Source organism: Gymnogyps californianus, chromosome 24 (genome assembly GCF_018139145.2).
Source record: "Gymnogyps californianus isolate 813 chromosome 24, ASM1813914v2, whole genome shotgun sequence".
NCBI classification, from domain to species: Eukaryota; Metazoa; Chordata; class Aves; order Accipitriformes; family Cathartidae; genus Gymnogyps; species Gymnogyps californianus.
Window position 1 is genome coordinate 3,997,487 of NC_059494.1, and position 141,086 is coordinate 4,138,572.

The 141,086-nt window shown below is 51.7% G+C and overlaps 3 protein-coding genes across 3 annotated transcripts in view; 1 reads left to right on the forward strand and 2 right to left on the reverse strand.

The window, feature by feature from the left end:
• MYO1F (myosin IF) overlaps positions 1 to 11,771 on the reverse strand; it is a 13,317-nt gene extending 1,546 nt beyond the window's left edge. The window contains 27 exon segments of the mRNA XM_050910796.1: positions 8 to 171; positions 173 to 210; positions 350 to 433; positions 711 to 859; positions 939 to 1,085; positions 1,416 to 1,561; positions 1,694 to 1,863; positions 2,557 to 2,671; positions 2,847 to 2,991; positions 3,064 to 3,162; positions 3,507 to 3,613; positions 3,718 to 3,799; positions 4,193 to 4,278; positions 4,361 to 4,528; positions 4,808 to 4,894; positions 5,059 to 5,145; positions 5,366 to 5,446; positions 5,580 to 5,776; positions 6,157 to 6,289; positions 6,365 to 6,499; positions 6,584 to 6,715; positions 6,875 to 6,964; positions 7,195 to 7,282; positions 7,927 to 8,021; positions 8,502 to 8,591; positions 10,550 to 10,687; positions 11,742 to 11,771. Coding sequence (XP_050766753.1) covers positions 8 to 171; positions 173 to 210; positions 350 to 433; positions 711 to 859; positions 939 to 1,085; positions 1,416 to 1,561; positions 1,694 to 1,863; positions 2,557 to 2,671; positions 2,847 to 2,991; positions 3,064 to 3,162; positions 3,507 to 3,613; positions 3,718 to 3,799; positions 4,193 to 4,278; positions 4,361 to 4,528; positions 4,808 to 4,894; positions 5,059 to 5,145; positions 5,366 to 5,446; positions 5,580 to 5,776; positions 6,157 to 6,289; positions 6,365 to 6,499; positions 6,584 to 6,715; positions 6,875 to 6,964; positions 7,195 to 7,282; positions 7,927 to 8,021; positions 8,502 to 8,591; positions 10,550 to 10,687; positions 11,742 to 11,771 — 3,083 coding nt within the window.
• An 8,276-nt stretch (positions 11,772 to 20,047) lies between these two features.
• ADAMTS10 (ADAM metallopeptidase with thrombospondin type 1 motif 10) lies at positions 20,048 to 96,658 on the reverse strand. Its single transcript, XM_050910624.1, has 27 exons — positions 96,595 to 96,658; positions 84,942 to 85,060; positions 78,961 to 79,237; positions 65,926 to 66,264; positions 60,153 to 60,517; positions 55,543 to 55,702; positions 53,223 to 53,440; positions 51,877 to 51,960; positions 51,351 to 51,496; positions 48,322 to 48,365; positions 46,971 to 47,076; positions 46,658 to 46,804; positions 44,761 to 44,902; positions 41,191 to 41,298; positions 37,809 to 37,954; positions 37,309 to 37,372; positions 36,326 to 36,428; positions 29,328 to 29,461; positions 28,325 to 28,448; positions 27,684 to 27,764; positions 26,053 to 26,216; positions 25,501 to 25,627; positions 24,502 to 24,631; positions 23,635 to 23,839; positions 23,226 to 23,402; positions 22,335 to 22,491; positions 20,048 to 21,936 (listed from the first exon to the last, which is right to left on the reverse strand). The coding sequence occupies exons 4-27, from the start codon at positions 66,011 to 66,013 to the stop codon at positions 21,827 to 21,829; spliced, it is 3,330 nt and encodes a 1,109-aa protein (XP_050766581.1). The 5' UTR covers positions 66,014 to 66,264; positions 78,961 to 79,237; positions 84,942 to 85,060; positions 96,595 to 96,658; the 3' UTR covers positions 20,048 to 21,826.
• Positions 96,659 to 101,974: 5,316 nt separating this feature from the next.
• LOC127025586 (tyrosine-protein kinase ZAP-70) lies at positions 101,975 to 112,432 on the forward strand. Its single transcript, XM_050910633.1, has 12 exons — positions 101,975 to 102,376; positions 103,728 to 103,888; positions 104,546 to 104,684; positions 106,254 to 106,332; positions 107,071 to 107,111; positions 108,323 to 108,371; positions 108,975 to 109,155; positions 109,855 to 110,061; positions 110,328 to 110,520; positions 111,157 to 111,297; positions 111,830 to 111,942; positions 112,309 to 112,432. The coding sequence occupies exons 1-12, from the start codon at positions 101,975 to 101,977 to the stop codon at positions 112,430 to 112,432; spliced, it is 1,830 nt and encodes a 609-aa protein (XP_050766590.1).
• The last annotated feature ends 28,654 nt before the right edge of the window (positions 112,433 to 141,086 follow it).

Sequence of the window (141,086 nt, forward strand, 5' to 3'; positions counted from 1 at the left end):
GACCTACCCGGCCACCCCCTGGTCAGGCACGTTGAGGAAATCCATGTTCTGCTCGGACGGGGGCCGCGTCTTCGGCTGGCGGCTGGCGTTTCGGGGGGGAAGCGCCGCGGCCGGTGGCCCCCGCGCCTGCTTCTGGGGCGTCGTGTAGGTGTCCCGCTGAGCCTGGCCGTCAGCCGCGCGGGAACTGGGGTGCCCCGTTCCTGCAGGCGCCTGGAAGACCCCCACCCCAGGATGGTGCATTACGGAGGGCCCACGATCAGCCTGCACCCCCCCCGGGAGTGCAGCGCTGGCTGGATCCAGGCTGGGGTCCCCCCTCCTCAGCACCCCCTCTTGGCACTGCCCTCCTCACCTCTGGGTGCCGGTGGGGCACTTCGGGAGGGTGCCGGGCACCTGCTGCCACCTCTGCTCTGCGTCGCCCCCTTCCTTGTGGGCTCTGGGGGGATACGAACCCCCCGTTAGGTGACGGTCCTCAGAGCCGGCTGGGGGGGGGCTGCCCCCACAGTTTGTACCCAGCTGCCCATTTCCCTGAAACGCCCCGTCCTGCCCCATCACCCGAGCAGAAGCGGGTCCCTCCTGGGTGAAAAGCAAACCCCGCAGGGCGGGGCACACGCTGGCTCACCCTGATATTCCCAGGCCTCCAGCTGTGCCCTGCGGCCCCGGCGGTCCTGTTCCTCCCGCCCCTGCCACCCCCCGGGTGCCCTGGCACTCACTGGCATTCCTGGGGAGCCCATCCCCGATGCTGACCGTAAGGGTTTTGCCTCCGGCTTTGAGGGCGGCCACGTCGCCCTGTCCTCTGACGAAGGTGACGTTGCGGGTGCCGCCACCGCCCCAGCCCTCCTTCTTCACTCGAAACTGTAGTCTAGGGGAGAGAGAGGCCATGAGGCCACAGTGACAGGACCCTGTCCTGCTTTGTCACCTCTCCCGGCCTCCATCCTTACGTGTCCTTGAAGGAGAGGCGCAGCTTGGTGCGGGTGAGCTCCTCGTAGCGTTTGCACAGCAGGCTGATCAGCTCCGTCTTGAAGATGGACTCCAAGAAATTGTCGGCATCATTCTCATGGAGGATGAAGAAATCATCCTGCCTGGTGCTGGAGGAGCAACCCCAGTGCTGGGGTGTCAGTGAGGGGCAAGGCTGGTGCCAGCCGGTGCTGGGGGGGAGCTGGGAGCCCCGCTGGGCCTGGGTCCACCCCGAGGAAATTTGGAGGGCGATTTAGCTGCAAACCTCCCCAGCTTCCAAAGCCCCATCTGCAAAGCACTCTGCGGGGAGCTTCCACCCCATGGCCCGACGCCCTGCTGCCTCCACGGCCAAGGGGCTGGGGCCTGGCCGGGGGCACCGGAGCACGGAGAGGCTGGTGGAGCTGATGGGTGAAGCCTGACCACGTGGACCCCCCCTGCAGAGCCCGTGCTAAGGGACGCACCTCAGCGAGACACCGCTCACCGCCTGGAGCTCCACCTTCTTCTTGAGCACCTCCTTGATCTGCCCCTTCTCAGGACCTTTCTTCACCTTCTCCCGCCCGATCAGGTAGAAGTACTTGGGGGTGAGGATGAAGTCCCGCCTGATGGGCTGGGAAAGGGCAGAAGCAGAGGTGAGGGGGTGTTTGCAGGGGGACACAAGCCCCGTACACACATCCCACCCAAGGGCAGCCACCGTGAGCCACAGCTTGGCCTGTCCCAAGCCCTGGGTGGCTCCACGTACCTTGAACCTCCGGTCGTACTTAGTGATGGAGTCGGCAAAGTCTATCCGCTCCCGCTTGGCCAGGAACTGGCGCAGCTCTGGCCGGTCCTCCATGCCCAGGTAATCACCCACGAAATTCCTGTTGATGCTGTTCCTCCTCCGCTCTTTGAAGTTGTAGAGGATGTTGGAGGCTGCGAGGGACCCCAAAGCGATGCCAGTTGGACAGGGCTCTGTGCTGGCAGCTCAGACCTTGGCTCAGCCCTCGGCCCCTGCCCGCCTGCCTGGCCAGTGCCTGCCCTCCCAAACCGGCTGCAGGAGCTGTGGGAGCTGTCACACGGATCGTGGCAGCAAGAAGTGGGGCTCGTTTTATGCCACGGGAGGAATGCAAGCTGCTTGAGCTTGGATGGCTTCAAAACCCATTAATTGCCTTCAAAAAACCTTGTGCTGCGGGAGGGAGGGAGGGACCCAGCTGCTTTCCGGGTTTTCCCCCTTGATTTTTCACTGCACGCTTGGGAGGGTGGGAAAACACCCGCAATGGGGTCAGGCGGTGACCGCTGGCCTTTCCCATCCCTCTGCAAACGCTGACTCCCAGCTACTCCTTTCCGTCCTTTTGCAGGCAATGAAATGCAGAGGATCTGGTTTCTGTCCTATGGCCCCTCCCAGGGCTCGAAATAGGAGAAAGAAATCCACGCCCTCCGTTAAGATGTAGGAAAAGATCCTGGCATCTCATGGTCCTGTCCCTCCTCATCCCCCTCCTCCTTAGTGCCACAATTAGGAGCTGGGCTGCCGCTGTCCTGCCACTCTGGCAGCTGGGCTATCCCCAGCAAAGGGCACCCTAAAAGGGGTGCTGGGGTGCCAGTGTTCCCGTCCTCGCCCGGCCTTACCCTCCTCTCGCATCTGCTCATACTTCCGGATGGCAACGTGCCGGCGCCAGGCCTTCTGGATCACCCGGGCGAAGCCATCGAATTTCCGCTCCCGCATCTCTTCGAGGAGGAAGAGCTGGGAGGGACACGGGGTGCTGAGCACGGCCGGCCACGAGCCCCAGCTGCATTGCTTCTCCTGCACATCGGCACCCCAAACCCTCCCCAGCATCGCCCAAAGCGATGCTCAGCTGTGTGCAGCGTCCCCCAGGGATGCAGGGCCACGGGGTGAGGAGCAGAGCCGGATCACCTACCGATTCGGGGTTCTTAACAAACACCTTGCTCCGACCCATCTGGTACTGGTCTGGGTCCATGTTGACGGAGCGTAGCAAGTGCTGCACCCCTTGCCGCTCGTCCCCGCGCCAGGATGGCCACGTCTCGGGAGTGAGGATGGCGTAGCTGCGGGGAGAGGGGACGTGAGTCGCGGCCGGGCTGCAGGGACCTGCCATCCCCATCCCGGTGGTCGCTCACCGTTGCAGGAATTTGTGGAAGAGGCGGCGGTAGGCGAAACCTGCCCGGCGCACCCGGATGTTCTCCTTCAGCCCCAGGTACTCGACTTGGTGCTTCACCCTGCGGAGCCGGGAGGGACAGGCTCGGCACGGGATGGCAGGTTGGTGGGGGACCTGCTTGGGCCCTTCGGCCGCTGCTTTGCACGGGGATGCCCATGGCTGTGCATGTGTGAGAGCTTCTTGGGGCTCAGATGGAGCCTCTGGGTGATGCACAGAGGGGTGCGTGTGTCCCCGCACGCTCCTCAGCACCCGCCTCGTGCCCCCCAGGGTCTGTGGGCAGCACAGAGGGACCAGCCTGGGGGCGCAGTTTTTGGAAGAAAGCCGGTCCTGGCCACATCTCCATGGCCAGGTCCTGTTCCCCGGGCTCTGTGGGCTCCCTGATACATCGCAAGGAGCCTCTGTTACCTGCTCTCCTCCCAGTCCCGGGGTTTCTTGGTCTCGTTGGGCTTGATGCAGCGGATGTAGTGTGGCGTGCACTTCATTAGCGTGTTCACAAGGTCGTTAGCCTGTTTCTGTTGCAAGGATCGACCTCTGTAGCATTAAAGGCACTGGTGGGAGCCCATCACCCTGCCACTGCCCCAGAAGCAGCTACTGTCGTGCAGCCTCCAGGACGTACCTTGATTTTGGAGCCCGCGGTGGTCGGTCGTCCCTTTTTGTCAGAATCAAGCTTTTCTGGGAAAAGCATCCGGATGAAACCACTGAAAGGCAGGTGACAGTCCCCAGGTGAGGGCTGCCAGGGTCCCCAAGCTCAGCACACGCTGAGCTGAAACCAGCTCCAGCTCTGCTTTCTGCTGCTTGGAAATCCTGCACTGTGCCTGAGCCCATCCCCACCGACTGCCCCCAGGCTGAGCAGGATTGGTGCTGGTGAGTGAGCACCCCTCCGCCCAGCCCTGCAGCCCCTGGGTGCCACTGCGCTCGACGGGGGGATGCTGCCAGTGCCTGCGGGGCGATGCAGGATGCTGAGCACCCCGAGCTGTGGCTCCGGCAGAGGCAGGACAAGCAAAACTTTATGGTCTGGATGTTGAGGATGCTGCCCTCTGCCCCAGCCCTTTTGGGGTGGCCCCTGGGACCGCAGCGCTGCCCGGACTCACTATTCGCTGCTCTGCATGAGCTCAATCAAGTCAGTGAAGAGTACATCCCGGTTGCGCTCGCAGAAGCCGTTCACGTCGTAGGAGACCTGGGGACAGGAGGGGAGCTCAGCCCCGTGCCGCTGTGGCCAGGGCCATGGGGTGCGGGGTGTGGGGTGTGGGGTGCCGTACCTTCCCTGCGTAGTGGTGGATGACGAAGCCCGAGCTCCAGCTGTTGAAGTGCTCGTGGGTGCCCACGGCTGCCTGCAGCTTCTGCAGCAGGGTCTGGTCCGCCCCCTCGCCGGTGGCATGCATGGTGGCACAGACGTCATCCAGGACGCTCATGATCCCGGGGGGGTTCTGGGAGAGGGAGAGTGAAGCCATGGGTGTCCAAAGGCTGCGGGCAGGGCCCAGTCCTGCATCTGGCTGTGCTCAAGTGCCCCACACCGGTGAAAGCTGCTTCATGCTGAACCGCAGCTTAGGTTAAGGACGCAGAGCTGCTGCTCTCCCAAGGATGCTCCCCAGCAGGACCGGCTTCTGCCACCCATCCTTGACAGCACCCAGCCCATCCGGCACCCCCCTCCCTGTGTGCCTCAGCTCCCCGAGAAAGCCTCCCCCGGAGGAGAGGACCCCACTCACCAGCTTGTTCTCTATCAGGTCGCACACCACCTTGTTGTTGAAGTACTGGATCTGGGTCCACTTGATCCCCTCCTGCACGTACTCCTCCTGGGGAAGCGCAGGGAGAGCCGGGTGGGCCCCCAACCCGTGGGATTTGCTGCAGCCCCCCTGCTCCAGCCATTGTGCCAGGACCAGCCGGCAGCAGGGGTGCAGGGTGCAGGAACTGGGGCACTGGCGCAGCCCCGCAGCCCCCCCAGCCCAGCCCCCCGTACCTGCTCTGCCTTCAGGGTCAGCTCGATGAAGATCTGCTGCAGCTTCTCGTTCACAAAGTTAATGCAGAATTGCTCAAAGCCATTTTTCTGCAAAAGGACAAAAGATGAAAGAGAAGGTGGGGCTATGTTGGCTTCTGCTCTCTCACTGCATTGGGGGACCCCAAACAGCAGCGCCTTTGGGTGCTGCTCCAGGGACCCTTCTTGGGGCCACCGACTGCTAACAGCCCCCTGCTCCAGCCACTCTCCTTGCTGTGGGAGCAGGGAAGAACATTCCCCAGCTGGGCTCCTACAGCAAAGCAACACGTACCTGGAATATTTCGAAGCCGTAGATGTCCAGCACCCCGATGCTGTACTCCTCATACGGCTTCTGCATAGCCCGGTTGATAGACTGCAGGGAGAGATGGGACAAGCCACCTTCATCGGGGGCATAGGGTGGCGGGGCTGGCTGCATGTGGGAGTGGATGGTGAGCGTCCCCTCCGTGCCGCAGCCGTGCTCGGCCCAGCCCGCTGGGGCCACGCACCTCCACGAGAAAGTCAAAGACACGCGCGTAGAGCCCCTTGGCCAGGGCATCCCGGGTGTAAGCCGCCTGCTCCACGTTGAGGGTGACGGTGATGGACTCGGAGCGGCCACCCCACTTGCTGTCCATTTTCCTGCTGGTGACCTTCTCGTTGAGGCGGTCCTGGTCGATCCCCAGCAGGTAGGCAGGGAAGGCCAGGGCTGGGCAGAGTGGGGGGGCGGTCAGGGCTGCCTGCTCCCGTACGCCCCCGGCACGCTGCCTGCAGCCACTGCTGGACCCCCCCAGTCCTGTCCGAGTGCAAAGGACAGCAGCGGTGCAGCGAGCGGGGATGTGGGATGTGGTCCTCCCTCTGCTAAATCACAGCAAGCGACTCCTGGCATCCGTCCCCTTGCTAATTAAGCTCTGGTTGTGCCATTTGCTTGCTGCCTCAGTTTCCCCATGTCTAACGTGGGGAAGATGCTGACGCTGCCTCTCTCCTCTGCCAGGGTATTTGTGCTACGGAGAGTTTGCAATTCATTGCCAAGGGTCTCTACGAGCGTCCCCACTTGCCACCCTGGAGCAGGGGGAGTTGGCTACTCACAGTCAGCATTTTCCACTCGAGCGTAGTTGCCTTCCTCCCGAAAGCTGATGTTTCCCAGGTGGAGGATCCCTGCCACGATCTGCAGCACCAGCTGCTGGTCCTCGCCCCGGATGCCGATGACCTGCATGGCGTTCTGGGGGCATGGGGAGCCCATCAGCCCCTGCCTGGCCGCAGCCAGCTTTGGGGACTCCCCCTCCCAGGCACTCACCATGGTCTCATGGAAGTCACTGCGGTCATCCGTGCCCTCCACCTGGTACGTGTCCGACTGGTTCAGGTAGTAGTAATAATCCGGGCTCATGATGCCCAGGTTTTGCCGCTGCTCTTGGGATGCCCCTTCGATGAGCTGGGAGAGAAAGAGGAGCTGCGGTTACCTGGCCCCTAGCCCCTGGCCCCCGCGGCAGCCCGGCCGGCTCCGTGCCCCCCATACCTGATAGTAGATGTGGAAATTCCTCTCGCACTCGTTCTGGCTCACCACCCGTGACTTCTCCAGCAGAAAGTTGGAGATCTTCCCCCCGTCGGGTTCGCCGCCCCGGCTGAACTGGATTTCGAAGTACTTCCCCTGCCCCGGCACAGCTCCCGCTCAGAGCTGTGGCCCCGGTCGGCGGGACTCCTCACTCCCCCCGGCCCCGGCTTCTCTCCCCCTTCTCCCGCCACACTAGGAGCATTGCTGGGACAGATCCCGGCCATGGTGCTGACCCTCTGCACCCTGGCGACTTACAAAGCGGCTGGAGTTGTTGTTCCGGATGGTTTTGGCATTTCCGAAGGCTTCCAGCAGTGGGTTGGACTGCAGGATGATGTCCTTCACGTGCTGGGGGCAGAGGAGGGAGAGAGCTGAGCGGGGGGGCCACACTCCTGCACCCCACTGCAGCAGCCCTGCCTCGGGGCTAGGGACAGACCCGGGGCTTTGCGTGTCCCCAGCCCCGGAGCCGGGGCTGCTCCGTGTGCCACCATCAGATGGGGGGAGCGGGGGGCCGGGGCGGTGGGGAGCAGTTGGGAGGTGAAGCAATGCGTGGCGGTGCGGGGCGGGGGCAGACATACCTGCACTTTCTCGCCACCCCCAGACACTTTGGAGATGTAGCCCATGATGTATTTCGCTGCCACTGTTTTCCCGGCCCCGCTTTCTCCGCTGTGCAAATGTCAAAGCAGAGAAGATGTGAAACAGCCCCACCAGAGTCACCCGTCCTGGGGTGCTTCAGGGTGGGATGCCGGAGTAGGGCCGGGGGGTGCTGGGGGGTGATGGGAGCTGTGGCCTCCCTCCTGCCACGTACTCTGAGCATGCGGCAGTGCTAACGCTGGGGACGGGGCTGCCCGGGTGCTCTGGGGCTGCTCCGGGATATAAGTGGGGCCGGAGCAAGGCTGGGTGAGGAGCTCCTGGGGGAGGAGATGTTGGATTTCTTGTTGCTGGATTTCAGAGGGGAGGACGGAGACTTGGGAGCCTCAAGGGGAAGTCTCTGGCCTTGCCCCACATCCTGACCATTTCCCTTGCAACACTCAGCCGGAAAGGTGCATTGCACAAGGCTCGGTCCCTGCTTGGGACAACCCAGTTGCAGCCCCGGCTGGTGCTTATGGCCCAGGACGCCGGGGCCCCTCCAGGCACCCCATGCGCTGGGTCCCCCAGGACCCACCACTGGGCTTCAGCCACCTCTTGCCACTGCCTGGCTGCTGTGTTTAGCCGGATCCCCCCCAGGGTGTGGGGAGAAGGGGTGATGGGGGCAGCCGGACCCAGAGCGGTGGCACGGGGTCCCCGGCTGCGCCCTGCGTACCCCCTACCTGATGATGACGCACTGGTTTTCCCCATCGATCAGCATGTTGCGGTACATGTTGTCGGTCAGGGCGTAGATATGGGGGGGATTTTCATACTGAGCCTAAATGGGGGACAAGGACAGCAGCGGTGAGCACAGAGCAGCCATCAGCTCCCTGCCCTGACCCCCTCCCCAAATCCCCTTAACTCTGCCCATGCATTGCACAAGGCAGTGGCACACAGCAGGGGTGGGAAATCAGTCTCTTGCCACAAACATGAGCTAACTGGCAGCATGTCAGATGTTTTTTCAACTCTCCCCTCCTCCTTGGGAAGGTTGTTGTGGCAGAGCTAGTCACTCGGGCTGGATTTTACCATGTTTGGGTTGCTTTGGTGTGTATTTGAGCTGAATTTTCCAGGAATGTGGATTTACTCCTGAGTCTTGTTACTGACTCTCCATCAATGTGTTTGGGAGCACTGACCCCTGCAGCACCCAAAGGGCTGGGAAGAACGGGGACACTCACGGGACACCCTTCAGGTGTTTCGCACCAAATTAAACCCAAAGAACCCTTGGCCGACCCCGCCAGCTGGCACGCAGCAGCCTCACCGCCCCCTGGTACAGCTCGATCTCCCGGTCGGTGAAGTACGGCATCTGCTTGAAGGGGTTGACGGAGATGAGCACCGGCCCAATGTAGGTCTGAGTGGCAGGTTAAGGTCTGTGCGTCCTTTCCCATGTCCCCCCTTCCCGCTGTCCCTTCCTGCCCCGGAGGCAGCGTCAGTGAGAGCAATGGCAGGAAGGTGGTTGGGGGTGTCCCTGCCTCATCCTAGAAGCTGCACCAGGAATACCACGAGGGTTTTCAGCTCGGGTGCAGGCAGAGCTGCTGCCATGACTTGGTGCTCTCCCGGCCACGGGGCCCCAGTGCTTCACTCCCTCGGCTCCGGGGTTCCTTTGCAGTGTGGTCGGCGCAGGGTACAGCAGGAGTATCCCCTCAGCTCCCTGGCCTCTGGCTGAGGATCGACTCCAAAAGCGGCATTTCCAGCATCCCGCAGCCTCCTGGAATTCACCCTCTGCTCAGCTGCTCATGCTCCATCTGCGGCTTTTGCAGCAGGAGACCGTCTCCATTTTACAACCAGGGAAACTGAGGCATGCAGAGGAGAGAAACTGCCGGCTCCTGCCTTTCCCTGGCCACCCAGCCACTCCGCTCCCTTGGCCCCTGCCTGCAGCATCCCCAAGTCACCCGGGTGTGGGCAGGGGAATAGAAACGCAGGGAATTGCGCCTGGAAATGACGCAGCAGCAGGATGGGGATGAGCCCCCCAGCACCCCGGGACAGGTGCTGGGGAGATCGAGGTCCGGGATGGAGCGGTGCCAGTGGGGTTACGTCGAGCCCTCGATGTCCTGGTTTTCAGCCCACCTGACAGCGGGACAGGGGAAAAGCAGCCGAAGGGGTAGGAACAGAGGGGCTTTTCTGGGAAATGCAGAAGTGTGGGGCGTTGAGTCACGGCTAGACGGGGGCCCTGCACGCAGCAGCACAAAAAAAAGGAAGAAAGAGGCTGCGTAGGGTATTTTTTTTCCTCCGGGGGGAAAAAAAAAAAAAGCCAACCCCAAACCCAACCCCTAAACACATTCAAAGCCCCAGGGCTGCTGAAAGAGCGGGATGGCTGCGTCATCGCCGGCCCGGGACAGAGCATCGCCTTGTAAGGACAGAACCGCATCTTCAGGGAAACCACAGCCGCTCGCAGCAGTGTGAGCAAGCGGCTCAGCCCCATGCTCAGCCCCGCTGCCACCCGAGCCCCGGCCGTGCCCTGCTCTGCACAGCAGGGATTTTGTCCTCTTCCCCACCAGAGCCGGCCACCCACCGGAGCTGGGGTGCAGGTGAAGCGTGTGTGATGGTGCCGGGGCACTAAGCCGGCCGCATCCCCGAGCAGGCGTGGGGCGAGCAAGGCAAGGGCTCAGTGCCTCGAATCGTGGGCATGGGGACACCTCCCCATCCGCACCACGGAGCCTGAAAGCCGCCGAGCCTCGTGCATGGTGCTCAGCGTTGTCAACTCTGTGATGGGAGCCAGCGACTGCAAAAGCCTCCGGGCTGGGGGATGGCGCAGCGGGGGCAACACTGGGCAGGGTGGGAGCTTTGCACCCTACACTGGCTTAATAGTGTCCCATGGGGCCTGACACTGGTGGAGAGTGAGGGGTGACACCTCCTCCCCGTGTCTGCAGGGATGCTGCCGCTCCGTCCAGGGTTTGCTTGATTTGCTGTGGATATGCTGTGGGCATTGGGGGGGGTGGGTGACAGTGACAGGGGACGATGGCCACGACTGCCACTGGGGTCTGGCCCCCTGGGCACAGGCTGGCAGGTCTCCCGTGTGCAGGAGCAGTGGGAGACAGCAGATGAGGGGCTTTGCTCAGGGCTTTGTGGCCAAAGTGGGTCCCAGGGCATGGCAGGATGGGGGTCACGGTTGCAGTGTCTCTGCTGAGTGCAACTCAGATTGGGAATGACAGCATTCCCTGAGCCGATCCCAATCTTGTCCCACCACAGTGTGGGGACGGGACATTTTGCAAGCACTGAGGCAGCCCCAGTTTGGCCCACACCCTGGCAAAGCCTTAGAGCACAGCCCTGCTGTTCCCTGGCCCTGTCCTGCTGCCCTGGGAAGGATACAAAGATGTAATCGTCCATAAAACGCTTCTTGAGGTTCTCCACGATGGCCTCCTCGGAGATCTTGGAGAGCAGGACCATGTCGTCCACGCCGCTCTGCTTGACATTGTGGCTCTGCCAGTGGAAGCGCTCCTTGCTGCCCTGCGGGGAGAGGGCCACAGTGACCGCACTGGGGCCACCACCGATGGGAGTGGGGCTCCAGGCCTGGATCTGGCCCCAGCTCCCCCTGAGCTGCTGGTAGCTGTAACTGGCCCCCGCCCCAGCTGCAGCTCCAAAACAGGCACCTTCGGGTGGTGCAGAGAGGGGTGTTTTGGCCACGCTGGGAACTTGCAAAGCTCAAAATCCCAGAGCTGCTGCGCCTGGGCTTGCCCCATCCCTCTGGCCGGATCCTGCCTCACTGCAGGTCTGGCACCCCGGAGAGGAGCAGACAGGGCACTCTTACTGTTTGTAACATCACCCCTGCTCGTTACGGAGGTAATGAAGACTAACGAAGCAATTGCTGCACAGGTTCTGCTTATGAGTCAAAGGGGCAGCAAAAATAACGCAGGGGAAGGGCAAAAATTGCAGACAATGTGGGTGTCCCCGGCACCGCGCATCCTCTGTGCCCCTGCGTCCCCTTTGCACCAGGGCAGAGGTGCGACTGTGCCCCCATCACCCTTTCGTCCCTGCCCAGGGAGATACCAGCACCTGCTTTCCAGCTGCCCCCCAACTCGCCCGGCTCTGTCCTCCGGGGGCCATGGGGCAGCTGGAAAACTGTGGGCTGTGATTTAAGCCCTTGCGGGGCTAAACACAGCCCTGGGCTGGGAGCGGAGGGTAAGATTTCACTGTGCAAAAAGAAAACTACTTGTCCCCGATGCTGCAGAGGAAACTTGCTGAACACAGCCGTGGTGCCCGTGAGGCCCCCGGCACGGTGCCCAGGAGGGGACACCCCATCTGGACCTGCCTGCAGCTCCTCTGTGCCTGTCCTGCGGCCCCTGCGGTTCCGCTTTCACCCCAGCACTCCCGGCACCGATTTCACTTCTCCTCCCCCTGTCGCCCCGGCCTCTTACTCTTTCCATTTCCCTTTTCTTCTCTTCCCCTTTTGATTCATTTTCCTGCTGGCTTTCAAGATTGCAGGCCTCCAGACCCCGACGCCTTTGTACCCTCCTGTCGGCCCCTGATTTTCACAGGCTGCCTGCAGCCCCCCTGCACCCACCCTTGGATGCTCGGCACAACCTGGCACCATGGTGATAGGGGACGGAGGGACCGTCACGGAGCACGGAGATGCTCGGCAGCATCATGCTGCTCCCCCCGGCCGCCTCTCTCCCTGCTGGGCTGCTGGGCTTTGCAACCCAAAATACCATCCGTGCCCCCTGAAACCCTAAATGCAACTCAAGCCCTACAGCCGGCGGAGGGACTTTTGGCTTCATTATCCCACCGCCTTCCCTTGGGATGCATGGACCTGGGTCAGCTCAGGGGGTCCAGCAGGGATTGGGGCTGCTCACACAGCCTGAAACTGCACGGGAGCTTCTCCTCTTCCTCCTGTTTGTTGCTTATGGGCCTTTTTCTTGCCTTCCCCTCCTCTTCCTCCCCTCCATCCTAATAAGCCCCTAGAAAAGCCACTCGGAAAAACACAGGCGGGCTCAGTCATCCACTCTAGGTCACCGTGCTGTCACCCAGGGAGCTGTCAGTGACCCCAGGAGCTGCCCAGCCTCAACCCAACCTGGCCAAACCCTTGTGCTTCAGGTGGAGAGGAGCAGGTCGGGAAGAGCCCAGAGGGAGCCTGACACCTCGGTTCCCTGTCCCCTGCCTCCATCACCCCGAGCCCTCTGGTGCAGGCACCCTGGGCTCGCAAGGCTGGTTATGGCACCAAATTAAGGCGAATATGAGCATTTCCTGTATTGCAAGCTCGGCACTTTTGAGCTGACACTCGGAGTTTCTCCTTCTCGGTCAAACGACTGCTCAGAGCTGTCAGCAGCGAGCATGTGCCTTCGCGACACCTCCTCTTCCTCTGGGCGCAGGTTAGGTGCTTTCCTGGCTCGTCTGGGGCACCTGATGCAGCACAGCTGCAGGGAAAACACCGGCTCACTTTAAATGAAGGTTTTGTCCCGGATATCTGCAAGGCCATGAGTGTTTCCACCCTGTTTCTGGGAGCACAAAGTCTGCCTGGCTTCCCTCAGCACGTCCCGGGAGGTGGCACAGGGGGTTCGCAGGGCCAGGGCTCACTAAGCTGGGTAAAAGTCTTGTGGAGAGGATGAAGAGGAATGACGCTCCCTCAAAACCACGGCATTGCCCAAGCTCAGTGCCCAGCGAGCCCTCATGGGATGGGGGCTGCAGGCAGCATCCCTGTGGGGAGCGGGGGCACAAACTGAATTTGCTTTCAGAGGTTTGGGGCAGCGGTTCCTCAGTCCCCTCCTCTGTTCCAGGCCAAAGCGAGGGATGAGCCAGAGAGCAGCGGCTCAACAGCCACCGCCGTGGGGGTCCTCAGGGAAGGGGAGTGATGGGTGGCCTGGACCAAACACCTCTGGGAGGCCATTTCATCCTCAAGCCGAGTGGGGAGTAGCTTTTGGCAGCCCTTGGCCTGGGCCTCGCAGCTGCTTTGCACAAGGGACTTTGCCCTGACGGTGGTCCCATGCATGATGGGTGCATGTGTGGGGAGCCCTATCAGGACTCCCAGGAGCGCCCCAGCAGAGCGCTGCGGGATGGGACTGTCACCGTCACAGCCACCGCCTGTGCCCAGGGCTGCAGATGCACCCAGTGCTCACGATACAATCACTGAGGCAGGGAGGGGAGCAGCCCTGCGGCAGCAATTGCAAAACATCATCTGTTTTTCTTCAAAGTTCAGGTCTGAGCCACCAAAAAAACCCCTGCAAGCCCAGCGCGGGGAGCAGACGCAGCCCAAGGTGGCACCTTTTGTCTCAAGATAGGGCAAACCCAGATGCAGCCAATACCTTAAAACCACCGGAAGCCTTGAGAAGAGCAGCGTGGGGTGTTGCATCGCTGTCACAACCCTGTCAGCTTCCAGGCACAGGCAGGGTTTGGGGATGGGGTGTTTCCCCCAGTGTTTTGGTGAGGGGGCCCGGAGCTGGGCCCTGGCAGGGGTTGGGGTCGTGGCTGCGCAGCCCCATGGCCCTTCGTGAAGCCACAAAACATCTTCAGATCTTGGATAGCGGTGGGGAGGGGACAGTGTTTGTGTCTTGTGGAAGACAGCATCTGAGCAGCCTCTCAGAAGTGGCAACCGCAACGGTGGGTGGGAGAAAGCTCTGTTTCAGCCTGGCCACCGTCCCCTTCCTGGCTGGGCAGAAATGTCTAGGGACAGCATCACTCTGAGACATGGAGGGAGCAGAACCGTGGGCTGAAGGAAGTGGCTGCAGCCACACCGTGCAGACCCTTACTCCATGCCTGAGCATCTCCCTTATTTTGAGAGCTTCTGTCTTCCTCTTCTGCCTTCAGATCAACTTCCAGCTCTGGCCACTGCCCTTTCAGCAGCCCCGTGTCCTGCCCGCAGCCCCTGTTCCCTGCATGTGCCAGGGTGCAACGTCCGACCCTGGGCACCGACATCCAGAGGGTCCTTCCTGGCCTGAGCTGGCCTGGGGGGTACAGCTGCCCCCGGCAGCCCCTGTCACCCCACTTGCACTCTGCCTGCACCATACTCTGCCCACTCCCTGCTGGCACCGTGAGCGCTGAAACCCGAAGCACTGGTGGGAAGTTGGGCCAAGAGGAACACAAGGGTTCTCCTGTGGGTACCGCACTGGCAACAGCAAAATCAAAACCACTTTGTGTCAGCCCGGCCTCACAGCCTCGTGCCCTCCATCCTGCTCAGGTCAGCGCCCGGGGGGGCACTGACCCTGCACCCTGCACCCGGCACCCGGCACCCATCCCCGGCTGCTCCCCACCACTGTGTCCTGCGCCAGTGCCTCACCCAGCCCCAGCTCTGCTCCTTGTCCCCAAGCTTGGGCAGCACCATCCCCTCTCCAGTAGGGACACTGGGCGGGCTCCTGGCACCTCCCGGAAAGCAGCAAGGGACCACGATGGGTGTAGGAGAGGACAGGGCTGAGGTAGCCCTGAGGCAGCAAGAAGAGAGGGTGACATCCCCAGAGTGCCCGAGGGAGACAGGGTGGGGGGGGAGCCCAGCGAGGGCCCCGCTTGCACTCACCATGGTGTCCCTGCGTCTTGCCCCTGGGGATGGGGCGCTCGGGGCTTCTGTCACCGAGGACCCAGGGCCATCCCGAAGCACTTTGCTTTTGTGTTTCTGATGCAACTACAAATTGCAACTAATTTTTTTTTCCTCCTCCCACTTCCTCATTTTGTGCCGGTTTACCAGGGGTGGGGAGGACGAGGGTGGCTCTCTGCTGCCGGGGGGGGGGCCCTGGGGTGGCCCTGCCCAGGGTGACTCCATCTCTGCTGCAGACGGGTGCTGCTGGTGCTGGGGGTCACTGATCTGAGTAAGTAGGTGGATGCTGGGTAGAGTCTGGCAGGGATGCTCAGAGCCTCCACAAAACGTTTCCCCCTGTGCCGAGGTGACAGTTTGATGTGCCCCACTCCAGGGGCAGCAAGACAGTGCTGGGGGATGCTCTGCTTTATGGTGGTTTTAGGAACAAGATGCTTTTGGTTGCTGTGTTTTTTCAGGTCTTTTGAATAAAAAAGACCACACCTGAGGAAACATTATGGCTACAAATGGGCCGAAGCCATTTCAGAAAGACCATCACTGGAGCTGCCTGGGGGACAGCCGTGGTGGTGCCCCCCACTGCAACTGCAGAGCTGGTGCTCCTGCAAACCGTGCGCACACATGGACCCATCTTCATGCAAGAGCCCTGGTGTGCAAAAGCACCTGTGAAGGCCCCGGCTCAAGGGGCCCAAGGCCGAGCCCATCAGCGATGGTGGTAGCGTCTCTGGGATAACACGTTTAAGAAAAGGAAAAAGTTACTGCGCAGCAATTGCAGCCGGAGAGAGGAGTGAGAAGATGTGAGAGGAACAACTCTGCAGACACCAAGGTCAGGGAAGAAGGAGGGGGAGGAGGTGCTCCAGGCACCGGAGCAGAGATTCCCCTGCAGCCCATGGCGAAGACCACGGTGAGGCAGGTTGTCCCCCTGCAGCCCATGGAGGTCCACGGTGGAGCAGATATCCACCTGCACCACCTGCAGAAGGAGGAAGGGGTGGGGGGAAGGTGGTTTTAAGATTTGGTTTTATTTCCCATTATCCTACTCTGATTTGAGTGGTAATAAATTAATTTTTTTTTCCCAAGCCCAGTCTGTTTTGCCTATGATGGTAATCGGTGAGTGATCTCCCTGCCCTTATCTCGACCCATAGGCCTTTCATTATATTTTCTCTCCCCTGTCCAGCTTAGGAGGGGAGTGATAGAGCGGCGTTGGTGGGCACCTGGCATCCAGCCAGGGTCAACCCACCACACAGGTATGCTGCGGCGGGAAGCCGAGGCCTGAGCACAGTTCTCCACCGCCATGTTCCCACTGTCCCCTGCAGACCTGCCGTCCTGAGATGGTCCCTCCGCTCCCCCAGCATGGCAGTGGCAGAGCCCACAGACTCGGGAACCGGCACCCGCAGGGCTCAGCCTGCCGCTGCTGCCGCAAGCCGTGCCGGCTCCACGTGCACACAGAGCAAGGGCATCCACAGCGGGGAGCGCTCAGCTGCTGCACAGCCCACCCCGGGGCTGCTGTGAGGGGCTGGAAGAGTTAATGTCTGTCAATGTCTCAAACATTGTAGCAACCAAGGTACGGTCTGCATAACAAAGAGGGCCCTTAGCAAGAAGTTGGCTGGCATGGGCACAGGGGGGGTGCCGGAGGGTGTGCAGCCCAGTGTTCTGGCAGAACCAGCCTGGTAACCCACCACAGATGGTCAGAGGCCACACAAACCTTAGCTGAGGCAGGAGCTTGTAGCTCCTTGGAAAGTCCCTAAGACCACCACCCCAATAAGCCGCACATGCTCAGTAGATAAAGAACCCTCTGGAACACTACTATATATGTTGAGAACTGTCTGGAATGAACCCATATAAGTCTTCAAGAGGCGTGACTGTGGACGGAGATTTAGACTATAAAAGACACAACTGCAAAGAGCCACGTTGCGCGCGCCCATCACCGGAGATTACTGCGCTCGTCGCCGACGCCGCGGGATCCAAGGGTGGCGACTCTCTCTTTTCTTTTCCCCCTCTTTCTTTTTTTTTTCCTTATTCCTCTCTTTTCTCTCTTCTTGTGAACGTTTTGCTGCAACCCATGCTGCCCACCGTTACGCCTTCCACGGTTTGGATTGTTCGAATAAAGCGTTCAAAGTGATCGTTTGGTGTCGTTTCACCTTAATTTAGCCCGGGGGGATCCCAGAACCTCTACGACCCTCTCGTCTGTCCGGTCTGGGTCATAACAGCTGCGCTCCCCTCTATCCATCGTGCCGGCACCTGGCACGGTCCCCAGTGACCGAGAGGGTGGGCAGCCATCCATCGCCCAGCCCCATCGCCCTGGCAGGACACCCCTCCTTCCTGGCTGTCTTCAGAGAGGTTTGAAGTCCAAGATGTAAGGGAGTGTGGGGAAAGCAGGGAGGTTTCCAGGGCAAGGAGAGGTCTGACGCCATGTGGGGACAGCCCTTGGCCGCTTTACTCACAGAGATCCCATAAACGCCCCCCCCGCCCCCCCTTTTTTTTTTTAACCACGTATTGGCCTTTGCATTGCAGAGCAGAGGGTGCTGGCTGGAGCACTCAGCCTCCCACCGGGGCCAGGGCGGTAAGGGTTTGCTCTGATCCCAGGCAGCTGTGGCCAGAGAAGGAAATTGGCCACGTCAGAGCCAGTGGCTGCTTCACCTTCTGTTGCCCAGAGCAGCAGTTCCTCCCGCAAGCACGTGCGGGGCGGCGGGAGGTGTGGAGAGTGGGTCCCACCACAGTGGGACTGGGCAGGGGCAGAGCACCTCAGCCCCGGGCACCCTGCTCTTCCCAGGCGCGTCCTCTTTCAGGCCAGGCACCTGACAGCCAAAGGGTCAGCCACCCACTTGGGCCGCCGTCACAATGGCCTCCTGATGTCACAGTACTGCCTCCTCACTGCCCATTGTCCCCCGCCCCATAAAAAGGCAGCCCTGCCCCTGGCCACCACTCGCCCAGCCGCTCGCGCCTGCAGCGCCAGCAGTCCCAGCAGGACAGGAGCGGGGAAGCCTCAGGCAGCGATTGCCAGCTTCTGGGTACTGCGGCCCAAGGCCCAGCGCAGCTGCCAAATGAAGGCTCGGGGCAAGTACAAGAGCTGCCGAACCAACCAGGACCTCTGGAAACTCTTTGGCTGGCGATCCAACACCGCAGAGGATGGCACAGAGCCCATGGAGGTCGACCCAGTGGAAGGTCAGGAGGAGTCCATGGAGGTCGACCCACCGGAAGGTCAGGAGGAGCCCATGGAGGTCGATGCAACTCCAGCAGACCTGGCCGGGTACTACAACGCCAAGTCCAGGCTGTGCTTGAAGAAGGGAGCCTGTTGCACTAAGAGGGTCTGGCCCCACCCAAGACTCTGTCGGCATGGGCCCAGCTCCTTGGCAGCGGTCAGGTATGCTGCGGTCGGGAAGCCGAGGCCTTAGTGCAGCCGGCCTGCATGTGTCTCCCAGCCATCAATGAATCAAGCAGTTAATCTCCATCTGTCAATCATCTCTCTTGAAACATGGTGGAGCTTCAGGTGCTGCTTGGGCTCTTCTTCCCCATCCTGCACGGCCCTGCTGCCCCCCAGATATTCATAGGGTATCTGTCTCCCCTGCCCTTTCCAGTGTGCAGGCAGCACAGCAGCGCAGGGAGCAGGTCACGCTACAGAGACGACGCGCGGCAAAGAGACACCCTGTGCTGGGCACCTCTCTCACCAGCAGAGTTTGCAGAAGATGGAGGATCAAAGCGTTCCTGAGATCTCTCCTCCAAAAATAAACCTCTGCTAACCGTGCCCTTGTGACGCTTTCTGGGCAGCTCTGGGGGGAACAGCTGGAACAAGAGGGGGCAACGCTTTGTCAAGGCCTAGCACACAAGACCAGGTCAGGGCCCTTAGCTTGAAACAGGGAACAAGGGATTAGGCCTTGCTTTGGAAACTGCCTCTCTCTTCTCAATACCAGCTCAGGCACTCGCAGCCAGCTTAGATTCATGGCATCCTAGACTCAGAGAATGGTTGGGGTTGGAAGGGACCTTTAAAGGTCATCTAGTCCAACCCCCTGCCATGAGCAGGGACATCTTCCACTAGGTCAGGTTGCTGAGAGCCCCTTCCAGCCTGGCCTTGAATGTTTCCAGGGATGGGGCATCTACCACTCCTCTGGGCAACCTGGGTCCGCTACAGGAGAGCCACCCTGCAGGAAGACCTGGATAGGCTGGAAGAGTGGGCTAACAAGAACTTTACGAAGTTCAACAAGGACAAGCGTAAGGTCTTGCACGGGGGAACACATAATCCAGGAGTGCAGCACAGGCTGGGATCTACCCGGCTGGGGAGCAGCTCTGTGGAAAGGGACCTGGGGCTCCTGGTGGACAACAAGCTCGATATGAGTGGACAGCGTGCTGCTGCGGCAAAGCAAGCCAACAGGATGCTGGGTTGCATCAACAAGGGCATCACCGGCAGAGATAAAGAAATCGTTATCCCACTCTACTCGGCGCTTGTCAGGCCGCACCTGGAACACTGTGTTCAATTTTGGTCCCCGCTGTACAAAAAGATGTGGACAGGCTGGAGAGGGCCCAGAGAAGGGCCACAGAGATGATGAAAGGCCTGGGAAGCCTGCCATGTGAGGAAAGGCTGAGAGGACTGGCTTTGTTGAGCCTTGAGAAAAGCAGGCTTAGTGGAGACGGTATCACCATGTTCCAGTATTTAAAGGGTGGCTACCAAGAAGATGGAGACTCCCTTTTTACCAGGAGTCGCACGGAAAAGACGAGGGGTAATGGGTACAAATGACTCCTGCGGAGATTCTGATTGGATGCAAGAGGAAAATTTTTCACAGTGAGAACAATCAGCCATTGGAATACCTCTCTGGGCAACCTCGTCCAGTGTTTCACCACCCTCATTGCAAAAAATTTCTTCCTTATACCTAGTCAGAATCTTCCCTCTTTTTGTTTAAAACCATTACCCCTTGTGCCATCGCTAGAGGCCCTACTGAAGAGTCTGTCCTCTGGTTCTGCAGAGCCACGAGACATGGCGCAAACCTTTGTGTCAATCCCCACGGGAACCAGCCCAAGGGATTCAGGGAAGCATCAGCGGTGTTTCAGACATGTAGTTTTTCAAACAAGCCCCCCCTAAAATCGCAAACCACCATTACCAATACGGGGTCTGTGTGCCCCTGGGGTGCACAGCCAACCCGCGAGGGGTCTGCCAAGGGGAAGCCTGTTCCTACGTGCCACGCAGCAGCTCTGGGCCAATCTCCACCTCTCTGACCTGCTCCGGTCACTCGCGCTGCAGGGAAAACCCTCCCCTGCTGCCCAAACCTCTCCTTCAGCATGAGCACAAGGAGCATCGTGGTGTGGGGCTGCCCAGAGCCCAGGCTTGCCACTCGACAAACACGACTGGGACCAGAAGCTGCGCCTGGGATTGTAGCTACTCCTTTATTATAAATCATGCCGTTACGTCGCTCCTCCTCAGAGTTAGTATGTTAAACATTTTTCATTCTATATATATCTATATAAAAAGGTGAAAACACCCCCTCCCCTCCCAAAATATCAGAACGGAGCATGGCACCAGGAAGGAAGACAAATGAATGCCCGCTCGACAGCCAAACGGGATTTGCTGAGCACCAGAGAAGCTGCGATCGGCTGATGAGCGGGTAAAAATACAGATGGTAGAGTAACACATGAAGGCTGGCAGGGTGGAGAGGTTTGCTGTGGGGAAAAGGGGCTGTCCGCCTCCCTGCACCCGACGGATGACCCCCAAGGGGAACAGAACATGGCTTTGGACAAGATTTCCCACCTTTGTGATGCAGAAAGGCCTGAAAATAACAACAACAACGACGATAACAAAGAGCACATGCTTTGTAGATTGGAAATTCAGGTCTCCTGTGCAGGCTGCGGTGGCCCACGGAGAAGACGTATGGCGACCCAGATTTGGCCAGGAGGTGACCCAGGGCAATTTCAAGCCTGCTCTTCTCCCATCACTGGAGGTCTCCTGGGGGCAGAGGAGCGGGTGGCACTGGGACCGGCACCCTGAGGCCACAGCGGCATGTAGCGAGGCTGCCTTTGGAGGCAAAGCACCTTTTGGAGGCAAAGCACCTTTGGAAGGAAAGCACCTTTGGAGGCAAAGCAGCTACGGAGGCCGTGGCATTCGCTGGGGAGGGCCCTGCCAGGACCAGGCAGACTGGTCCCGAGTCACGGCTCGGCAATGGGGACACTGTGACCAAGACAGTTCTCATCCTGCATCCATCCGCCTTTGCTTTGCTTCCTGCAGCCTGGCATGTCCTTCACGCCCGTTAAGTGGCTGCAACCCCGAGCAGGCCTCGGCCCTGACCTCAGCTCGTGCTTCGAGGTGTTTCTGGAATAAAAAATGGCCATAACAGTGACAAGGGCTTTAAAGAAAAATAGAGGGACACCCCAATCAAAGTAGGTTGTTAAGAGAGTTTGAATAACCCCCTCTCCCAGTTAAACTGGTGTCACTGCTCTGCTCACTGAGTGACCTGCTCTCTGTCCCCTGCTGCATGTCCTGAGGTGACAGGATGCAAACCAGGAGAACAATATTCTTGCTCCAAGCCCACTCCCCACAGCAGCTCATCTTCGTCCATCGCCCAGAAGCCACAAGCCACGCTTGTCACCCCTGGCACCTGAAACCTCCTCCCTGTCTCCCCTGGGATCCCCGAGGGAAGGGCAGCAGCCCCTGGTGCGCTCAGCCTCCCCGGGGAGGCCCCACTGTGGACCACGATGCCCCGCGATGCCCTGGGGACACGGGCGCGGAACAGGACGAGGCAGGAGCGGGGCAAGTGGTGCCGCTTCGGTGGCTGTCTCAGCGCCTGCAGGACCTGGGTCCGCTACTAATAAATAAAAATGTCAGAATTTCAAGTAATGTCCCTGCTGCCGCGCCCTGCCCAGCTTCTCCCTCTCCCACCGCTCATCGACCGGCTCCTGTCGCACTGGGCCGTGGCGGTGTCTGCAGCGGCGGGCAGTGGTTTAACTGGGAACCTGCCATTGTGAAGCTCGGGGGCAAAGGGTGCATGTCTTTGGGGGACGGGTTTGGGTGACGCCGGCTCCCACTGGAAGCACGACCAGTGTCTGTGTTGGACCCAGGGGAGATTCTCGGGGCGGAGAGGAAGGGCATGGCTCGGCGGCCCTCCGGCGTAGCTTTTGCCTTCCAGTTTTCCCACGGGGGTCACGCTGTGTCCCTAGTGCCCCTGGCATGTTTTACAGCACATCTGTCGGAAGTAGGTCCGGCTGCAGAACTTGAACTTCAGGACGAGCGGGCAGTAGGCCACCTTGTTCACATCCTTGCACTCTGGATGGGCGACAGAGGGAAGCAGGGTTACAGCTGCCTTGGGGATGAGGAGCCCCAGGGGGTACTTCTAACCAGCACTATGCAAGCTCCTTTTGCACCCCAATGCCCAGCTCCTGGGGGCTTTTTGCCAGGAAGCAGCAAGATGCAGCTGTGCTGAAGAAGCTACTGAGAACCTCACTACTGAAAGCCTCTCTTTGCCAAGGTGCAGTTACTTCATTTATCAGGCTCACAGCATGCCAGTGTGGCCTGGACCAGAGGGGACAGCATCAGATCTCCCCATGAGAGCCTTACCCCACAGCACAACACCTAGAGCCCAACTCGGGCTGTGCTGGCTCTGGTGTCCCTGTACCACGTAGCCCCCGAGGCGCTTCCCCTCCCAATCCCCCCGTCTCCCTCACCTTCAGGGTTGTCCGTAGGTCCTGATTCACACTTGGTCTCGCACTGCTGCATGCCGGGCGGCTGCAGGGTCTCCACGCAGTCGCTGGACGGCTGCCCGGTGTGAGCCAGGCACTGGACGGATCTTCTTTGCTGGCCAAGGCCACACTGCGCAGAGCACTGCCGGGAAAGAGCACAGTGCGGAGCTGCGGTGGCTGCCATGGCTTTAATAACGCGGGGGGACAGGGCACGGCCGGGTCTTAGGAGGTGCAAAGGGTGCTGGATGCAGTTGTCCCTTCCCTCACCAGCAGCTGCAGGGACCTCACCGGCACGGCTGAGCACTGCGGCCCCGCTTCCCGAAAAGCTTGGTTTGAACCTCCAGGACTCAGCGAGGGTCTCTCCATCCAGCCCTAAATCACTGGCCTTTCCCAGGCCTCCTGCACCCCGATGTCACTCTGCAGCTCGAGGGGTGTTAGAGGGAAGGGAGGACTGTCAGCGTTGCCCCGCGGCAGGCGCTGGGCTGGGCTGTGGCAGGTGGACCAGCAGCAGCCCCACTTGCAGCTGGCCCAGCCCACCTTTGCAGCCCATCACTCCCACTGCACTGCACTGCTCCCTGTCCTCACTGCCCTTCTGCCCCCAGATACCCATGGGGGCCCTCCAACGACTTCTGTGGGGCCCTGCTAGGCCCGGGAGACTCCCTGGGTCAGCTGTGCGCTTGGGCCACCATCACAATGGCCTCCTGAGCCAAGTGGCGGGCAAAGAACACCACCATGGAGTCCTGCTGCCCACCAGATAGTTGTGGTGGCCACATCAGTTTCTGCTGGCAGGTAAAAGCTTCATGTGCACTAGGATTTGAGGGGCTGGGGAGGCAGAGTCTTCTCCTTCAATAACCCCACGGAAAGGATTGTCCCTACCTCTCCCCACTCGCCAGTCACCCAGCGCGGCGGTGGGCAGCGCCGCAGGTTGCACCTCATGCTGGTCGGGGGCTTGGAGCCTTCGTAGCACTGGGAGGTGGGCAGAGTTGCGCTGTGGTCACCGCTCTTGCAGAGGACAATGCGGTGGCGGAAACCTGGCCCGCAGCTTGGGGTGCACTGCAAAGACAGGACACACGCAGTCAGGATGTACAGCAAAGAGCAGAGAGAGGCAGCACTGGCTCTCCCCACCAGTGCTCCCACCTTGCCTGTCTCCTGAGCTACAAGATCATTTCCCACATTATGCTCTCCATGGCCAGCAGCCATCACCGATGCTCTGGCCTAGTGATTGACCCTGTCCTCCTAAGGACCAGTGCCATGAGAGAGGTGAGGGCTGACGTTAAGCACTTACCTCAGACCAGTCCAGGGCGACCCACTCTGGAGGGCACGTCTGGTTATTGCAAGGCTCAAGCATCTTTGGCCGTGGATGGGTGCAAGAAGCATCATCCAAGGTCTTCTCCTCGGTGGCAGAGATCTTTCGCTTGCAGAAGACGCTGCGTGTGCGGACGCCTTCGTTGCAACTTCGGCTGCATTCAGACCAGTTCCCAATCACCCAGCTGGAGACAGGTAAAACAGCAAAGTTGTGAGGGGCATGGTGGTCCATGCTTGTCCCCATACTCCTGTACACAGCCCTATTCCTACTCTGGCCACAGCCTCCCAGGCAGCTCTGGTTGAACCACAGAGTTCCTCCACATCTCCCTTTCCCCTTCAAGAGAGGGGCAAGGGCCAGCCAGGGAGGGGCTAGGACAATTTCTGAGGGACTGCGCTGAGTATCTGCTCTGCACCAAAGGACCAGATGAAGAGGGCTCCTTTCTGCAAGTAGCACAGCAGCGCAGGGAGGAGGTCACGCTACAGAGATCATCCTCGGCCAGCACACCATGTGCTCGGCACATTTCTCACCGAGCAAGGCACGGTGTAGCCTTGCGCCCAGAGCACTGTGGTGGAGACAGGTTTCTGCTCCCTGCGTTGCCACTGCCCCTTCCCCGCAGTGATGCACGTGGGCTGTGCAGGTTGCGTGCTGTATCGTGCTCGTGATGGGGCACAGAGGAGAAAACTGACCCCCTCCCCAGCAGAGCTGCTCCAGCCAGGTAGTGTCACCCCTGGGTAGTGTGGCAGGAGACTCTGACTTGGGAATGGCAGAGAGGGGGGAATTGCACTCTCCTCCACGCTGGCTTTTCCACTCACGCTCCCTCGATCTGCTCCAAGCTATGGTACTCACGCCGGGGGGCACGGTTCGGTATTGCACGGCCTCTGCCGCTCTGGCATTTTGGTTTCAGGGCTACAGAAATGGTTGAAGACAGTTGAGCCATCGGAAAGTTTCTTGCATACCACAGATTGGATCTGGCTGCCTGCCAAGAAAAAGAGGCAAGGGGGAAAGAGCGGTGCACCCTGAGGCTAGCGCTGAGCCAGGCTGCAGGTACAAGCTCCACAGCTCTGCTCCCGCGTGGGCAATGTGACAGGGCAGCCACTTGTCACTGCACCTCGTCAAGCCTGAACCTACTTCTCTATTCATAACCGAGGCCTCCTTTGCCTCTAACATCTCCACAAAAAAATGGATGGGGTGAAGGCTCACCGGCCAGGGCAGAGTTTGCAGAGGATGGAGGATCAAAGCATTCCAAGGATCTCGTCCTCAAATAAACCTGTTCTAACTTTGGTCTTGTGACGCTTTCTGGGCAGCACTGGTGGGAACAGCTGGAACAAGAGGTGGCAACACTTTGTCGAGGCCTAGCACACAAGACTGGGTCAGGGCCCTTAGCTTGAAACAGGGAACATTATTAAGCCTTGCAAACCTTTGTGTCAGTCCCACGGGAACCAGCCCAAGGGGTTCAGGGAAGCATCAGCGATGTTTCAGTTCACAGACATGTAGATCTGAAGGCCAGAGGGGCTGTTGCGATCGGCTAACCTGTCCTGCATTGCACCAGTAAATGAATTTCAAGCATATCATGCCACCTTCCATCACCCCTACCACTATGGTCCAGCCGAAAGAACAGCATCCAGGTTGTTTGCCCTGACACTCTGCCCACAAGATCATGTTGCCTGACACCAGCTTGCATGTAGCTGAGTGCAGGGTGGGAATACGTAGAAACCTGAGAGCTCCTTTAGAGCAAAGCAGATGCTAACATCCGTGCGCTGTCTCATCTGGCCCAGACACAGTGTGTGGGAGTCACAGGAGTGCAGACGTGTGTGTGTTCCCAGCCAACACGGGGCCAAACCTCACCTCCTGCACACAGCACCGAGCATTTGGTCCACGGGGTGTAGTGCCAGGAAAACTGGTTTGAGGCATCCCTGCCGATGGGTGCGTTGAACTTGTACCGGATCCCCTGCAGCTCTGTCCGCACAAGGACCTGCAGAGAAAGGCACCACTGAGGCCACCAAAGTCCAGCATGGTCGTGACCGTCCGGATGGCGTCCCACGACCTCAGCATGCTCTCAAACATCCAGGGCAGCTGAAATCTTCCCCCCTTCCCTTTCCAGTCCCTTCCACCATTGACATGGCAGCCACCAGTGATGACAGTGGTGCAGCCGTGAAGGTGACACGATCAGAGAACAAGCTCCTATGCACTTAAAGACTGAATCGTTCCAAAGCCTGGCAGATTAGGGAGGGAGACCTCAGAATTTAGCCCAATTTACCTCTGATCTCTGTGCCCCTTTACTCTAGACAGCAACGACAGGGGCTGATCAGCTCCAATTCCCATGTAGTCACAGCAAGGTCTCTTTAGCCCAGACCAGGCCCATACCAGCTGGGGGTACAAAGGAACCATGTTACCAACCATGACAAAGAGGGTGATGTTGGTGGGTCCCAAGGCCTCCAGCGACTCAGGCTCCTCTGGGGATCTCCTGTAGTGGAACGTTGTGCCTGCGATGTCAAAGCGCCGCGGGGGGTCGATGGAAAGCTTCCCGTTGATGTAATACACGCCGCTCTCCCCTCTCAGCGCTGCAAGGACAGGGGAGCAAGGGTTAGCAGAAAGGCTGAACGCACCTGTATCCAGCTTCGGCCGGGCGCTTCTCATCTGCCAGGCTCAGAGCACTGCTACAACGGAGGGTAAATATCATCAGCCTCACTTTACAGGGAGGGAATAGGTGGGGCAAATGAAGTAGGTGCCTGGGTCAGGGTCACACAGAAAGTCACTAGCAGAGGTGGGACTAATGTACCCATTGTCTTGTCTCAGCCTGCCCACCACCTCACTGTGGAAGGATGCTGCTGCAGGGAGCTCAGCCAGCTGGCCGGGATGGTGAGGGGGACACTTGGCAGTGTGACAAGCTGTGGCCATGAAGCCAGGCTCAAATCCGGCTGTGCAAACTGGGTCTCGGCAGCTGGGGCTACTGGAGGAGGCTGGTCCCCAGGAGCCTGGCTGTGGTTGCCCAAGTGAGTCACTAGAGGGGGATCGGCTCGCTTGCTTGTTCCCGCTCGCATTCCCACGCTCTCCCTGCTTGCTCTCTGCCACCAACACCGCGCTGATGCCCAGCTCTGTGTCACTCCTGCCCTCGGTGCTGGCAATGACCTCATTGCCATGATGCTCTGGGGCAGGGAGGATGCTGTGTACTGATGAGGATGGAGGATGCTCCCTCCGCTCCCACTGGGGTGCAGGGAGGGACAGATCCTGGAGTGGGAGAGACTGGTGGCAACAGTTGATAGTGATACGAGCTTGGGCTGTGCCTCCAGTGCACAGAAATCCAGTCTGGATGGACACAAGGAGTCTCCAGTATACGTGGGCTGGGCAGGGAGGGATGTCGGCATCTCTGAACCCAGCAAAGGGAGGTGGCCTGGAGGGATGCTGCCAGGGGAGCCCCGCTGCGACCTCCCACCGGTGCCGGCGTCTGGGCAGGCTCCTGCTCCTGGAGAGCCACTGCAGAGGCACGCGGCAGCAAGCCAGCAGTGAGCACCCCTGCCCACCCCTCCGTGATCACTGTCCATCACTTGGAGGACAGAAAGAGAAGACAAGGGAAAGAAAAAAGCTCGTTGTAAAAACTAGCCAGAGTCTGGCTGGAAAATTAAGCCCAAGGAAAATGTGAGCAGGTCTATTTTTAATCCCCAGCCCAACATGCTGGCGGAGGGGGGAATGCCAAGGAGCCACAGACAGCGCCAGGAACGGCAGAGTGTGGGGTTTGCTCAGGGTTATGATGTTGAACAGTGAGCGCAGGACGGAGGCAGCACCACAGCGAGACAGGGGCTGTGTGGGCCACACTGATATGGCCCACGCCGGCCTGGGACACGCTGCTCTGCCAGCAGGCCCCGCTGCCTTCCTCTGCCCCCAACCCCAAGCTGGGACTCCCAACCCCATCCTCTGCTGCAGTGGGAGGTTTTCCTTGCTGGGCCTTTCCCATGCCCTCTTAACCGCAGGTAAATGGCAGACCAAGGGGTGTCTGGCTGGGATTTCAGTATCCCCCAGCCCCATCTCACCTAGGTAGTTGATGGAGAGGTTCAGCTCCCGGATGTCGATGTGGACGGAGCCCTTGGGAATCTGGATCACCTCCTCGTAACCTGTGAGACAACCCGGGGCCAGTGAGCAGTGACGCTCAGCCTCCGAGCCCGGAGCCAACCCTGCCCTGGGCTGGATGGGAGTGTGTGTCACCCTGTTACCCATGGGTTAAACACTAAACGAGATGCTGGCAGTGCAGAGGTGTTCGCTCAGCCACCCACTGCAATTAAACGGAAAAAGCACTACGGCCCGACAGGATAGTGGCTTGCTTGCTTTGCAGTGTGGGCTCTCGTGATGGGACCAGCCGTGCTGGGGAGGTGCTGTGGAGCTGGGATCTCCATGGGCATCTCCACAGCCTGGCTTGAGGGCAGCGTGAGCTGGGGAGGAAGGAAGGAGCTTGGTGTTCTGTGTCAGGGACTTGGGTGCCAGTGGTGGCTGGGGCATGGCTTGGTCGGTGAACAGGAGTGATCTGCTCCCTGCTTGCAGCCTGGTCCTACCCTTTGGGGTGTTTCTCTGAGATATGTCCCTGCCTGTCCTGTGCGTCCCCAGGAGCAGGTGAAGTCGAGGAGGGACTCAAGGGTGGGTGACACTGGCTGCGCTGGCCAGGCCGCTTGCTCCCTACCTCCCTCCGGCAGGGACTGGTTGAAGACGCCCTCAACGGTCTCACAGGAGCTGCCGTCTCCCCCACACACGCGACACTTGTCCTCCTTTGAGTCAGAGCCTAGGACACGGTCGCAGCCCACATGCTGGAGGAAGGAGCAGCAGGGAATTAGCCGTCCTGGTGGAGCCTTGTCCTCCCCACACCTGACCTGCAGCGTCCCAGGGAGCCCATCCCTGGGCTCCACCTCACTCCCCTCCATTGCACCGTACACCAGGCAGCGCTCAGCAAATTCACCTCTGCCCAGCCCCATCTTTCTGCCGCTGCTCTCCAGGGACAGCCCTGGGGGGGTCTCTCTCTAAGGCTGGGGGGACACGCAGGCAAAAATCCTGAGACTGAGGGATAAGGCAGAGGTAAGGGTGCCTGCGTTGAGCTGGTGGAGCTGCAGCAGCCCAAGGAGAGCCGTGTCCCTGCAGCACCAGCGTCACGGTAGTGGGCCCACGTGAAGCCTCTGGCTCTGCCCTGCTGCCACAGTACGTGGGCTAGCAAGCAGGTCACCAGCACAGCTGTGGCTACCTATGGTGCAATCCCCCTTTTTGTTCCACAGTACATTCAGCCCCATAGAGACAAAAAGATCCCAGAGACACAGGAAGGGAGACAGACAGAGACACAGAGGGAGCCTGTCTGCCGGCCTGCTGGGGGACATTTGCCATTCCCACAGCGCTTTCTTATAATTAAAGTTTTATAGCCCTCCAGATCCCACTTCAAGGGAAATATCAAATGCCTGGGGCTACATGAGCTGTAAAGGCAGAGATGCATCGCTAACGCAGGCCAGTGCGGCACCCGGTGCATGGAGAGCGAATGGGCACAAGCCCAGAGGCAGATGTGCTCCTGCTCCCACAGGTGAACCGGGTGCCCGGGCAGAAGGATGCCTGTGTCCGTGCGGGCAGGTGGGGGGCAGCGCTCCCCTGCCCGAGGGTCTGCCCTTGCCTCCCCATCCCGACTCTATCCCAGACCCCGGCAGCACCTTGCACTCCCCATTGACGCAGATGTCGTTGGAGTCCTGCCGGCACGGTGTCCCGTCCACGACGGCTGCAGCTCGTTCTGTGTAGAAGTTGAAACCCTCGGCCAGGCAGTTGAGGGAACAGGCTTTCACACCCCCTGGGAAAGAAGCAGAGGTTCAAATGATGCTGCCAAGGAGAGAGAGGAAAGACGTGGAGAGCCAGACCTGGATAACAGCTGCCTTACCCTCGGCCTCCCTACGCCTCCATCCTGCGCCTGGCCCACTGCACAGCTCCAGGTGCCCAGGAGGATGTCCGTGCTGAGCAGAGGGACCCGTGGAGGGACCCAGACACCCTCCTTATTGATCAGCACCGAGTCAAGACCCTTGAACTAGACACCGACACATGGTGAGACACTGTCCCTTCTGCACAGCCTGGGAAACATGGGCTGTACATGTTGGGGAAGGAAACAAACTGACTTGTTCTTATCTGGTGTCGGTCACTCCTGGGTCTCCTGGCACTTTACAAGGGCTGTTGACACCCTTGTGCCCATTTTACAGACAGGGAAACTGAGGCAGCAGCTCTTAAGTGACTTGTCCAAGCTTTTTCAGCTACTAGACCAGAGCAACCAAGTTTTTCAGCTCCTAGACCAGTTACTAGGCCAGAGCAACCATTTCTTTCTGTTCAAGGCTGCTGTGAAGGACTCAGTATCCACCAAAGATGACAAGAGCAGCATGAGGACGAAGGGGAAGGATGCTCAAGTTATAGGTAAGATACCTGCTTCCCAACACCCCTTGCCAAAGCACCGTCTAAGGAACAGAGACTGGATATCTGGATATTGGCTTATGGTGCCTGGGAGCAGGACGTGGGACCGGTTATGGAAGGAGACACCTGAGCAGAGCAGTTTCCTGCCTCCTGTCATTGGATTTTATCAAATGCTGGTGCAGATCGCAGCATTTGCTGCCTTTACTGAGCATTCCAAGGAGACCCAACAGCCTGCATGACCCTGGCAGGGAGATGCATGCCTGAGCTGGGACAGTTTGCTCCTGCAGCCACCCGTGACAGTCGTGAGCCATGTGCCAGAGCTGGGAAGCACCTAGGTCAGGAGCAACTGAAATCTGCAAAACTTGCAACTCGATACAGCACATCAAATGGGCAGATGGAGGGGAGGGGTGGCCCAGCTGTGCCTGGGAGCACCCGGACGCAGCTGGGGGGAAGAAAGAGCAAAGCTGGGAGAGGGAGGAACAGGAGGAGACACGAGAGGGGAATTCAGCAACTTGGAGGCATGGTGTCGAGCAGGATGCCTGGGCAAGCCCCTAGAGAAGGCGCTTGATCAACCCTCCTTCTGGAGGAGCCAACCCCCTCCGCAGCACCCTGGGCTCTCCCCTGCCCGGCGAGGGAGCTCCAGGGCCACCGAGGGGGACAGCGCAACTGAAAACTCCCGGCCATCTAACCACGGCATGCCTGGACCCCAGGTCTGTCCAGCCAGACCTCAGGTGCAAAACATCAGCAGCAAGGTAAGAAAACAAGAGTCACGAGGGACCTACGCTGGCTGCGGGATCTCCCAGCTTGGAGAGGCTGTGCCACCGAGCCCACCCCATGCATGCAACTGTCCCACCAGCCTGGGAGAGGGGCTTGTGCTGGCCCTTCCTGAGACATATCTGTGATTTAGCCAGTGCTTGCTGGCTCAGGAGCATCTCTCCTGCCAGTGGCCTCGCTCCTGGCAGCGCAGCGGTGCACTCCATCGCTCCACGCACTCCCACTGTGTGGGACCCTTCGTCCCTGCGCGTGTGCAGCTCTCTAAGCCACGCTCTCTCCTGCCATCACTGGAGTGCAGGGCAGACTATGCAATGAAGCAGAGCTGAGAAACAACCGGAAACCTGGGCTTTCGTTTCAGGGCTCTCCGATGGGTTTGCTAAGCTATTCACATGCACTCCCTATTCCCTTCCTTGTCTCCAGGTACAAGGAGAAGCAAGACCCACCGCAGACACCTTGCTGCAGTTCCCTGGTGGGCAGCTAACCCCTGCCACCGCCTGTTTCTGCCTCTCTCCCAGCCCTGGCTCCCTTTTAGTAGCTTCCAATCAGCTGCACGTTCCTTCTTTCTATCATAACTCCTCACCGCTGCTGCCCCGTGCCCAGCCTGCTGCCCAGCCTCCTCCACCAGCAAGCAGCCCCGAGCATAATCGTCACAGCCTTGAAAGAGGAGCCTGTGGGGAAAACTGGAATGAAAAATATAACAAGCGGAGGAAAAATTAAAAAAAAAAAGAGAGAAAAGAGGGAAAATAAAAGATTGGGGATGAGCGGCATGAGGCCAAATTCTTTCCTTTGCCTGAAGTGCCCTGACTTTGTTACAGGGCTGCAAAAATGGTGCAAGTGCATGAACTCAGCTCATTGCAGAGCCAGGGGTGTTCATGAAGGTTTCCTCATCGCATGCACGTGCACGCACGCTTAAATCCCTAACAATTTAACCTTCTTTTGAGGTGAGATCAGCAGAGAGGGAGGAAAGCGCGTGGAAGAGAGCAAGCCCTCCATGCTGAGACAGTTGCCCTGGTTCCAGCCCGTCACTGGCAAAGACCCATAGCTGCCGATGCAGGCCCTGTATCCTGGTGGCTCTGAGCATCTTGCGTGCACAGAGGGAGCCTGGGAAGCAGCCGTTGAGCAGGGGGAACTCAGCACCCATCACCTTCCCGCCTGCAAGAGCTGACAGTGGGTGCTGGACTTGGGGGGTCCATGCATGGAGCTGGGGTTGGGATCCTGTGCCACCCAGCTGCTGCTCCACGTGGGACAAATCCCTGCTGGCTCTCCTCATTTAGCCACTTAGGAAAGGCTTGCAGATGGGGGATTTCTGCCCTTAAAAGATAAAGTCTTATGGAAGAGAAATGGGGAGAGGGAGAATGAAGGAGGAGGGGGGAGAGAGAGGGACAACCCTGCATTGGTATCTGCATCCTGACTACGACTGCCAGCTGGGCCACCTGAGCTCAGGACCAGTCCCCAACACACCCTCCCTGGTGACAATTTCCAGGCAGGATTTGCCCTTGGCAGCCAGGTCACCCTCCCACCGATCAGAGGAAAGGGGGGGCTGGTATCACTGCCCAGCGTCTGTCGGGAACTGCACTTTCCTCGGCACTCAGCTGGCCAAGAGGTAGGTAAGGAACCAAAGGTTCCTTAAAAAGGCACCTTTCTAAAGCCCTAGACCAGTGACAACTGTGTGTCCCCACGACAGCAACATTGACCACAGCAACACACCCAGGGTGAGTTTTGGACCCCAGAAAGATCCTTTGAAACAGCACGACATGCCTTGGCATTCCTGGAGGATCGTATTTTCACCAGCAGCCAGGATCCAGCCCCTCCTTTCCCAGCGTGTGAACCGTTTGGTGGGAGCTGCGCTTTTTGGGGTGGGAGCCTTAGGCCTGGCAGAGCAAGGCAGTGCTCTGCATCCTCCGAGGCCAACTCACTGCTGCCCAGCGATACCCGCATCCACAGAGCATGAGTGGGATCCTCAGCGCAAGCCCCATGGGGCATTTGGCAGCAGAGGGGCAGGAGAAGTTCTGCAGTGTCCGTTGTTCCCTGTGCGAGGTGGGTCCACCACCACGGGAGAAAAGCTCACTGCCACAGGATGACTGGGACTCCCTCAGCCTGCCCGCTGCCCAGTGAATGTTACTAATTGACTGGGAAACAAGCAGTAGACGAGACCATACAACCCCAAAGAGCACAGGGTCTGCCATAAACACTGCAGGTCCCCAGCCCCCTGCTCCCAGAGAGGCGAACCCCCTGCCCATGCATCAGCCCGCAGAGAGCTGCCCACCCTTCGCTTTGGGCTGAATAGTCCAAGGTCAGCAACAGCCAGGTCTGCCGCGGGTACTCCTTTTAATCTTTAATGTAGCTATTAAAATAGAATAGAATAGAATATTTTCAGTTGGCTACGCGGTGCCTCAGAGGATGTTTTGTTCCTCCTGCTGCCCTGTCCCATAGAGGAATTAAAGCGCATTACAATTTATGATGAGCAATCTCCTGTTTTCTGCAAGCCCCTGCTCCTCCCCATCCCTCTCCCAGCCCCGTGAACTGCTCCACTCTCCCTTGGCTCTTGCATCCGCCAAGAGCAAAATGAATAACTAAGCAAATAAAGCAAAATAAACAAACAATTAAAGCCGCATTCCACGAGGTATCTGCTGACTGTTGAGCTCCGAAAGGCTGAGCTCAGCGCTTCTTGCTGGGGCTGTGTCTTGCGATCCCGGGGTCTGGGCTCCAGGATCGTTATAAATCACTGCCAGGAAAACACGCTGTACCGGCCCCGCACAAAACCCGACCTCAACTTTGCCAGTGACCCGGCAGCTGGCGTCAGGCTTTCAGCGGGTGGCTCCTTCCTTCCCAAATTCCCTGTGGGATTGGTGTCCTCCCCCATCCAAGCCAGTGGGGTACTCCTTGTCTTCAGGGTGGGGGTGCTCCGTGCCCAGGACGTTTGCCCGAACTGATGCGGGGCCAGCGCCTGACGGGCAAATGGCACAAGCACCCCTGCACCACCGCACCTTTTGGCAAGGGGGCAGCTCAAGGGTGCCGTGCCGAAGGCAGTGGCTGAGCTGAGCAGAGGAAGAGGCTCAGCAGAGGGCCAGGGTGGTGAACGGCTCCTAAAGTGGGGACACGTGCCCAAAAGCAACCTGAAGAGCAGATATGCTACCAGCTGGAGGGCAGAATGCCCGGGGACGAGGCTGCCAACACGGATGGGTCCTGGGGGGCTGCTTGTGCCAGTGGGGAGGGAGGGACTGACACCTGCCACCCCAGAGCTCTCTGGACACCACTGGAAGAGCCCAGGAGGGAGTGAGGGAGACGATGGCCAGCCTTAATTGCTTCCACGATGCTGGGGTAGGGATGCCTGCTAGCACAGGGGCTGCAGGGGGAAAACATGGGTCCTGAGAACAAATCACCCGCAGCAAGGGGAAGACAAGAGGAGGGTGTTCCCCGGGGGTGTGATCTACGACATAGAGAGGGTGGAGGTGCAAGGGATGCTCCCGCCTCCCCCACAGATGTACCTCTGACACCCAAATGACACCAAGTATCACAAAATCCCGCAGGCAAGTGAAGATGCAAGTACTCGTGCCACTGAAGTCACAGTCATAGAATTACAGAGGGGTTTGGGTTGGAAGGGACCTTCAAAGACCATCTAGTCCGTCCCCCCCTTGCCATGGGCAGGGACATCTTCCACTAGGTCAGGTTGCTCAAAGCCCTGTCCAACCTGACCTTGAACATTTCCAGGGATGGGGCATCCACAACTACTCTGGGCAACCTGTTCCAGTGTCTCACTACCCTCATTGTACACTGTTTCTTCCTTATGTCCACTCTAAACCTACCCTCTTTCCGTTTAAGACTGTTGCCCCTTGTCCTGTCACTACAGGTCTTGGTAAAAAGTCTCTCTCCGTCTTTCTCATAAGCCCCCTTTATGTATTGAACGGCTGCAATCAGGTCTCTCCAATCCTGACAGAGCCCCCAGACTAGGGCAAAGAAGTTCGTAGGTGGAGGGGCACAGTGAGGACACCTTACCACCTCCATGGTCCCAGCTGAGCTGAGGGTCCAGTGTGGACAGCCCATGCCATGAAGAGCTGGTCCTGCTAATCCCAGCTGAGAGCTCCCAGGCAGGTGGGTGTCAGCACACACGATTTCTCGAGAGCTGGGAGACGGGCACTCTCCCAGCCAGGGGCTTGGCTCCCAAAACAGGCTGAGGAGCTGCAGCTTCCAGCACCTCTCTACTCATGTGAACATGCCTCAGTTTCCCTACCCGGGCCACCACAGAGGAAGACAGTGATACCCTTTGACACTGAATAAACAAAACATAACTGCTAAACAACACAGCTCCTCGTGACCATTACCCACAGCCAGCCTGGAGAGCTGAGACAGGGAGCTCCCAGATCCCTTCAAGACACGATCGTGCCAACACTTACAGCCTCCTGGGAACGGGACAGGTTTCATCACCTTATTTTATGGAAGAGGAAGCTGAAGCAGAGAGAGAGGAAGGGGCTTTTTTTGAAAGCCAAAGCAAAAATCCGTGTCAGAGCCAGATTACAAATCAAGGGCCGATGTTCAACTGGCCAACCATCCCCTGGACTCAAACCACTGGGCCATGCCTGGGGAAGAGAGAGGTCCGAGCGAGGGCAGATCCAGCCTGCGGGGCTGTCTTCCACCTTGGCATCCATTGGGGTCTTTGTGTGACTTACTGCTTTGCAATTTTATTACATTTTTATTGATCCATCCCCTGCAGCCTCAGCACATCTGCTCCAGCTGCAGGAGCCCCGCTGGGAGGTGTGCTTATTTACACAGCTGTGAAGGATTTCCCCAGTCAAGTTCATTAACTACATGAAGGAGACGCGCTGTTCTTTCTCATTATTAAGAGATTTCTGCCACAGAGGCCTCCTCCCGCCCCCTCTCCTCGCTAGACACTTCTGCAGGACACAGGAGGACTGACCTCGGGAAGAGGGGAGCGCTGCTCTTTGGAGGATTCACCAGTTTGCATCCCTTCCGCCTGTGCAAGAGCTGGAAGCTTTACCTGCCCGTGCAGGGAAGGCTGCCCTGTTTGCTCCCCATCAGGTACCAGACACTAACAACTCCCTTCTCTTATCTGTCTTCCTCTTTGCTCCCTTAGCAGTTAAGGAAACAGACTTGAGGAAAGAAGCTAAACAGCTCCGATGCTGCTGGAATTGTTTCTGGCAGAGCAATGAAGTTAAAGGGCAATTGCACAGGGGTGAGTGACCCAGGACGGGGGGCACGGCAGGACAGTCGTGGGCAGCGCCGGGGACAGCCGCCTGGAGGGATGCACGTCGATCCGCAGTCGTGCAAGGGGGAGGCAGCACGCCCCAGGAACACAGAGTGGGCAGCCTGCGGGACCTGGGCTAGTGGAGATTCTGACCAATTGCCCACCAGACCACTTGGACCATGAGATCTGTCCCTGCAGAGAGTTGGGGAGAGCAAAGCCCTGCACGGCCCTGCTCCAGTTCTGCCTGAGCCAAGGATCGCTCAGCCCAGCCCCAGCACTCACCTCCACGATACGTCTTCCAGGTGTAGTACTTCCCTCGGAAGGGGACGTTATCGAATTCAGCACACTGCAGCTCTCGGAAGTCCTGGGAGCCGGGCGGGCAGTCCTGCGGCCACACAGCCAGCGATCAGCGCGTTGGCGGGAGCAGCCTGCCTTATCTGCTAGGAGGGCAGGGCTGCTACAGGGCTCCCAGCTGCGACTAACACCAGCCCTTCGAGGAGATGGACACCAGCCCTGACAACTGGACACTGCTACAGTATGGCAGGAGCATCCTTCCTGCAAAGCTAGGCACTATTTGAAGACTAACGGCACGAGCCCTTGGGCCCCAGCTGGTCTGTCTGCAGATGCAACACTTGCTCTTGCGAGCAATCCTTTAAAAGCTAGTTGCAAAGCCCAGGGGAAGCAATGGGGAGCCATCTATTTTCCTCACTACCAGCCTGTGGATGTTAAAGCTACCATTTCCCAGGTCCAAAGCTTCATTAAGCTTCCCTGCAGCTCAGTTATTTCTCTGCTCCCCTTGAGGTTTAACCCTCAGCCCTGGAAAGCAAGGTGCTACACCACATTTTGTGAGCCGCTCTCACCTGACCAGGCCCGCCCATGCAGCGTGCGAGAGGCAATTGCTGTCATGTCAGTGCTGGAAGCCTCTATCTCACCTCCTTTGCCTCGTTATCTTTTCGGGCCCCTTCTGGATGCCGAAGCCCTGCAGGTACGTACCGCCCACCCGCCCTCTGAGCCAGCTCGCAGCCGGTGCAGGCGTGCATCGTCCTGCTTGGCTTTCCCCATTGCGGGATTGCTGCCGGCACAGCGCGGCTTGTCCCCACCCAGCTGCCTCCTCCCATGGGTCCCACGGCTGCACATAATGCCCCACATCCAGGCAGAGAGGGCTCATCCCCACCTCCTTTGCTGCGAAAGAGCGCTTGCCTGCCCCACCAGCAAAGCCCTGCTAGCCCACTGCTGCTCCTCTCCCGGAGCCCGGCAGTACTCACGTCGGTGTTGCAGGACCGGTACCGCTTCCGCTCTCCCAGGCAGTACTTTCCTCCGATCGTGGGCCTGCCAAACCAGGAACGAGATGGGAGAACCAGCTTAGGCAGTGAGCCGCGTTTGTGGCAGGCGGCTGCCCCAAGTCTGCAGGAGCACCGTGGCTTTTCCCAACCCTGCTCTGCTGCAAGGACGGATCCTGCCTGGAGGGGCTACTGCAGAAGTGCAGTCCCCCAGCAGATCTCATACGCTCAGCTACAAGTGCACAGTGGAGTTGTACAAGTGGCTTTGGGTCTGTGGCTGCAGACCTAACACCAAAGCAAGAGCACCGAGCTGCTGTGAAAGCCGGACACGGGATTTGCTTGCAGGAGCCAAGACCCTCCCGGGAACTGAGCGCAGAGCTGCACAGGCACCTGGCTGCTGCCTTCCCCATTGACCCTAACAGTGATGCCATACAGCCAGGACAAGGCAGGGCCACATGGACATGGCCATGCACACGTACACCTACCGCGGGCTGTCGCAATGGCGAATGGATGATGATACGCCTCCACCGCATGTCCTGCTGCACTCTCCCCAGGACGACCAGGCTCCCCAGGCACCATCCACGCCCTCCGGTCGGGTGCCGAAAGGCACACACTCCCTCTTGTAGCACCACTGCAGAAAGACAGAGCTTTAAACACCCTGAGCACATGGTCTTCTCCTCCCAGAGCGCTCCCCAGCCTCCGTTGGACATGACAGCCAGGTCAGGGCTGGGATCTGGTTTGATCCTATGAAATCTGAACTTGGAGCTGCGCTGGCCTTGGAGCCAAGTCCTCCGTTGCAGAAGGCATTCGCCTCTCCCCAGGCACCCTCTCCTCCGAGTCACACTGTCACCGTTTGTGCATGCTACGTACTCGGGGTTTGCAGGGATGCTGGGACCAGTGCCCCCACTCCCAACCCCTGGTGCACCATCCTGTGGGGCAGGCAGCCATGGGCAAGTGGGTCACATCCCCACTTCTCTAAAGGGGTCCCGGGCACCTGGGTCAACCAGTGACACACATTGCAAACAGGGACACGTAAGAGCACACACCTCACTGCCTATAAAAGTGTGCGGCAGCGAGTCGCAGGTGGGACTTGGGCCAGAGCTGCTGCTGCTGCGCAGCAGGGCCAGGATCCCTGGGGGGCACAGACACCTCCACGGCCAGCTGCTCCCTCCCAGGATGGAGTGAGTTTTATATGCGTACTGGGAGCTCAAGTTGTGGTTAATGTGATAAAATGACCCGATCTGCAAAGGGTCCAGGTTAAAATATAGTTTTGATTGTAATAACAACGTTGTTGTGTCATTGTTCTGCCAAGGATCCTTAAAGACTCCGCCTGTCCCTGTCCTATTGGGTGACAGAAGCTCACGGAAACTTGCCTATGAAATATTTCCCTTGGACCTGGAAAGCGTCCTGCACCCCCTGGAGTCAACAGTGATGCAAGGAGCGGGACACTGCCAGACCCGCTGCCGTTCTCTGGGCACAGTGCCGGACACCATGCCTCGGGGGCTGAGATAATCCCAGGAAGGAAGAAGCCGCTGTGCGCTCCTTCCAGGGGCTGATAACCCACCCTGGAGCTGCTGGCACAGCCTCTCCTGGCTCCTTCTGAGCCAGGCTCTCCACGGGCAGCACAGCCAGCAGGGAAAAATGAACCATGGCCTCCCAGAACACTCAGCTAGCAACCTCCTTGCACACCAGCGCCTTCCCAAAGGTGCGATCCCATGCAGAGGAGATGCTCTGCAGGCACAGCCTTTCTGGTGTCCCTGCTGTTGCTCCAGACTGCAGGTACTGGGGCTGCTGCTTCTGCAGGCAGGGCCCAGGAGCCTGACCAGCCCCTGCAAAGCCCCCCAATGCACTCAAGGCTCCCGAGAGCATCAGTGATGGGCTCTGCCCTTGCGCCCTGGCTGCCGGGAGCAGACCCTGACTTGCTCTCCTGCAGTAAGCATGGACATGTGCCGGCTGTGAGACGAGATATAAGTTGGGGGCATGTGGGGAGGGAGGATGCGTAATGAAAGGCATCCTCACAGGGTACGCTGACCATAACCTTTGTAACAAGTGCTTGATTAATGGAAATATAAAAAAAAAAAAAAAAAAAAAAAAAAAAGAAACCCAAAAGAGGTAGGGAAGGAGCCAGCAAGACAGTGAACCCGCTGTCTGAGCAGCTGGGCTGCTGGGGGCACCCCTAAGGCAGCAGAAAATACCACCAGATCCAGGCCTGAAGTCACCCACTGTGGGTTCTTGGGGTAAGACAGGTGAAGCCATAACAACCACAGGGGATCGGTTTAAAAAAAAAAAAAAAAAAAAAAAAAAAAAAGGAGAATTTGGGAGGAGGAAACAACCAGAAGTCTGGGATGTGGGTACAGCCACCATCCAACAGAGCTTGGCTCAGTCTTCCCCCAACACTGCTTCCCCAGCTGGGTGGCAGAGCACAGAAACTCACCCTATCTCTCCTTTAATCTTGCATACCTTAAATAGCTTCTATGCCCTGATCCTTCCCTCTGCTCTCCCCAGCTAGCAAGGGAGAAGCCAGGGCAGATCTCAGAGAGCTGCTCCAGCCACAGGTTGAGGTCTGAGGGCTCACCCGGCCGGCAAGCGCAGGAGCCACCAGCCAGGAGCTCCAGCTGGTGAAGGTGCAGAAACTTAATACAAAGGTGCATCTTCTTTCACCCAAGGATATCAAATCACTTCTGAAGCATGAATTAATACAATAGGATAAACAGAAGCACATGAAGGTAACTGGGGGTTCCAGCTGACTCAGTATCTTCACTGGGAATAGCTCCCATGAGTCCTGCTTGTCACTTCACTTCTCTCAGAACTTTTGAAGAACCCTGGTTAAAAAACAACTAGTAAGTGGGGGAAAAAGACATATTTAAAAGTGGGAAAAGCTGGTAAAAAAAGACGACTAGTAGAAAAAAATTGCCACTGTACATGGTGAATCTCCAGCAGCAGGGATGTTCAGCCCCAGGAGCTATGTACTCCTTTTCGATCTAATTTCCAGCAGAACTAAGACGACTGTTTGCAAAGAATAATGCATTTGTCAAAGCCATCCTCTCTCCTGCACATCAGCTTCTCCAGCTTCTTAATGATTTGAAATTATTCTTGAATTTCTTGGGAATTATTTTTCCTCTAGTAGAAAAACACATGTCCATTTAATGGAGAATGTCCCAGCCCTGACTCTCCATTGTCCCAACTATTACTCAGTTTGCAAAGGCACTTGGTTTTAACAGTGCTACACACTCACTTTATATTGGTGCAAACGGGTGTAGGAGGTGCAGGGAACGAAGCGATATGAACAATCAAGACAAAATTCACTTTCAAAATATATGGTCATGAAAAATCCTACCCTCCTCTCTCAGCTGAGTCTGAAAAATGAAGGTTTCATCATATGTAGCCTTGCGAGACAGTTTTTCACAAGTTCCTCTGAAAGCATGTTACAAACCCATTGTCCCTCCTGGGGAAATGGGCAAAAATCCCTTTTCTCAGGACAGCCAGGAGACCTCAGCAGACCTGAGAACAAGATGTTCATCTAAAGCATACGGCATTGCTTGAGGTCGCCTTCCTGTGCCTCCTAGGCGAGACCAAGAAGCTCGCTGGAGCAGGGACTTCATATTCTGCATTTCCAGCAATATGCAAGATGATCTGTACTTCGGGGTGATTACGGGCTCCTGGGCTCCTTGGCACATCCCAGCCGCCCTCCGTGCCGGCGGGGAGGGTGGGGGTGGCTCCAGGCTCTGGGAGGCAGGGGAGGACAGGCTGGTGGGTGCTCTTAAATCAACTCCGTGCTCATCAATGCAAACAATAATCATGGTTATCGCTGGAAAAGGGATTCAACCACTCACTGTCAACTCACTATGGTGCCCCGGGCTTCCTTACCCCCTTTTCAATGGTGTTGGTTTGGCATATCGTCCCCTCAGCAGCAGGGATGCTGTTGGTTATGCAGCGGTTGCTTTTACTCAGACACCATAACTCACTGCAGACTTCCTGGAGAGAGAGAGATTTTGGGGGAGAGAGGGGGAGGGAAGAAGAAAGAGACAAAGAAACAAAGCCGAGATTAGGATTCGCTTGTGCTAGTGGCTGCAAGGCTGCGGCAGCAGCACGCCGGTGCGCTTGAGAAGCACCAGCTGGGCTGGGACACAGGGACAGGAGTGTTTTCAGCATGATGGGGGGAAAATGAGATCCAATCTTGCAAGGTGTTGCCAGCTGGAGTCACCCCAAGGCCACTGACAGCTCACTCCCTTCTCTGGATTAAGCCTAAGCACTTCTCCTGGGGCTGGGGTTCTCCGGATTTGGAGGTTCCACTGCACTCAGGTGCCAGAGCCAGCTCCCCAGCCAGCCACCAAACCTGGTTTTGTGCCACAGGGGACACATCTCCTTGCACATCCTGGTGAGGCCCGAGCTAATCCTGCTGTGCTCCACCTGACCCCTCTCTCCAGGGCTGAGGGATGTTCTCTTTTTTGGGTCTGTGCAGTGGAGGCCGAGCACAAGGGCCCATTCCTAGCACCTGCCATGAGCATCCCTACACCACGTGGGTCCAGATCTGCCTCTGCAGGAAGCTGGGACTCCCCCGGAGCATCAACATGGCACGTCTGTCATCTCCTGCTACAGGAATGCACTGCAGGTCACAGTGTGACTACCTTGTGTACTGGCATCTCCAGCCAGCCTAACAGTCCTAAAGGGAAGACTCCTCTGGAAGATTCAGAGCCGTTTTCAGAATAATCAAAATAATGCCAGATACTGAGCTAGCCCTTAAGCAGCTCTAGAAGTGGGCACTTCTGCTCTCTGTCTCTGCTAGGTGCAGTTGGGTCCACTGAGTGATACTCCAGACCTCTTTCCAGGAGGCTTCCTGAGCCGCAGATCCTGAGCTTCAGCTCATCCTGACCTCTCATAGTGGCAGCAAACAAAAAGCTTCCCTTGGCTGTTCCAGAACCCACCCAAAAGTTAGGTCCACGACAGAGACTCTGCAAAGTTGTCACAGCTGCTAAATCAGAAAGTCCAGGCCCTTTGAACCTGCTCTGCCACTAAATCAACCAGGCTGGACTTCAACATCTGCAAACTGCAATGCAACGCCTAAAATCCAGAGCTGAGTTTCCTGCCAGGTCACCATCCTGCTCCTATTCCTACTGAAACAAGCCTACGGAAAACTTGCTGGTTTTCAGACAGCAGTAGGCTGTGACTTAGGTTATACTTGAAAGTATTAAACAGGTTCACATTGTCAATGAAGGAAACTGTCTCAAGATGTGAGAGCAGAGCCTGAACAGCCACAGCTGCTGGTAATGCGTTCCCAGCACACACCAGTGCCACTGTTGGTGCACACCAATGCCGCAGCACGGGCTGAAGGACCCGGTGTGCTCTGCAGTGCATGCTCCAGTGCCAGCACAGCGACTGCCTGGCCTCCTGCCTGCCCCTACAGCAGTGTGACCTACAAGACAGCTCCCAGGGGCTGCGTGCCTCCAGCCTGTTCATCACACCTCTGAGCTTGGTTCAGCCTTCCAGCAAGGCATTCCTCCACCCCGCCAAGAGCTGTGCTCTAAACAGTAACCGATACCCCGGCAGGACGAACTGACTCAATGATTGGGAATCCTCTGTGGTGGTACCAAGAGGGGTGAAAAGATGAGCTCGGGATTTCTCTGCTTCCCTCCTGTTCCTGGGGTTGTGATAGCAGAGTGCCACAGGGTGAGCTGGCAAAGGAAAATACTGTGGAGTCTGCGCCGAGGACCGCAGCTCTGAGACGCAAAGAGATTTTGGTTCCCAACTCCTTCGCCAAAGCCCAACTGCAGCTGGCTTTAACCAGTGAAAGGAGAAAGTCTCTCCCGTCTTCAAAAGGCATCTACCCCTCCATACTGCTCTTGCAGAGCCAGCATGACTATTGGGAAGTAGGAGCTCCTGTATCGTCTCTTCTCTCTGTGTCACCAAGGGAGAGGACTTCCCAGCTTCAACCAGTGACATCTCCTCATTATACCTGTTAATCATCCGCTCTGTACTGGCATGGAGGAAGGGATGCTGCTGTGTTGGCACCATCACCCTGGAGTTTGTTTATATGGGGCACAGGATGGGTGGACTTACACATTTACCCAGATTTATCTGCACGCACTTGAGCCCTTACGCCCTTTGGGTTTCTCCCAAACAGCACGCAAGGCAGGCTTGGCTAGAAGGGTCATCACAAAATCCATGATATATACAGGAAGCGTCTGCCTGAGTTAAAAATTAGCTGGGAAACAGGCATGTAAATGTGGAAAGTTTCCATTCCACTGCCTCTGGCTCAGCTGAGGAGGGGCACAGACCCCAGTCGGTAGCACCTGACATCAGATACCACGACCACGTTATTTGGACCCAGACTTCTGCTGCTGCTCTGGGCACCTCGTGAGACCGCATCTGCCCCATGTCCAGCGGGCTCTGGGCCCATGGGCCATATTGAAGACGGCACTGGACCAGGAGAGCCAAATTTGCCCTTTGGTCACCAAGAGGAGCTGGTGAAGACCACCAGGAGGTGGTTTAGTGTTGAACCGTACTAAACAGACGAACACTCAGAGTGATAAACTGGTTCACATCGGGTCACTTCAGTGGCAGCGTTGGGCTTGTATTTACATGGCTGCATGAGAAACTAAACCCTGATCTGATACGTTTCCTCCTTCACAGCTTTCCAGGGCTTGGACTGGGGTGGGTACACATACATGTGCGTCCATCAGACAACACAGCTGCCCACATATCTCACTGCTGGCTCCTCTGTTTTCTCTAGAGGAAAGGGGATGCGTTAAGGAGTTCAATTAGCCCTTCAGTGCAGACGCTTCCCCCTCACCGCTATGCTCATATAGTTGGCAATGTCCAGTATTTTAAGAACAGCAAAACATCAGGCTGAGATCCAGGAAGACTCTTTTCTCCTGAAACAACCTTTCCTTTCAGTGGTTTCCTGGATTCAAAGATTAGGGGATGGCAGCGTGATGGCAGGGGTGGCTTAGGTGGGCAGCTGTCCCTCAGAGATACCTACAGCACATCGACCCACCTCACCTGGAAGGAAGGCATTTCTCCTCCTAAGTTTGTGCGAGCAGCATAATGACTTCTAGTAATAATTATGAAAAATATGTCTGTGTACAAAGCCCCGCTGAGAGGGGAGTCTGGATGAGGGCACTGCAGCTTGGCTTTCAGCTGCAGCCCTTGGGGGCCAGCAGCAGCCAAGGCATCAGGCAGAGGCAAGAGATCTCTTCCCATGGGACTAATCTGACCAAAATTGAGCTGGGGTCAACTTTGTGGATGGGTGACAACCTCCTCTGTCCTCTCACAGGGAAGCAAGGCAAAAAGCTCACAGGGAACATGCCAGTGCCCTTCATTTGAAGCAGGACAGCAAAGCGATGTGGGCAGCAGAGGAACGGCCCCATGGCCCTTTGCCCTTGTAGCCCCTGTCCTCCACCCCCTGGGAACCGATAGTAAAGCAGGAAGGCTCTCTACCCCGTATTTACACTGGCGAGATTTAACTCCGTACTGGAAACGGCATTGCTCGTCTGCATCGTAGGCCTGTCCTGGAGCCACCGTAGGGTAGATAAAGTCTTGCTTGGGAGGAGCGTTGTTCAGGCATAATCCCATCCCGGAGCTGGAAAGAAGAAATGAGAATCAGAGCTCAGAAAGGCTTGTAGGAGAGCGTCGTGGTAGAGGACCAGCAGCAGGCACTCCTGGCTCTGCGCAGGGCTGAGCTCTCACATGCTTGGCTGCTTGGGGGGATAACTCTACTGGCCGCCTCTGGGCAAAACCGCTGCTGAGAAAGTGCTCTGAAGTCTTTCTATCTGTGCCCTCAGGGCTGGGAAGCACATGCGGGTTCCTAGGTAACTCTAGAAGTTTTAATCTGAGGGTTTTGCAGGCTATCGCCAGCCCCTGGCTGTCCCAACGGGTTCTGGGGCCAGCAGACAGCACGTGGCAGCATGCAGGCAGGCGTGTGCCCAGGACCCTCCTGTGGGCGGTGGGTAGGCGGAGGGGCTGCCCTCCCACCCCACGGCTGCAAAGCCCCAGCTGAGAGCAACCGGAGGTGCCGAGCGCGGACAGCCCCTGCTCTCCAAGCCTGTCCTTCTGCATGCCAGAGCTTTGTAGGAGCGTCCAAATTTTGCAAGAAACACGCCTTTCCCTCCCCCTTCCTTGCTGCTCTCTGAGCTCTCCCTAAATCAAGGCCCCTGTCACCACTCCCCCAGCCCCGAATCCCGGGGTCTTGCACGCACCATGGCCCCGTCCCGGCGGAGGCGGCCAGCACGAATCGCGGAGAGGGCCGACATGAACTCGCCGTCCTCCGCCAGCCCTGCCGAGACCTCGGGGTTACCTGAGGACAAGGCAGCCTCTGCTGCGGTGCTTTCCCAGTGCTGTCCATGCAACGTGCCTCGCTGCGGTGCACGTCCAGGGGTCAAGAGCGAGGGGGACAGGTTTTGCTGTGGCCAAATGTGAGCCGCCAGATGTGGGATTTGGTGACGAGCCACGCAGTTTGGCCAAGCTTTGCAGGACAGTGGGGCAGGCGGCAGCCCCTCGGGGAGGCCTGCCTTTGCTGCTCCTCTCACAGCTTTACAACAGCAGCGTCACCGGCAGAGGTCTGGTATTCAGACTCCCTGGGGACTTCCCTCCACAGTGACCCCACACACTTGCTTCTTCCAACCGTGACTCAAGTCCTACCCAGTCCTTCTGTTAGGTAGTGCCCGCATCCTACCAAAAACCTCACCAAGATTGGTCCTGACTGCTCGTTTTGTATAGAAACCCTGGGGACTGCCTGAACCCTGGACGAGAAGCTCTTTCAGGCTGCAGAGGCATGACTCAGGCAAGGTAACAATATCAAAACTCTGGGACTTAGGAGCCTAAATCCCTTCTCCTGAATCCTAAAGGTGCTTTGGAAAAAAACCAAAAGCCTTTCTCCTGCGTTGCTTGTTCACACCTGAAAACTCCTCCTCAGAGTCTGGAGAAGCTGCCTACACCATGCATCCTGTCTCCAGATCCTCCTTTCCCACCACACCAACCCTTCTCTGCAATTCCTGGCTGAACTTCAGAAACATCCAAATACCTCCAGAAACTATTGATTTATTTGTGAAGTTTCTGGAAGTGGGGAACCTAAATAAAGGTCTCACAGCTGCAAAGGTAAATGGGGTCAGTATCTTCAGCAGGCAAGCAAACCATGGGAAAGTCTAAAGGAAGGAAGGAAAGCACGTGCCTCTTAGGATAGGATGAGGTGCTGGGAGACAAGACAGAAGGTGCATGGGCTGTGTGCTTTGGGGGCTTTTCTTTGGCTTTACCCACTCCTCACAAGTGACTGTGAGAGGTTGGAGGTGTGTACTGGTTGCGAGGCAGAAGGAAGGGCAAGGTGAGATGGATTCCTTACTCCAGGAAGCTGGTGATGTAATCCCTGCTGCATGTGGACCATACAAATGGGTTGGTCTTCATGGTGATGTGAGCAGCCATGAGCTTGGCCGTTTCTTGCCCACGGGAGCCACAGCTGTTGCCGACCCCATCATGATTCATGCCAAACCTAGAGAGCATCACCAAGGCAATAGAGAGATGATCAGCTGCTGCATTTTCGACACATCTGGATCATCCGTAGGAAGGGTTTTTCAGCTCCTGTTGGCAGGAACAAACCAACAGGGGCCCATCCCTGTGACAGCCACTCCCAGGGACTCTTCTAGCACAGTACTCACGTATGGCCGATCTCGTGGGCAATGGTGAAGGCTGTGGCCAGGCCAATGTCCTCATTGATGCTACAGCTTCGTTCTCGTTCGCACATCCCGCCGACGGGGGCCAGGCCTAGGGAAGTCAGATAGAGCTATCGCATAGGGTCAGCACAAAGCATCTGTAGGGGACATGGGTGGTATTTGGGGACTAACTGATGTGCTTCACACTCACTAACACTGAGCATAGCCTGCTGTCAATAACAAGTTTCTTCCCACTGGTTGCACTGGGCTTTGGGATGGACCCACGGCTCTTAGGGGCTGTGGGCACATGGTCACTCAGCACTGTCAACTAAATTAACAATGACAGGCTCTGAAATGCTAAGAATGGGTCAAAATCCTCTGAGTTTCATATCCAAACTCCAGACTGTGGGCAGAGGGGGAGCAGTCCTTGTCACAACACTGGCACTGCTGGTGGGGGAACCTGAGATCAGCTGCACCAGCACTTGGGTATCCGAACTCGGCCAGGGCAGCCCGGACAACTGAGTAAGCCAGGATCCAACCTGACCATCCACGCTTGGTTCTGGCTGACACCCACCATGATCAGGAATCCAGCCTGATTCCATCTGGAGGGCTGGATCATGCAGAAATCCCCCTGAATCATGGCAGCAGATTCCCCCAACCCTCTGCCCATACACTGTCCCACCACCACAGGCTGTGCCTGCTGCACCGGGCCATGGAAGGAACAGTCTCTGTTAAAGGAACGAATCGAGCCTTCACGGCACCTCCAGCCTCAACCTCTCTCCCAGGCACCTCGTCTGCAGCCGCATCAGGTCAGAGATCCACCAACTTTTCCTTTTTAACTGCGGTGATTCAGAGCAGTAATCCCGCCCTGACTGCTTAGTCTAGACCAGGGCACGACAAATTAGGAGCTACAGCCAGAGAGAGCTGCAGGGTCTGTCTGCATCTAGCAGTTTAAATAAAGAACTCCCTTTATAGTCATCACAAAAAAGTCTTATTTCTCTCTACTAAGCCAGGAATACTCCACTAGGCTATGGACCAGCCCTAGATGCAAGCAGTTCTTAATCATCAGGCTGGACCTGACCCAGGGATATAACAGAGAAGCATTCCAGAGCCCATCCGTCCTCCGGGTTGCTGCTTTTAGTGTTTACAGAACTAAGGAGGCTACACAGTTGAGCGGGCTGGAAACCACTGGCCTGTTCCTGGCTCCGCTGCCGGTGCTCGCAGTAGCGCTGGGCAAGCGCTTCCCCTCAGCCTGCTCACTAGGAAAGGGGGACGGCACAGCCCACCCTCACCACGCTCCCGAAGATGCATGTGCTGGTGAGAAGTGCTGCCGAAGGGGCAGCAAAATCCTACCTACCCAGGGTGCCACAGGGTTTATTCTTGTAGATGCAAATGTCGTATCTGCAAAGAAGAGAAGGCAGCATTAAGAACACTCACAATTTCAGTGGCTCTAAAATAGCACGTCTCCATTTTACTGATGTGTTCACATCCAAAACACTTCAAAACAGCCCACAGCTCACGCAACACTTCTGGAATGGAAAGTACCGACGGTAACAGGTAAGATGCCTCTGATCTGTATTGTACAACACTCACTTTCCCCAGGCTGAGACTCACTGTGGATTTTTAACGATAGCTCCTGTCCCTTAGCTATGGGGCAGTGCTGAGCAGGGTTGGGAGGTTTGGTTTTGATGAAACGTGGTAAATCAGCAGGGACAACACGGTTCCAGTCTTGAAGCTCTTTGGGTTTATGCGGGTGGTCCAGCTCTGCTCACTAGCACCCAGTGCACTCCCAGGAGCTGGCCACTTCTCTCCTGGGAGGCACCGAGCTGAGGGATCTGCCCCAGCAGCACAGGGTGGAAGAGAACAGGGCCAGCTTCCTGTCTGTAAATTCAGGTCCCTTGCAGCAAACCGTATCAATCAAATATATAATTCTGAAATTTTTTTAAAAAAATAAGGAAAACATTTCAGTTTGAAGACATGTTCCATTTCAAAACCCACTGTGGTTTCATTAAAATGCTAAAGTGATTTTTTTATATTTTTTTTTCAGTTTAGTTCTTTACTGAGAATTTTCCAAACAAATTGAATACGGGTTGATTCAAGATGACTCTTCCCTCTGTTCCTGGCCTCGACTTCCAGCCATTGCATCAAGGAATCGACTGTTTGCACATCGTTAGCTGCGTACAAGGAAAAGCTAAATGAGGACAGCAAAGTAGTCTCCTCCAAACTGAAATGCAGCACCCTCGCAATGGGACGTGACAGCAGCTCCAAAAGAGACCGGTTTGGGCCAGAGAGTGAATTTTATCATTTAAGTACGGAGACAACTGCATGCCCTCCCTGCCTCTGTTCAAATACCTTCTCCAGAAGGTGAGAATCCCCAGACATTTGGGTCTTTGCAAAAACCCGGGCTGAAAGAGGCAAGGCTAACACTGAAATCCGCGTAGGGAGGGCAGGCTGGGGGACCGGTGGCAACTGGGCTGGGACGCCCCAGAGCTGGTTGGGGTGTTGCTCCTTGGCCCCGAGGTGCATTTCAACCTGAGTGTGAGCTGGGCTCGGAGCACCAAGGATGCTGACAGTGGTGTGGGTGTGGGGGACACCCGCATGGCGAGCAGGACGATCTGATACCGCTTGCCCTGGCGGCCCCATGGGGACGAGAGTGGGGAGCAAGCAAGTTGATAGCACACAATGGGTTAACATGTTCCTGGTGATGGCTCCTGTCCCTTTGGCCCCTGGCGCTCTCTGGAAGTGTCCAAACCTCTCACCCCCGGCAGGAAACCAAGCGAGTGAAAAGCATTTGTTGCTTTGTTTTGAGCGAATACCGTTAAAGCCTTTGGAGGCTCTGGTTTGACACATCCCTGCAAGAGCAAAAAGCCCGCAGCTCAGCAAGATGTTATCGGGAGACGGGGAATTTATTAGAGACGGGGCCGGATGCGCTGGTGCTGTCCAAGCCTGGTGCGGCCGGCCCGGCGAGTCGCTTTGGGTTAGCTCAAACATCTGGTGGGAGGCCAAAGAACTCAGAACCGGCATTTGCGTTCCACACGGGTGGCAGGAGGGAAGGAAAAGCAGACGTCGCAGCCCCAGGAGGGTGAAAAGCTGGGGCTGAGGGGCCTTTCGCTCGCTCCTCCCCTGGTGCTTGTAGGCTCTCATGTCACAAGCTCCCCAGGAGGGATGCACAAGGCAGCTCTCAGGAGCTCCCCGGGAGGGATGCGCCAGGCTGCACATGGCTCCTGCCGCCACCGGGAACTGGAGCAGGAGAGCTGCGCATGGCGCCAACAAAACCGGCTCCCGCTTGGAGGCTCCCCTCTCCAGCGCTTTCAGTTTATGACTTTCTTCCATTCTGCAAGAGGGGGAAAAAAGGCACAAACAAATCTTGGGTTTGCCTTTGGCTTCTCCCCAGGCTGCTGCCCCTCTGCCCAAGCAGGGTTTATGCAGGCACTGGAGAGCCAGTGTCCCGGGCACAGCTGGCAGCATCGCCGAGAGCTGCCTCTTAGCACCCTTCGTCCCCTCCGCCCTTCCAGCTCTCCCTTCGGCATCCTCTGTCCTCCCAGCTGCCCCTCTGTTCCTTCCACTGACCCTGTCATCCTCTCTGCATCTTCTTTCCTTCTGACCATCCGCCTGTCCTTGCAGCCGTCCCTCTTGTTCCCTCTGCTGCTCCAGGCTCAAGCACCCATCTATTCTGACGGGTGTTGTTTGTCCTGCGTGTGAAGGTTCAGACCCTTTCACCCAGCTCTGGAGGTCGAATTCCGCATCCAGGTGAAGCGGCTGACCTAGACTGTTGTTACAGGAGCGCAGAGACACAGGCAGGGCAGGACTGCTCTTGTCCTAAGGGAGTTGGGATGAAGTCACTACTTCAAGGGTGCCCACCAGCTACCAAGGAGAGAGTTCAGTCCTACATGTAGGCAGCTAAAATGAGGTGAGCTAAATCCCGTACTGGCTGGAGGCACTCTGTCACTGCCATGATGCTCAGGTCGCACTTGTATCCTCTTCTTCATCTTTCACAGCAGGGGCAGATGGGGCTCTCCATTTCAGTAGGATGCCGGATGTTCCATGACTCCAGGGTGGGTTCCCACACATGCCCAACACTGCTGGACACACCACGCCATTGACTTTTGGTGCACAAATAACCGTGGCTGCAAACTAAGCTCCTTGAGAGCACAACAAAGACTGAGGGCAGACACTGGAAGAGGATAACTATCTGAACTGCAATAATCTGCATTGCTGCAAGGGAACTGGCAAGCGGCCAGCCTGAGGGACAGCCGCTGCCAGGCAGCTTGCAGGGGAGCGCATGGGAAGGAAGCCTGGATGAACCACTTGGACGGAGATAGAGGACAGCTGCACAGTGGATGTCCCCCATGAAGGCAGTGCTGCCAGGGCCGGGCTCAGCCTTACCTGGTGATCAGCACTGCAGTGTCGTGGTTGGCTATGCCATTCTCGGGGATAGCATTCCCATTGCCGTTCCTGTTCACAATGGATTTCTGCCACTTGCAGAAGCTGTCCAGGGATTTCCCAGCGTGGTGGTTAATCTCCAGTGTGGGCTGGAATGGAAGCAACATGACAGTGTGTTCCCAGGAAAGCTCTGATATAAAGGCACTGCCATTCCCATGCCAGGAGAGCACTGACACCAGTCCAGATGCCCCTGCCTTTTCATGGAGGCCATGGGAAAGCAAGACTTTAGGAGGACTAAAGCTACTTAAACCTCCCTAAAGCCACCTTATCATAGAAACAGTCCTCAGAGTCCCAGAGGTCTCCTCAGCCCATAGCTTGAACCCAGTCCCCAGCTGCCATTGAGAGGATGTGGTGCACCCAGCAGACTGCACTGGGGGGACCTCCCGGGGGTGACATCCAGGGCGAACACACAGACCCGCAAAGGAAGTGGAGACGCATGACGGAAGTGGCTCAGCAAAGCCCACCTTACCTGATCTTCAGTGAGGAGAATCAGCCGGGTCACCAGGATATTGACAATATTGCCCAGACTCGAGTCCTGGAAAAGTTTGGCAACCTGACCTCCAAGAAACAAGAAAAGACGAGTCTTAAAAATGAGCTCGCTGGCTGGGTGACGGCACAATCGGTGGGTGAGCTGGCATGTGCTTGGCACTCGGCGGAGTGAAACAGGGCTGCTTCGTCAGCATGGGCTGCAGGGTCTGAACACAAGCTTTTTAGAAAGCAGAAATGGGTATGGGATTCCACGTTACCACTTGGATTGCAGAGCCTCCTGAACCATCTTCAGACCTCGGTGTCTCCTTCTGGGGAGATTTGAACCGTGAAGCCAACATCCCACAGCACCTGCTCCTTGCCTGGAGCTCAGGCGGGGAAACCCCATGGTCCTGGCATTACGCAGCCACGGGGATGAAGCTTTGCTGACTGCCCATCGGCAGGGACACAGCATCTCTCAGAAATCTGCCGCCACACGATGGGTGTTTTACAGCAGATGAAACAGTTAGAAACAGTATTGTTTTAAAATCTGGCATCTGCTTTAGAAATGCAAACAGAGCAAGCCATGAAAAGAGATCCTGCAGAGGACAGGACAAAGAACCATCACAGAGGGGCTTTCAGCGGTTTGATGGATAACTTCCAAGCCTATCTCACCTCACAGGAGGATTCAGCATAGCCAATTCAGGCTGTTAATGCATCTAGCCTGGTATCCTGCCGCCAGCAGTGACCCAAATCTGATGCTGCAGAGGAAGCTCCTCTGCAGTAACCCAGAGACACGGGCAGCGCGGTATGGAAGAACGAGGGTATTTCTCCCTACCCCTCACGCTGATCAGCCCCCAGGCGTGAGAGCTCACTGTCCTTATGCTTTCCCATGTGTTTCTCAGCTTGGCTGGCCCTATTTGCAATGCTAATTCGAGATGAGAGATGCTGTTCAAAGAAAGGCCTTTGTTCTCCCCGTCCAGATCTGGCCTGTAGCATGGTCAGACGGGCCAGAGCTTACCTCTCCTGCAGTGCCTCCCCTATACAACAGAGAGTCCCTGCAGGCTCCAGAGTATCACTGCTCATGGGCAGCAGCAGCAGCGTGTCAGGATTTTTGACCCAAACACCTTGCTCTGGCGATGGGGAGAAGCCACTGCCATCCTGGAACAGATCTGATTTCCCCACTGCACTCCCATTCCACTTGTCTTCTTGCAGAAAAAGCACATGGCACCCTCTGCCAAACCCGGACATGCAGGGTGACAAACAGGATTTATTCCTGCTTGCTCTCTGCTGCTGGGTGTGTGAGCCCCTGGGGTCCCCCAAGGTTCATGATGCGGTTATAACACTTACAATATTCATGATGGCCAGGATGTACTGCTCTATGTCCCGCCGCCCGTGGTACCCCACCATCATTTTGTCAGCCACCACCAGGGTCTCCACGTAGCGCTCCGTGCTGACGGATCTCTTCAGGGGCAGCTGGCCTCGCTGGCTGTGGTTGCCTGACGGCTTCAGAGGGGAGGGCTTCAGCGTCCGCAGCCACCAGTGTCTCCCTTTCCAGGGCTTCTCATCTGAGGAGGGAAAGAGATTTTTCTGTTGCCCTCCAGCAGCAATTCAGCAGCACACAGAGGTGAGGGGAGCGCAGTATAAGCTTGGTTTCAGGGAAAGAAAGGCCATTGTGAGGCTCTTTATGCACCACATGCGGACCCAGCAAATGCTCCCCACTGCCATCGGCTGGATCTGCTGAGCTCTTCCTACTGCAGCCCAGGGCTGTCCCCGCGCTCCTGCTGGCCCCGCTGGCATCCTGCCTGCCCTTCTCCTGCCCTCCTCCTGCCCAGGCGCTGCACGCAGAGGTGTGTGCCCGTCCTGCTGCGGCAGCCCCATGCACTTCACTGCCTCTGCGCTGCAAGGCCCTGCCCTTGCCTCTGTCGCAGGGAAGAGCGGTGTGGATTTAGAAACTACACAGACATAATCTGAAAATAAAGCCATTGCAGATCATTTCCTCTTTCCTTTTCCTGCCAGGACCTGAATTTAGGACTTGGCTTTTCCTCCACAGAAATGGCTGCAGCCTCCAAAGCAGCAGCAGGTTTGCAGGACTTTGCTCCAGGCTTCAAGTGCTACCGACCCAACCCTAGAGATGTCCCCAGCAGGGCCATCAGCTCCAAACCCACGGCCTGGAGACCACCACAGGGCAGGAGAGCTGACTGCGAGATTACAACCACTCTCCTGCCCTGTCAGGAGAGCCGGCTGAATCCCCCTCCTCTGCTCTGATGCTGGATCATCAAACATCCAGCAAGACTGGGAAGATGGGCAGATCACAGGCAGCCCCACAGCCTACCAGCTCCTGCCCTCTCCGGCTGATCAGAGGGAGCTCGCGGGGGTGCTCGGGGCCCAGCTGGGCCGGGCAGGTCAGGACAGGTCCAGCCTGCAGGGCGAGGGGACGGGGCGGCTTTGCTGGGGCCAGTTGCGCTGTGGTTGTTCTGAACTGTATTTGGCCTGTGGCTCCCACCGCACGGTCTTTGCTTTCCAAGAAGCAATTAGGAACAGGCTAACTTTTGTCTGGAAGCCAGGGAACGTGGCAAAGAGTCAGCAGAAGGGGAGTCTGCTGGCGCTTTGTCCAACGTGACTTTGGGAGCTGGGATGGGAGGAGCTGGGCCAGGGAAGCACTGGTTGTCTCCAGAGACGCTGGCAGGTCTGGGGACACTCGGAGTCTGCTCAGAGGAGGCTGGCAGTGCCCCAGTGTCTTCAGAGGCTCCATCCCTTCCAGCAGTGACTCCTCATCTGGTCAAGTGTCACCACTGGGGCACTGGATGAACATCCTGAAGTGACACACAAACCTGCCAGAAGCAACTGGGAACAGCTCTGCTTCTGCATCCACAAACTCTAATCCATAAAATGCGAGCTGGCCCCTCTGCAGGGATGGCATCTCCTCTCATCCTTACGGAGCCAGGGGAAGCCTCTGAGGCTGAGGGAGGGAGCATCCTGTGTGCACGCAACGTTTTGGGTAGATTTGCACATTCACAAGGGCTGGGGATTTCAGCCAGGCTCTGGGACACAGACTGACTGCTAGCAAGGACGAGAAGGGCACAGGCACATGGGGAGAGCCCGGGCAGACCTGTGTGAGTCCTTTAGGAAGTCAAAGGCCTGTAAGCGTAGAAATGGGGTAGATGTGCAATTGCCATTCTCTATAAATGTCTCCCAGAGCCCACTGTGACTAACCAGATCCCACATCCCACCCTACAAGGCATCTTTCCATCCGGTCTCTAACAGCAGCAGATGTATCTCAATGTGGACACAATCTTCAGTGACTAAAACCCAAAGACAAGTCTCTGCTGAGCATGCGTAAGCTACGATTTCTCAATACTTGTAAATTGGCCAAATCTGGGAGGATTTTTCTTAAGAACAATAAGAGGCAGCTTTTTCTCTTCTATTCCATGCTCTATTTACAAATTTAAAAGCCCTGCTGCAAAGAAGAGAGTACAAGAGCTTTCCAAAGACCAGGCCACCAGAAATCCTTAACACGGGTAAAAGTAAATACAGAAAACTTTCTCGAATGCAGGAAATAAAGTGGGTTCTTTGCCATATATAGTTGTGTGAACCTTCAAAGCCTGGTCTACTGGGGCTACCAGCCTGCACTGGGATGGACTGAGGATGCGTTGGTGGGTACAGATACCTAGCACACCGCAGGCTGCATCCATGTGTGGGTATTGGAGAGATGATCGCTTGTACACGACGTGGGGGCTGCCCTTGCCCTCGCTCCCTGTGCTGACATTGGCTCCTGGGCTCAGCGGTTCAATGAAATATTCCTCCTCATCTGCGACGATCACCCCATGCTGCAGAGGGAAAGAGACAGAAGGCAATAAAAGAGGTAGAGAGAGAAGTGGGTGACATACTGGTGGCTTCTCGTAATGAGCTTTGTGATGATTAACCACTGAATTTCCGGGGACTGACAAACACTTTTGAGAATGTGAAGGAATCCTTCCTTTACGCACAAACACCGAACTATATGAACCTACAGACCAGAGAAAACCGAGCCAGATGGTCGTGGATGCCTTGGGACATCTGTGTTCACTAAAGTCCTCTGGAAATCACAGTCTTTCCTTGCAAAATTATGAATGAGTTGTTTCCTATTCCACCCACTCAGTCTAATTGAGAGCTGTCTGTGGGATCCTAAATACCACACGTTCAAATAGCAGCACAACTCAGCAGTGAGATCTACCTCCTATACTACCTAAAAGGTCTGAGCAACCTAAAAAGTTTCTGGCAGCCCAACACGATACAAGTAGAAGCTCCATCGCTGTAACAACTCCTGGCACTGAATCTCACATAACTCCAAGAAACGGGGGTGTGCTCTCAGCTGAACTTTACCAGCAAGCAACTGAGGCACAGAAACATGCCTGACATTGCTCAAGCAGGACAAGAAGTACCCCAAAAGTCTAAGACCCACATTACCTGGCTGTCCTCCCACTCATTGTGCGCAAGCATAGCTCTGGGTACAGAGACACCCCCATCCCGCCATCAGCTCTGCACCGGTGTTGTCCTTTGGATGTTACAGCACTTTACCAGCTCCCCTCTATGCAAGGGGGACAGGAGCCCTGATCTGCCAGGATGGGGAGTGGGGAAGCAGGTCTTTGTAAAACATCTTGAGGTCCTTGCATGGAAGGCACCACCTGCGTAACAGCATTATTGCTGGGCGTTCGTGGGGGAGAGCCTCTCTGGGGTGGACGCTGAGTCTGTAATAGCTCTCTCCCCCTCTCCCTCCCTGCCATGAAAGCTGAATCGGGGCAGTGTGTGCACAGCGAAGTCCCCATCTCCAGAGTGCCGGGGGATTTCCTCCTGCACCAGGCTCTGTTGCTCTTGGCTCAGCTCCACCTTTTCAAACACAAGCGAGGTACTGTGAGGTTAGCCTGGCGAGGGCTCCGGCGGAAAGCCGAGTGTCGGCCTGCGAAGCCAGCTGGCTGCTGGCTTTGTGGGACGGGGAGAAGGAGGTCACCACTGGCTTGGGGCAGAGCAGCAGGAGGGGAGAGCACGTCCTGCCCAAAAACCATGTACCGCTAGAAAAGGGCCGTTCTTACTTAAACCCGGACCCTCTGTAGAGCACGAGAGGCAGGAGGCTCCACCGCCTGCCTGGCATCCTTCAGCAAAGAAGCTCGGCCGTCACAGCAGTATGAAAACTGCCCCATCGCTGACCCCAAAGACCAAGCTCTGAGGTCTGGGCGCTGGACATGACACAAGCCTGTTGAAAGGGGGCGGCGAGAAACCCTTAGAGAGATCCGTGTGGTTTGTGGGGGAGCTAAACTGGATATCCTGTCTATGATTCACCCAGGTCATCTGCAGAGCAAGGATGGTTTATGCTATTAGCTTATAACTACACTTAAGAAAAGCACAGCCACATACTGCAATTCAGCTCTTCCACCTCCTCGTATAGACACACGAGCAGCTCGATGTCAGCCTCAGCAGCAGGGCCATCTGCCTTGCTCCAAGCATTTAATGTTCATGCTGACTTCAGGAGAGCTTTTCAGGTGAAAGCACAATTTCAGCACAGACACATAGGGTTGAAAACCTGGCCTTTAATGAGCTCCTTTGATAAGCTCTAACACGAGAGGTAAGAGAGTGGCATTTCTCTCCTAAAGTTGTTTTCTCCTTGCTGTGATTTTTTTTGATGTAGGACATGGGTCCTTGCAATCTCGTGCAGCCAGTGGGATGAAACACCATTTTGCTTAAGACAGAGATTTCAGCTCCTGGCCGGGCTGAGGCAAAGCTCCCCAGGCTGCTCCCTGCAGGCTCCAGCTGCTTCATGCTTGGCCCTGCTGGCAGCTCACGGCTCTGTGTGTTTTGGAAAATGGGCCATTTTGCCCTTTACTTCTGACAACTTAAGCCTGGGTGACTTTCCCCCCACTCAGCCTGAAGCACAGCATGGTGTGCCCTCCACGGGCGATGTGTGGGGTTAGCCACACTGCCTGCCTGCCCTCAGGCCGGGGCGATGGTGCCTGTGGCCGGGAAGACAAGTCAATGGGAGCGTGCCCAGATATTGGCAGTCCAAAGCTGGGGTGCCGTAAGGTGCACGTTACTTTGTGGGTGTTTGAAAACAAAGCGGCTTACAGCAGTACTCCTTGCAGACACAGGAATCGCTTAGGGATGTGGGAGTTTGAGGACAGGAGGATGGCTTGGGACTTGTTGTCTGTTTTCACAGCTTTGTGTTGGATGCTCCTGTGGATGCAGCCGTCCCTCTCCCTCCTCCTCGTGCACAGCTCACCCTGTAATCAGCACCTGGTCCCTGCTTGGGCCCATTCAACAACACAACGCACAACCCCCTTCGCATCATCAGTGAGTCAGGTCTGCGCAAATGTGGGTCACTGTGTGCAGTCCCACATTTGCACGTGTCAGCACGAACCTGAACCTTGAGACCTCAGCAACTGGAGACCCTCTTCTGTCCCTCCAAAGCGGACTGATGCCTGCCTGGAGGGGAGCGTGCTGCGGCTAAGGGATGGCACGAGTGGATCAGCTGTTACTGATCAACCAGAGCTCTGCAACAGGTCTTCTCCGGTGGCAAGTACAGCCCCAACTCTGCCAGCTAAAAAGATGCCAGGCTCCTCTTGTCCAAATTCCTGACCCTATCGTCCTTACTAACCCAGAAGACCTCCTCCCCTCTCCTTGCTGATGTCTGTAGCTCTCGAGGGCAGAAGGACAGAGTTCAGGAAAAGGAGAGGTTGTTGGATGACCCTCCGTCCCTCTTTGTGCCTGGCTGCATTTTCCTCCAGACAGCCCCTGGTATCTCTCCAGAGCTAAACACAGCCTGTGGACTACATTATCCCGGTACAAGTGCTGCCGGGTCATTGCTTGTCCTGCACTCGCTGCCCTCTGAAGTGGGAAGGTAGGCTAATGCCAGATCCCTTCTGAGCCAGCAGCATCCAGCTCACCCTTCAGTGCTTTTGTGAACATCAGTAAATTGTCTAGGACTTCAGCAGAGTTCCCATATCTAAACAAAAGGCCAACTAGGGAACGAAGAGTTTATGCAGCTCTGATTTTTGGCTGTGAGATAGAAACATTAGACTCTATGATATAATGAGTCAGATTCTCATTTCTGTTAATAACCCACAGCACTGTTCTGGCAGTATAATTTAGCAATAAATCAAACGTGAATTCATTCCCATTTGGAAGCTCTTCCACACTGCCAGAATACTGCTAAGAGGTGGGGCTGTAGCATAAATATGAATCTGGCCTACAGAGTCTTTTTCTACATGTTACCCCTCCAAGGGAGCCATCATCCTTGGGATTCACTAACAGGGTATGTTTGCTCCATCCCTCCATCTGGCAGGTCATGAAATGTGCTTTGTGAGCCAGAAATATCAGAAAATCATAGAAAAATAAGGATGGAAGTCCTTAGCCTATTCCCAATGCTGGAAGAGCTAATGAATCATACCTGGAGTATTTCTGAGAGGCATTTGTCTGGCCTATTCTTAAAGATCTCCAGTGACGTAGGGGTCACGTACTCTCCAAGCAATCTAGTCCAGAGCTCAGCTATCCTTACCACTAATGTCTACCATTAAGCTTTCTTGCTGGTATTTAAGACCATGATGTCTAGTCCTAGCTCTTAGGACATGCAAAATCAATCATTCCCACCCTCTTTGCAGCAGCCTTGCTGTTTTTGAGGAATGCCATCTTGTCCCCTCTTGATGTTCTCTTTTTCACATTGAAAAACTGATTATTTCAGTTTTTCCCCCAGAAGTCACATTTTTAGCTCCTGAAATCTGGACGGAAGTGACTGGGAACCCCAGGAATGTATCTGCAATTGCAAGGATCTGAATGCACTTTTGACATTCCCAGTTGTGCTGTGAAATTCCTGCCCTCCCGCACTTCTTCCTCACTAGCACATGCGAAACATATCTTTTGCTGTTGCTGTTGGAAGTGGCGGGGAGAGTTCTGTGAGAGCCAGAATAATGGTCTAGAGCCTGGATTATCCCATTCCAATTAAAATCAATGGAAAACTGCCCACTGACTTTGGTAGAAACTGGACTACAAGCGAAACACGGACCAGGAACCCCTACAGATGTAATGAAGGGATGTGGCCGCCTTCACCCTCAGCTGACGTTTGAGGCCAGTGTGCAATATTCTAGCTTGACACCAACCCCATGCCTTTCCCACCACCATGGGCCCACCTGCTGGGACCCAAGCCGGGTTGCACTTCTACAGCAAAGATCAAAGAGGCTGCAATCAGCTCGGCTTTATGGGCAGCTCTAGTTGTTAGTGTTGCCCTTGGCTGGGCAAAATACAGAGACTCACCAGTCCATTGCAGTTGCTGATGGCGACCTTTGAATTCAGGTACTGATCCTGCAAGTGGCCTGCGTAGTGGCAGTCTTCGTGGAAATCGTGTTGCCAGTCCACGCCATCTCGCTTCCAGTATTCGACAGTGAAGTGCTCAGCCAGCAGGTTGGAGTGCAGTGTCAGGTTGAGGAGGAACTGGGTTCGGTGGGCAGAGACTTTGTAGAAAACCTGCTGCTCAGATGGCTCGTAGGGCAAGGAGCCCAGACTGCGCCGAGGACGTGGCTTCAGCTGGCTTCTCACGTCAAAGGTGAGGAAGTCCCCGTTTTGGTCCACTTGGATGGGGAACGCAATTTCATAGTGATCGAGGCTGGAGAGGAACTCTTCTGGGGAGGGAAAGCAAACAGAGGAGGAATAACATTCTGCAAAGAGAGTCAGAGTAAAACACCCAGCGACTTCAGCACAGACTCGGCTGCGCCTGAGCACAACTGAGCCGCAGCTAGCGCAAGGTGGAGGGACAGGGTCCTGACGCAGAAGGTCTGCTCTGTCCAGGCTGCAGGATCCTTGGGGTATTCCCAAAGGCATTCAGCCTACAGAGCCTTGGGGTATCAATAGGTCTTGAGCCTACAGAGTGTAATCTTCCTCTGCAGGTGATGGACGGAAACAAAGTAGTCCAAGGGGCCATTCAGGACACCCAAATTCTGGCTCTGGACCTGGACTATCCCCCATCTCTCCATCTCCACTGGGCAGAGGGACTCCAGGTTGTGCAGAGTCACACTCTGCGGTTTGGAGGGTTATTTCAACCTGGATCCTTTCAGTAACAAAGCTAGCAATAAGGTCTCTTCAAAACAAGCCAGAACGAGCCTTGGGGCGACAATGTCTCAGGAGAAGACAGTCTCGCTAAGGAACTGTGGGGTTCTTCAGAACATCTACAGCTGCCACGTGGACCTGCTAACTCTGCTTTGATCACCCGCATAACAACAGCACCATACCAGCCTCCCCGATCACAGCTGCATTAGTGCATTAGGTACTGGGCATCCTCCTAAGAGGCACAAAACCAATGTCCTTGCAATGCCAATCTTGCCATCAAAATAAGAAAGAGGGTAATCAGAATTCCCCAGCTGTCCTGAAAAGGCAGCAAGAAAAGAAGTCAGACATCCCGATTCCCCAGCCAGGTCTCTATCTATGACACCATCCTGCCTTCCCAGCTCACCAACTTGGTGATCTTTATGGTATCAGTCTGGCTTAGCACCTCCTCTTGGGGTACTTGAGTTTTTGAGCCTGTCTCGTACCACTTAGGAAATGTGCTCTGATAAGGTCACTGTCCAAAACGTCTGCCTGCACTCACACGGTAACGCAACACTTCTGGCTGTCAAAGAAATTGGCACTCTGCAACCTCAACAGAAATTTCTCATTTTCCAAGCAAAATGTCACAGGGACTGCCAGACTGGATCTGACCAGAGGTCTAGCTGTCTCTGAGAGCCCTCAGTACCAGAGATTTCAGCAGAAGATATAAAAAATCATGCACTGGACAGGATAGCTCGCCCCATCACAGTGTGTTCTTCTGAACTCCTCATCGCTGGAGGTTTGCTCATGGAGTAGGAGAGGATTTGCCCTCTTTTCACTCTGGAAGATTCTTACTGTGCTTTCTGCATCCTATTTGTAGTTGTTTCCTAAGCAAACAGGCGAGGCCAGGCTGCTCCAGGGTGGCTGCATTTTGCCTGGCTCCACAGCACCCATCTTCAAAGCCTTCCCAGCCATCATAAATTTGGACTCCAAATTACACTCTTACCACATGGCAGCACTGGAAAGTTTCCTTTTCCTCTAGTGTGTTTTCCAGTGTGGGAGCCTGACAGAGTGGTTTCCTTGGCCACCGGTAATGGGACAGTCCTTCCCACCAGCTGGGTTTAGGGGTTAGCTCCCATCCTTCCAAACCATAAGCACTTCTGGCACTTCTCCCTTGCCTCGACAAGCCAGAAATAATTATTAGTTTTTTTAACTTCCTGTGCTCCAGCTTCTCCTGCATCGCACCGCCTCGCGTGTGATGCAGCCGGGCAAACAAGAGTGACTATTTGCACTTAAGCAATGACCTCAGGCTTGGAAAAATTTGCTATCGGAAGTGTCTTGTTTTTCTTTTTCCCTCTCTGCAGTCCACGTGGGCTTGCAAAATAGTGAATCGGAAGGAGGTTTGTGCAGGCAGTGGCTAGAAAGGGCCTGGGACCCTGGGCTGCAGCCTCTGATCCTGACCTGCAAGGTACGTCCAGGAGGAAAAAAAAGTGTCCAGAGCCTGGGGGTGAGGTTGTGTGTGAGAATCTGCTCTTGCTGTAGGGCCAGTCACCGTGCACCCTCTCAGGGATGTCACTCTGGAAACTGAGGCACAGGAAGAAAGATCTAAGAGCAGGGCTTTGCATCACATGAATGTTTTAGGAAGTGATGCTTTAGAGGGGGGATGCCACAAATGGAAAAAATAATGGAGAGAGACTTTCAACACAAGGAAGAAGCCAGTGTCCTCATCCAGCGTTACAGCTAGCTCCTTCCTCTCCTCTAAAAATGTAAAAGATTACATTAGGCTCTAAGAGATTAGGATGTCTCTTACTCCCTAACCCTGTGTACTCCACTCAACATCACAGATGTTCCCTAATTCCCTCATTTGCTCATCCCTGCCTTGGTCAGGCTCCCCGTATTACAGACCATACTAGGAGCTCCCAACAGCAAAAGCGGCACTGTTTGGCCCTTCCTTCCTTCCTTTCAGAAAAGCCATCATGTGCCCTCTGACCTCTCAGCCACTTCACACTGTATTAATAGATCTTGGCCTGAAATGTGCAGTACTGCACCCACTGTATCAGAAGGGTTTGCACTGGTGATAAGCAGCCTGGTGTTTCCAGAGAGCTGTCAAACTGCTTCAGAAGAGATGCTATAAAAAGCCTTTCTCCAGGAAAACCTGCCCATGGCTGTGCAGGACATTGGGCACCCCTGAAGGACCACAAACCTCCCAGGAGAGTGCAAGGGAGAAAGCTGGGAAACAGGAGGGATGGGGTGTGGGGAGAGGTACCTCGCTGCCCCATTTTTGGTGGAAAGTGAGCACACATCTGCAGGGGCAGGGATGGCAGAGGAAGGGAAAGGGCACAGGGGAGGCAGAGGGGTAAGCTGAACAAAAAGAATAAGAAAAGGAAGGTGGAAGTGGAGGAGGGAGGATTTTGTTCCCTCCTTCTATGCTCACCATTGCCCCTCTCATTACAGAGCTGCTTAAAGGATGAAAAGGAAGCAGATGTTTGCTCTGGTCTTGTCACCAGAGCAAAGAGGAGCTCCAGCTGCAGCCCAGACACAATTCCCAAAGGATGGCTGTGGAAAAAGTTATGGGATCCCATGGCTTCAGGCTGGCCTGGCATTGTGGCAGTCTCACTACGTCCTCCATGGGTCCACTGATTTACATGTGAGCCGGGAGCAGTGAGATTAGCCTCACCTAACATTCTATGAAACAGGGAATGTCTAATCTATCACTATAGTTAAACTAAGGTACTAGCAGAAAATTTCCTGTTGATTAAAAACCATTCAGCTATGGTGAGCATGTGCTGAATCCTTGGTCAATTGTTTCAGCTGCTGTTCCCCACACTGTTAAAAACTGCAGCCTGAGTGTACATGTTACATCTGAATCTTGTTACATCTCTGCTGGCTTGAAGAGACCTTCAGTGCTGGGCTGCTATTTCCCACAAAGATAATTACAGCTTATGACTATGATACCTTAATCTTTTTCCTGCATAAAACAAATACACTGATCTGAGTCATGCACACGGGGCACGTGAATTCCTGCTCTGCTGCTAACTGGAGCAAGTCACTTGGCCAAAATCAGTGGCTTGTTGAAAACACTGGCCTTTATTCTCCGTGCCTCCAACTGCTAAGAGGAGATAACAGTGTTTCACCCTCTTGAAAGGGTGTTGTGAGGATTATGTACTTACTATCTCAGTAGCGTGGTGAAGAGAAGTGTTGAGTAACGTCAATAGCCTGACGCCAACCGTTCCGGATGCAGGGAGCATAAAAAAATGCTCTAACAGCAAGAGGGGCCCATGGGGCAGCCTGACCCTTGGGACTGGACAGGGACTGGGGAGGGGACAGGCTTTAGTCCCCAGCTTGGTGCTCCCATGGCACCATGCTCCCCACAACATCACGGGCTGAGACTCATCCCCCAGACCTGCTCAGAGGAAGCCAGCATCTAGGAGAGCACAAATGCACTAACTGTAATTTCGATGAGCCCTTGGGTTTAGACCGAGGTGTATTAGCAAATGGTGCGGGGACTCGTGAGCGAGGGAGGATTTGAGCTGCTGTGAGTCAGGATGGAGGTGATCTGGCAGCAAAGTCCTCATCAAAGCGTCGCTGCGCTGCGAACGCGGTGCTGCAGATGGAGGGAGGTGTGAACTGACGGACGCGGGAGGCCCAGAACAGTCACCCCAGGCATTGCCAGAGGCTTTGGCAAAAAGGACCAGAAACTGTGTTTGTTTCAGATTCAAGAAAATCTGCCTGTGTAACCTTGCACGTTGCACAGCGCCTGCACAGCACACAGCTCTGTGTCTGACTGCCTCTTGTTTCAGTGCAAGTTGCAGTACGGCAGTGCCCCACGTTTAGCAACGAGACGGTGCTCAGACCCAGGATGGCATGTGGCTTTCGGTTGCCTTTGTTCCTCTTTCCAGTTCTGCTTCACAAGACAACCCACGGACATCGTAACTACAGCCCAATGGCGTTGCACTACGCAACAGCCCGGGTACATCGCCAACTTTGGGCCTGCTGCAGTTAATCTGGGCACACATGGTATTTCAGGATTATGGCTGCGTAAGTACGCTGCCAAGGTTTTAACACCTTGCACAGATAAATGTCTAACTTTGGAGCTCTTTCTTCTTACCTCGGGTGCCTGATGGGAATGTTCATATTGCCTCTTAAGAAATGGTCAAAAAAGCAAATTAGTACTAAGCAATTTAACTACCCTGTGTTACCTGCCCATGCTGTATTTGTACTCTAGGCTGGGTACAAGGCAGCCCACCTCACTTTCCAGTCCCTTCACTCCTAACCTGGAATAAAATCATGTACAAAGGCACAAATCTATGTACAAGAGACCCACACCCTGCTTTCCTTGCAATCACTTGCATGCGTGGCTGTGTATTTAAACACAAGACCGTTAGAAACACACAGACATACAAGATAGGTATAAAGTGCTCACGCCTGAGCAGGCTTGAGCATTTACCAATGGTAGCACTTACAGAAACGTGTGTACAAACTAAAACTGCTCCTCCAGCAGCACACGTCTGTCCATACTCAACTGTGCAGAGTATTTGTATGCTCCAGCAGAGACCTCCATCCCTGCACGCGCAGAGGACTGCTCGCAAGCGCACCGGCTGGCTGCACACACACAACCCTCCTCGTAACAAAGCCTCTATTCATCCGAGGATGCACCGCTCCACCCGAGCGGAAGGGGAGCTTCCTCTATTGCTACCACATCTCCTTCGCTTTCTAAGCCCATACGTGGCTCTCATCTTACACAGACCCTACTGCTCTGAGTTCTGCAAAAAGTCAAGGAGCATAACATCCGAGAGCAAAACACATCCTTTCCTCGGAGGTCAACGGAAAACACCTGCAAATTCAGCAGAAGGAGCTCTGCTGCAGTACAGCGAGCAGAGCAGAGTTCGAGTTGTCTACACCTACTCCTCACCACAACGTTACCCTAATACCTCCCCTGGGGCCAGCATTAGGGTTTCTACCAGCAGAGGCGGGTAGATCCAGCTCCCCTCCCCATGGCGATCCCTACCTTGTGACTGGAACGTGTAACCAGGAAAGTTGCACACAGCCGCAGTGAAGATGACAGTCCATGTGAGAAGCCTCCAAGCTATTGCCATGGTTAGCGATGCTTGTCTCAGTGCAGGGAGTATTGTGCCAGCTGAAAGGGCGCTGTCCCAACATGTCTCTCCCTCGGCCACTGCTTATGTAGAGACAGGAGTCCTCGGTCCCTCCGCAGGCATCCTCAGCCGCTCCGTGGTCTCCCCAAAGCAGCGAGGCCGACGGTGTCTTTGCCGTGTGCTGTGCCCGGGCCAGCGCAGCGGGGTCAGCATGGGCTAATTCGAACCACAGGCTCTCGGTGGCATTGCCCCTGTGAAGGAGAGGGTGGGGATGAGTGAACGGGAGAGACAGGCCGAGGGGAAACAAAGGATGGAGGAGAAGGACAAGAGGGAGAAAACAGTGCGCAGGGTGAATGAGAAAGCCCGATCTTAGACAAGGGAAGAGTGAGATGGAAAGAAAGAAAAAGGGGAAAAAAGGATGCGAAGCAAATGCAAATGCAATTAACCACATCAGTTCACAGCATTGGAAAGCCACATTATCCTGCTACGGGGACACTGCACACCCGAGTGCTCTCCCTGGGGCGAACTCTGCTCCCAGCACAGCCCCCGCACCGCTCTGACAGCAGCACTGAAGGGCTGGTATATACCTCATACCTGAGAAAAGGAGCCCAGAATAAATGGGAACCCTTTGTCCTGTGGCAACACCCACAAGGAAGCGTAGACCCGAAGAGTGACCTGGTCTCAGTTACCTGATCTCTTAAAGGAGAGCACAAAATAAAAGCATTAGCAGGGTGGTAACGAGCAGCAACCTAGAAATACTCTCTACTCCAGTTTCCCTGGCTTTAAAATACACTTTAATGACTGTCACTGCACTGAGGGAAGAGCACTTGCTCTCAGAGTGTATTGGCTAAACCTAAAAAAGTGATTGAAAACAAAGGACCCATTCAGTGAACACATCCTTACCCTCAGCTCTATCCACAAACGGATCGTGAGATTCCAATTGTATTTGTTATTTAAAATGATTTGCTAATTGCTTCAGTGAAAGATTTTTGGCTTGCAGATAATCTCTACTCAGTCTGAGGCAATTATACAAAACTCACATAGTGCTGGAGAGTTGCATAAAGCCTGTGGTTTTTGTTTCTATCCAGCGATTAGATGACGTATGCAATGAATATGGCACATACCTAACTACCGCCCGGAGAATCCCAAATATCTGAACAGCGATGCTCTGCTCAAGAGCAGCCCTGCAGCAAAATGCAAACATTCCTGCAAAGGCGACAGATAAATACATACTGGAGTCTGACTTCAGACCGGTGATGCAGCTACGACTTGCACAGCAGCAGACGGTGCTGGAGCACGGCAGGGCAAGGCAGGACAGATGCTCCTGAGCTGCTGGGAAGATGAGGCTCGGCTGGAGACGGGAGGATGGTGCTCTTTGCAAAGGTGTCAGTAGCCATGGCATGTGTGTGGTCCTCATCCCAGTAAGGAAACACTTAGAATAACATCATTAACCCTTGCCTTGCTCTGCTCTTGTGTGTTTTGAATAGCAAAGACTAACCACTGGCTAGAGCGCAGGGCAGGAGAGCCCGGTTCCTCCTCGGGTCTGCCACGCTCCCCTTCACCTCATGTCCTCAGGGAGTCTGCAATTTATTTCTACTTCTGTTTTCCCATCTTTACTACTCAGTTAATGTTATTTATGCTGCAGGAGCTTGGAATAACACCCATCACAGGCCAGAGACTACATAGGTGAGGTACAAGAAGAAGTCAGAGAGATGATTCCTGCCCCAATAATTGATCTAAATAAGTTAATGATTTTTCCCTACTAGACAGAAATGTTTGGAGGATTAATCATGTGTCTTTAAATCACAATTTGGAGTTCCATATTTTAAATGTTAAGATTTTTAACTGTTTATTTACAGTTAAAAATGGCCAAAGACCATCAGTGAGGCCTCGAGCTGGTCTCCCCAGTCACATCTGGTGCCACTTGCCAGGTTGGTTTGTACAAAGCCTGGACACAACATCCACGATGGCGGCCTCAAAAACTGCGCACGCGATCAGCAACTGCGAGAATAAACTGCCTGACAGGGGAAAAACTGTCTCAATCTCGTCTCGGGCTGCTCCGCTCACCCGTGACAGGTAAGGGCAGCAGGCAGCAGAGGCAAGAGGGTTGGGCAGGAATTCTTCTGCCCTCTTCCACCACGACATGAGAACGCTGAGATCAGCACCGTGGGTCCATGAGGCCATGTCCACCTGGTGACAGCATCCTCTGTAGCGTTACCCTCTGGCTGCGGCACAGAGAGGGCAGAGCCAGGACCACAGCAACACACGGCCAAGTGCCGTGGGTGCTGCAAGCTGCTCTGTGCCTGCTCCCCGCAGGGCTGCGGGAAGTGAACTGGAAAAGGGAGAAGGCGAAACGAAAGCCGGGTGTGCTGCAGCCCTCTCCTAAGTCAGCATTTTTCAGCATCTATTAAAGCTCAAGATTCCAGCTTTATATCCTGTCACGGCTCCAAGGTCTGCGGACAGAAAGCCGCTCAGCTGAAGTATATTTTCTCCTGGGCTTCACACTACTAATTTTTCTTGTTTTCCAGCTGTTGAACCCGCTTCCTCAAGGCTGTCGTTATTTCCCGTCCTTCCTCTGCCTCTCCGCGACCCTGAGCTGCGGCAGTCGTGACTGGTGCCCTCGTCTCCCCTCTGCCCTTCCCCTTCAGTCCCAGCTCCTCGGCATCCCCCGGAACAGGAGCTGGGAGGGAGCTGCAGGCACCAAGACCCCGCAGCCCCAACCCTGGGGGAAGGAGGCACTTTTGGAGCAGCACAAGTCAGGAATTACAGCTGCAAAATTCCTGTAAGCTGGGCTGGGGGAAGGGCCCAGCTTCAATTCCTCCCTGCACACAGCAAGGAAAACATGGCCCCTTCCCAGCGGCGCTTCACTTCCGAGACCCTGATGAGCCTGTCTCCTGCAAGAGAAGGACCTCTAACAAGGAGGAGAGAGGTGGAGGAGCGCGGGCTTCAATACGTATAAAGTTTTCCATAACCTCACTTTTCAGATTTTGCTTTCTGAGCGGCAGCGACCGGTAGGCGCGGACAAGCCCAGGCCCGCACAGGGGGCAGCGGAACGCCAGGGTCTCGCGGGCCAGGATGGAGGGGCCACGGGGAGGCCCAGGGCACGGGGTGACCTCTCCGGTCTCGTGCCTCCCTCGCTTGGGTCGGTTCCGATTTGCTCCTTCCCGAGGAATTCGTTGTCCTTGGCAGGCACCCCGCGAGCGGCTGACGCTCCCCGCTCCTCGCGCCAAGGTGGCTTTCGCCGCGTGAACCCGTGGGCCGGGCTGGGCCGCCCGCGTGAGGAGGCAGCGGCGGCGGGGACGAGGGGAGCGGGGGCCGATGCCGCCAGAGCCGGTGGCGGCTTTGAGGTCGCCTCTTCCCCACACCAAAAACACGCGAGAAGGGGGGCGGGCTGGGGAGAGGGTTTAAAATTCAAGCTGGAATAAAGCAAAAAGAGAAGACAAAAAAGAAAAACAGATGACAACTGTTACTAATTTCAACATCGGGGCTGCAGACAGAATTCCCTGAAAGCCCAGCTTTTTGGCCGGGGAGGCAGCTTTATGGGAAGGTAATAGGAAGCAGATGGGCTCTGCTCAGGGCCAAGAGGAAGGTTCAAGGTGCCTCCTAGTGCAGAGAAGAGGAATTTAACTGCTTTTAAAGATGCAGGGCCCAGCGGCTTCCAGGTTTCTCATCCAACTTTTGCAAATTATGAGCTCAGGTGTCCTTTTCCCTTTTTTGAGAGAGAAATAAATACAAACACAGATTTCTGCTTCCAGCTTTCCCCAGTGGGAGGAAATACTTGCAACGCACCCCCCCAGCCCCCGGCCCTTCCACTGACATCTTCCCGACATGCAGCGCCTGTGAACAGTGAGAGCAGCGCCCCACGGCCGCACCACTTCACCCCGAACAGCATTTCTGGGCTGTGCTATTAGCAACAGCGTTAACGCATGAATGAAAGTCACCGGCCCTCACAGTTACTTCTTCTTTCTTCTGTAAAACGGGGTACCAGCACTTCCTAACCACACCGGGGTTATTGCGATGCCACATCCCACAGCTTGGCCAGCTTTGGCCCCGGCTCCCTCCTGACCCTGCCAACGGGCTGAGCAGCACTTCAGACCCTGCAGGAGGGCAGCTACGTGGCTGTCGTGCGCAGCCCCTGCAAACACAGCACTGTAGAGATTTCTGCTCCTCCATCCACTCCAACTTGAAATTGTCCTACCAGTTCAAAAGTTATCATCGGGGGGAAGAGCTGCAAACACACAGCTTGCTCCACGGGTCCTATTTTCTTTGGAAACCAAACTAAATATGGTGGGGACTGCAGGGTGCTGGGATGTGTGGCTCACGGGCCATGCCTGTGCCACAGAGAGGCACTCGGCAGTAGCAGTGCCAGATTTCTCAGGCTTGCCCACCACACGCATGGACCCCCTGCTCTGTGCAGCGGGCTCTTACCTACTGCCTGTTATCACAGCTGCCCACCGCGGCCACACAGCAAACCTCGCAGTGCCCGTAGCTCATGGATGCTGATCCTAAAGTCACCATGTTTTCTGAAAAAACAGCCTCCTTCTCACCTGCTGTCACTGCTTCATGGAGGCCCACAAGTTTTGGCTGTAAACCCTCAGCTGAAATCTACTTCCCAAATACTGCCACAAGGCAGAAGGATAACTCCTCCGCATGGTCTCCGGGGACTGTCCTGGTTTCAGCCCGTGCTGCTCCGCTCAGGGGACACTCAGAAAACCACCATGCGCCTGTCACTGCCTGACCTGCAGAGCTGAGCACCGTCGGGGTCAGAGCAAGGGGACACCTGGACCACCAGCCCCACGTCCACCTCCCTGCGAGAACGAGCACACGGTGGGGCTCACAAAAAGCACGAGGGCTGAGGAAATCATTTAACTGGGGACTGGAACATCTTAAAAGCAAAAGCCCTGGCGAGCTCTGCCAGGCAGCAGCCGAAGGCAGCCCTGCTCAGGTCTCCAGAGACAACTCAATGGCACCTTTGTGTGGCCAGCCTCGCAGAGAGCTGCACGTGCCGGTGGCCACCTCTGGCACCAAGGTCTCCAGCACGCATCCGAAGGCAGCTAGCAGAAAGCCACCCCTGGTGACCCAGGCCAGCCTTTTCGGCATAAGAAAACCACAGTCAGATGGCTCTGGCCAGATATAAAAAATACCACATAACCAAACCGGAGTCTTCAAGGAAAATTAGTCATTTTCTTGCACTTTCAACCAAGCCCATCAAACACCAACTTCTATGCAGCCGATCTGTATGCCTAATTTAGCAGGCTTCTTGGTCCAGATTGGAGGAGCGGGCAATGTCGGCCAGTCACTACCGTAGCAAGAAATCAGAGCTCAGCCCTTACAGCCGGCACAGATGGGGCCTGTTTGCAGTTCACGGCCAAAGGGGACATCTCCTTCCTCTCCCACCACTGCACCCAGCCGCTCTCCATAGCACCAGCTCTCCCATCTCCACCAGCGCCTCCGGCCTCTCTTCACCATCACCGGCGTAAGGAGGGGAAGGGAAGGGCAGCGGGGGACGAGGAAAGGCACCGACGACATTCCTGCCTCCTTTCTTTGAAACTGCTCCCAAGTCACTTCTCACCATTTATACATCCCTGCTTCTCACCACCTCGACTCTGCGCTCCCCAGGACATGGCAAAAGGCAGGTCCCTCCCTCCGGGCGCTGGGTTGCCAATGCAGCTGCGTGCTTGCTGCTGGCTGGGGGCTGCTGGCCCACTGCGCTCCCCTGGGGCAGCGGGCGTTTCATGCGTGTGCAGTCACCACCCCAGCTCCCGGCAGGTTTCTGCACGTTCCTGAGGGCAGAGTAAACAGCGCTGCTCCCCCCCTGCCATGCTGCACCTCCTGCGGCAGGGGGTGAGAGGCCGGGTGGGAGGTGAGCACGCGGATGGATGCAAAGCTTCCTGAGACCTCCCCGGCTTTCAGCAAGAGACCGTCCTGATATTCCCGACAAAATATTTGGCTGGACTGCTAAGTTGAAAACATGCTGAGTTGCAGATGGCAGGAGTCTTTTTGGAGTCATCCTGCCAGCATGACAGGACTTCCACTGAGAAGTCATTTCTCAGCTCTAGAGCAGTATTATGGGTTAAAAAAAGAAAAATCAGCATTAACTAATCAGCAGCTCACTGCTAGGAGCATCGTCTGCAGAATGCAAAAAATGGGTTAAAGTCACAGGTCTGCAGAACTGAAAACAAGAGCTTGAACCTTAATCTGTTTGCTGCTCCAAGCCTGGCCTCTCTGGGGGCACGGCAAGCAAAGAATTAGAAACATGTAGTTATCACTGTTCACCAGAAAACAGCAGCTTCCAGCCATGGGATGGTCACTGCCTACTCTGCTCTACAGCAACCCTTTAGGATCCCCTCGCCATCTCTCTGGTTGCTCCTGTTATCAAGCCCACACTGGAGTAAGGACAAGGGCTTTTGCCTTTCCCTTTCCTGCTGGCATCCACCGGGCAGAGAGGGGACCTACGACACTCGCTGCAGCCCACCTCACTTATAAGGGCTGTTTCATCTCACCCTAAGAGCAGTTCTTTGCATACACCCATCCCAGCAACTGTGGGATCAAATTTAGAGTTTGCCTGGAGGAGAGATGCTGCTTTCGCACTGTTAAAATAAGATCCAACCCTGTCCAAAGGTGCTCACCAGCAACGTGGGAAATCCAGACTGATGCTGCCAGTCTGAACCTGAGAGGCGAGGGGTCTGAGCCCGGGTCTCCATCCCCCTGCCAGCACCCTGGTACCAGCCTGGGTGAGCAGGGGAACACCCTCGCTGCCTTCGGACCACCAGCTCCCTCTTATAGGCTCGCTGCTGCACTCCACGCTGGGCCCTGCTGTGCTCTAGCCGGGCACACCCTCTATCCCTTTGTACAAGCAAGCTTCACAGGGGTTTGGGCTCACTCCAGTACTGTGTGGGAGTATTTTTTTTTTAAAAAACACGAGAATTGTTTTACAGTCAAGTTTATTCAGTGCAATCTTAGTGAGGAAAGGACTGAATTACCCCCTTGCTCCTCTCCAAAATCCAGCGGGATCTTTAATTTCACCAGCAAAGGGGCAAAAGAAACCCATGACAAAGTGAGGGCATACGAGTGGAGAGCTGGGAGCACCGACCTCTCTCTGACACCGACTGCTTTGCTTTCTGGAAATACTATCTCTCTGTTACATAAGGATCTGGCCCTATCTGGAAAGCTGGGGTCATTGCATTTCTCCAAGTGTGGTAAAATGCTTGGAGGTCCTCAACAGGAAAGCATGAGAGAAGTGCCAGCTCATATCATCATCAGGGAGGGGTGTTCGGCACGGGGCAGTGCAAGCCCCAGGGCTGAGCCCAAATCTAGCTGCTAGACCAGTCAACATCAGCCAGATGTAAGGTGGCTACTGAGCAGCCCAATGCTCCCAGCCTTGGCCTTCTTTTGCTTTAAGGAGGTGACTCCACCAAGCAGGTCCACTTTCAGACAGGACTTATGCAATAGTTTGGAGCCGCTCCATGTGACCCAGACTTGCTGGCCCCCTGCCACCACTCTCCTTGCTGGCTTCAGCCATGCACAAAACAGCAGAATTAAAAAGACAACCGAGCAGTCATTAAAAGAAAGTGCATCTCGCCTACCATACAGTGCCCCTGCCAACTACACACACGCACCGTGCGTGTAAGTACGCACATGTCATCCACATGCATGCAGACCACAACTGCAGCTGTTTGTGCGCAGCTGTGCACGAGGATACACGCTATCTGTACGAGGATACACACTACCTGCAGGCACGTCTGTGTTTGGTACCCACACACCCCTCTGCATGCCATCACGCACCACCGATACCTCTGGATATGCCATGCGCAAATGTTTTTATATCTGGCATCTCCATGTCTACATGACTGCCACCTGCCTTCATAAAACTACCCCTTCTCTCTGCGGGGTTCAGCGCAGCCAGGAGAGAATCCAGATCTCCTGGGTCTCCGCACAAGCAGCTCCCTTCCCCATGCTCCTACTGTTCCCTCTGCACCAGCATGGAGCAAGCAGCATGGCCCTGCTGTGCTTGAGATGCCAGGAAACTGCCCCAGGCTCTCGGAAAGGCCAGGAGCACTCACACCTCTGAGCAGGCAGGGAAGCAGACACAGACACTGCAACAGCCCAGCACAGCCATCTGCATCCCAGCAGAGCTGGCTCCCACAGCAGCCCTTCAGCAGTCTTTGTGCTTACACAACAGAGCAACACAAGGCACCGAGCCCTGGGGTTGCATAAAGACAAACATCCATCCTGTGCCAACACTGAGCTCCACTCACCTGCAAAACCGTCACTGGCTCTCTCCAGGAGGGATCTGGTGTGTGAAAGGGACGTGCTGTTTGTCCCAGTTCAGGCAGTAGCACTTTTTATACAGTTATACCTTACAAAGACCTGTCACAGCTCACACACCAAGTGTGACACTCTAAATTTGACTCCTTCATCAACCTGGCCTTAGGGCAGGGCCATACCCCACGCATCCATAGTGCTGTACCTGTGCTGGGACCCTCCGACAAAGACGTGTCTGGTCATCAGACTGGAAGTGCTATGCTAGAGGGCAGAGCCCCACTACAGCCCCTATCATCGCCTGCCACACCACGTGCATCCGTGCTACAGCACAGTCTCATATGCTGAAGCTGGAGAGACAAGAGAGCCCCACTGAGCTTCCCAAGAAGAGCATCTGAGGTGACTCCTGCTACCGAGAAGGGCTGTGAGAAGCACCATGGGACCTGCAGTGAGCACAGAGATAAGCAGCTCCTTCTACCACCACCACGGCACAGCATCCCGACGGCACAGCAGTGTCTAATGCTGCACCCAGCAACAGCACAGTCCCGGACAGGGGAAGGGAACCACAGCATTGCCTGTCTCCAGCCCCCTTTCCTGATTTGGTCCTGCCAGACTGAATCAAAGAATAACTGAGGTTGGAAGGGACTCAAGGTGCTCTCTCATCCCACCCCACTCGCAAAACAGGGTCAACTTTGACATTAGATCAGGTTTGGATCACAAAACCCAGGCTGTCTCAGGGGGTCACATAGAGAAGTAGCTCGGAGGAAACACAGTGAGCTGTGGAGCGGGACCCTAAAGCAGCAAAATCGGTTTGGACCACGCTGTCCTTCCAGGAAATCAGAAACATGTCCTTTCAGAGAAGCGGCTGCATCATGGTGACACAGAGAAAGAGAGAGGAGCCCTGGCTGGCCAGAGAGGTGGCTCATCCTCATCTGCTCTACCTGCCTCGCTGCCTGCTTGGCTGTGTGCTTCCACCACCTCGGGACCGAGACTCCCCCTCTGCAGACGCGCAGGTAGCACCCAGCCTCCCAGGGCACTGAGAGCACAACAATGCAAACACACAGCCTAGCTTCTGCCGCCGTCCCCGTAGCCTCCCGCCTTTCAATGTCTCCCTGCAAGCAGGTGAATGCTACTGGCTTCGTTTCACAGCAGGGCAAACCAAGGCAAGCGGAGTAGTGATTTGGCGACAGCCAAGCAGGCAGTCTGTGCAAGAGCATGAAGGCATCCCCCATGCAATCACCCTGGGGCCCCCTTCGTGCAAGGCAGCGTGACCATGACAGCGAGCACCCACAGACCCCAAGACACGTTACCACGGAGGAACGTGCCAGGGGACCCCCGCAGCAGGATAAAGCCTTGCAGACCACATCGGGCTATGGACTCCCTCCAGCCCTTACAGATCTGGAAGATCTACAGATCATTTCCAGGCTCCGGCTCCCTTAAGCAAGCTCTGTAAGATCTGCTGTGCAAAGAGTTTATGGGCCCTTTTTCCCTCCCTGCAGGTTCTCTGTTCAGGGAAACATATGGCCCAGATGGTTTGGATTTGATGGGGTATGGCAGGGTGCAACAGAAAATATGCCGACTCACAAGCATGTACAGCTTCCTAACAAGGAAGCTGCAGCCCAAAGGCCAGCGAGTACATTTCTCTGTGCCTGGCCGTGGAGGAGCTGCCTTCGTTCATGGCCAGGGAATGAAGAGCTGCTAACCCCAATAGGGCTGAACTCATCTTTTGCACTGTGGTTTTGACCGAAGCCACTTCAGGGTGAAGTCTTGGTCCTGTTGAGGTCAGTGGCACAACTCCCACAGCAGGAGGCCAGGATTTCACCCACGAGTTCAGCTCAGCTGGAACCAACATTTATGAATGTTTGAGTTCAGAAGGATTTGCGGAACTGCACAGGAATAGATTCATTTTAACTCATTTTCCCTTTAAAAATTAAGCTACGACGGAAGAGTAGGAAACACAATAGCAATAACGGTGGGTTGGGATGATAAACAGAAGTGTAAAGACGCTGAATAGTCAAGACGTGGCATACCCCAAGCATTCTTTTCCCAGCCTGGGAGAATGCAGAAGGTAAGAGAGTAGCAGCAATGGAGCAGCCGGACGGAGACCCTGCACTTAACACATGCCACTGACATTGCTCCACTGAAGTCAGATGGAGCTAAAATATTTTGGCAGAGTTTCTCAGTGGAGAATCTCCCAATTCTTGAATTGGTTGCAGACTTAATTGAAGGCACTCACAGTAACCAAGATGGGAAAATTTGCTTCGATGGTGTCCCTTTAAAACCTCCTTCAGTGTTGAAAAATGAGTCTGTATCCAGGCTGGTGGTTTTCCATGTTTCTCACTCCCCAATCACTGCATGAGATCTGACCTGCTAACAGATTCCCAGGAAATGTTTGTAACTACTCGCCCTGCAAACATTTCCTATGGTGGTGGGGTCAAGCGAAGATCTTTTTGACTTGCATATCTTCAGCACATCTGAGCTGACATCATCCAAATCACTAACGAATTGTTTCTGAAAACTTGACAAATTTGGTCCAAATTCTGTTTGGTTTAAGTTCATTTGTGTTAACTTGAGATCTAGGCAGGACAGGACGTGACAAACACATCCTGCGGTGTTTCTGGCTTAGAATGAACTAATTGCTGGAAACTTGGCAAGAAAAGTGGTTTTTGGAGTTGGGGGTTTCAGATAAACTTCAGATAAGTGCCTGAACAGAATCACCCCCTGGGTGGGCCTGATGCAACCTGCGCTGAAAAGCCTTCCATGGAGCTGCTCCTCTGGGCAGCTGAGCCCACGCTGTCTCTGGACCAGGGCTTCATGTGATGATAAGCATGCTTTACTTCTCCCCGTAACAGTCTCTGGGTGGCCTTGAGCCATCAGTGATAACAGAGCCTCTCATGTTACAGGTTTGCATGTTGGTACTTAAAAGGCCTCTCGCATGACTAGCAGACACAGTTTATGTTGTGCAGGCAATCCCTTCCCCTAGGGCTACACTTCACCCCATCGACTGCTCGCTCAGTCGCAGCTTATCGGGGTCTTCCTCTGCCAAATGAAACAGTTCAACCCCCGAGTCTTATCTGGGAAAAAGATGATTTACAGGAGATGACAGGACCTTTCCCATTCCACCCAACAAGCAGCTGCTCGGGAAATGCAACTGGAGGCACACCGATGAGCGCTGGAGGTTTTAGGGATCTAAGGAGGAGAAGGAAAGGAGAGGGTGCTGCCGTGGGGCGAAGCAGGAACAACGGGAAGCCGAGGATGGAGCAACCGGAGCACTCTGCACGTTCCATATATGGAGAAACTTTGTGACACTGGAACAACCTCCCAAGAACTGGAGGAAGCCTCACTGATGGAGGCATTTCAGACTAGTCCGGGCAAGGTTACGGCGAGCAGAGAAGAGGGAACATCCCTGCGCTGGCTGGGGAATTACCTGGGCATCCAACAAAGCATTTCCCCTTCTACTATCCACAGCATGGGGCAGACCAGAAATGAACAAAGACTTCAAAAATCTTCCTGCTATCACCCGTCATGCACTAGATTGCACACTGTCACCACGTGAGCTCTGCTAACAAGAATATTAATGAACAAAATAAGAAACAGATCTCTGGTGTGGCTGAGCTATCTCCAGCCAATATGGGTATTGGCATGGACTGAAACAGGAAAACAAATGCCCGCTGAGGTTTATATCCCTGCATATGCCTGACCAGGAAAGTCCCCAAAAATGAGCCTCCGTGTGAAATTTTAAATTTTGCCGCACAGCCGCGGCTGGCGCCGAAGCAGGGTACCTGCCCCGGAGCGCGGCTCCGACCAGCGTGGCTCCACGCTTCCCTCTTGGTTGATTCTTCCCCTCTGGAAGATATTTGCCAAGGTTATTCTATAAACTCCTTTCTATTTATAGCACTGCTCCTTCAGCTCTAATGAGATAATCTTCTGGCATTTCACCATCACTAATATTTACTTTGATGTTTAAAATAACATGTTCTGAGGGATTGATCTTTTTAAAAAAACCTTTAAAACATAATCAAAGCAAAGAAATAGATGACTAGTGCAACGGGGCCAAATGCCTGGTGATGCACACAAAGTTAATGACATTGCAACTTTTTCAGGGCAGACAGTTTATAATCCTCTGACCACATCGTACAGGAGGGAAAGCGGCATTGGCAGCTCCTGAAGATGGAGAGAGACAGCGAAAGAGGGAGAGGGAGCGCAATATGTGTTTATTCTCAGGAATGAAGACAGCAAGGAATGTATAATTCTGCAACAGGGATTATAGTTGTTGCTTTCTGTAATTGAGAGTTTCGCCCATGGCAGGTCTGCATAAGAGAATTATATTTTAGAGCAGCAAACATGCGATCAGATGGCTTAATGTAATAAAAAAAGTGGAGTGGTGTGGGGATAGGGGGAGGCGAGGGAGACAGCGCGCGAGTGCAGATGCCTGACTCCTGCTGTCTGCAGACACTTTGAAACACAACCCTGCATTTTTATGGAAACTCTGAATGTTGGAGAAGGGTGAACATGGTTTTCATTCTCATAAATGTTTTTCCAGCGTGCAATGCTCTTCGGGCTCATTCCTTCTCCAGGGAGACGGTTCTAATTTCAAAGAACATTCGCGTTCCCTCCACCCCAGACCACCCCACTCCAACCTCAAAGAGTCTTCTCTGGAAAAATTACTTTAAAGAGTGTTTTACCTTTTCTAGTGTTTTCCCTTCTTTCTTCTTTTTCCCCTTTTAATTCCTTGAGCTTCTTTTTTTTTTTTCTTTTTCCCAGCAGCAGCCAAAAGCTTCTCTCTCCCCCTCAGTCCTGCGCGTGTCAGAAAGTTTCCAGGCTGAGGGTTTATGTCGCCTTCCTCAATAACCTTCTTCTGTCAGACCCAGGCAGCGCTGGAGCTAGAGGCTTTGCTAAAAAGTCTCCTTTCAGGAAGTGAGCAGTAATAAGAGAGCGGCTCGGAGGCAGCATGTATAGGGGCTGCTCAAAAAAAAAAAAAAAAAAGAAAAAAAAGAAAAAAAAACTTTGCTCAGGAATTTTGCCAGGATTATCCAAAAAAAAAAAAAATCCCCAAACCCACAAGGCTGTAAAAAGTCCCGCCCTGACTGCTGACATCAGTGCAGAAGGCAGGTCTTGCCTGCAACAGTATAAAACTAATCAGCTAAGCCTTTCTGCAAAGGAGCAGGCAGTGATCTTCCCTGGGCAGCCCCGGCTGTGCGCAGAGCCCCAGAGGCGATGCAGGCAGCTCCCTGGCCGATAAAACATCCCAATAAAAGCGATAAAGCAAGGAGGTCGTGCTGATGGTGGCAGATGGCCGACAAAACAGATAAAGCAAGCCAGGATTTTTGGGTTTTTTTCCCCAACAATGAACAACACTCCCATCCTTCATTTTAACCATAGCTTTCAAAATGCTTTTAAAAAGCCAGTGCACATCTGATGAAATGGCCTTAACAAGGACAGCTGTGCTCTACAGTAATGTTAGGTATTGGCTTTAAATTTTAAAAAGCCCTCAAGAATTTGCTAATGTTTTAAGAAGTCCCTTCCCTCCCGAGTTACATCATTTTCACCCTGCTGGCTCTTGTGATGCCATAATTTCTCTTGTTCTGCTGCCACTGTGGAGTGTCCCACAGAGGACAATACATTTCTAAAGTAAAGAATAAACATTGCAAATAATAAAATACTGCTTGTTTAAAAACAAATCCCTCTCAGGACACATAAAACAATAAGCAACAATAAAGGGCAGGAGCTCATTTCCTTCTTCCTTCTGAAGTCGTCTTTAAGATTAGAAAGCTGAATATGTAAGGCTTGGTAAAGAGAGAATTACCTGGCAAGTCTGCAAATATTATAAAAATGGGCGCTTCCGAATTGCCATGTGCTGCCTTGCTTTTCTCTGGATACAGAGAGGGGCCCTGGGGAAGGACACAGGGAAAAGACGGCAGCACCAGGCAGTGGACCTCCAGCCTAAGCCCATCTCTGGGGACAGAGGGACCCCAAAACCATCCTCAAGGAGCCTTTTAGTATAAGGGGATTTGAATGAAGAGTAATGGGGTGAAAAGTTGCTGGGGGAAGATGTAAGCTATGTCTTAGACCAAGCTCCCTGAACATGAGACCCCTCTGCCCAGGAACAGATTGCAAGGGGGGGCTCAGAGGGGCTAGAGGGTTTGCAGCCCTGTGAAACGTGGCGTGGATGCCAAGCCCCTCCAGACTGCGTGTCCTGCCGTGGCCCTTCTAGGTACATACATTGCCAAATCCACAGGATCCAGCCCTGGGGCAGGCCTGAGCAGCCAGGGCTCTTGGCAACAGTCCTGGGTGCCACCCAGGCTGACCCAGCACTAGTCTGTAACCATCTGACCATTAGATGGGAACGGAGAAAGAAAAAGCCACAAAGGCCTGGCCAGCCCTGTGTCCTAATCAGACGCTGGCCATGGCATGCCTAAGAAAACAGATTAAGAAAAAAGCAAGAAGCTGTGGTACTTTTTGCGGTATATCCTCCTACATCCTCCGCTATCAGTAAACTAAGTGCAGGGCTGAGCCTAAGCCAGAAGCTGTATCTTTGCATTTAACAGCCATAATTCATTTTCTTCCATGAATTTGTATAAACCCTTATTGAAGCCCTCTGAACTCCACTCCTCAGATGGAGCAGCAGTGCGACCTGAGCAGGAGATGCCCGGGAGGGACCTCCTGAGCCTCTGCTGGTCTCAAAGTATTTGGTATTGCCTGGTAGGTTTGCTTGTCCTAATAGCCCTGAGAAAACAAGGGAAAACATCCTTTGCTCCCAGAAGGAGATGCCTGATGGTAGGAGCTCACAGCCCCCAGCTCCACTCCTGGTGCTGCCCCAGCCCCCGGGGCATCCCAACGCAAGCACAAGGGCCACTCTTCCTTACAGGCGTTCAGACTGGAAAGGCCTGGAGCTCTGTTTGAAAACTGAGTTCAAAGGGACTGCAATTGCTGGGCTGGATTTTTGGCCGGTTCCCTGGCTGGGTGGAAAGAGCGGTTTCCTTCCTCCCCAACCCGTGCTAGCCATTGTCTGAGCCCCCAAAGCACATACATAAAAGAGCAACTAAACAAAGTATTTGGGGTTTAATTGAATGGTGCTGCTTCTGGCCAGGGAAAAACTAATTGCTTGAAGTGTGGCCTGGTGCCATACCAGGGGCTTTCTTTCTGCTGAAGCTTGTATCCAAACACACTCGGTGCGTAATGAAGAGGGACTGAGGTGCAGACGCCCATCTTCCCTGCTCAGCAGCGAGTGGCTCAGTGCTGCCTGTCCCTCTCCCTTCCCAAGGAAACTTGCTTTTCCCTCATGTGCAGGGTCTCCAGTCCCTCCTGGACGGTAAATATAGTGTTAGAGACTCCTGACATACAAGGACACAATCTGTGTGCTTGGGGCCAACCCCCTCCAGCCCTAACCAGGACCGCTCTGAGGACCCTCTCATACTTGTACCAGCCCAGCTCAAAAACTAGGTCTTACTCCAGTCTCAACCTGTCTCTGAAGGGGTGATGGAGCCACCTCAGAGCTGTGCATGCCTTTCCAAGCCAAGGCCTTCATCACCTGCACAAAAGCTTAGAAAATGGGGAAGGGGAAAGGTAAAGGGACCAGATACTCACAGAAGAGAGGCAGAGGGTATTGGACTCTGCCTGAAAAAAAGGTTTCACAGGCAACTGACAGCCACTACAGTTCTTCTCCAACATCAAACAGTGCCAACCAGTTGCTTCCTCTTTCTAGGATGAGATGAGGAGGATGCATTTCCAGGAGACACTTGAAATCCTCTCCCTCCGGCTCCCCTGCATCCTCACTCACTCCCGGGATGGAGGGGAGCCCTGTGCTCAGCACAGCACCAGGACCCAGTCCCCAAAGCTCAGCAGCCTGGTGACGCTGCACCCTCCTGTGGCTACACATGGCAGAGGCTGCACGCTCAGATCCTGCGAGGTCCAGGCTCAGCACCAGACTGGTAGAAAACCTGCAGGGATGATGCACTGAACCCTGGGGAAGCACAAAGAGCAATGCTTCCAGGCAAACTTGGCGCCATCGCTTCTTGGTGGTGCTGGCCGATGCCCAAATGCATCCAGCATGCCCAGCTGCAGCACTAGCTTGCACGACACTGAGGCCAGTGCTCATTTTAAGGCTTGTAAGGCTGCAAACTCTGTCCTGGTTGCCATTAAAACACATAGGAATGATGCTGAGGCCTGATGGGGTAATTTTGTATAACCATTTTGCACATAAAATATAAAATCCTCTCTTGCTATGTCTAAACTGCAGAATCTGGGCAAAGTTCCCAGCTCTGGCTCTACATCACAGCCTGGCCCCAAGTCCATGTTGGGACTAGCTACTTGGCCACAGACTAACCCTTTTTATGGTTGTACAGTACCTAACACAACAACGCTCCATTCAGTCTTTTAGCTACTGCTGTAATAAACAAACTACTCTGCTTTGTTTGTAACCCAAATACTGCAGGTTGAAAACCTGCAAGTGAAACCAGCTGTAAACAAATGTTTTTGTTTTTCCACTAGTGTAGAGACATGCAAACTAATTGCCCAACTGTAAAACTGAGTTTTAATTAATCCCAGGTGTTAGATAAGATTGAGTTGGTGTCTCCCAAACTTGTAACTCCAGCTTGAAGGAGCCACCGCTAGCTTTGAAGGCACAGCCGTCAAAAAGCAATTATCAAGATCATTGTACATCGCCTAAACTCTGTGGGGATTTTGGGCAAACGACAAGTGTGCAGATGAGCCTTGCTGAGGGCTCAGGATTGAGAGCTCTCTGTTCTCACTGCAAGGTTGGGTGTGGTGGGATGCTGCCTTTTCACTGTTGTAAACTGCCTAAGTGACTCATCCCTTCTATCTCAGGATCTCACCTTGTCCTTGGAAAAACCTTTAATATGATTTCTGAGTAAACATCATGTACAGCTCCATCTCAAAATGTAAACAAGGGGCTCCTCAAGGGGGATTTGGCAATGAAATGCTGTACAGTTGAGTAATGCTCAAGGATAGCTTGCATTTTGCGTATCTACCTTATCACTGCATGTTTTTTTTCCAATCAGTCTTGAACATCAGCAAGCTCAACCTGCCATGATCAGGGCCCTAGTCCCAACTACTTCCACAGTACAGAGTCTTCTGCCTGCAACAGCGAGACACTTCGGGATTCCCCATCCATCTGGTTTGGGCACCTGTTTGCATTCAGCAGAAAGAAGTCACAGCGCTGTAGCCTTTCTCCCCAGTCACCAAGAGCTAGCCCTGCGCACTGACCCTTTACATATCTCTTCCAAGCTAACGAGCTGTCACATGGCAGTGAGCTGTTTACCACGTTTACCATGGCTGGTGACGAAACATGGAAACTTTTCCCTTCTGGAAAGGGAGACATGCCCCTGAGGAGCAGCTGAAAAACCTGCCAAAAAGAAGCACCATTTGGTGGGACTGGTGTTGGATGGTTCCCAGCCCAGCTTTAGTGTTACGGCCATTTTGGCACTACACAGAGCTAATCAGAAAGCAGGGCAGGAAAAACAGGCTAGGAGAGGCTTCTTGGGTTACTGAGCCTAGGTGTTGACCATCACAAACCACAACTCCAAAGCAGCCCTACACAGAGGGCCTTTCTCAGTAGCCTCTGGCCTGGATGTGGAAAATCCAAAGAAACTAAGCTCTCCTTACCCCCTTGTGACTTGCAAGGGACAGACCCTGGCATGGCAGAGATACTTGTGCAAAAAGGCTCACTTCCCAATGAACATCTGTTCAATGGGCGAGAAGAGAGCTTTGCTTTCCAGGCAATGTCTTCCCCCAACACATTTGTTTAAATAACACCAGCTCTTCGCCACCGTCCTCTGATTTGTTTTCTTCCATAGAAGACTCATGCCCTGGCACTGAGAAGGTCTCAGAGCTCTTTTGCTCTTCAGAGCTACACAGCTTTTATTTTCTCTTCTTTCCTTTCCTGTGCAACAAGGAAATAGGTCACATTTCAAAGAAACCAGCAAACGGAGGTTAGCGAATGCCAGACAGCTCACTGGATGGTGTGGCCCGTTCCCCTCGTCTTCCAAAATTGACACATTTCTCACTCACCGAGGAACATTTTCCCTCTTCCTTCCTTTCCTTCTTCAAAATTGCTGTAACGAAGCCCCGACAAGACATCCTGCACATCCGCAAACCAGGTAAGAGGCGCTTTTTTTTGCCGTTAGTATCTTCGGTAGCTGTTATGCGACATGGCTGCTTTGTTCCTTGTCTCGTACCTTTCTGCACATCCCAGTAGCATAGAGGTTTTCGTGGCAGGAGGGGAGATCCTGTGAAACGTTGGTGTTAACAGGCCCAGATTAATTCATCATGCAACCGCTCTAGCTTTTCTACTGATTACTCTATTGGTTCAGGAAAAAAAACCCTGGTCTAAGTTAGGGGGCATCATACTGTTTTTGAAGTTGGGGGGGATTTAGATAGGTCAGAAGATGCTGAAATGATGGCTTGTAGTCCAACATTCAGGGCCAGCCATTCTCTTCCCTTTACTTCTGGACGTGACATCAAAACTTGTCTCCTCTGGAAGTTTCTCTTTAAACTGCCTGCGAGCCTCAGTGGCAATGTGAGAAGATTTAGGATACCTGGCACCTGCTGAATAATGCTCCAAACACTTGAGAAGGACTTCAGAGATTTCCTACTGACAAATATAACAGCAAGTATACTCAAAAACAGAGGCCTCTGGCAAACTCACGTTTACTTCCTTTAATTTCTTTGTCATCTCGTCTGTTATTGCTCTGCACTTCTCTGTGAAAACAGGCACAGTTCCAAGTCCCATCCATTCAAGCACAGTCCATGGTGTTACGGAATAAACTAGAACAAAGGAAAGTTGAGATTAAACCTCAGAAAACATTTCCTAACAGGCAGATCTATTAGACTGTGGAATAAACGCCGCAGGGACGCAAGGGAAACCCATCACATGGGCAGAACTGGAGAGGGGACTGGAGAAGGGATCAGGCAGAAGGCTCCTTCACTGGCAGGGGGATGAACAAACTGATCTACAAGGTTATGCTTTCTGCTATATTTGCGATTTTTGTATTTTCAACCATTCATCATCCTTTTTGCTCTTGAGAGGAGAAGGTGCCCCAGTCTCTGAAAAGCTTGTTGATGCTCCCAGGAACAGGATTTCTTAAAGAAACATGGATGATGCCACAGCAATATTTAGAATCCACACATATATCCATGTGGGTGTTTAATGACTTTAAAAGTTAATTCCCATTAAGACCTTAACCAGAAAGAGGGTTTCCTGAGAACTCTCAGATAGTGAGGATTATGCCACAGTCTTACTGCCCTGTAAGGCAACCAGCTTCACAAAGAGCAGAAAACCTTTGAAGCACCAAGCTCCGTACATGGTCTAAGCCCACTCAGCCAGCTACGTAAAACTCAGCTTGAGCAGCAAAAGCCTGAGAGGGCCAACGTGGTCAGAAAGGACAACAGATGTGTCAGTTAAGCTAAGCTTTGACTCCCACAAACCCCGAGCAGGTGGGACTGGCAGCACAAAAGCAGAGATGCCAATGGCAAAGGATGCCACTGAGATGATTTTTTTTTTCCACTTCTAACAATTGTGTGGGTCTCAGTTGAGTAACATGACTGGGAACAGAAAGATGCACGAAGCAGCTGTTAGTAGGGCAGGCGCTATCAAGGGGCAATGCAGAAAATTAATCTGGAGGGTTGGAAATACACAAAAGTACAGATAGCTGTTACCAAGTAATTTAAAGCCCCATACACCTTGTTTAGCACTTGCTTTCCCAGGAATATCTGCTAACTCATACAGTAGCATTAGATGGGCTGTATCAAACAGACTAGGTTAGGAATTAAAGTATAATACTTCCTTAGTCCTTTCCTTACCAGTGCAGGAATATGCATTTTTAAACAGTTTTGATCACTGAATGTGCTTACTTAGTCTTGTAATATCCCCAGAAGTGCCAGGAAAGGCCCTGCTGGGTACGGAATTGAATGGGCACAGCAGAGACCGGGGCCAGGCTGGAGAGAGCCCAGAACATAAGACACATACCAGGGGCCATGGAGAACATGGGCAGCTTTCTACAAACTCCGTACAGAGCCACCAAACAAAATTATAGCCACTGTAAGGGAGGTAGTAAGGATAAAGCATGAACTAAGGTCTTAGATAACTCTACTTCCCTAAATCCTATTCAAATAATTGGAACAAAAAGCCTTTGCCATTATTATTTAAAATAAAAGCCCTGTGCAGATCTAGCCCACTATTTCTCTATGCCTCAGTTTTATACTTGGAAAATATAGATAGCAAGCTGCCTGTTAGTGGAGCATTTCGACACTCAGAACCGACCTTTTCACATAGGAAATGACTGATTGTGAATGCAAAATTCCACTACCATTTGCAAGTCACACGCTTTGCCCAAACGCATGCTGGTCACATGCAAACACATACTTACCCTTCAGAGCTAATAAGCTTTTGCAAGAAGAGCAGAGCTGGTGAAGTCCAAGTCTTTAGCTTCCCCTGCCTCCACTTGTATTAATTTTTCCTCTTCAGAATTTCCTACAACCACCCTGTAATCCTGCACAGTCTGAAGTTTATGTTTAATCCTCGTAACATACACCAGTAAAGGAATAGTCTCACCCTGCTTTGAAATAGTGTTCAAAGAAATCCTGAACAACAGCAATGAGGCAAAGTTTATGCTCCCACTCTGATGAAGACCTATCAAGACTGTCACTTACCATCAGGACAGTATTTTACACCTGCGGTTTTGGAAGCTCAGCTGGATCTTGCAGAATTCCCCTCCTTGTTGCAGATTAGATTTCAAGCTCAGATTCATCTTTTGTCTTTTAAAACTCCAAACAGAACAACTGATGCTCAGTAAACTTTGCTGTTGAGTTGCAGATGACTGTTAGGCTCTGAGCTGTCTTTCCACCTTATTTGCCTAGTTTATAACCTTAAAGCCAGGAGCTGCCAGGTCTGCCAGTGCAGTGCCCTTGGCTCCAGTCAGACACAGTGTAGCTTACCACTGCTCTGGCCCTTTTCTACAGAGCTGGGAAGATACTTTCTGGGATGTTAAACATGCCCTTGGCAATACAAAGAACCATCTCCCACTTCCCTGTGGCTATTTTAGTGAGTAGCAAGTACCAAAGAGCAAGTGTGGGGACCTTAAATTCATCACCTAACAGAGCATTTTCAGAAGACCCTGGTGAAGCATGACCTCAAACTGCTTCTGACTGTTGAAAGGAACAGCGCTGCTAATTGCCATCGTCTTCCAGTTCATACCAGGGCAGCTTAGCCGAAGACCTAGTTTCACAAGTCACAGAGGAGTGAAGCCTCTTAAGCCAGCCTGCATAACAGCCTTTGGCTTCTAACAGGATCGAGGTGCCCGATTTTCTGCAATGCTGCTGATCAATGCCTACCTCTGCACTATGTTCACCACACAGAGATACCTGAGGTGGCTTAGGGACTGGAAACATCTGGCTGCAGTCACCCAGTGCAATACTAATGCAGTATCTTTGCGGGCAATAGGTGTTAAAGGCAGCCACGACTACTAAACACTTCTCCATGCCATTAGCTGGACTGTGCATGAGCTGAGCAGCCAATTCACCCAGGACCTTCTGCAGGTGCACCAGAACACAAGGATCCTTTGCAGCAACCCGGTACTTGGACACTACTCCTGCGCATGCAAAAAAACACCCTCACAGGACTGAAGCCATTAGCAGCTGCGTAGCTAATATGGACCTGGAAGGATGGCAGTAGGGTTTATAAACTTCTCTCAGCTGATGACAGAATTACTTTAGCACGGACAGATGCACATAAGCCACACAGTATACAATGCTACAGAAGTTGAAACTTTAGGCAAGACCTGTTACTTGTACCTTGGGACACATACATAGTTCTTTTTATTCTGAATGATCCTAAAGTACATCAGAAAGCAATCACTTCACCTCCTGGGTGCCCATGATGGGATGAGACAACACACAATTGTTGCAGGGAGTTAATAACTCAAACAGATTTAGGGGTCTGGCACAATAAATGGGGTAAGAGGCTTCAAATAATGCTGTATTTTCTGAAAATTCCACGGCATTTTAAAATAGCACAAGAAACTTCAGTTCTGAGCCTCATTGGCCATAATAAAGCATGCATAACGATGACAAACGGACTATTTTTCCAAGGCCCATCCTAGATCATCTAGAGATGCAATGTGCTTACCATGATAGGCAGCATAATGCGAAAGCAAGCACGTTACTTGGGAGAACTCCAGCCCACGGCATTACCGTGGTGTGAGCTCTTCTGCCTCCCTCAACTTCCTCATCTGCAGGAGAGGGATCATCAGTGTCATCCCTCGGCTGCCTAGAAATATAGAAGAATTGAAAGGTGGCACATGGGTGCAGAGCACATTCACCATCAGCACATTTTCAAGGACCAAAGTTCTCCTCACCCTGGACAAAACCTGGGGTGAAGCCTTTGAAGGGACAGTGAACAGTCCCGGCTCTTAGAAGAATTGCTCGCTACCCATCAGGTTTTCCAGCTGAGAGCACTGAAGCACAGCGAGGTTACAAAGCAGACAAGAGCAATTTTAAAGTCTTCCTGGACACATACTAAGAAAATCCTCTGTCGCAAGAGTTAAAAGCCCGAAGCAGAACATTGAGCCTTCGAGTTCATCCGCAGGGAGCATTGGCAGGGCTGCTCAAATCTCCACTAGCGCTCCAGCGGGATGGAGTTGATGGGACGTGCTGGTTTTCTGCCCGGGGCTGCTGGAAGGGTCCCGGGTCAGGCAGCGCTGGGATGAGCTGCAAAACTGCAAAGCAGAAACGACTGAGCAGCAAAACAACTGAGCTGCCGTTTCTGGGGTTACGTTATCCACTATGAGTACTCAAGCACCTGGATAATATTAGTGAACATAGTCTCAAACCTTATTTTATGTCAGTTTGACCAAAAAAAGTCACTCTCCCCAAGCACTTAGAGTTGTTGCTGCCTGTCAACAATTAACTGGACAGAAAAGCAGATGACAGAGACAAAGCTGGAAGAAATACCAGACCCATCATCTATCAGTCATTGACTCAAATCCCAAGCTCAAATCTTGGAGAAAGTCCTTCTGCATCTGAGATGCCTAACACAACCGCACTTTGCCGAGGTTCTCCCTCATTTTGGCCAAAAAGAACAGAAGACTGAAGCCAGCTGAGTATTTTAAACTCTTAAAGTCTTTTTTAAAAACAACTTATTTGTGCTTCTGAAAAGCTTCTAAATAATTCCTCAGCAGAAGCCTATTAAGTAACAAAGTTATGATAAGTTGGGCCAGTGAAGAACAGATTATTAAGTTTTTTCCTTGCCCGTCTGCTATCCTGCTCCTACCTGCCTCTTCTCCCTCTCATTAGAAAACTCTCAGTGTGCTGCTCTGGAGCAGATCACACTGGAATCTAAAAAGTTGTTGAGATCTGCAGGGCAGGTGGAAAGTTAGCAAGTTGGGTGTTTTGGTGTGGCTTTTTTTTTTTTTTTTTAGTGAAAATCATGACCCTTTTCCCATCAGATGTTTGTGCAGATCCTGAAGATTACTTGTGAAGACATACACGTATGCTTTGCCCCTCATTTTTTATCTGAGGAGATTATAATCTTTCACGCGCAGAGCTAAGAAGGCAGAGGTAGGAGTACCCAGCATAAATATTATATGACAACTAGAGCCTTATTTTATTAAGTTAATACAGCCCTAGGGAGGACTGTGAGACTATGCACATTTCTACAAACTAGTGGAAGAAGCATCCTCTGCAAATCCTACATCACATGTTCAAGGTCCTATAGCCATTGTCACGTCAAGTGATAAAGGACAGAGGGATATCGGCAAGGGTCCTGCCAGAGTCAAACTGTGCAGACGGGTACTCGGCACAGAGTCCAGTGCTGTGGCTGAGCTGGGAAAGGAGCCAGCAAATACTGCCCTGAGGAACATAATTTTGATGCAGGAACAGACAATAGTCTAGAGAAAAGCCCTACAGCCACAGCAAAATGTGGCAATAGGTGCCAGAGGCACAGGCAAAGTTTTCAGGGGTGTTCAGTGGTGCCTGCATCTCTCCAAAATCATGTTACAAGAGCAGGGTTAAACAGCACCGGGCACTTCTGGGAACTCAGCTGGGCCCACGCAGGGCAAGACATGCCCTGCACAGCTGCCAGTGCCCTGGCTTCCCTGGAACCTGGAAGGATTTCCATTTGGTCTTTGCTGAGAGTGCTGAAGAAAAGCCTATTTGCAACTAATTGTTGCTGCTGAGACACACCCGCTCTGAAGCGGGCTGCGAGAGCAACAACAACTCTGCTCGCAGTGCCCCGAACAACTGCCAGGTGGGAGCATCCAGCCTCTCCCACCATGGCTGGATGCAATCCAGCAGCCTAGAGGGCTCTGCAGCACAAAGCCCCGTTCCTTGGACCACAACGTTGTCCTTGGAGAATTTGTTTTGATGGGTTATTGGCATCCCACACGTCCAGCTGACAAGGGGAGGTTACAGGAGGGTGAAGCAGAAGCTAAGTGACCGGAAAGTTTTCTGTAAGACGGCGTTAACCCTCTGCCGCTCGTTTTAGTGTCTTGCGTCCAAGAGGGAAAAGAGGATGGGTGCTTGCAACAGGATGTTCAGCTGCAAGGTTAGTTCAAAGTTAGTTTTGCTTGGTGGAAAAGTTAAGGGAGATGGTGCATTTTGCCAATGTAAGAACAGACTGAGCACGGGTAGACATTGATTAATGCAACCTCCTGTTGACAGCATAGAAAGGACAAAAGCTAAGAACTTACCGGACCATGGAGAATGAGCTATTTTTTCACCTTAGTTATCACATAGCTGATCAGTGAGCCACATTATAAAAACACGCCGGAGAATATTTACTCCTGTGCATGTAACCCTAGTCTGCAAGCAAGTAGAGGACTTCATTCTCATTTCAGACACTGATGTTCAACAAAAGACCACCAAAAATGTCAACAGTGGAAGCAAAATGCTTCTGCACTCAGGTTTTTTTTCAGTTTTCCACAGAACATTGGCTGAACTGGAAATTACATTGGCCAGAGAAAGAAATTGAAAGTATTATTTTCCCTAATGGAACTCAGAATTGCAGAAATTAGATATGGGAAAGTCCTATTAGCTCATCCCAGTTTCTTCCTGCCTGTAGAGGATTGTTCCCTACAGTACATTTTCTGATCCAGTGTTAAGTGACTAGCAATGGGACTTCCACTATTTCCCTTGTTCCACATCCTGATGAATCTTCTTGTTAGGAAATGTTTCTTGATAACCAGACTTACTTTCCACTGATTAATATCTTCTCCTTTATCCCTATATCTTATCGGCACATCCAAAATAGCTTTTCCTCTCTGAAAGAGGATCATGCTCTTTAGATACTTCTACCTTGCTCTCAAATTTTCCCCTGTCACTCTTGGTCAACTAATGTGCATACTCCATCCCTAAAAGCTGTACTCATTAATCAGTCCAGTCAGGCCCCTCATCGCTTTCATTGCTCCCTCCTGAACTTGCGATGTTTCCAACACTTCTAGTATTAAATCACCTACTGAAATAAGTAATCTCAATAGCACCAAGGTGCTGGGATCATGTTCACCACGCGTACTGAACCACATGGGTGGTATTTATTTTATTTTTTATTTTTTAACCTGCAGGAACTGTTTTGGTCTGTTCCATGTAAACAAAACTCATTTTTGTATGTCTGAGAAGCAATGAGTGCACCCAGCACTCTGCCAGCCTCCTCCCCACCTGGCAGCAGCTTTCACCCACTCTACTTACAGTAATATTCTGTTCATAAAAGCCAGTGCTACGGCTGCAGTGCCAGTGGCAAACACCAGATGCCCAACACATTCATTTTGTCATGTTTGGATCTGCTGCTAGTCCCCTTTGCCTGGGCTTTCAAAGTCAGATTGAGAAACCCTGTGACTCACGGCCATTAGAGCCCATGGCACTTACTGCAAGCACAGAGAAGTTGCTTTGGTGTCTCAGCCAACTTCTGAGTTGGATATTTATACTCTGCCTGCCTAAATCCCCTCTAGCAGTGCTAGAGAAGGTTGTCTCCCTGTTTCAGGCACTCCTGTGCCGGCACTGTGGAGCACAAAAGCTGCCGTATCCCATATTGGGGGTAGCTGCATTGGAAGGTGAGGATGAACCATCTCTAATGTCTTCTTCAGAGATGTTTGGAGAGCCACTGCAGCAATGCTGGCTTGTACGGGTAAGCTGTAACATACACCCGACATGCCCCCAAGCAGAACCCCCTGTCCAGTGGCTGCGTACAGTTTTGGGGCAGCTCAGGGTACATGGAAGCCTTTGTCTGGGCCGAAGCCCAGGTGACCAACACATGGCACTGACACCGCACCAGTACGACTGAGCTCAGTACTGGCTTGAATGGCAACTGCCTGCTTCCCAATCCTCCTCCTCTCCAACAGGGACTTGTAGAGCTCTAGGGATGGCTTCAGAGGAGGACTATAAACCAGAAGAAACTTATGAAGTGCCACATCTGCATAGAGATATTGTCCAGAGTGAGAATAACTGAAAAATACATCTTGTATAGTAGACAGAGGAGAAGCCAGGTAGTTTTGGACAGACCGATCAATGCCTGACAGTATCTACCATATGAAACACACCTATGACCAAAGCAGAGGAGAGCCTATGCTCAGTAGGGAGATGTTACTGATGGAGACACAGTAACTGTTTCCTCTCAAGGCTCAATTAAGGCAGAATGATTAAAGGACTGAAACCCGACCAGCAGCTCAGCACTAGCCTACACCTCAGATGCAATGTATTTTCACTGAATCAGTTTTAACTCATATGAAGCATTTAAGAGGAACTCTTAACTAAAGGTTGGCCAGCAGGTGGGTAAGCCCCCCAATATTACCTCCAGACAGCTTGTCTCCCCCCCCCAGTAGACTTGATAACCCAGAAGCCTACCAAGTAGAGTACAAAAAGTCAGTGCCCCATCAGGAAGGCATCATAGCCCAGTGGCTGCAGAGCCCTGTACACCAGGAGCCAAGGAACAAGATTTGAGCTTTACACCTGACTCAATTGCAACTGCGCACACAACAGTCCTCCTCGCCTCAATTTGCCTCTGTCTCTTTCTCCCCCATCTTCTCTTCTTCCTGGACTTTTCAGGACAAAGACTGCACACTCTTGTGCAGTGCAGACGGTGGCTGTGATCTTCCAGGGAGTCTAAGCATTACAAAAAATAAATGCTGCTAAACGTTAAGCTTAGCTATTACATTTATTTTCAAATGGCAAAGGCAAAACATAAATGCAGATGTTAATGTAACAAAAATACCGTCATTTTGTGGTTGGAAATAGAGTTGTCAGCCACTTCACCACATGGAGCAGTGAGTGGGGCAGAGGTGACAAGGGTACATTGTTCAGAGCAGCATCGAACCCGCTCAGCAAGTTTCAGTCCTTCCAGAGAAGGTACTCGCTCAGCACCATCAGAAGGACACGACACAATAAACTTATTTCCACTAAGATGCATCACAACCAGTTTTCTTGCACCAATGTCCCTCAAAGCCCGCTGTGTCACCTTTACTGCACCCTGCTGAGGGCTGCGCTACTCGTAGTAGTGCCAAGGAATGGACTCAAGCCACAGGCTTACCATCAATCCCTCATTTAATCTTTCTGCAGCTTGCCACTCCCCAAATGCTCTGTACTGGCAGGAGTCAATCTCTAGGCCCATGATGTTGTGTGCTAAGTTGTTATTTCAGCAAAAGCCCTTCACAAGGTAATGCAGGGAGGCCAGGTAGAAGCAAGCAAAAAAACCAGAGCCCTTCTCCTCCAACTTACGTATAAGTTATTGCAGTTTTCTATCATTGGCTCTGTGAAACCATCTGCTAGACCCAAAACCCAGAGGATCCTGCTGGAGTACAGACTCTTCTCTCTGGTTAGTTGTCAACACCAGCTCCACTTTGGTGGCAGGGACAAGCTCTGTGCTCACTTATCCCCAGGACAAACATCTTGACATCATCTTGACATCATTTATTTAGATACGATGACCGATAGCTGAGTTATCAGACCACAAGAGCACTCGGGGATACCAGGCAGGAAACTGCACCTACTGTGTTTAACTGTGTGTGTTAGAACCTAATTAAAAGCTGTTCAGGATCAATGGGTCTGGAGCCAGGAGTGTTTTCAGTGGCTCTACAAAGGATCAGCAGGGTGTTTTCACAGCCTTCCAAACTAAATCCACATGCAACAGAAAAGCACATGCTGCCTTAGGACAACACAGTGACTTTGCTTTACCCCATCACACAGCAGTGTCACCCTGCTCGTGAACCCCAGCATCCCACCTATTCCAGAGCTGCCCCAAGAGGGAAGTGGCTCACCAGGGACATTTGGCTTGTGAGAAGATACTACTACAAACCAGTAGCAGGGGCAGCTCCAAGGGCAGCTGCGTGCAGCACCAAAACTCAGGTTTCTGTTCCTGCACTAACCCAGCCACTGAAGCCAATGGCAAAGCTCTCCTCTTCTCTGTGCAGGACGCAGGGGTCAGGGTACTCGTGCCTGTCTACATCACTGAGTGTTCCTGAAATATTAATGTCAGCTTGAGTTTAAACAAAGAACCACATTCAGTTAAATTTTCTGTGCCCCTCATTGCAGCATTCTAGGAAAAATATGGTTCTTTACATTCTGATTTATCAGGGTCTGCCAGGCTCCTACCTAGGATAAACACTTGCTCAAGGATCTTTTCATGGAAGATAAGCACTAGATAAAGAACTAATACTCTTTTCTTTAGGGAAAGAGCCAAGTATCTCCTATAGCTGGTGGCAGAACTCGAGTCAGCTCTGCAGCCAGTGATCACCCAGTGCAAAGCAGACTAGGAGCAGCCACGTGCATTGCTCTGTGCTGCACTCATGGGTGCCGAGGAGCACACAGAGATCCACGTGCTTGGTTGTGTCTTTCCATCCACACTCCCCAAGCAGAGTACAACCAGACAACAAGGTTTTAGTAAAAGACAGGTGCACTCCACTAGAAAGAGCATGTGATACACCACGGGCATGACTACATGTAAATAGGAAGCAAGTTTGTGCATACAATTCACCTGTTTAATCCAGAAGTAATGAGGCACCATCTGCATGTTTCAGAGACCCATTGGTACTTCCTACTGCAATATTCTCACTGTGCTTTGGCTCAGAGGACTGCACTCTGCCTGTTTGACTTCCTTGCTATGGCACTGCAGAAATATCTGCCCCAGTCTCCTGCGGGGAGGCACCAAGCCCTGCCTCATGCTACCCCTGAGGCACCTGCACTGCAGGCTCACAAGCATCAGTGAAAAACTCAGAGGAAGCAGGGTAACACCAGAAAACTGCTTTCTGGGAACAAGGCAATCCCAGCCGTTAAAACAACAGCTTGAACAAAAAAGGCAGATAGTTATACTCACCAGGCCCCCATGCAGGTGGCCTTCTCCCTCCCCAGCCCCCTCCCTGTCTCCTTCTCTCAAAGCTAGAGGAGCAAATTGCTTCCGCTCATTAGCATTTGACAAATAACCACAGAAGGAAAACAAGTCCCCAGCAGGATATGAATGAGCTCAGGCCTTTATTGCCATCTGACTGCACCGAACAAGCATGTCATCAATTTTCCATGCTCTATTGCACCGTTTCTCCCTTTTGGAGAAGGATGAGCACCCTCACCCGCTCGGGCAGGTTCAGTGGCCAAGTCGAAACAGAGCCGCAAGAAGGAATGATCCGAGAGCTGCAAGATGGGAGCAGAGGTGACACATGGCAACTGCTGAGCCTCTGGGCACAGATACGAGTGTCAGGCTGGCTCTGCAGGAAGGGCTGTGAGCAGCGTGCTCATGCATTGACCTCTCAAACACTAACTACAAGAGCACTGGCTCATGGGAATAAATGTTTTAACAGAGCTGAGGGGACCCAAGACAGCCTGCCTAGCTCAGATCCTGAGTGGAAGGAGCACAGAAAACCAGTCACCCATTAGCCCTGCCACTGGGTCAGCCCTGGCTGCTTCTAGCATACATGTACCATAAGACCAAGGCCACAAGCATTTGAGCAGAACCATTCCCTCTATTTATTTTTGATCTCCAGTAATACTGTGATGGGGTGGCACTAGGTCTCTGGCCAAGGATTTAGAAGGGGGAAGAGGGGTACTGATCTCCACGGTACCAGCTTTTCTCAAAGCCTGTGTCTGGTACAGTCCCGTCACTGTTAGGAGCCTTCACACCAAGTGCATCACAGGAGCACCAGGTCCCTCTGTGGGCCTTGCAAGTGTTGCTGTGGAATTTAACATTTTTCCTTCCAAAAAGGACTGTGGACTGTCCCTGGGGCCAAATGGCTCCCATGTTCCACTTCAAAGGGGGAGGAGGTATATGAAGCATTTCTCTACCTGGCCTGGGATCCACAGGCAGTAGTGGAGGGGCAGTTTGGACTTACCGGCTTACTTCAAGGACAGCAAGAGCAGACAAGGTCCTTAGTGGAAATCAGGCAGGTTTTTCTGCAGAGTTTCTGTAAACACAACCATTTCAGGCAGGATTGAGTCAGTAATACTCACTGAGAAGTAGAAAAGATTATTATCTTCACATGCAAGCAGAAGGCACACTGTTTATGAGTACAAACATAAATGGGCTCACACTTTCATAAACTCCCACTCACACATAGTTCAAGTGTTAATAAATGGTTGAGTAGCTCAGGTTTTAATGAGTAGTCAGCAGGGAGGTTAGGAAAGCAGTTGTAGCCAGGAATGTAAGTGCTCATGAGGAAATCTTGGGAAGAGCTGCCATGGAGTGCATAAATAAAAAATTAAACATTAATCAAGAACAATTAGAAGAATGTAGTCAGGCCAATCCAAAGTTAAGTTTTTCAGGTTTTTCTTTGAACTAAGAAGCATTTCAAGTTCAATCAAAGTTATTTCAAGTCTTTTGTTATTAAGATTTAAAAAACCTCACGTGCCTGAGCTCCAGGAATCAGCTCTTCAGTTCATCCTCTTGCACGGTGCCAGCTACTCCTAGGAAGAATGACTTGGAAAGGGAACTTGTACACTGCAGACATTTTTCAGCCCTTCACATCCTCAACCAGCCTCTCCACTGTAAATCTAGTTCTCAGATCAAATCAGGAACAGAAGAGAATCCAGGGGAAGGGACGGAGGACAGCTGCTCCTCTGCAGCCCTGGGGAAGCCAGAAGGTCCCTGTACATGCCCATCACCTCTGCAGGTACAGAGGGAAGCAGCTGCTACTTGAGACTCACTCTGCTTTCTGCCATCCCTCTCCACACCTCACACCCTGCTCGCACCTCTAAATCCTGCCTACACCTTCGCTGTGCCACAGCCTCTGCTCATCAGGCTCAGCCCCACTCCTCCAGCCAGCTGCCCCTCCGTGGGGACCAGCAGAGCTCCTGCAGCTGCTCCTGGAGAGCTCAGTAAACAGGAGGGTTGAGATAATCTTGGGTACAAACCTTTACTCAGTGCTCTCACTGAAAAGAAGGGGCTGTAAACAGCACCATAGGAAAGCACATTTATTCTTGCATTAACTGCAGGCGGGTCTAGGCAAGGCACCATGAGAAGCACCTTCCCTTCCCATGAGGTGGTCAAAGAGGCCAATTCACATCAGGAGACAAGGAGGCAGCAGAGGCCAATTAGGAGCTCAGGACAGAACTGATGTCCCACACCCACCCGGCTGCCTTCACCCATGCAGTGCTCCTGCCTGCAGGGCAGGCAAAGGCTGGGCTGCTCCCCCTGACCATCAGCAACGCACCCAGCTGCCTGCACCACAGTTCAGACCCGCCCCCCCCCCCCCCCCGACACCCCTAACCCTGGGGGACAGCAGAAGTGACCCACAGAGGAGCTCAGAGACCCCAACCCCCATCAGACAGGCTGACCTCACCTTTCAGCAAGGCCACAGGCACATTTACCATGGCAGATCTTACTTTCAGCTACCTCTCCGCCCCCCCCCAATTAAACACCTTTTAAAGAATTGTTAAAAACACCCCTCCCCACATTGCCAACACAAACCTCAGCAGCAGCTCCTACCACCCCCTCCAAAGCACCCCCAGCCCCCCCGCCCCTCCCCTCCTTTATACCCCTCCCGGCCTGTTCCCAGTCACATGGTTCCCATCCTCCAGCCCTCCCTGCTGCTCCCCGGTCTCCCCCGGGCAGGTCCCTCCTCTACCCCAGGCTGACCCAGCCACCTTAAAGGGACAGCCCAGCTAGCCAGGGCTGTGTTGTAAGGGATTATTGCTGCCAGGACAATGATACAGAAAATACGGTCCTAACAGGGTGCTAAAGTTTGCCAGTGCCTCCTCCGGTTTCATCAGTGCACCCCGCTGCTCTCGGGGACTGGCTCTGGATTCAGACAACGCGATTCTGCTGTTCTGAGAAATTACAAAATCAAACCAGTTCCTGACGGTTCTTGTCTGATCTAAGCAAAGGCAAGTGGCCAGCTATTTATAGATCTGATTGACTGACATCTCAATAGCTTCCTGCCTGGCTTTCCTGTGTGTCATGGTGCACAGATCCGACTACTTTTTACGTGGGTGTTGCTTTTTTCAGTGCATCTTCACATCATAACGCCAACTTGCAAACTTGGCCATTATCACAGGAGCCCTGGTTTTACGGCTGTTCTCCCTGAGTGCTGTTTCTAACCTGGGGGGAGCACCCGAAGCCAACAGGAACACCCGGCACCTGGGTTGCTGCAGCCCAAGGGACAGAGATTAAGCAAGTGCTGGAAAAATCAGGTCCTGTTACTTGAAATTAATAGTGGTGGAGGGTCCCTTGCACAGCTTCTTCCAGGCACTAGTTTGTTATGTTCATAAAAGCAATCCATGAAATCGGTTCTCATTTTTGTCTGCATTTTCCAATGCAGGAAAACAAAGTTGTATGAGGTTTGTGCAGGTCTGTTGAGGTTGTATCAGGGTTGCTTAGGTCCAAACAGAGGTAGTGCTAAAGAACAGAGCTGTAGTTTGGAAGAGGAGCTTAGCTATGCCCAGATATGCTATGGGCAATAGAAAGAGCCAGGATGGTAGGACAAACTTTTTTAATGCAAGAGCTTTAGAGGGGCTATAAATCATCCTGTTCAAATCTGCTATCAGACTTCAGGGGGTGACTTGCCCTCATGGCTGGGGACTTAGAAGTTTTTTCTAATAAGGGCAATTTTCTAATACAGTTCATTTGTGGCAGCAAGGCTTGTATGAAATGGGTGACATCATAGCCTGAACCAACCTCTGATCCCTGGGTTCACTCTCAGATCTCTGTGAGGCTTTCTTGACTCGCAGCCCTGTGCTTGGAGACAAAAAACAGTCTGTTTATAACAGAACCGCCTGTGTAGGCAGCTGGAAACTTTGTGGGAGCTCGGTGGTGATCAATGGCTTCTGCCATCTCATTTTCACCTGTCTGAACAATTGTCAAACATGTTCCATTGGCTGTGATGTTCTGGTCCTGGACTTTCCAGAAAAGGGAATCAACATGTTTGGGTGCAGCATCCTTGGACCTAATCACTGTTTATCCCAGGTAGCTAGTGGAAATTAGTAGCACATGAAGAAGGCCATCGACCTTCCACTGCCCACTCAGCGCTTCCTCTTCCTTGACTCGTGAACGTGACTCATGAGCCTGACTCTGCAGTTAAAACCAAGAGCTGCAATCCTCGCTCCTCACATCCTTCAACCCACCTTCCTGGGACCTGCCCTCCCCTGGGACCAGGCTGAGGTCGGGAAGACCTGGCAGTCATCTCGTCTCAGGAGCTGAACCTGGGGGATACGCCTGTCCAGTGTCTGGGCTGCTTTGATGCCTGGAGGCATCAAGGGATTAGGATGTTCGCTTTGGTTCCAAGCACTGACTCCAGTTAGGGTTTGAGCTACAGGGTGTTTTCATTTGCCTTCTGCGTCCCAGACTGGCAGGTCTGCCAAGACCCCACTTTGCTTCATTTGATGAATTTGATGAAAGGGGCTTCACAACTCAGGCTTATTTGTGCTGCGCCTGATACGGTTTACGCTAGTCCCGCACCCAAGCTGCAAACGCCACTGACGGCTTCCTGTTGTGGTTTCCTGCCTCGGCTAAAACGCCTCCTCGGCAGAGCCTGCTCTCCCTTCCTGTTCTCATAAGGGCCATTTCTGGGCTTAATGAAGACAACAAACAAATAGGTAGAGAAGAGTCTGGTTGCCATAAATCCAACTCCTCGTGGGTCTTTGCTGTTGTAGGCTGAGCAGAGCAGGGTGCACAAAACAGAATGGTTTCTCCTGAGCAGTTTCCTCCTGACCCCTATCCCATTCCTGCCAATACAGAGCACGAATCCAGCCAACCCCTTCCCAGCTCCAGCAGTCCCAGAGGCTGGCAGGAGGCAGCCCTGTCGCTATGCTGCTGAACGGGGTGAAGCAGGCTGGGTGAGACAGAGCAGAGCTGACCACAAGCCCAGGCACAGCTCCAGCCACTGCCTGAGAGCAAAGGCCACTTCTGGAATAGTGCAGTGGTCCCAACCCATCGGGCAGTGACTTCTCCCATCATGTTCAGAAATGAGAGTTATGTTGGGAAGAATCAGGGCAAATACCCAGCGCGCTGGCCGAAGAGCCAGTGTTTTCTTTACTCTGAACGCGAGTGACGCATTTGCGGGAAATACAGATGGAGACAAACACTCTCATGTTTTTGGGGTCAGCATCTGTGCAATGACAATATCAAAGATCAGACTCCAGGGAACAAATGAGACCCTTCGAATATGATAGTGTTTCCATTAATCACCGGAAATTGGCTTCTGTTTGTGGGTGGGATTTTAGATGATTTGATACAAGACCTATAGCTCTTTGGCAGCAGGGGCTCTGCAGTGACTCGGTCAACAAAGTGCCATTTCTCGCTGGATTCCCACTGCGAGCTGGTGCTGCAGCAACACGGTGGTAGGTTCGTTTCTGGTTTTAGGCTGTTCTGAACAGGGGGCTCCAGTAACGCTTGCACGTTGCAGCTCGACAGAGACAGTGGGATTAAACTCACTTTGCAGTGATGGCTTGCCACATCTGAGCTCCGGCTTTCTCTGGAGCATGTGCACAATGTAGAAATAGGAACTGCCAAACGGGATCAGAATATCAGCCAAATTCAGAAACCAGCCTGCATCAGGTATCGTGGGAAAAAATCCTTAAATTTTTCAAGAGATAATTAGAGGAAGGTTTCTTCTTGTTCGTGTCAACTGATGGTTAATGTCTGCCCAGAAGCACTTGGGTTTATCTTTATCTCCTATTGCTGTGTTTGGTGCAATTGTGTATCTAAATGTTTTTTAGACATTTAATATCCATCTCGTGTTTTAATCTTATTGCATTTAAGATTTTGGCCTTATAGACCCTCACGGCAAAACTAATTTATTCAGAGAGGCAAAAGAATTTCCTTTTATTGTGAACAGGGCTGGAGAGAAAATGGTAGGAAGTCAAAGCTAAAAACTTCGGGATGAATGTAAGAAGCATATTTTTAATAGTGAAGGTAATTAACCATTGGAACAATTCACTGTAGGATTCGGTGCATTCTCTATTGCTTGAAATCTTTAAATCGAGATCAGATGGATTTTTACTTACACTTTCTACCTCCATTCAGGGCGGGATAGAGGAATCACTGTGGGATTCTCTGGCTGGAGACATGAATGCACCCACTGCTACTCTCCATGCGATGTTTGAAATGACCCTACAGATAGTCAGCTGAGGGCTGAAGAACCTCTAGACAGATGAATCTGAATTCCAATTAAACCTTTTTGCAAAATTATATATCAGTGAAGAATTTTGCTTCTGTCTTCCAGATCGAGCACCAGCGGTGCGTGAGCCGATCCAAGCAGTCCCGGTAAGCGCACAGAGATGCCAGATGCTGCTGCTCACCTGCCCTTTTACTATGGCAGCATTGCCAGGTCAGAAGCGGAGGAGTACCTCAAGCTGGCGGGGATGTCGGATGGCCTGTTCCTGCTGCGGCAATGCCTGCGCAGTCTGGGGGGGTACGTCCTCTCCATGGTCTGCAACCTGCAGTTTTATCATTACGCCATCGAGCGCCAGATGAACGGTACCTACGCCATTGCGGGGGGCAAAGCACACTGTGGGCCAGAGGAGCTCTGCGAGTTTTACTCCAAGGATGCCGACGGGCTCTGCTGCACCCTCCGCAAGCCCTGCAACCGCCCCAGTGGTGTGGAGCCCCAGCCCGGTGTCTTTGACAGCATGAGGGACAACATGGTGCGTGAATATGTCCGGCAGACGTGGAAACTAGAGGTACTGGCCATTGCCAAAGGTGGTGTGGGACTGTGCAAGGAGTGCTCCTTGGGGGCTTACTGCCGCTTGCCGCCCTGACCTCCTCTGTCGCTGTCATCCCCCTCTTACAGCATGGTAAAGCAAAGACCTTCTCCTCGGAGGCTGCTGGCCTCTCTCTTAAATCTCTCTCTTTTCCAGTTTCTTCTTCAGAAGCAGCTCTAAGTATCTTCCCAAGCCTTCAGACTCTTTCTCTGAACAGCTGGTGGTGTGTCTGCTCTGCAGGGCGTTGCAGCTTACTGCCCACTTTGCAAGCATTTCCCCATGTGCCATTTGCTCCTCTGCAGCACATGGGATGCTCGCTGCAGTTAGACCAATGCTCTCCACGTGAGGTGCCTGTGCCTCCATAACATTGTGCCGAAGATGTAATGAAACCAGACTTAAATTCTTGCTCAGGTTTTCCTCGCTCTTTGAAGTCAGTGGCGGTTTTGCCTATGAGGCTGAGGTACTGGGTACTGGATCAGGTCTGTCTGTTATCTAAATTTAAAAATAGCTACAGACAGGTTCCTGCATTTTATTGCAGGCCGGAATATATATAATATATGTATAGGCAAAACTCTGTAAATGGTCACACTGGCAGCCACGTAATTAATTTCCTTCTACCTGCTGTGACCTTGACAGCGGCTACTCAGACACTCCTGAGTCCTCGCAGAAAGGTGGCTCAGGCATTCTCCTCATGGAGCCTTTCTAGGAAAGATCTCTAAATTTGGCCTATTTTAGACCAAAGGTGCTTGACAGGAGGAGGTATTCTATAGCGTTTCTCCATGAAAGTGATCTGTGCACACTGATAGATAACACAAAGGACATTGCCACCTACTGGCAAACGAAAAACTACAGTTGTTTATAAAGTGTGTGGGGCCAGTGAAATTAATTTAGGGTTTTCCACATGATTTCCGACTGCACTGCTCTTGACAGGTTGTAGTGTCTGGGGACAGTGAGCAGCCAGGAAGGCAGAAGCACTAGAAAGAGGTCCTGCTTTCCCAGGAATACGAGGCTGAAAGACAACCCGCGAGCCTGACGTCAAGATGCCCCATACGAGTATGATGACTTCTCTCTTCCCTCACCAGCAAGTCAATGGACTTCAGCTGGATTCGAGGGATGGGACCAATTTAGATAAGCAAGGAATTCTGCTCTGCAGCAGAACAGAATTCAACCCACTATTGCTATAGGCATGATTAAGGCCACAGGCACTTCAATTACGAGACCTTCCAAGTTTCCTGTGTCATCTGCCCAAAAGGATGCAAAATAAACTGTGCTGAAGCCATGCAACAATGCAGCAACATGGCAGGAGGTCTAATTTATCACTCTTTTCCAGGGGGATGCACTTGAACAGGCCATCATAAGCCAGGCTCCACAGGTGGAGAAGCTCATTGCCACTACAGCCCATGAGAGGATGCCCTGGTACCATGGCAGCATCGCCCGGGATGAAGCTGAACGGAGGCTCTACTCAGGGGCACAACCTGATGGGAAATTCCTGTGAGTAGGCAAAACCCTGGCACATGCTGTGATCCCTGTACTTTTTACCATTTCCCCACCTCCACTGCCCTGTAGCTATTTGTTTCACATGACAGTTCCTGAGAGGAGGTTTAGCTGAATATGGTCAGACTGTGGTTACAGATCTTTCAAAGACAGGATCTGACACCCCAAACCTATTATTGTCCAGACAGTGTCTGGCCTCCATGAAGAGCCAATCTCGAGCTTTATTTGTTTCTCATGTTTAGATATCTCTATGAAGTATGCTTGTTAATGCACCGGATGATACGAGATATAGGGTTCAGTTGGTGAAGACATTTAACACTAACATGTAGACAATGTATTGCCAATAAAATACAGGACAAAGCATTTGCTGTGCTTCTCTGCTGAGGTGAGACAGCCCTTAATTTCATTATCTCCTGAATGAGTTAGGGAAAGAAAGGATTAGCTGGAGAGGGTTGAGGAGAGGGGCAAGAGACTGAAGGTGAAGAAGGGTCCCTCCTCAGCCTCTGCAGAGGGCTGTCGGGAAGGTGGCAATTCCAACAGTGGGATGCAGGGACACCTTACCAAGTGCCCACCCAGCTACCCACCACTGCTGCAGCCATGATAATTTGCAGGGCAAAACCTAGAGTTGCTTTTAATAGTTCTCCTTCCTATCAGGCTGAGAGAAAGGAAGGAAAACGGCACCTACGCTCTCTCCCTTGTCTATGGCAAAACAGTGTATCACTATCGGATAGACCAGGACAAGTCCGGCAAGTACTCCATCCCCGAGGGGACCAAGTTCGACACGCTCTGGCAGGTACTGTACTGTGGGATGCTGACCACTGGTATCCTAATAAAGCAAAGGCACTTTTCCCTTGTTATAGCTGCACATGCCTTGAGGGACAGGAAAGGCCATGTGGAGCTTTAAAGGCTTTAAGACCGTACATGCGTGGTTGTAGTCCCTTCCAGAAAACCCTTACAGTCCCTGGGTCTGGCTATCTATCACCTCATTGCATTTATTTCTGTGCACTCCTAGCTAAGTAGATCTAAGTCTGGGATATCACAGCAGCTCTGAAATAGTGCTGGCTTTACCACTGCCTTCATGCCTTACATCGGTCTGGTGCCTCTCCAAGGAAACAAGAGGATCAGTGCTTTTCCTTTCTAGCTTTAAGCCAGGGTACTTGAGATGGTTATATTTATTAATTACACTTGCACCCCATCAGCAAACATCACACATTCAACCACAGCCTGCACCTCGGACCTCTGCCTGCAGCAAGCCCCCATGAGATTGCTCATCCCAGGCTGTCCCTCCTGCATGTCCCCCACACTGCTCCTGGACCAGCAAAACTGTTGCGTGCACATTGCCACTTTATGGTCCAAATGACTGACTTCTGTGCAAAGACTAGGGGAGGCCAAAAGTCGTGAGCCAGCTGCCAAAATCTTTACGTGACTGAAGATCAAAGTGCCAGGAGACACATCCTACCAGCCCTGAGAGTCAGGGGCTTTGGGAAGCAGAGATGGCTGTAGTGCCCCAGCAGTCCTCATGAGGGTGGGGCAGGGTTTTTAGGGAATGTGACACATGGTCCAGCCACTCTTGGCACTGCTGGGGAGTTGCATGCCCCCCCAGAGCCCAGCTCTGCCCGTGGCACACACCTCGGACCTGCTCCAGGGAACGGATACCAGTGCTTCCTCCTGGGCAGGGCTGTCTCGGGGACAGTAACTCTGTTTTGCTGAATTTTCCAAATTCCCAGGACTGTTTTCACTCTGAATTTTATTGAAAACAAAGACTTTGGGGCATTTTTATGGCAACAGAACCGTGCCAGGCTCCCAATTGCAGATGAAATCTGAGCCAGACAGGAGGGGAAGAGAAAGCCTTGTCTCCCTTGTGGTCCAGTGGCCAGGGGCTGGGCTGGTTGTCTCCCGCCAGAGTCAAGTCCCCACTGTGCTTGAACCAGCGGCTGCTGCAGTGAAAAACTGCCCGGGATCCACAGAGCTAACCCTGGGGTTCCTCTGGGAAAGCAAAAGGTTTCTCTCAGACTTTATCAAACACAATACAACTTAAAAACCTTTCTGCCTGGGACAGCAATAACAGTACACTGAAAATGCCCTACCCAGCTCTCCTACTGGAGATTTTCCTTTTGTCTTTCTTCGGTCCTTATTTAACTTCCCAAGTTCTTCCCAGCTCTGGCAGATATCCAGGTATGCAAGCGCTGACTCTAGGAGATCCCTGAGTGCATAGATAGGAGAGGAGAGAAAGAAATAGTCTAGTCCCTGTCTGCCATAAATCTGAGAGAAATCATTACCATAAGCCACACAAGTTGCCTGCAAAATAAAGAGATTATTTTCTTGTCACAATATTCTCTTTTTCCTCCAATTCCTTTCCCAGTTGGTGGAGTACCTAAAACTCAAACCGGATGGGCTGATTTTCTACCTGAGGGAAACCTGCCCCAACCCCAACATGCCAGGTGAGCTGACATCTCTCAATGCCATCCCTGGCCTCAGTTTACCACCAAGTGTGGCCAGCTTGAGCAGCACTGAGCCAAGTTTCCTTTACCGTGTCCAACCTTGCTCAGACCTTGGTGGTGAGGAAACAGTGAGGTCTCTGCTCCTCTGGCAAACTGGGCAAGTCTCACATCATGTTGTCTGCTGAAAGTGGCCACTCTCCAGGCCTGGCCTAGGGTGGCCCAAAGACAGGAGCAGATGGGGGAATCAGTGCTCCCAAATGGATTAGGGATTTCTGGTGCCAAACAGACGGCTTCTGAAAAATGACCTGCTTTTTAGGCAGCAGGAAACAACATGTCCTGCAAGTCTGGCTCCTGGTGGGTCTCTTGAGCTGAACACTCAAAACCATGGGTCACTTTGTCCTCGTCCAAGTGTCACAAACATCACTTCAGAGCCTGCCCATGGGACCCTCGCTCTCCTGGGCAGGGGGCTCTGGGGTACAGCTCAGCCAGTCCCTGCTCTGGGACCGAAGGAGACTGTAGGGTGCTCCAGGGGCCTGCACTTCCCCTCAGGGCTGGTCTGGGAATACTGCCCACATCCAGGCACATTTCCACACCTTTTTTGGCTAAAGCTGTGGAAACTGTCCTTTGGGGATGGGGATCAGACACAGGTGTCCACAGAGTCCTTCAAGGACTGATGCTCTGATCCTGTTTGGGGCATAGGCAGACTCTTAGTAACAACTTCTCTCTCCTGATTCACAGCATCTGCAGCACCGGTTCCACCAACCCACCCCTCCATGAGCGTAAGTTTTGGGGAGGGTCTGTTTTATTGGTACCTCAGTGGTTCAATGTTACTGCATTTCAAGCTTGCTGATCAAACTCTGCTCTTCAAACTCTTTTCTTCTCTAAAACTCAATAACTCAAATGGAATATATTAAGCCCAGCTGCAATGCTGTCCCCTTTCCAGCTTGGATGGGGACGAGGAATAGCTGGGCACAGCTACCGTTAGAGCTGAAAATGGTTTCCATTCATACTGTGCCCCTTGCAACATGTGGGCCTGTCCTTGGGGAGCCCTCTCCTCCCTGCCTCCTTGCCAGGCAGGAGCGAGGAAGACGTGGTCGGATTCTGGGAACACTCAGCCTTGCTGCTGGCTGCTGGCCACCAGCCAGGTCTTTGTGCTCCCTCTGCGTCCCTGGCCTCAGGGTACGTCTGTGCTCAGTCACCGCTCCGAGTGCCGAGCAGTGTTGAAACCAGCTAGTTTGGGCTATACGAGCAGCCCATCCCAGAGCCCAGCGGAGGCTAAATAAAGGCCTGAGCATTCACCCATCTTCTCAGAGAGCTTTCACAATCTGCGGTGGGCTCCCATGTCCCGGCGACTCTGCTGCAAGCAGCACTGGCGTTCAAAGCTGGACAAATGTGTACCATACTGCTTTGTCGCTGTCTCCTTTTGGGACAGTGGCTGTATACAGTGTCCGTGCGTGCTCGCAGGGGCCACTCTTCGGGCAGGCAGGTGTGCCAGCTGCAAGCTGAGCTGCCTCCGGGCTTCCCTTCGCTCCCTGTCTCAAAGCAAGCTGCAGAGACTTGACTGGGATGACCCCCGCTGCTGCAGGAGACTTGTCACTTTGGGATGGGGCAAGCAGAAGGGGCAGAGAGCAAAATGCAGCCCTGTGTGCATGTCCCTCACTGCTCAGGTAAACACAAAGCCCTCAGCACCTCACCCTGCACAGCCCGTGGGCTGGGTTACTGGAGGGCGATGCTGCATTCAGGCTCCATGGCACTGAATCTCCCCAGGGTCTGATTCCTGCTGTGGGAGTACCTGCCAGCTGGGACTGGAAGAGAAAATTTGGCTTGATACCACTCCAATCTCTTGTGCCTACCTCAGGGCCTTTTAGAGGGAATCACCAGCTGGGACTCTGTTGGGCTGCAGAGGCTCCCCATTCCTCTCCTCTCCCATTTCGAACTGAAGCAGTTTCCCCTGGCTCCTTTATCCACTTTACCCCTGTTTCTTTTCCAGAGACACCTTGGGCCTCTCAATGCAGACGGATACACACCAGAGCCTGTAGGTGAGCATCTTTGAAAGCCCTCTCCTCCTAACAGGAGACAGGACCTGCGGATGTCACAGGAGCCATGGGGGTTACCTGACACATCTATATCACTTTCTGGTCAAAGAGCTGTGCTACAAAGCCCCTTTCTTACAAAGGCACCCAGGAGCATCCCAGTCGTTTCAGGGTCCTGAGACAAGAATATTGCAAAACTGTTTGCCCACACCTAGCTCCCAGTAAATCAAGCCCTATCCCATTTCCCATCGTACCCAGTAAATCAACCCTGTCCTATTCCCCGTCTTCCATCCTGCCTACTAAATACTCAGTGTATTCAGTTATATTTCAGTGGGGTGAAGTCATGCACATGCCCAGGTCCTGCACAGTCTGATATGTGGAGTGAGAATGCTCAGACACCTCTCCCCATCCTAGCTCCTTCAGCAGCTGTAACTAGGAGAGGCCATGGGTTGTGAAAGGAAGGGAGATGCCCAGGAGGGAGGCTTGAATGCTGGAGCTTGAAGGAGAATTGGCCAAGAGACTAGGGAAAACCTTCCCAATCAGTGAGGGAGAAAGGGATGGGGAAGGGTACGTCGTTTACATTTATAAACAACTGTATCTCTTGGGAAGGTGCAGGAAAGTCACGCCTGTTACCTATGGACACCAGTGTCTACGAGAGCCCGTACAGTGACCCTGAGGAACTGAAGGATAAGAAACTTTTCCTGAAGAGGGACCACCTGATGATCGATGAAGTGGAACTGGGGGCAGGAAACTTTGGCTGCGTCAAGAAAGGAGTCTACAAAATGAGAAAGTGAGTGCTGCCCTGAAGGATGCTGAGGAAGCTGGAGGAGGGTGCTCCAGGCTGAGCTCAGAGGTGTCCCCAGCTATCCTGTTTCTAGCTAGATGGACCCTAAAGTGATAATGGGGTGGAGGTATAAGAGATACTCTGAAAGGTTAGTGATGACTTTCCATGGACTTTCAGTGACAGCCTCGTTGCCCTGAGAGTGTAATCTGCACTGCACACTCCCGGACATAAGACTACCACTTCTGAAGGCATTTGCTGGGCTCAGAGGAGCAAGTCCATGTTTCTGAGGTCATCTTGGTCCATGTCAGGGCAAAAGGAGTGAGACTGAGGAGATGTGCCATCCTTGGCTCTGTCGCTGGTTGTCTATGAGTCCACAAAGATGGCCTTTGCCCACTTCGTGCCTGAGTTTCCCCCTTGAAAAATGGCAATGATGATGCAGATCTCAGTGTGTGAGGTGATGTGCCTTCAGATCTACAGATGGCAATACTGGCCTACGCTTATAAGGGTGAGGTGATCCTTTTCTCTTTGGCCTTCTAGCAGGCTTGGGATACCAGTATTGTGCAGGGCTCTGCCAAAACAGGCTACTGAGATTGCCGTTGAGAGATCAAACAGTATCACGTGAGAAGCAGTTTGCATTCCTGGCTGTGAAACATGACTCCAGCTGCTGTTTTGTTCATCCCTGTGTTCCCCTTGCACCCTGTGCAGGAAGCAGATTGATGTGGCCATAAAGGTGCTGAAGAGCAACAACGAGAAAACAGTGAAGGATGAAATGATGAAGGAAGCCCAGATCATGCATCAGCTGGACAACCCCTACATTGTCCGCATGATTGGAGTCTGTGAGGCAGAATCCCTGATGCTCGTGATGGAGATGGCTTCTGGAGGGCCACTCAACAAGTTCTTGGCTTCCAAGAAGTGAGTATTGAATAAAATGTGGCTGGCTGATTTTCTGCACTTCTCATCAAACTCTCTGCTGTCAGGAGAACCTAGCTTTGTAGGTGGAGGGAAGCTGATAACAGCAGGAAGAGATGTCTTTTCATGTGATGTAACAGGGACTGATGCTTCTGGAGCAGAGATGTCCACGTTCATTCTCCCTTGCAGCTAGAAAACTTGGAGAGGACCATGGTGTACAGAGTAATGGCAGGTCCTTTATTACTGCATTGTCGTTTCATCTTCCCCAGAGACGAGATTACAGTCAGCAATATTGTGGAGCTGATGCACCAAGTATCCATGGGGATGAAGTACTTGGAGGAAAAAAACTTTGTCCACAGGGACCTGGCAGCCAGAAATGTCCTGCTGGTCAACCAGCATTATGCCAAGATCAGTGACTTTGGACTCTCCAAGGCTCTTGGTGCTGATGACAGCTACTACAAGGTAAGTGTAAGCACAGCAAAGGATCCAGATAGCTAGCAGGAGCCCTCCTGGCTGGGGGGCTGAGACCCCCAGAGGCAGGGGGTCTGGGCTTTTCCCAGGAGCCCTGCTGCATGACCACATCACACTCTGGCTGGCCTCACTGCTGTGACATTAAAAGGGGCTTTGCAAAGGTCCGAGTGGCAAGGAGGAAATTCAGACGGATGCAGAGGCAGCGAGGGGGATGCAGTGCAGTGGGATGACAGGAGAGAGAAGACAGGAGAGGAGCCAGAGCAGAGAGCAGGAAAGAGAAGGTGATGAAGAGTGAGCCAGGGCTGATCTTCCCAGCAGTGTGCACCAGTGCGTGACCGCACTGAGCCCCAGGGCTGGGGTGCGGGAAGAGGGTGGCACCGTGGGACAGCATCCTGCACCCAGGGATGGCTGAGCAGGGTCAACAAGACAGCAGGACCTGGCCTGGGGTTTGGGGCTCAGGGCTTAGGGCTCGGGGCTTGGGCCCTTGAGCTCCCAGCCCAGGGCAAGGGGATTTTTTCAGCAGCATGGGATTGCATTTGACACAAACATTTAGCAAAGCAGAATTCAGGTTCAGCTGATACCAGTCTGTGTCTCAGGGTGGAAATGTTCCTCTTTGCTTTGCTACAGGCCAGGACAGCAGGAAAGTGGCCCTTGAAATGGTATGCCCCAGAGTGCATCCTCTATCACAAGTTCTCCAGCAAGAGTGATGTATGGAGCTACGGCGTGACCATGTGGGAGGCCTTCAGCTACGGGCAGAAACCATACAAGGTGAGACAGAGCTGGGTCCATCACAGATGGATGCCACAATCTCGTCTCCCACTCTATAACAGGCTGACACACACTGAAACTACAATTTCCATTTCCTTGCGTGGGTGCTCTTCCCACTGTTGAACAGAGGGGAAAGGAGACAGGCTCACTTCCACTTTATGAAAGGCACAAATGAGATTGTTTGGATCCTGCAGCTTTGTGTTCATTTAAGGGAGAAGAAACAGAAAACAAAACAAATTCATTTGGGTTTGAATCAAAGCAGATCTTCTCTTTGATCCTTCTGCTCACTTGCAGAGCTGAAAAATCAGTTGCTCAGCCACTGCTCTGCCCATGCTTGGGATGCGGTCGGCAGGCTGGGCTGGCCACAACGTGAGACATCGCTGCTGGGTGCCAGGATTGAAAACAGTGACTGTATGGGGTGTGTGGTGCATGGATCCAAAGAATTACCCCAGGCCCAGCTCTAATCTGTCTCTTCTAACCCTGTCGCCAGCTCCAAAATCATTAAAGCATTTCCCATTTGATCCTATCCTAGAAAATGAAAGGCCCAGAGGTCATCAGCTTCATAGAGCAAGGGAAGCGCATGGACTGCCCCACAGACTGCCCGGCAGAGATGTACGCCCTCATGCAGCAATGCTGGACCTACAGGTAAGGCTTTCACTAGCTCAACTCTTTGCTGGGTGGCAGGTCCATCAGAACAGCACACGCTGTCTGGATGGTGACAACACAAAGCAAATGGTGTCTCCTGCCTTGGTCTCATTCCCCAGTCCGTGATGAATGATGCACCTATTTCTTTATTATCATTCCCCTCCATTTGCCTGTATCAATCCTGGAAGATGTCAGAGCCTCTGTGCCTTTGACCCTCTCCATCCCAGAAAAGTCTCAGCTGCCCTCCTAAGCCCTGGTACAACTGGGCTGCTGTTCTCCCCCAGGTTCTTCTGTGCTTGGTATCTTCTCATTGCATCAGTCCACTTTTGTCCTTTCTGTTGACTCTGTTCCTTTCTGCCCTTGCAGATGGGAAGAGCGTCCAGGATTTATTACTGTGGAAAACATAATCCGCTCCTACTACTACAGTATTGCTACCAAGACAGAAAATGGGCCAGAGACAGAGGACAACTCAAAAGCAACTCTTCCTTGAGTTTGCTTCTCTGCTCCTCAACACACACCCTTCCTGCATGGGACCTGGAAAGGCTCTTTGCGAATTTTTGCTTTAATCTCTCAAATGCTGGTTTTGTTTCTCAAGTAGTTCCAGAACTAAGAACCTGGGAGACAATGCTGTCATAGCAGACAAGGGCACTCAGCTGTGCCTCATGTCTTCAAACAGCCGGCCATGATTTTCATCTCCAGCCTGACCCAGCACAGGACAGTACAGACAGTATTATAGTTCCTTCTTACCCACTTCCAAAACTATCCCAGGACCTCAGAGCTTCATGCCTACCAGGCTCACTAAGGATGAACTGTGTTGGCTCCAGCAGACCTGGATTTTTCCAGATCCCTTAAAAAAAAATTCTTTCACAGGAAACCACCAAGTACACATTTCTGGTGAGGTTTGCATGGGGTGTGACATAGGACAGGGAGCCATCGAGTCCCCTTCCCCTTGGCTTACGGCAAGAAGCAGCTGGTGTGCTGCTTGCTCCCAGGAGAGACAGGGAGGAGCAGTGGGGCAGAGCTGCATGGTGCCACTGCTTTGTCCTCCATGCTCCCTGCCAGCTGTAGCTCTTATGCCCCAGGGCACTGCCATGTGCCTGTTCAGGACAGAGCACGGTGTACATCGCCCCTGCACTGCCACAGCCCTCCAAGGTGTGGTTATGGCTCCTGAAACAACTAAACTCCTAGGACCCATTGCTCACCTCCTGGATCCCATCTGGCCTGTCTGTGCTAATGAAATAAGCGTCTTGCTTTTCAAGCCTGAAAATTGGTCATCCTGTAAATAAACTATTCTATATTTTTTAACATACCTATGGCTCAGACTATTGAACTATCATAAATGTTTGCAACTGCTTCAAGCTGACAAGAAAATAATTGCAATTTCCCTCCACTAGGCCAGGGTTTCCCTCCTTGTTGCTCTCCATAACCCTGCAGAGTCACCAACCTGGTCACCCTTGGGCTGGCTTCACTGCAGAGCTGGAGCTTTCTTGCAGCTTTCTTGCAGCTAATGGCACATACAGCTGCTCAGCTGAGTCCACTGTGGAAACCCACCTATCAAGGCCTGTACTGGTGTGCCCCCGCCCCCGGATGCAGTGGATTACCCATGTTGGGGGGACTGTGGTCTGCACTGTTGCAGAGAGCAGAGTGGTTGTGAAGGCTGGGGAAACAGGGGAAGCAGAAGATCAGAGCCCTGAGATACAGTGAATAGAAAAGCTTATCTCTCACCATCTTCTGGTATCTGAAAGCCACACAGTAGCTCACACAGAGTACCTTGTCCAGGAGGTAGAATAAACAGCTACAGTCCAGGCCAGGGCACAGGCCAGGCCCTTATCTAAAACCTTAATGGGAGGTGGATTTGATCTGAAGACAATGGTTCCTGGGGAGCATTCAGGCATGAGGCCTAGATGAACCTCTCGGTAGTTAGCCTGTTTAAGCAGTCAGAGAACTTAGGTCTGATGAAAAACAAGGGTGTTCCCCTCTCCTTGCTTAGAATACAGCCTCCAGTGACACCAACTATTTATGTGCCAAAAGATTTTCTCTCTCAATCCCATTAGCTTGTCCTGTATGCTTGAGAACTATGGACATATTATCCCTACCAGCAGAGGGGAAAACAGAGGTATCAGAGGAGAAAGTGGCTTGTTCCTCTTTGTTCAGTGAGTTAGTGGCAGAGACAGGGAAAAAATTATCCCCTATGTCATGTTTTCCTCCCAGAGAAAGCAGCTATTTTGCTGGAAAAGAGAAGGTTCGATGTGCTTTCTACTTGAAAACCACTGCCAAAACATTTTGTTCAGACTTTTATTTCAAAACAAATCCATTTTCTGGTTTGAAATAATTTCTCATATTAAATTTTCAGCTAACTCGTTGCTGGTATTTTTTCAAATGGGGAAGGAAAGTACCAGAGAAGTCATATTCCCAGAGGAACTTCTGGTTTAGTTGGAGACAATTTCAAGCGAGTGTGAGTGCCCCACCCTGACAGACAGGATGTAAATCCCTTGAGGTTATGTCAGAAGAGTAAGGGGCAAGGGCTTCTCCTCTGGAAAGCCATCTGGGATGTGGATGTTGCTCTGGCTGTTCCAAGAGCATCGCAAAATGTCAGGAGTTGCTGTGGGGGGAAAAGGGAGTGAGACAACCAGGACCCAAAGTCACAGGGCTCTGTGACTCCTGCTTTTGGCATGTGCGGGGCCTGACAGTCACCCCCAAGGGGAATCTCCTTCGACTTCAGGCACTGCCCCCCTCCTGGGCATCCCCAGTCTGCAATCACAGAAGGGGCTCAGCCCTCTCAGTAAGACACATCTCCAGGTCCCACAGTGCAATGGCCCTGCAGACCAGGACAGCCTCTCTTCTTCCCCACCCACAGCATGGATATGTCCAGCTTTGTCCTCTCTCCTCACCCACTGCTGGCAGGTCCAAATATTGAAACTCTCTGCTGGACCTTTCAGTCCTTTCGCTGACTGATCCAGAGGCACTGGGTGTTAGAGAAAGAGCTGTGTCACTGATAAGATAAAGGCAGAAGCTGTAGTTAGCACAGACTCAGAGCTCAGTGCTCTATGTCTGATTCTGCTCTCCCATAAACTACCTCAAATCCTCTGTTTTCTTGCTGACCTCTCCTTACCTCCTTCTCTCCACTTGCCCATTTCCCGCTGTTTTACCTGAATCCTTAAAGCTCTTCTGATCCTTGCACTCTCCATCTTGCAAGGGAAAAGATGAACTACTTCTAACTAAGCACCCACAGCAATAACGTGAGACATGATAAAGTACTGGTGATCATGTCTGATCAACACTATGTAACACTCTGTCATATCACCAATGCTGATCTATCTCATTCCAACCTATCTTATCACCAATAAGCCTATCTTATCACCAGTACAGGCCTATTCATCAATTGCACATATCACAAGGACATACTGACCTTTTATCTCTTTCAGCTATCTAGGCACTTTCATTTTGTTCAGCAGCACAGTTAACTACGTGACTAACAGCTCTGTGCTCACTGACCTTTGTATCATACCCCTAAGTAATTTACTGAACCAATGCAAAAATATGTTTCCAAAGCTAGTGCTGGATATTTTCCCCTCTCTCCCCAAGAAGTGCTGCCCGTGAGGTTCCTCAGGGCATGGCTCAGCACTGGCAATGGTACTCCTGCTGTGCTGCTGGGCTGTCCTCTCTCCGGTGAGCCTGGCCAGCAGTTAAGCTGCTCGGTTTCAGCTGCTTTCTGGGCCTTCTGTATGGAATTCCTGTATAGCACAGAAGGCAGAACTAGAAGCACTAGGCAGAGAGAGCGGACCAGCCCGAGGGAAGAGCACTGGCTGGCTCCACGGCAGCTGTCTCCATGCAGCCTTTGCTGAGATGAGCTACGCCAGCACTCAGACCTGCTCCATGTTTGGGGAAAGGGCAGGTTTGCATTTTCAAGATCTCTGTCCTGCTGGATGGCTCCAGCTGTTGGCAGCTTGGAGACACTGCAAGGGCACAGCACAGACCTACTTACCATCATCATCCTTCTTGTTACAAAATGTCTGGCAACCATGAAGTCACAGAATGCTTTGGTCCTGCCCTGATAAAATACACCTCAAAATCACAGATTTCTTCATAAAAGTCAGGTGAATCACTGATCCTACGCTGTCCCCTTCTCTCCCTGCATGATAGGAGATCAGCTTGTTTCTAATTACAGCAGAAGGAAGTGAGACAAGGGAAGGACGTGACTTGTCAGTGGTTGCACAGGGGCCTGGAAGAAAAGCTCCCATCCACCTTTGTTTTCATACTTTCATCTCCAGATGATGTCTTCTTTTTATGTTCAAAGGCCGTCACAGTTCAGAGAAGCTGAACAAGCCAAATGATGCCCCAGCACAAAGACTGCCATCCCATGCATCGATATACTCACTCAGCAGGGGCCCAGAATTAGCCAAGTCTTACTGTAGAGGCTTTTACCATCAACCCATTGCACATGAAGAAAAAAGGATGTGCAAGGCACTGGAAGATGCAAACCTAGGTGCAAAATTAGATGCTCTTCATTGACAAGAGGAGTGAAGTGATGAGGCTGGTTTAGGTATTAACAAATATCCAAGTCCTGAGGAAAAGAAACTCTCTTTTCACAGCAGGAGGAAATTACTTATTTTGCCACCAAGAAATCTGGTAGGGCAGGTGAGACTTGGACTGAGCCAAAAGGCCTTTTCTTCTTTTGTCTCTAGTTTTTTTAATGTTACCTTGGTTTTGCCCGTCAGATAGAAATCTCTGTGCTGGCAGGGGAAACTGTAAACATGTCTTCACAAGTGGTTTTTTTGATCAGCAACAGAAATCTTGGAAAATAAGAGAGGTGCTGGTACTGGTTGGGAGGCTGTTGGGGAGCGGTAGGAAATTCAGCATCACTCATCTCTTCTGACTTCTAATGATCCCATCTGAGGACAGGAGCATGCCTGCTGTGTCAGGACAGGCACCGGGACCCTGCCTGCCTGACCAGCTGGAGCCGCAGCACAGAGTCAGGCCCTGCAGTGAGCAAGGAGGTGCAGAGAGGCATCAGACACACACCATGTCACGAAAAGAGGCTATTTTTGTCCCTAACTGCCAGCAAACAGCGCAAGCAGTGACAGGTGGTTTCATCAGATAATTCTCTTGGTCGGTTTTTGTGGCCTTAAGCGATCAGCTTTGGTCAATGTAAGATTTTGCTCTGTTTCGTTTGCACAGGCAAATCAGGGTACGGTGGCTGGCATTCCCTCTGCCTCTTCAAGGCTTCTGCTCTGCTAAGATGGCAGTTTCGAGGCCTTGTTCATAAAGCCTGGAGGACTTGCGGGTACCCAGGAATTTGACTCTTGATCTGAGGTCCCTTTATGTCCCATCCTCCCTATCTCCTCCACTCCCTGCCTGTAACATCCAGCCTGTGCTTCTACTTGTAGCTCTGGGACAGCGTGAAGCCTCATGAGCAGAAATCATGGTCCAGAGTAACTGGGTGTTGAAAGGTTAAATAACCAATACCTTCAGTAAATATGTTTTACTATTAAATTAATCTATTAAGTAATCAACCAGTTTGTTGTTGCTGTTGCTGTAAAGGAACTGCTTTTCTTCTTCAGTCGCCTGGCTGGGACATTAGGCTGTCTGCTACATTGTCTGGGCAGCAAAAGGAAAAACAGCTCCAGAAAGAAATTTTAAAAACTAAAATGGCATTTGATCCATTTCTGTCCTTTTTTTAATCAGATTTTGTCAGAAATGCTGAAAGAGGGTAAAATATAGGGTAATCTGGACACTCTCTGTAGGTACATTTGGCACAACCCAGGTGTGCAGAGACCAGCGAGGGCAGCAGTCTCCGGGAAGGGCGACGGATCTGGCAGAGAAACAAGAGCAGTTTCCTTCCACTGGCTAAGCATAGCCGCAGGGAGCCCTGCTGTGGCTGAAGGAACTTGTGTTCTGGCCTTCATGGGCTGGAGGGCTCTTTATATGTGCTTCTCCTTGCAGACCAAAGCCTGAGCACATCCCCTGCAAGGTCCTACCCTCCAGCAGAGTCCCGCACCTCGCTCCCCAAGGGACCTCAGCTCATGCAGGGCTGTGCAGTGACTGCTTCTCCAGAACGAAACCACCCGCTGCAGGCCCAACAGCTGCACTACTGCTATTACTCACAGCATTCTTCCAATAAACTAATCAACGTGGTTGTTTTGTGTCCTCCCAAACACTTCCATCGTTCAGAGCTTGGCTGTGCTCCTCCTAAAGCTTGTACATGCATGTGCTTGTCTGCAGAGCGATTTTAAGTCCAACTGTCCTCGAGAGAAGGCAGCCGGGGGTCTTGCAGTCTGTCTGAAGGCTATGGATTTTTGCTGTTGGGAGCCTACCTGCATCTTGCATCAACGGAATATATCATTTGCAGATTCAGAAACAGTGGTAGGCTTGGCATGGTGCAGGAAGGAAAGGCAAGGCTATGACAATGCAGCACATTTGGCCTGAGGCTGAGCTTGGCTTGTGGTCTTTGCCTTCACTGTTGAAGCCCTAAGCTTGGCTGCAGAGCCCATTTCGGTCAGAAGAGAGCTAGCCGGCATGCTGCACCAGTTGCAGTCCCTCTGATGTGCAGAAGGATGGAGTGGCAAGTGACAACATTACTCAAACCCATCTCTCAAGTGCTGGGTGGCAGTTCCCAGTTTAGATTGGAGTGCAGGTCCACAAAGGCTCCCTGTCTGTAAAGCAGTTACCAGCACGTCTCTGAGCTAAGGCTGGGGCTGAGAGTCCTGCAGGAGCTGAGAGGAGCTCGGCTGAGAGGCTGTTGGCTGTCCCCTCCCAGCTGAGGCAGATCCAGGTATGGCTGCTCTTCTCCGCTGCTCTGCTCAGGACCTGCATCCTGCCATCAGAAGGTGGCAGATGGACCGTGGCAAGGAGGAGTGAGCAAGGCAGGCTGGCACTTACCAGTATGAACAGAGAGACAGTAACCACTGCTGGTGGCCAGCGATTGCTGCTTCTCCGTCAGTCTGGTGCCTCTCACAGCCAAGACCTGTGGGCTGCCTTCTTACCTGGACAGGCCCGCAGCAGGTCAGTAGTCTCATCAGGCTTGAACACAGGTCAAACACAGTGTGGGCAGCTGCCTCCACTCACAGTTAGAAGCTGGCAGGAGTTAGCACCTTGCCCTCCTCACTGGTTATGTATGGGCCACAGAATGGCAAATTCTTCATTCTTCTCTCCGGGGCTGGAATTTGACTAATCCACAGAAACTCAGCCTATCTCTTCAGAAGACTTCTCAGCATTGTGGTGAGGTTCAAATATTTCTCCCCCTGAGGATGAGAAGCACCAACCTCCCTGTGCATGTCTGAACCTCCACTGGCAACAGAGCAGAAGCATGGAGCGGGGTTATGCAGGAAGGACTGAAGGGTCCAAAGCATTAGGGGACATACTGTAGGTGGCAGTTGTGAGCAGGCAGGGTAAAATGGGGGAAAAAACCCACCTCCTCCTGCTTTATTTTCAGAGCTTGCTCCTGGAGCTGGAAATCATGTTACCAACACAAATGGACACCACCTTCTGTTGCATAAAACATGCACTACTGACAACTATAATAACAATAACTCTGAATTGAATGGCAAAATAAAGCACGGACAATTTCAGTGGGATGAAAAATCATGACAAAGGAATCAAAAGAGATTTTAAAACCAAAACATCCAACTTTGGGAGTCAGAGAGTGTACGGTCACAGAGCTGCCCCCATGCAGGGAGAGAGCTGTGAAAGCTGGTACCTAACTGGTGTCTTGGCCTCCATGAGCCAGTCAGCTGGGAAATCTTGTAGCCACAGAGCCATAAAGTCCAGTGACATGTAGGCAGATGGGTGAGCTGGCAGGATTCGAGGCAGGCTCGCACATCAGACGTCCTGGCCAAGGCTTGCTTTGTTTCCACTGAAAGCCTTGACGGAATCAAAACCTTTCCACGGAACACTTCAATTCAGTCTAATCAGCATTTTCAGATGGAAAACTCTTCTGTAGGAAAATTTCCATCCAACTCAAGTCATTTACTCCCGGGGCAAATGAGTATGATGTGGGTGTAAAGCACGGTCATGTCAGAGATGTAGCAGTTGCCACATCCTTTGGCATGATGTAAATAGGGATGTGGTGTAACAGGCAATGGAGAACCAGCTCCCTCCCCAGACCTACAGCATCAGTGTACCATGTCATCCTGGACAAACTTAAGAAATTGATTTTGGCCACGCATCACTGAATTTTGGGAAATAGGCTGGAATGACAAACAGTCAAGAGCCCTGGACCTAAAGTGAATAGCAAATCCTGTCTAGGCATGGAGAAGTACGTGGACACCCATCTCTGCCTCTTAGCTATCTCTCTGCCTTTTTTGGTCCCCAGAGCAGTGCTTTCCAGAAATATACAGTTAACCTAATCCTTTGAGAATTTGCTTCATTGTTACATGGCAATGCCCTACTCATTTGCAGTTTTAACACAGTATGTTCTACTGTAGCAAATCTTACAGAAAGTAATAGTTTTATTTGCAAGTAAGAAGCACAGCAAGTACCTATGTGGGAAATGCTAGCAAGGGCAGGCTCTAATTTCCAGACTGGGAAGCAGCATTGTTGCTTTCTCCTCTAACAGGAAAGATTAATAAGGAAACTGCCTTAACTAATGGTTTAAAGCAAGGATCACAAACTTGGTCCTTTATCAACTCTGACAGCAGGTTTAAGTGTAATATTTGCACCAGCGCAACTGTTTGATTATGTTACAATTTTCATCAGTATGCTTCCAAATCTGTATACAACTACATTGTTTAAAGGCTTCATAAACCAGGACATTTTAGTCCTACTTCTGTGCAGATGCTTGTATTACACGATGCTATGGTGAAAGCGATAAGTCATCTTTTTTGCACCTATGCAAGCCATACCTTCAAAAAACTCAAGATCTTTGTGGCAATAAATAAGGGAATCACAAAATATACTGTCTTGCTCCAGCCATTTAACTAGTAGATATTCAAACACTTTAACAAAGCAAAATAAAAGTACTGATATGGAAAAAATTTGCAATGATTAATGAAAGATAAAACATATCATACAATCAGTGGAAAAGGGGAAAGTGGTATGGTTTGTGTGTTTGTAAAACAAGGATGGAAAAAGTGTTTTATGGACCATAAATGGGTTAAAAAACAGACACAGGAAGACAGATATTGAATCATGCTAGTAGTTCACCTAGTACAGCATCCATTTTCCCAAAAGTAAAGCAGCAAAGAATCAGCAAAGAGAAAGAAACTGTACAGAAGCCTAAGACTTGATATTTAGGGCAGCCTGTTTTAACACCTCTGGTGCTGTTTTGGCGTATTTGAAAAAACTGCAAATGAACTTACACTGGGAGGAGCTGCAAAGATACAGCAAAGGTGGAGAAGGGTCAGAGAAGTTACTAAGTAGGAGCAGAAATAATTACATGGGCTCAGATACAGAAAGTGGAAGGTACGGAAGTCTTCCTGTGATTGATATAATATAAAAAACTCAGAACAATCTACTCTCAGAGAGGTCTAGGAATTTAGCAAAGGGCAGTTAAGACATTGGCACAGTGAACATTTCAGATTATATTCTGAGGCAAGTATAAACTACAGGAACCACATTTTAATGGTGATATTAAATTCCTCTTTGCCATCTTTAATCCTCCATTTCATGTAAAATCATCTGTTTTGTCTCCATTAATACGACTTCAGAAATGAACAAAAACCTCTCCTCTAGGTTTTCTTAATTAGGTTTTCTAAATCAATTACCCTACTTGATTGTAGCTTCCCCTAATCAAGAACTCCTGCTCTTTTCACTATGATTTAGGGATTTTTGACATTGCTTCTCTGTATACTGGCAGTAGAGCAAGCAAACGCCATGCTCCTGAAAGAGGCCTCATTTGGCTCCCATACCCAACCTGTTTTGCCCTCCTCTGTGCAGGGGTCAGGGCCCAGAAGAGGATGGAGAAAGCCAGCTCGACAAGATGGAAATGGGAGTTCACACTGATGGAGAAGGACACAGCTTCCATAGTTCTCCATCTTGTCATTGGGATCAAGAAGCCTTAGCACAGTCGCAGACTCTAGAAGACCAGTGTAAGGGAAAACAGATTTCATAGGTAGAGTTCAAATGAAGAGGGAATTAAGTGATGGGAATTTGTGGAGGTCATTCTTCCCACCAAGTCAATGGAAGGAGGATGTAAATGTTCCTTTTGAACAGTTTCCAAAGGACAATATGACTTACACTCAGAACAAGTCTAATCTTCATTTTCCCTTTCTGCATTTTGTTTTCGACCCTTCAAACTGCAGAATAACATCTCTGTGGCACTTTGTGCATGTGCAGAAATTGTCAGGCATGTTTATGCCCTGACATGTGTAGATAACGTTTTGTGTATGTGCCTATATACACATAAACACAAAGGCACTCCTGTGCAAGTCTGTGTTTTCATGCACAGAATAAAAAAGGCTGTACTTTTGTTTGCACTGTTCGTACACTAGTTATTACCTCCACAAAGTGGAAACCTCCTAGTCCTTTCAACCTCATAACTACAGTGAATGTGAACTCCTGGGCTCTCCCTGGTGTCTGTGATTTAATTTTTATGAGAAAACCTATTTGTTTCCCCACATACACCCATACCCTTCCCAACCTATTCATTTTTTAAAACCCTGTTTACTTTATTGAGCTGCATGTACTGATTAATAAACCGCCCTGATGCAAGTAATAAAAAGTCTGTATCTCCTGTTAATTGTATTGATATGCTGCACAGAATGAGGCAGCATATTTCAAATACAATTATTGGTGATATAGCAGTAAAATATACAAGTGGGTAAACTCAGCTGCTTAGCATTTAAAAGAAGTGCTAAATGAGATATATCCCAGTTCAGAAGTGGACAAATGCTGGCACTTACTTGTGAACATACATTGGGGATATTCATGCAGTCACCCACTATGCTACAGCCCTGTCTGAGAGAGCTCCAGGTTCAGGTCCCCACTTACCAGCTAGCTCCAAATCTCGAGCAAATCTTAATTCTTTTGTGCTGCAAGTGGAAGTAGAATTCGGCCTCTGTGTTGTAGCCCTAACATCCCAGCAATGTAGAAAAATAATCAAGAATTTCAATAGGCTATTCAAATGAGAAGTGCAGGGAAAATTTACGTGAACCATGGGGAGATATCACTGATTGGAAATAGTATTTATACTATTTTCATTTAAAAATCCACAAAGTAACCATAAAAAAATCCTCTTATCCACCCAGATTCTTCTTTTATAGACGCCAGTACTGTATTGTGTACGTGCTTGAACACAGGGCTATGGGAGTCGTATTTCTCAAGGAACAGAACAAGTATACTTACTGTCTATAAGCTTATTGTTTTTATTTTTATTGCAGTTTTATGAATCTAAATACACAAGACAACAGTTAGAGATTCTGGGAAATCAGGTACATCAAACAAGAGTAAGACAGGAACTAAGTCAAACAGAGGCTAACTTACTTGATTTAGATCACACAATGCATCGAAATTGCTACATGCCAGGTTTATACCTTAACCACAGCAGCATCCTTTCTCCCATATAGCTGTCTTATTGGAAGTGCTCAGGGCCAGCTTTTTGTACATTACCTCCTACACAGACGGGGCCAGTTTTCAGAACAGCAACGCTCTCAGCCACAAAGACAGGGAAAAGGTTTGCAGAACAGCTCTGCACCCACACTCGCAAGTTTTGTTTGTCATGAACAAAAAGTTTATGAATTTCATTTTGGTAGTTGGCTTCCTTTGAAAATCTAGCCTTTGCTATTAGATAGGAAAGGAAGTCAAAGACTGGTTTACTGCACAGTTTTCTTAGTCCTGTTATGTGACGTTGAACAACAGCTTCCTCTGTCTGAGCTTTTTTCCCTGCCTTGTTCTTGTTCAGTCTCATTTGTGCAGTTTTGAAGGGCTGTTATCCCACATGTAGAGCTACTACAATGAACGCCTGCTTTAATTTTCCCCTAGTAAAAGTGTCACAGATACCGATGCTTGGATGTTTGGATATTTATCATCAAACTCCCTTGCCTAGGATCTTTGGTCATTCTCCGTGCAACCGTTCTGATGGTTCTCATTTTCACTTGCCATAAAGCATGTAATGAAATTCTTACTCCATGTCAGCATGAGTACACACACGTACAAACTTCGGTAATGGCACAGAAATGCTAATTTATTTAGATGGGATGCTCTAATTTCGTGCTTTGACTTCAAGGGAAGAATTGCAGAACCATAAATGAAACTTTAGGCCTCAGCTCCCACATCAAGAGGATCTTAAACTATCTGTTCCTTTAAACATCTACCCTAAAGAAAGTTTTTGAGAATGTGACTCTCTCTCAGTAGACATCTGTACACAAAAGGAGTAGATTCTCAGTTCAGCCTCAGATCATTACTGGAATATAGAGTAATGAGTGCATTTCTGCTGAGCAGAAAGCGTGGTCTGCGTCTGTGAAAGCCAAGAAGGTGAGGACAGGTACAGGGAGGATGGAAGAAGAATTTCCTAAGAGAATAAGAGGAAGAGTGCACTCTTCCTGATTATGCTTGGGTTTGACACACGGCCCCCATGTGAAGCAGCTTCAGTCCCTCTCCCTGTAGTTTGCAAGCTTCCTGCAGCACCTTCATTCTTGTCTCACCAAGTCTACAAAATCCTCTCTGCTGGGAAATGGCAAAGGGGAATCTTTGCGTGTCCTGCGGGTATGAATAATCCAGTGAAAAGTCCTCCCTCTGCTCTGCCTCTCTCCAAGAGCTGCCTGCTGCAGTCAGAAAACCACATGCCTCTTGCGCTGCCCCCATTTAATCTTGAGTTGTTTGAATAGCATCATCTTTTAGCCTAGCAACGAAATGGTAAAATGCTGGCACACCCTGGTCCCAGAGTGACAGCACTGACACTACAGATGTCAGAGTGTTTTAATACCAGAAGCTGCTGCCAACTCTTAAACAATGGCTCAGGCATGACAGAAGGGACCAAGGAGCTTTCCAGCCCCTCAGGCCACCTACTTCCCAGGGATGAGTCCTGCCAAAATCTTTGACCGAATGCGCAGGACTGTAGTGATAGAAGCAAAATCCATTCCAACTCCAAAAACCTCCGAGACCAGAGTAGTGAGAACCCAGCTAAGTGTTATCATCCTTGCAGTCTAAATCCAAATCACCATCCATCCTTCTCCAGTTCTGGCTGAGTTTTCTTATCTTGTGTGGCAGCGAGTTCCAGAGCTTACTCTTATATGAAGGTTTTTACTTCATTTAGGCTAAAATGCGTAGTATCTCGTTATTAAGTCCCTGCAGCAATTGAGAGAATGGTATGAGGAGCTGTAGACAGGGTCTATTCTTCTTGGTAGCTGGAGTGAATGACCACTATCCCCTAAAAATGCTGTTGTGGCACTTTCTACTCCCTCTCCCTCTCTGCTGCCAGCATGCAAGTAGTTCCTCTTGAAGACAGTAAAATGTCTGTACAGGTAAAGCCCAGCTCAGCTGGAATAAAGGTGGTGGCAGAGCAGTGATTTGTTTGCTGGGGTTCAGGGGAAGAGTGCAAAGAAGCCAAAAGGGAGGTAAGCCCATGGTCTTGAGTGCAAAGGAGGAACACTCTGTGGTTGCTCATGTGGGTACATGGGTGAGGTGAGGTTTTGAAGATGAGGTTCAGATACAGGATCTCACCAGGAAAGGTGAGACTTAACATAACATTTAGTTACGTTATGAAACATAGCAGGTTTCCTGCTATTCTGGTAACAGCACTAAGTGTGCTCAGCTCTACCTTGAGTTAGTAAGAGAAACAGAGAGGGACTGCATGTCTGGGAGCCACAAAAGAGCCCCCAGGGAAGCTGGGCAGATGTTGTCCTTGCAGCGAAAAGTCTAGTGGTCCCATGACTATGTATTTAGAGCTGTTTATAAATTTTCTGTTCCTGGCAATGATTTTGACAACAGAAAACAGAAAAAGGTTTTGGCTTTTTTGAGAAGTTTTTCTTCGCAACCTTTGGAGGCATTCTTAAAACTAGATGTCTGAAAAGTAAAAACTATTTGGGGATCTTTTGGCTGCAATGTTTTGATTGTCCAAACTGAAAACCCCTGGGGAGAGGGAGAAGAAATAAGAGAGGTTTCCAAACTCTATTATGAAAATTCAATTTTAATTGAAAATTGGTATTTGCTGTGGAAAACTTCTACTTGATGAAAAAACACATTTCTGTGGAAAACATTAGTTTGAACAAAACATTTCACACAGCTCTTTTCATGCTCACAGTGCACAACAGACTGCGACAGGGGAGCCATGGGATGAAATTACCTGATCTCTGAAAATCTGAAATGTAGGCAATCAGCTAGAGAAACGCTGCCTGCTTTTACAACCTGATGTGATGGGCTAATCCCTGTTCACTATGCATGTCCTTAAAAATGCTTTTTATTCTTATCTCGTGTCATAACTAACAATCCACTTCAAACATGTAGCATTTTGACTCTAACTTCTAGAGAAGGATCTTTATGTCAGAATCTCATTCTTCACAGATAAAAAACAGTTCTTGCAAAATCAGCATTTTCTGAGGGAAAATTTCTACCTTGCCAGACAAAAAAACCCCCATAGCATTATTTCCCAGTGGAAAAAATGAAGCAAAATATTTTATTCTCAGCATGGTTAAAATTAATATTGTTCAGTTTGTCAAGCCTGACTGAAGTATTAATTCTCAGTTCCATTCTGCTTTGAACTGCATCCACATGCAGTGGCCATTGCTCATTAATAAGTCCTGGTGCAGATGCCTCATGCCCTTGTTCCCCTTTTGGCACAGCTCCCCGGCGGGCTGGCAGTCCTGTCCCTGTGGTGTTTTCTGGCTGAACCACCACACCACATCCCTTTGCACAATGAAGAACGAAGCCTGCTGGGGGACTCAGCCCACAGAGGAGAACAGGGATGTGAGGGCACCAGATTCCCATGACAGAGGCTATTTCAGGAAAACCCGCTTGTGAATGGGATGTTGCCTTGGGAACTGCACAGTAGAATTCATCTGCAATAGTTATGTTCAAAAGAAGTGACATGATATATGTTACGTATCCAGCAGTGCACGAGGGAGCATTCAGCACCTACACTGGTTCACGCTTGGGTTGAATGTGTGCGGCTGATATGTACTGCTAATGAGGTGAGGCAATGTTGGTGTGTTGTTGCAATAAAAAAAAATGAATTGGAGGTGATCACTGATCTTCTGTGATCAGATTCATGGTTTTCTCACAAGAATACAGGCTCTTGAAGCGTGCTATGTTAGTGTTGAAGGTTGATCACAATTTAGAGGGTTTGGACAAAAAAGAGTTTTGTGAGTGATAACAGAATAGTAATGGATACAGTCTGCGTCTTCAGACCCTACAAATTACTTCCTCGCAAATGCTAAGAGTCCTGGATTTATTTTCCTGTTCTGGGGCAATCTGAGGGGCTTCGTCTCCACAACAGCCTGCTCACCAAAGGTTTTATGCTGTTTCTGACTGGCACTCCTAGCTCTAGGCTTACAGCAGGAACACAGACCAGTCTGGCAGCACTGTAGCTCCCATCCAGACTACTCACCTTACACTGCCTTTATGCCCAACGCAGAGGAAGATGCTATGATGCATTTTTTTCTTCTCAAGATAATAATCTAAAATAGATCAGATCACTCACACCCCACAAAAGTCTGTTTCTCTCCATTTACTATAAGGGGAATCTTATAGGATAGGTCCTTATGTAGAAACCCTGCTTTTGCAGATATCGAAAGTTAAATGAAATCAGTAGTATCCTGATTCCCACTTTCGGGAGCAATAAGGGAGAAGAGTGACCTCTACAGCTCAGCGCCTTCCCAGGCCGCTGTCCTGGGAAGAAGGATTTGGTCTCTCCCTTGTTCACACTAATCCTGTCAGAACCAGTTTAAAATAAATAAATAAATAAATAAATAAAAATTTAAGCCAACTTTATGGAGACAGTTCAGATATACAAGTGTCTGCATCCCTCAGGCTGAAATTTTACTGCTGAAAGCTCAAGGAAATGAAGTTTAAAAATAAAATATGGCTAAACATCCAGAGAGACTTTAGAATATGTTACCCAGAAGACTAAGACCTAGGTTCCTTGGTTCCTTCAGTGCTTTTGCAAATTTTAATTCACATTAGTTAGAAAGGCAAACAAGCTACACTCTGGCAATTTTAACTGCATTTGATTGAAAAGAAAGATTCTGTAAAAGCTAACACCCACTGCTATGAATGAAACTGGAATGAATAAAAACTTCCCCTGCAACTGGGATCGTTCAAACCCAATCATAAAATACAGGACTTCTAAGACTCCTGTCCCTTCCTGGACTTGGAGTACTTTGGTAGCTAAGGCACTGTGCACTGCGAACGTGTGCCGGTGAGCAGCACAGACTTGCACATCACAGCCAGGCATGTTTGCCTGGGAAGAGGCACATTAATTTTTACTACAAAACAGTTCACCCTGACGGCATACAGGGCCACCTACTCCATGCTGCTACTTGTAAAAGTTCATACCAGCATGTCTCCAATCCCATTTGCACCCCTCTAGGTGGGAGGTTCAGCCCTCACTGCTCTTACACTCTGTCTCAAAGGATCAGAGCAGGCTGAGTTGGACACCTGGGACCCAGGGCAGTATTTGCGCTTTTAGCAAACATTTATTTCACTCCAGTGCAGCTCAGTGTTTCTTTGGTGTCCACCAGGTGGCACAGGCTCCTGGCAGGTTTACAAACAGGTAATGGGGCAGGAGACCACAAAGGTGATTCCTGCTTTTCTGGACTGCACTGACTCCTCAGCAGAGCTAGTTCCTTGTTTTTCTGTCCTCGGGGTATGCATGACAAGTTTTATGCCTGTATCAACAGAGTTTCATCACTGTATGACAACAGAACGCAAAAGCACAAATAAGATCCTAGCGCTGCCAAGGCAGATGCAGCGTGTACCATATGCACACCATAAAATCTGCCATCTAAACAATGATTATCCTCACTTTATTGATCTGGAATTTCAATCTATAGAGAGATACCACTGACTTGCCTGAAGTCTCAGACCCACACTCATCATCTACATCATCTTTGTGATATGCTTTGCAGGGTGAGTCCTAATCCAAAGCAAACTATCACTTGTTTTGTACCTGGATTTCCTCATTAAGGGAAGAAGCTGATTCATTCTAAACTACCACCCATGAACAAACCTCCCATGAGCTGTGGAGCACAGGGTATAGCACCTGCTTAAAACAGTAGCAGAAACATCAGTGAAGGATGCTGTAATCCTCTATGTTGAAGAATTCAGAGGGGGAATTTAATTGATTAGAATCACTTGATTAACTGTGGCTGTCTTTAGCACAGTAATTTGCTGTGTGCTAATACTTCACTCATCAATAATGAAACATATCCGAAAACAATGGTGTGGAGGAAAGCCATGCAGGGAGATAAGGAATCAATGCCACATCCCGTGTGAAAGAGCAAGTCTCTGGCATCGCCTGCAATCGCAGGTCTGTCACGCTGACTGCTGCCCCCACATAACTGTTTTTCCTTGTATTCTCCACAAGGATTTTAGAGTTCCTGCACAAAAGTTAGTAAGTTGTCCCAACATTTGGAGGGGTAACAATTTCTAGGTCCTATAGATCAGCTTTTGAAGGATTTTACATGGCACATAAGTACGTGACATCTCCCACGTCACAGATGAGGCACAGGAGGCATCAGTAAGTGTCACAATAATGGCTCCACCTTCCCCTCATGATGGAAGCCTGTCCCCTGGGGCTGTCCCTGCTGAGCCACGCTGCCATCCCTGTGCCCCTGTCCAAGCAGAGGGCAGGGGCACCTCGGCCCGCTGCCAGCCCCCAAGACCGGGCAGGGAGCATGGCTGCCTTTGCCTCCCACCAGGCCCTGCCCAGCAAGGAGCAGGGCCGCCTTTGCCCCCTCCAGGCCCCACGATCCTGGTGCCTCTTCAGCTGCCACCTTTGTGTTGGGCAAACTTGTTCTTATGTGAGGGAAGAGCGCCAGAAATACTCCAACATGCTCTAAAAATGGTATATTAAAACCTTTCGCATACCTTGAGGGTGCAGCCGCCACCTCAGCGAGGGAGCCCCTCTTCCCCTGGGCTGGCTGACAGGGCAGGCGGAAGCTGGGTGCAGCCCACAGGGTGAGCAGGAGGCCTTGGCGCAACTGATTTTATCAGCCTCTGGGGATCTAAGGGCAAATCCCACCCTTGACTCCTGACAGAAAGCGACAAGATGGGCCCAGGCGGCTGGGTTGCCATGTTCAGTGGCGATCGTTCCCCCCGGCTCCTGAGGAGCTGGCTGCATCAGGACATCAAACATGTTTCCCCCAAGGGAAGGTGCCTCGTCGAGGCCTCCATGAAGCCTCAACGCCCCAAGATCCCTGGAGGCCTAAGGCAGCAGGGTGAGCAGCACCCCTGCCGCTGTGGGCAGGCAGGGCCTGAGCTGAGGAGAGCCCCTTCTCCGGGGCTCCTTGTCACCGCAGGCTGGGTGGGCAAACCTCAGAGGTGGGAGAGGGTGGAGGAAGGGGTGAGGGGGTGGGAGCGGGCGGCTCCTGGGTGTGGGGACCTAGCAGGGAGGAGGGCTCTGCCAGGGGTGCCTTGAGGCAGGGGACACACAACGCTGAATCTCCCTATTTATTTGTGCCGTACTGACTTGCCCTGCCTGTTATTTAAAGCGAGATTTATCTGGCTGCATCCATCGAGCCCCCCTCTTCCTCCCCTTTTCGCCCCATGGGGCTCCCCGGTGCCACCCTCTCTGCCTCAGGGCGCTGCTCCCGCCTCCCTGAGCTCAGCTGGGCACAGCACTCCTTGCCTGGCTTTCTGAGTGACTCAACAACCTGCAACAGCTTTTTAAACTTCAGGCTTGGCAGGGAGGCCACCCCCCTCGCTGCCACCGCTGGGGCTGACACACTTTTTCGGTGTAAATGCTAACGGGAAGCTCGAAAGCAGCTGTGTTGCTGGCAGGAGCCACCTAACACCACCCCCCCACACCCCCCTCCGGTGATGCAGCCTGCTCCGCCACCTTGTGTCACTGCCTCTTACGTAATCACTACATGACTCCAGCTTTCCTGGGACCTGGTTATGCAAAAAAGCAAAAAAAAACCCCCCCAAACCCAAAAAAAGAATCCTCACTGACCCACTGACATGTCTCTCAGTGCAGGGCTGCGACAAGCAGGCGTGCGGTGAGGCAGTGTTCGGCAGAAGAGGAGTTCATCGTCTCCCTCTCGCCCTGCCTGGGTGGCCCTTGGGTGAGGGGCCGATGCCGGATGACTGTGGGTGTCGCGTCCGATCCGCAAGGTAAGTCCTGGCCAGGTTGGTGAGAGGGAGTTCATGGTGTTGGGGCTTTTTCAGGTGTTGTGGGGCAAAGAAGGCAGCAATACCCTACCAGAAAACCATTTCTATGCTTGTCCTGAGACCCCTGCTAGCTTTCATGGAAAGTGGATGGCTTTCGGCACGAAAATTGCTGGCTTTTTTCTTTTTTCATCTTTTTTTGTTCTTTCTTTTTTCCATCCTTTTTTCTGTCTTTTTTATCTTTTTTCATCCTTTTAAATCTCTTTTAATCTTTTTCCTTTTTCATCTTTTTTCTTCACTCTTTTTTCTTTTCCTTTTTTTCTCTTTTCTCTTTCCCTTTTTCTTTTTCCTCCTGCCTTTCTCTCTCTCTGCCCCCCCCCCCCCCATGTTATCTCTATGCACTCTATGGTTCCCCCGATCTGTCCCTGAATTTATCTCTTTCTCTAAACTTGTGACATTCAGCACTCCTCCCTGCCACACCTGCCAACATATGGACACCTGTGTGCACACACACGTGGATGCACACACACTCACCATATTGCAATGCCTGTTATCTTCCTCCCTAATTTCTCTTCCCATCCTCAAGGGGAGTGATGGAGGTGGTTATATTTGTAGATTTTGTTGTATGCTTCTACTGTGTTTGCCTAGTTGTCAAAGTTGGACATTTTTGTTGCCTGTTCTTTCCTATGTGCTTTGTTTGGTTCAATCTCCTCTTCACATCAGAAACATCAACGTTCATGCCTGGCTGTGAGACTAAGGAAGAATTTATTTCCTGCATTGGGCGGATTTTTGTTGTTTCTAGAGCATCATCTGGTGTCTCTATGGCAGCCAGCACAGCAGTAGAGCTTGATAATAACATAGTGAATGTAAGGTGCTGGATTTGCAGCCCTGAAGAGAGGGGTCAGCACCATCTCCGTGGAGGAGCCACACAGAAGGCTTCCTTGGAGAGGACCTTCTGCCGGCGGCTCCCACCCTGGCAGAAGGACCCACTTCTCAGCGGATGGAGCCCTTTGCATGTCTGTGCAGAAAGCTTCGCTTGCGGAGATGATGAGAACAGGAAAGGCAGTTGGCCTTAGCGATACCAGTGGTTAGCATGGAGTGAATGATTGCCTAGGCCAAGAACAACTCGTGTCACGGAGGTCCCTGTATGGTATCGGCGTTTGCTCAACTTTATGTTTTAACCATGGCAAACTCTGCTGTGAATTTTCTAAGCTAGTGAGGTTACACTGAAAGCACAACCTGTTTTGTTCCAGCTCGTCTGTATGTGCTTCAGACCTTTTGCTTCCATCTCCCTGTCTCCTCAGGCTCTCCTTCCCTGGTCTAAATTTCTCCTGTGACACTTGTGGCCAGTTTTTCCCAGTGTTGGAGTCCCTAGATGCAAACCTTTTCTGAAAACCTCATCCTTTATGTCAAAGTCTGTGTAAAAACATAACATTCAAAAATTGGCTTTCCCTTTGCTTGCTCTGTATGGGGAAGATATTGATGTATATGCCCTTCACTATGTCCCTTACAATGTCAGAAGCACTGAGAACCAGGACAGAAAATACAAATGATCCAGGCATTGAAAACTGTTAAAAAATTATTAACATCATGTAGGACTGTGTTTCTTTTTATCATTGCTCAGTTTGTAACATGGTTTCTTCAGTTCACAAAGCTTCTGGGGACAAGCCTTTTCCTCTCTTGCTTTGAAAAACTTTTTGCATCTGATTTCAAAGACGAGGAGGGCTTGTTGTCATTTCCCCCTCTCCCTCTCAGACTTCCCCTTCTTTAGCAAGTTTGAGAGAGAAAGACAGAGAGAAACTATTCTGAAGGCACGCAGGATTTATATAAAGGTAGGTGATACATATTTATTATACCTGGATGAAGGTGTAAAATTATTGTGTGTTATTTCCGAAGCGTGTGGTGAAATAGTTCTCATTTTGAATTTTAAAACCGACAGCTGTCATGAAGTTTTTATACGAAGAAAAGGTGTCTTTAATCCCCCTTTTTCTGCCCAAGGTTCACTGTCCTTATTTTGCTTCAGCAGAACAATGAATTTTACAGTGAAGAAAACAACACATTCAATATTTTAATTATTTTAATTGAGGAGAGTGATAAACGTCACAGTCATGAACTTAGAGGATTCACTAACCTCCACTTCAGAGGCAGTCTTTGGTGTTTAGAAGCACTTTAAAGTGGCACGGAAATCTGCAGCCAGGGCTGAACACTACTGCCTGGGCTGCAAGCACAAAACCAAAGGCTGTGGCCTTGAAGCCACTTTTCCTACTGGCTTTCAATGAACTCGAAAACACAACATTTCCTCCCCTGCGGGCAAAAGTATCCCCAGAGTTTCTCGTTAATGTTGTTACCATTAATTAAAATGCAGGAGAATTGGGAATGTGCTGTCAATGGGCCTTGAGAATTACTCCTGAAAAGAGGTCCTGTTGCCTTGGAGTAATCGACTCCCCTGGGCACACTGTGCATCCCTTACCACACAAAAATCATGGTACATTCAAACTCTTTCGGGGCGCTGTGGTAGCAATGGCCCTTTCTTTACTCTTTGTCTAATGTTAAACCCAATATTCTTTGTATACTTTATAGTCATCGCAAGTAATATGCAGTAGAGAAAACTCTAGAGAGAAAAGCTGATGTGCAAAAGAAAATGAAACTACCATCCTGAATTCTGTGGAATTAACCAAATTTCCCCTTCTACATAAGTGTCAAGATTGTAGATATAAAATGCAAGTTAATGAAACAGTGTACATTTGTTGAAAAAGCTAGTGAGTCTCATATGACAGAGATGCCTATCTATCTGGATATTGCAAATCTGCCAAACCTCAATCTGCTGTTCATAATCACTTGGTTATTTATATAACAACATAAAATGCAGTTCCAGCTACAGAATCTTGTTGTTGCTAGCAGACACATATTAACAGTAAATATCAAATGCGTGCTAAAAAACTCTGTCTGAAGATTTTTAATGAAATTCTCTGAAAAGTTATGTCATTAGATAAATAAATTAAGACTGTGGGAGGAACTCTCACATTCACTAACTTTCAATGACAGTGGCATGTGCTCACTTAGCTGAGAGATGAAAAGATGCTTTTTTTTTTTTCCTTAAAAAAGTCAAATTTGCAAAATCTCCTTGTGTTTAAGCATTTAGCAGGGCACTTTTATGAGGTTTGCAAAAGGATTTAGAAGCACCAGCTCTAACTTTTTCTAGTTTTCTTTAATAGTTCATGCTATTCCTTCCAAATCTTTTGAGATCTATTCCTCTTCCCAGCCACCCAGCCTTTGTACCTCATACTCCAGCTCACACCTTCATTCCCATTTGGCTCTGGGATTTCTTGCATTGTAAGACAGTTCACATTTTGAGCTCACCAGATTTAGAGGGCTCATTAATTTTCAGTGCAGTTTAGATACGTGCATCTCTAAATAGTTTTAGAAAATAGGTTGTAGATACCTGAAATTGTTACTGCTACAATGCCACATCCCATTTACATTCTTTGTAGATTTTGCTCCTGAATTTCACAGGTTATTTTTGAGAATGGGAGTAAGATTTTTTCAATTGCTTTTGCAAGTTGTATTTTTTGTCATTACAGATTTTAGGCAGCAGATGATTGGTCTAGCAGAAGCAACAAGTTCATAAGGTGTACTCTTCATTTAAGCAAATTTAAATTAACATAACGCATATGATAATGCGCATCCATATTGTTTGACAGCGTATTAAGAACTACAAAGACAGGAAAGGAAATCAGCCCTTGGGTATTTTTAGACCTCACAGACTACAACTGAGTGAATTTTTTGCAAGAGACAACGTTCAAAAAACAGCAACATATTAGTGACCCTAAAACTGTTTTTCTAAGAGTTCCACTGGCAAATAATTTTGACTAAAAAAAAAGGGAAGCTGTTTTTACGAAGACTCAAAATGCTTCTAAACATCTTCTACTTCAAATTTACCAAGCAAAATGTCATTTCAAAAAGGCATTTTCATGTTGAAATTGATCAATTCCTTATGAGAGAAAATGGTTAACTATCCTGACACATTTAATTTGAGATAAAACCAAAATGCTTTGTCTTGATCTTGTAGAAACAGTTTTGCAGCTGTTGGACAGAACTCTTGTAGGGCATTCCAACATGAGCTGCACTTTGCACCTGAAGAGGGAATTCGGGTATATAAATAAATAGAGGTACAAGAGTCACGCAGACAGTGTAATGAGATCCAAACTGCAGCTTCAGAGAGTGCAACACAATTTTGTATATTTTACATTTGCAGCAAAACCGTTTCTTCTGCTCTGTATAGCTAATACCTACATAGCAGAATTTGGACGTGGGCAGCAGATTTGCTTCTCCTATCGAAAGATAATGATGATGCGTGAGAGCAGGTTTTGCACTCCACATGCAAAATCTAGTATATTGTGAGTATAGAGGTCTGAGCAGTATCAAATGTGAAATTCCAGCTTGCTGCATTCTTTCTAGTGGGGTGGGAGACAATGAAGCTTTGAACGAAGGACACTGGTCTTGTCATGTTAGTGTAGCTGAAACATTCAAGTATATAAACTACTTTATTTATGAGGTGTGGACATTTTAAACAAGATGATTGTTTTTAAATCCCTTCCATGTACAATATTGGAAATAATTAGTAGCCAGCATTGCTTTTGATTTAAAGAGAGTGTGACAGTAAATAACTGTTCTGTTGATTAAAAAAACCTGTGAGAAGGACATTTCTCAGGTCCTGCCAGACCACAAAGTGAGCATGGTGAGCCCACCCAAAGGTTGGAACCTCCTGTTTCTATATGCGACAAATTCCCTTGCTGTATCATACAGAATATGAGACTTAAAATTTTTGAAATATCTAGGTATGGTAAATTTTTTACCACTCTAAATTTGAACTTTGCTGTGCTGCGGCTTATGACAGGCTAAATTTCTTGGGGACGTTCAAAGATTTGTTGGGAGAAGAAAAATGCAGTTTGTAAGCGTACTACCTGCCAATATCTAGCATCTCTGCTTATCAGAAATACTTATTGCAATAATTAACTGTAGGATGACTTCCATGCCAGCACGAGTGGAATAATCTGCAGACGTCAGGCAGTATTTCAGAAAAGACTAATGACTCCAGACTCTGACATTTCTGATTGCCAAACGTAACAGGCTTCATTTAAAAAGACCGCTTTTTAGATTCAGGCATCCTTTAAGATGTCTCAGAACTGCAGTCCTCTAATAAAGAGACTCTAAATCATGAACTATTTTAAGAAAACTTTACAGTTCTAACTTTAAAAGATGTCTTTGCAGCACGTTTTTAAAAGCTAAATTCAAGTGACGTTGAGTGGTAAAATCAAAATGTGAAGAACTTTTGGTTTTGTTTTGGTTTGTTTGTGGGGTTGTACTTTTGTTGTTGTTGAAGGGAGGCTTTCTATATTTCTTGTTTTTGAGACTCCTCAATGTTACATTTTTAATCCTCTGCATCCACAAGAGCTAAACACATTTTTCTCTAGTGGAAAGCTGAGACTCCTACCTAATGAGGTAACTTCAGCTAGCAGAGGCTTTCAGGAAAACAGCAGATATTAGGAAAGTCTTATTAAGCTTCAGGATTTTTTGCCTGAGTGACTCTGAAACATTTGTCCACCTGCAAGCAACGACCCAAGGACCTGGCCTCATCCTTGGGATTCCTGCCCTGACTTTTTCACTGAAACACAAGCCTCTAGAGCACAATCCAGTTTTTGCTGTTTAGCCTTTCTCACTCCTTGTAATTTGCCTCATAGTTTCCCCTGGTTGCAATGTTGTTCTTTGCTTCCTGGCTAGGTTATTGTGTAGTATTGGTTTGACGTGTGCTCTTGCTGTGCTACCATGTCAATGTGGCTGTGGCAACTGGGGGAGTGAAGTGTCCCCTGAGTTTCAGTCTTCAGGGAGTCGAGGACTGGTCCCGTGCTCCTGGGGATCTCTCAGACCTAAGAGCTCTGGCAGGTGAAAACGCTTTGGTGAGTAATCTGATGTGTGTCCAGCTGAAATCTATGCCAAGGTCACAGCTCGCTCCTTTTTCAAACCTGTGCAATAAGTCAGATAAGATGCAATTAATAGCAGAAAGTTAGATAAGATGCAGTTAACAGCAGAATTTGGCTTTGTGTTTTGAGAAGGAAGAGTATCTTTATTTTCTTGTGGAGTCAAGCAGTTTAGGCAGAAATTCCCACTGCTTCCATCCAGTGAAAGTGTACTGTGAATATTAATATTGCAAGGAATAACCCAAGGGATGGAAGAGATAGTTCATTGTCTTCTGCTGGTTTCTGCAAAGACTATTACAGTCTGGCTGCTGATTTCTGCTGCTTTGGCAGAAATCTGGAATGAGTTGTACAGCATTAGTGGAGACACTCCAGATTTGACTCTAATGTAGTTTCAGACAAAACCCAAGTCCTAATCTAGAGCCTTATCTTCTTTTCTGATGATTTAAGAAAGAAACTGCAGCAACCTGGAAAAATTATTTCTAGGACTGGACCGTGTGAATTTACATGAGTGTTTCACTTTAGTTACCCAGAAGTAAGTAGTTTGAATCTGGTAAAGCACTGATAGGCACCCTGTTGCTTTGGGCACAGAGAAACTCAAGGATTTAGGACTGAAATTAGGAGTGTCATCTTTAGTACAAGTGGGTTGTCACCAGTTCTGTGTATTACAGAAATTCAGGCAGAAGTGGCCGGTGCATGACTCTGCCTTGTAAAATCTTCAGAAGTTTCATTTATTTCCTGTGAGAGCAGACAGAAAGGGAAACCTCTGACAGAAAATCTTGATATTAACAATTAATGAATGAGAGATGTGGTCACGCTCTGCAGTGAGTGCCCTTTGCACGCATATGAGTGGAAGAGGCCTGGCAGCCTTCAAGACAAGCCAGTAGCGATGGCTTACTTCCTTTAAAAAGAAAAAGGAAAGCTTTTAGAGAGCATTGGATCCTTTGACAGGACTTCTGCAAAAGCACACAAGGATGGGAGTCATCCTGCCAAAAAACGATGAGAAAGGCACCATGCACAGAAATTTGATGTCCTTGATATGCTCCACTCGTGATCTGCTAAATATTTCTATACATCTTAGTGTGAATGGTTTCTATTTTGTGATAATCAGTTTCTTGTTCTGAAACAGGAGCATAAGCAATGAGATGAGTTTTATTTAGGTTCTGCAAAAACTTTTGTAAATGGGATGCTATGATCAGTCCTGCATTCTGGAAGTGCTTGTGCTGGAGCTAGGAGTGGGAAAAGACTGGGAGAAGGAGTGGGAGAGCTTGGCTTCGGTTTGTCTGCTTAAAGCAAAATAATTTCTGAGGGCTGGAATCTGGATGACAGCACTGCTGGGTTAGCAAAACCCCGTGGGGCTCTGCTGCGTATGTGTGTCTCTATGGCTCCGCGATAAGCTGAGGGCCTAATTCATTTTTCTAAATAAGGAATAATTTGCAACTGCTGATGTAAGTGACTGCACAACGAGCAGGAGAATGGGGAATGAAGCAGGTCCTGGAAGTTTTACTGGCTGAACAAAATATTTTGGCTTGGGCGTTTTGAAAGAGATATGTGAAAAGATGAAGAAAGGAATCGGGAGTATCAAATATAGGAGAAGGCTGTCTTTCCTGATGACTGGTGTTTGCTGGGGAATGGATTTTGAAAATGGGGGGGAGGTCCTTGTTTTTATCAGGCTTTGTTCTGCTTTTCCTCTTAAAAGTATTGTTACGAAGTTTGTGACAGTGGTATCTTTGCAGCTTCTACAGAGCGGGGGATTTTGTCATTTGCAAATGATTCCACTCTGTTTTTAAAATAGGGATTTTGTGTGCCCGCAAGACCTACTAACCGCGGATGATTGCATCTAGGAAAGATTAGAAATGTGTTCAATTCTTTCCTGGTGGTTCTTGACTTCTAATTTCCAAGTCAGAAAGCCACTGACTTGCTAACATCAATGGCAGCCCTGCTTAAGCCAGCATTTCTGGCCTTGTCTCAGAAAAAGCTCTTAGCCTCTGCTTAATTTTAAACACATGCTTAGGTCTCATTGATTTCATAGCCCGCAATGACATTCCTGTGCTATGGACAGGAAGGGACTTACCTTTGGGTCTAGACCGCCTCTCACTTCTTCCTCATGATGAGGCATCACCGTAACATCTGGGGTAACCTTCAGATAATTATGAGCTTTATCTTTGTGAATCAATCTTCACTGTTAAAAAAACTATTGCGACAGCAGTTTTTGTCAGATTCAGTATGAACCAGATGGAATTTTCCATCCCTCTGGGTAGGCAGAGAGAGAGAGATGCAGGGCTGCATATACTGCCAGCGGCACACTGTGCATGAGCATCCATCTGCTTGTTCAACCAGAGCCAGACGTGTGAGTTCCTGGGATAGTTCTCTTCTTCTCCCATCAGTCATGTGAGTGAAGATCCAGTGACTGGAAAAGACTTACTGCTGAGTTACACCAAGGTAAATGCAGCCATACCTTGCCAGTTCCTGTTAGCACAGCAGACCAAAAGCTGCCACTTTAAACATCCACGCTCAAGAATTAACAGGTTCATACCTACCATCTACGCTGCTGCGCAGCATAATGGTTTTATGTGTTGTTAACTGCTTTTCTATAAACGATGTGACACAGATCTGATACAGTGTGGTCTGGTCCTGCAAATCTGTGCCCTATGATTATGCTTAAGCGTGCTCTCAGTAAGCCAGCTTCAGTAGTAAATGTAGTCTGGTCATGGTAGCATTGCCAAATTGAGCTTGTTGGCATTAGTTAGCTTGGGGGAATTCCAGTCTGTCTCAGCATCTTTGCATCTGAATGAAATAGCTGAGATATCTCTGTGCTGCCCTGCGTTGTGCAGTGAAGAAATGGCAACGGGAAAAAGAACAATTCAGTTACTCGTGCTTTATGTTCTTGGAGCAGGGTCCACCAAGTAGGTGCTGAAACTGAAGGAATAAGACAACTAAAAATGTTTGTAAAATACTCAGTAGTATCCAGACCATTTTTCAGACAGGCTTTCCAAGGAAAGTTTTAGTTTAAAAAAAAAAAAAATGAGCAAAAATTATCTGAAAACAGTAAGATCTTAAATGTTTTGCATTTTCAGCTGAAACACTTGAGTTTCTGATTCCAGTATTTCAGAATTCAACTAAACTATCCCTGCCAAGCATAATCTGCTGAAAAGTCAATACATTTGACCCAAACTATGAAATAAAGCAGAGGAAGAAAAAGGATTTCTTTAAAGTCCTTTCCCAGAGAAAGTATCAATGAAGTATCTTACATTGAGCCATGGTGTGACAGGGTCAGCTTTCTTGGGTGGAGAGGCAAGTGAATGGAGCAAACACCGTGAAGACCTCATTATTCAGCAGCAGCACGTACTGAGGCATTTGCACGCCAAGAAATGCAAAACTCTGTCACTTGCAAAGAATCATTAGTAATTTGGGGTTTTAATGGTTTTGCAGTACATTTCCAGTCTTACAGTCTGTTGTAGACCCACAGCAAAATTTAGAGGTCAGTTTGTTGCAAACAGAGTAACGCTTCAGCTGGTTTTGAGGCTAGTTACCATGAGCAATGCAGCCTCAGTGGGGTGGGCTTTGACCACAAGGACTGAGGAATCAAGGAAGCTGACAAGCTGTAACACCCAGCAGTTCTGCTGCAGGTGGTTTGGTAATTTTGGGTAGGTTCATATGGTTTGAAGTCTCATACTTCAAGACCAAAAGACAAAACTAATTCTACCAAGCCCCTAACAAACAACCTGTTGTGATTAAGCTGCAGAGACTGTGATTTAATATCTTTAAGCCTAGAATTTTAGTACACTAGGAAGTTCAATATATTCTTCAGACTCTGAATCTGTAGAGAAAAACTTGATTTTCAGGAGTTCAGCATCTGTAGTTGTGGCCAGGTTTCAAAAGTGATCCACTCCAGAGAATCCTTATGGGGTCTTGGAATCTGATTTTCAAACGTGTGCCCAAATGAGTGTAAAGCTTCAGTGGAAACCAGGC

Coding starts and splice junctions, on each gene's coding strand:
- ADAMTS10 (XM_050910624.1), bottom strand. CDS start 66,013: ATGGCAATAGCTTGGAGGCTTCTCACATGGACTGTCATCTTCACTGCG. Junction 27,765..28,324: donor CCAGTCCCTGCCGGAGGGAG/GTAGGGAGCAAG, acceptor GTTGTCTCACAG/GTTACGAGGAGGTGATCCAG. Junction 21,937..22,334: donor ACCTACGGACAACCCTGAAG/GTGAGGGAGACG, acceptor TCGCCCATCCAG/AGTGCAAGGATGTGAACAAG.
- LOC127025586 (XM_050910633.1), top strand. CDS start 101,975: ATGCCAGATGCTGCTGCTCACCTGCCCTTTTACTATGGCAGCATTGCC. Junction 102,377..103,727: donor GGCAGACGTGGAAACTAGAG/GTACTGGCCATT, acceptor ACTCTTTTCCAG/GGGGATGCACTTGAACAGGC. Junction 111,943..112,308: donor CAGCAATGCTGGACCTACAG/GTAAGGCTTTCA, acceptor CTGCCCTTGCAG/ATGGGAAGAGCGTCCAGGAT.